This window comes from Puntigrus tetrazona, chromosome 21, assembly GCF_018831695.1.
Source record: "Puntigrus tetrazona isolate hp1 chromosome 21, ASM1883169v1, whole genome shotgun sequence".
Taxonomy (NCBI): Eukaryota; Metazoa; Chordata; class Actinopteri; order Cypriniformes; family Cyprinidae; genus Puntigrus; species Puntigrus tetrazona.
In genome coordinates this window covers 13,524,265-13,668,443 of record NC_056719.1, presented here as the reverse complement: position 1 = coordinate 13,668,443, position 144,179 = coordinate 13,524,265, and the positions used below count along the sequence as shown (strand labels likewise).

General features: G+C 37.1%; 9 protein-coding genes across 15 annotated transcripts; 3 read left to right on the top strand and 6 right to left on the bottom strand.

Annotated features, from left to right (window-relative positions):
• Positions 1-26,512: 26,512 nt before the first annotated feature.
• LOC122326600 (protein sprouty homolog 3) lies at positions 26,513-34,626 on the bottom strand. 3 transcript variants are annotated; one of them, XM_043221617.1, is made up of 3 exons: positions 34,070-34,626; positions 33,663-33,859; positions 26,513-29,742 (listed from the first exon to the last, which is right to left on the bottom strand). In XM_043221617.1, exon 3 carries the CDS (start codon positions 29,672-29,674, stop codon positions 28,829-28,831), a length of 846 nt encoding a protein of 281 aa, XP_043077552.1. In that variant the 5' UTR covers positions 29,675-29,742; positions 33,663-33,859; positions 34,070-34,626; the 3' UTR covers positions 26,513-28,828. The 3 variants fall into 3 exon arrangements, with proteins under 3 accessions (XP_043077552.1, XP_043077553.1, XP_043077551.1); XM_043221618.1 differs by having other exon boundaries at positions 33,663-33,828; XM_043221616.1 differs by lacking the exon at positions 33,663-33,859 and having other exon boundaries at positions 34,070-34,625.
• Positions 34,627-46,217: 11,591 nt separating this feature from the next.
• pof1b (POF1B actin binding protein) lies at positions 46,218-63,169 on the bottom strand. Its single transcript, XM_043221716.1, has 13 exons — positions 62,689-63,169; positions 61,621-61,689; positions 55,071-55,285; positions 54,594-54,627; positions 52,811-52,891; positions 52,338-52,430; positions 50,778-50,891; positions 50,508-50,660; positions 49,753-49,872; positions 48,988-49,116; positions 48,188-48,258; positions 47,967-48,090; positions 46,218-47,022 (listed from the first exon to the last, which is right to left on the bottom strand). The coding sequence occupies exons 1-12, from the start codon at positions 63,040-63,042 to the stop codon at positions 47,970-47,972; spliced, it is 1,554 nt and encodes a 517-aa protein (XP_043077651.1). The 5' UTR covers positions 63,043-63,169; the 3' UTR covers positions 46,218-47,022; positions 47,967-47,969.
• Positions 63,170-63,471: 302 nt separating this feature from the next.
• Positions 63,472-73,226, bottom strand: slc25a14 (solute carrier family 25 member 14). Of its 3 annotated transcripts, none has more exons than XM_043221802.1 (9): positions 73,065-73,226; positions 72,401-72,499; positions 71,660-71,798; positions 70,696-70,790; positions 68,220-68,305; positions 67,667-67,762; positions 67,403-67,527; positions 67,086-67,299; positions 63,472-65,766 (listed from the first exon to the last, which is right to left on the bottom strand). In XM_043221802.1, the coding sequence occupies exons 2-9, from the start codon at positions 72,462-72,464 to the stop codon at positions 65,725-65,727; spliced, it is 861 nt and encodes a 286-aa protein (XP_043077737.1). In that variant the 5' UTR covers positions 72,465-72,499; positions 73,065-73,226; the 3' UTR covers positions 63,472-65,724. The 3 variants fall into 3 exon arrangements, with proteins under 3 accessions (XP_043077737.1, XP_043077738.1, XP_043077736.1); XM_043221803.1 differs by having other exon boundaries at positions 72,401-72,496; XM_043221801.1 differs by lacking the exon at positions 73,065-73,226 and having other exon boundaries at positions 72,401-72,619.
• Positions 73,227-75,759: 2,533 nt separating this feature from the next.
• Positions 75,760-78,007, top strand: LOC122326187 (glucose-dependent insulinotropic receptor). Its single transcript, XM_043220906.1, has 2 exons — positions 75,760-75,873; positions 76,106-78,007. The coding sequence occupies exon 2, from the start codon at positions 76,487-76,489 to the stop codon at positions 77,645-77,647; it is 1,161 nt and encodes a 386-aa protein (XP_043076841.1). The 5' UTR covers positions 75,760-75,873; positions 76,106-76,486; the 3' UTR covers positions 77,648-78,007.
• Positions 78,008-78,810: 803 nt separating this feature from the next.
• rbmx2 (RNA binding motif protein X-linked 2) lies at positions 78,811-82,134 on the top strand. The gene is made up of 6 exons (XM_043220814.1): positions 78,811-78,888; positions 79,304-79,419; positions 79,978-80,029; positions 80,153-80,282; positions 81,094-81,280; positions 81,375-82,134. Exons 1-6 carry the CDS (start codon positions 78,884-78,886, stop codon positions 81,947-81,949), a joined length of 1,065 nt encoding a protein of 354 aa, XP_043076749.1. The 5' UTR covers positions 78,811-78,883; the 3' UTR covers positions 81,950-82,134.
• Positions 82,135-85,456: 3,322 nt separating this feature from the next.
• Positions 85,457-109,414, bottom strand: siah2l (seven in absentia homolog 2 (Drosophila)-like). Its single transcript, XM_043221614.1, has 2 exons — positions 107,850-109,414; positions 85,457-88,081 (listed from the first exon to the last, which is right to left on the bottom strand). Exons 1-2 carry the CDS (start codon positions 108,297-108,299, stop codon positions 87,530-87,532), a joined length of 1,002 nt encoding a protein of 333 aa, XP_043077549.1. The 5' UTR covers positions 108,300-109,414; the 3' UTR covers positions 85,457-87,529.
• Positions 109,415-109,524: 110 nt separating this feature from the next.
• On the bottom strand, positions 109,525-112,159 carry taf9 (TAF9 RNA polymerase II, TATA box binding protein (TBP)-associated factor). The gene is made up of 7 exons (XM_043221615.1): positions 112,047-112,159; positions 111,567-111,648; positions 111,305-111,441; positions 111,081-111,215; positions 110,347-110,428; positions 110,053-110,163; positions 109,525-109,853 (listed from the first exon to the last, which is right to left on the bottom strand). The coding sequence occupies exons 1-7, from the start codon at positions 112,080-112,082 to the stop codon at positions 109,690-109,692; spliced, it is 747 nt and encodes a 248-aa protein (XP_043077550.1). The 5' UTR covers positions 112,083-112,159; the 3' UTR covers positions 109,525-109,689.
• Positions 112,160-112,730: 571 nt separating this feature from the next.
• rab24 (RAB24, member RAS oncogene family) lies at positions 112,731-117,145 on the top strand. The gene is made up of 9 exons (XM_043221427.1): positions 112,731-113,179; positions 113,795-113,938; positions 114,222-114,290; positions 114,369-114,447; positions 115,000-115,067; positions 115,147-115,246; positions 115,326-115,376; positions 115,478-115,537; positions 116,015-117,145. The coding sequence occupies exons 2-9, from the start codon at positions 113,822-113,824 to the stop codon at positions 116,077-116,079; spliced, it is 609 nt and encodes a 202-aa protein (XP_043077362.1). The 5' UTR covers positions 112,731-113,179; positions 113,795-113,821; the 3' UTR covers positions 116,080-117,145.
• A 1,164-nt stretch (positions 117,146-118,309) lies between these two features.
• Positions 118,310-137,808, bottom strand: nsd1b (nuclear receptor binding SET domain protein 1b). Of its 3 annotated transcripts, none has more exons than XM_043221425.1 (24): positions 137,696-137,808; positions 137,441-137,571; positions 135,298-135,911; positions 134,764-134,905; positions 134,432-134,604; positions 132,520-134,341; positions 132,314-132,426; positions 131,933-132,212; positions 131,608-131,708; positions 131,332-131,377; positions 130,689-130,867; positions 130,146-130,274; positions 128,475-128,598; positions 128,168-128,368; positions 127,226-127,405; positions 126,546-126,702; positions 125,056-125,261; positions 124,008-124,120; positions 123,655-123,924; positions 122,120-122,236; positions 121,894-122,035; positions 121,690-121,796; positions 121,229-121,430; positions 118,310-121,026 (listed from the first exon to the last, which is right to left on the bottom strand). In XM_043221425.1, exons 3-24 carry the CDS (start codon positions 135,646-135,648, stop codon positions 120,515-120,517), a joined length of 5,667 nt encoding a protein of 1,888 aa, XP_043077360.1. In that variant the 5' UTR covers positions 135,649-135,911; positions 137,441-137,571; positions 137,696-137,808; the 3' UTR covers positions 118,310-120,514. The 3 variants fall into 3 exon arrangements, with proteins under 3 accessions (XP_043077360.1, XP_043077359.1, XP_043077361.1); XM_043221424.1 differs by having other exon boundaries at positions 137,441-137,605; positions 137,696-137,770; XM_043221426.1 differs by having other exon boundaries at positions 130,689-130,816; positions 137,441-137,605; positions 137,696-137,770.
• Between the last annotated feature and the right edge of the window lie 6,371 nt (positions 137,809-144,179).

Genomic DNA, 144,179 nt, shown 5'->3' with positions numbered 1-144,179 from the left:
CAACAAACCACACAAACACTCTCATTTGATCAGTGTAGGGCATAGCTACTGTTAAAACATCATCTTTACAGAGACCTCCAGCACATTATCCTCTGAGGTTTCTGAAGCATAACATACTGTACAGTGGATAAGCACTTTCAGGGGGTTAGCTAAACCTCACTGGTCAACAGTAACTTCATGCATGCACCACCTCTTGACCTACACAGACTCATCAATATTTGAGGTGGTACTTAACGGACAAAACTGAGTGAAGACCATGCCAGGGGCACCTGGGGCAGGCAGGGAGGGGATCTCATGAGGACAAGATGGGGTCCATCTTACCAATGGGACCAGAACTGACCCAGAAAAACATCTGAACCACAGCCTGTACAACAAATTGTGAAGCTACAAACAGCATTTTCATAAATATCTAAACCAAAAAGGGCCAAAATTCAATTTACAGCACTGTGAATGTATAGATAACCTGTAAATAACATTTAAAAATACTTAATGATCACTTTATCTCACGATTGCCTAAAGTCATATCCTACAATTACACATTTGATAGATGCTTTTAAAAAAATATACTTAAATGTTAAACCAGTCAAGCTACAGGAGCGGTGAGGCTACACTTTAGATCCTAATATACTCATAGCAAATATATTTTTTGTTCTTTGATTCTAAAGTTTTAAAATCCGTTGCAGTGAGAAAACAGCAGTCACTGTAAGAAAGCATCTGATCATAGCGATGTGGAGCTCTACAAAAATGAGCTTTCCTGCCAAGCCAAGTCACCGGGGTGCCGTAACAAGAGGAAAGGTTAGCATGATTCCAAGGGCCCTGATGAGAGGTCCCCCACCCCAGAACAGAGTTTTGTGGGGGTCCAAGTCAATATGATATTCAGGGGGCCCAGAAACCAGAGCAGCACCCCTGAAAGCCACATCATGTTTATTTATATAGCACTTCATACTATACATTTTACATCAGTATTAAACATGACAAATAGCATCAGTACTGGTTTCAATTAAAATGACAATTTTCATTTTCTACTATAAAGCAGATCACAAGTGCTTATATTTTTACTCAGGGGTATCTGACCTCAATGGACTCAGGAGAGTAAATTAACTTGAAAACCATGAAAATTTCTAAAGAGCCTACACCTACTGGCAAACTGTTTCAAACTCCTGAAACAAACTTAGTTTTTTCATTTTGTTCAACATTGTTAGATTTTGCTCAAATTATATTTAATAATATTTAATAATTCAAGTATATATTTATAAATGTTACAGATCGCTAAACTGATAATGGTCAATGATCCTATATACCCACGAAATTTCACCTGAATGTTTCTAATGTAGAGATAACCAATGCTTACGTCATGACTATTTGAAACTCTTTACGCAGATACAGAGGTAACGTCACAACACTTTAACAAACAAAAATGCCAACAAATGTCTATATCAAATGATGGACAAAAAGAGGCCAGTACTGACTAATGAATCCTTTCTCGTTGGACTGATATTGAATAAAGCAGGTAATGCAAGCCCAGGCTGTGTTTATGCTCCTCACTTGACCGAATGGTCTCAGTTAACAAAATCAATACTAGTGTGCGTGTGAAACCAGGCCTATAGGGGTGTGGCCCAACTCCCATGGCAGGATGATGCACACACATCAATTATTGAGCAGTCTAGGCACATACAATGCTCTGAAAGGTCAAAGGTCAAACACTAGCACCCAGTGGTGCTAAAGGCACGATACTCCAAAACAAACAGAAAACATTATCTATAGTTGGCAAAGACTATCATGGCCTGGATGTCACCCATATTTACCTGTAATTATAGAATGTAATTTTTATTTCATTCTCTGTTTCTAAATTAAACATTAAACGCATTTAGTAATTTATAAAAGTGAAGCTGATAAATCTCTTGCTACAGCTACAACATTACTAAATGATTCGTTCTGAATCAGAATCACACACTGACAAGATTCAAGGCACACAGGAAGTTACATACTGATTTGTCACACCACCCAATAGCTTGAGGTGAGTGTAGATACGTTGAAACATTCTTTATTAACTTGGTCTGTTGCCATCAACACGAGAAAAAAGTGCTTCATTTTAACATACATATGCTCTGTCAGTATATTACGTCAAATTCAAAATCAACAATTCAATTTAGTTTTGAGGGATATGCAAAGTATAAAGCGATCACCAGGAAGCTTTTGAGCTTTATTCACTTCCGTTCTTTTTCATTCGCCCAGAATAGACTTTATGTTCAAGCCACTGGTCCCAGGCACCTTTCTTAAGTAAAACCTTTCATGCCTTTATCTCTTTTATATGTCAGTGTCAGGATAGATTTAAGGTAGCTGGAAAAGGAAAAGAACTAAGGTTATATATGTTAGCACCTCTTTTAAGCTCATAACCAATGACAATACTGCAGACATCTCACTTTCCTCTCACAGACACTGAACTTTCAATGCTTCAGTGATTTTTTTATGTAGTATCTGCCATTTGTTTGAAGACCTTCTACCCTGCCATAAGGATATCAGAGTTGATTGAGATATTCTGTATTTTTGAAACCATGGATTTAGTTGATTTTGTTCCCACAGCAGCCGATGTAGCGTATCTTTTATGTGATCTGTTGTATTCTTAAACACAGGGTTTACTATGACCACAGCCAAGGTTGAGTGGGTGCTTTACAGCAGGCCAGAGCTCAGGTTCAGGGTGAATTCCTATGCTAGTCTGCATTAATGTTGCATATGAGCCAGGTTTGTGCAGGTGCGACTCTGAAACAACAAATATTAAATGCATGATAGGGATGTGAATTTTTTAGGAAGAAAAACCATGATTTTTCTTTTTAAAATGAACCATTTCACAACTTCAGGATTCTCACTTTTGCATGTGCTGATGCTCGGGGATGTACCACTTTAATTCTATCTCAGCTAGCATTTAAAGCAGACACAAGGTCATTGTTATCTTCTTCTTTGGTGTGTAGTTTTAAAGGTCATGTTTTGCCTGGATACCCGCTCCTCTATTTACCTAACCCACCCCCCTTCAACATTCGTACCCTATCCTACCCCATGCCAGCCCCAACCTCTGGGTCCATTAAAGGGACGGCTGATGCATGTAGCGTTAAAGGGGAAGGCAGCCCAGTTGCGGGCCCTATGTCTGGGCCAGGACTGGCTCATGAAATATTGAGAGGTCGTGTCCCTTCTAGGAGCTGGCTCACTCATTCTTGGTGGAGGGAGGCTGATTAATATTTTAGACTGCAATCTCCTGCTTGACAAACTCTCCCACATGATTGGGCAAGAGCGTCTCCGCTCCCCCTCGCTCCGTCGTTCTGCCCCACCACCACCCACTTCGGCTTCTTTTTTTTCTTTTTAACCAAATTTCATTTATGGGGAAATTAATTACGCCCGGTGATTTTGGCGAGCAGACCCCACAACCTCCTCGCTTATAGGGCCCCCTTGGGCCCCGGCGGTCCCATTGAATGAAGTACCATCCATTTTTTATGAAGAGCAGGTTATCGTATTTAGTCAGATTAAAACAGGCAATGTGGAGAGGGTTCCAGAGAAACAAGCAAAGCAGAAAATACATGTTCCCTAGTTACACCTTTTTCATATCTGCTTCAGTTTAAGCGCATCTTTAAGATTTCAAAAAAAAAAAAAAAAACCCACAACCAACGCATTGGGAACCCTCTAGGACAATGACCTTGGTTATTGTTTCCTGTGCATGTTATCTGTCAATGCTTTCATTAGTATATTATATTATTTGTGGTAAGGATAATCAAGCTGTCATAATTTCTATAACACACTGGAATGAACTGACTTACTTTTGAGGTTTATGTATAGTTAAATAGAATATTCTAACACAGTTGAAAGCACCTTTATGAACATATAGTATTTTTTTTTCATTATTTTTTTCATTCAACAAGTACAAAATCATTTGCTATGCATATGCTAATGTGCAACTAATTTATTTTGGAGTAATTTTAACCTAATATTTAAAAATAGTAATATATTTATCATATATATTTTAATATTATATTAATGTATTTTCAAAAATTAGTATTTTAACTAAAATAGTGTGTGCTAAATCATCTACAACTCAAAATAGAGATTAAGGGGTTAGTCCACCTAAAAATGAATACCCTGCCATCAATTGCATCGCTCACCAAGGAGGGTCAGAAACTCTTGGTTTCTATCAAAAATATCTTAATTTGTGTTCCTAAGCAGGAATGGCGTGAGGATGAGTAATTACTGACAGAATTTTCATTTTTGGTCGAACTGTCCATTCAAATAGGGTAGCATTTAAAACATGTAAGGCAATTATCCAGGAGCAAAAATCTAGGACAGAATTTCAGTAAAAAGAGAAAGTTCTGGGAAAGATCCTTTTTTGTTTTTTGCTTAGAAGAACTTCTATAAAGTCTGTATTACAGAATATTACTAGACAGTGCCATAACAGCTCATTAAACATTTTGATGTTGCCAGTAGAGTATTTTTTCAAGTCTTTGTTCTATAGTGGACTATACTGCATTACTGCTTAAAAAAACTGTAATTAATTATCCATCGAAATCCTTCATTATCAATTTACATGTGGATTTCTTTTATTTTAAAATAACTAATTTAATCTTCATAAATATGTATGTAAATGTACATATATGTATGTATGAATAGGACTTCAGGATAGGGCCATATTTATCATGTTCCAAACAAGTGTTTGTAGTTGACAGCTATTCATTCTGAAAGACAGCTAAAAAAAGAAGTAGCGTTTTCTTTGTATGCTTTTTATAATATGCAAAGATAACAGAGAGAGGCGAGAGAAATGAGTTTTACTCAGCAAGCCCTGAGTGCCACTGCAGAGAGGTGCCAACAGTTAGACGGGCTCACCTGGGGGCCTTGCCATGTCAGGACAGTACCTGGCATCCCGCTGCTACAGCCTGTTAAATGATGCAGAAGCTACCAGACAGTCCTCTTACATGGGAAGGCCAATGGCACGTAAAAACAAGTGGGCAGGATGAACATCCGCCTACTCAGCAGGGCCAGGACAGGGGCCAAGGGAGGCTTTACCTCAACCAGAGCAAAGTTTTGTCAAGACAGAGCGCGAAAAAAGAAAGGGAATGAGAAAGGAGGGCTGTTTTCTGCATACAAGATGAGATGCAAGCTAAAAGAAACAAATTCCCTGCAGGTCGCCAGCTCTACAAATTTTCTAATTCTCTACGCACACCTGATATGACCTGGTAAACACACACATACGGATCCACTCAGGCATTCAAAATCATGGTTCTGTGAACACACATACACACAGGGCAGGGCAGAGCATTCATAACATCTATGCTTTAAAGGACAAGGCCATAGGGAGAGTCAGTGAGCGAGAATCGATGATAAAGCCGTGTCTCTGTCAGGGAGGTTAGGATCCCCACTAAAGGGGCAGAAGGAAAACTCAGTAAAGCGGAAAGACAGCAGTCATCCTACTGTTTCGCTCCTTTGGGCCCACACCATATCCCAATCTCCATCTCCAACTCATCGCAAATACACATTACAAACAGGGCTATGTCAGAAATCCTTCAAACAACATTGTATTAGTATTTAAGATCAATATATTTGTGATTTATCTGTGTATTTATATCATGTCCCAAAAAAGATCCAACAGATTAAATTTCTACCTTTAAGGGTTACTCCACACCAAAATCATTAATCACTTTAACCCCCATGTCGTTCCTTCATCTTCGGAAAACAAAATGTAAGATATTTTGGAAGAAAACCAGGAGGCTTGTGACTGTCCCATTTACTATTTGAACCGTCAAGGTCGAGAAAATATGAAAACAAATCATAAGAATACTTAATTTGCCACGTTTTTCATACTTTTCTTGACCTCGATAGTTCAAATGGTTTGGCTGTGATTGGGACATTCATCCAAAATATTTTAAAGTGTGAAGTCCGAAGACAAACAAAGCTCTTACGGTTTTCATTTTGCATTCGAGTAACCCTTTTAAGTCAAAGGCAAGCAAGAGCGTCCGTCATTAAAAAACAAAATATATAATGAAAAAAGCTGCGTGGGTCTAGCTACTGGGCTACTCAACCAGTCTAAATAGTCCAAGTATAAACAGTTATTACAGGTGTACCGTAGTGATACAGGACAAGCCAAAAATACGGTTTGGAATATGGACTAATGGTGTAGTCTCTCATTATATACATTTTGTACATTCTGAACACAAAAAAGGAAGAGTGCAGCTTTAATTTTTAATTTTATTCTAATTAAGAAGCTGTTATCTCCAAAATATCATTTTTTAATTCATTTAATAATACTGTAATGCATCACAGTGTATTGAATTGTAGATCACATACACAAAGCCAAATAATTCAAGAATTTGTATGTGTATACAACTTCCATTGCATAGACATACACTGAAGTTTTAGGTATAGTAGGTCCTGCTTGAACATCTCAATTCAAAGGCAAACAGGCCTTATATAAAGCATCAAGGCCATAGAAAGCATAAATATGTGACCATGAGCGACCATTACTTTATAGGATAGACCATGAAAATACCAAACAAAACAAAGTGCCCTTGGAAGCCTTCATCTGATTCCTGGCATTGGGAGCAAGAGAAAGACAAAGAGCCCTCGGCTCCCAGAAGTCCACGCTCTATAAATGCTTCTATGTCCAGAACCTCAGTACCAGAATACACCATTAATGGAACTGGTCCTATGCTATAGTAGTAAATTATGAATGGAGGGTTATGTTTTCCAAGTCACTGCCTGCTGTCCACACAAAAGTGCAGTGATAGATTCATAATGAAAAATGCTCATGACATAAATGGGTCCAAGGCCAGGAAAAACCAGGAGGATTTTTGAACCCTTGGCATTGCTTACCCAATACGTCCTAAAGAACAATCTCCATAAAGCAATTTCAAAAGAAGCCTATTTTATTGATGCACTGTTTATAGACTAGAAGTTTTGCTTTATTTTAGTGTAAATTAAACTCTTGTTCAAGAGTGATTCAGGTGTGGACAGCAGTTAAATTAAATTAAAAAGTGTGCAGCCATTGCATACAATTCATGTAAATCAAGATTAATTGTTTTACATCTATTACAATGGCAATTGTATACTACAGACCAACAAAATCCCATTAAGATGCATAGGAAAAAAGTATGACTTTAAAATCATGAAACATGGGGAGAAAAAAACTGTAAAAAATAAATAAATAAATACATCTTTTGGTGGGGGCTTTCACCACACTGCTCATATCAATAACGCTTAAATAGATAAATACTGTATCTCCTGAACGTCTACACCAACTGGAATGTTAAATGATAATCCAACCCCTAGGCCACAACATCAACTGTTGAAATGTCAGCTCTGTATAAACCCCATTAAATCCTTAACACTAAAGGATAAATCCATACCCAAAATGCATAGCCATACTCCAATCTCAAGAGACATCTTCCATCAGAGAGCAACGGGGCGGTTGTTGGAATTCCCTTTGAAAGGATTCGCTGCCTGTGGCATGAGTCTCCGCAAATGCTGTCCCCTTCCCAGGAACTGTAGAAAAGAGAGAGGAGCTGGAGACACAATTAGCTTCATCAGAGGGACTTTGAAAGTGTTTAGATTAATGTAATTAGCAGCAAGTTGAAGATCTCCGTCCTCCAGACGATCCCCTCAAGACAAGGCCTTGAAATACATCCTTTGCTTGGCAGAGGGAGACCCCAGGAAAAAGACTGTTATGTTTAAAAAAAATGCTACTGTGTAAATATATTTCCACCATATACCATGGGAATAATCAAGTTTTAATTTAGCTGCTAATGTAATTAGCCGCTAAGCAGCCCCTAAGCCTCCCAGAAGCTTTTTTTACTTTAAATATGTGAGCTCGAGGAAGGCAGGACCATATATTAACATATACAATGCCATATATCAAAATATACAACTTTTTAAGATATCTGAGTTAGCCAGTGTCACATATATTGACAGAAAATCATTTGAAATGTTTTTGAATTTTGAAATGCACAGATTTGAAATGCTCCTTATTAAAAATAGTCCAATCATTGTTTCACTTACTGTGCAATGACAATTTCAAAATAAATTATTAGCCTGCAAGCCAACCTTCAACAATTTATAGAGTTACTGTACCCCAAAATAACAATTTTGTCATTAATCACTTAACCCCACGTCATTCCATACCCTTGAAAGCTGTCTTTGGAACACAATTTAAGATATTTTGGATGAAAACTGGGAGGCTTGTGTCATTGGAACAGTCACAAGCCTCCTGGTTTTCATCCAAAATATCATAAATTGTGTTCCAAGAACAAACAAAGTTTGGGTTTGGAAAGACATTGTAAGTGCTTAGTGACAAAATTTCATTTTGGGGTGGAGTAACCCTAACCTAACTCTTTATTAACATGTGAAATGCAATAAGTGACTATCATATTAGGAAAAATACAGTAAATAATATATTAAAAAAATGAGTTAGATAAAATAAAAAACTGCATGACCTGGCATACAACTGGGCATTGATGGTGGGTTGGAAAGGGTGATGTCTGTTCGGAGAAGTACAAATCAAAGGCTTGGGTGGCTGGTATGTATGTGCGTGTACGGTTCGATGTGCTGGGCTTCTGCAGGCGCACAGGGATGTGTCGAGTAGGAGGTGAAATGAACACATGCCACTCAGTCTGCAGGCGAGGGGGCCGGGGGCTTCATTAGAGGGAGCCAGAGGCTGACCCTGGCTGCCGCAGGGCACAGATCAGGGGGGTGCAGGAATCTCTGGATAGCGAGGGGTGGTGGGGGCTGGGTGTGCGAGAGAGATGAGTGAACCACCAAGGAGCCTTTCCCCTGGGCTCCCCTCCTGCCCGACCTCCCGGATCTCTGGACGGAGCAGAAAAATCAACAGCGTTCCCCTTTGAAGCTGTCTCCTCCTCTGTTTCTCTTTCTCCACGCTCCCTTTCTCCACGGACCTCATAAATCATGCATGCAACACACACATCATATTTTTGCTCTTTCTTTCTGTCTGTCTTTCTTTCATTCTTTCTTTTTAAGACAGACTGCCTTTCAAACAAGGCATGAAGCAAGCAACAAAGGACGGGAGTCTATGTGTGTCATGGCTCTGTGGTATAGCCCATTATCTGGCATGTTTGACAAATTACTTAACATGACTACAGTACTACTGATTTGGCAGCGGTGGAAAATTCATGGGGCATCCATAATCCTGAAATTTAACAAGCTACCAATAATGAGTAAGCAAATGCTGCTCAAATGAGGAATAACAAATCACCATACGTAGCAATAAGGAAACAGCACTATCCAGAAAAATCAATTAGAGAAAACCAAAAAAGTCGGTTTGAGAAAGATGATTATTTTAATGCAATAATTGGCATGGAGATAAAGTAGCTAATTGCCATAATGAAACCGAGTTTTTCACATGAAAGGCAAGTAAATGAATTGAGAAGCGCATCTTGAAAGGGCGCTGGGAATCTTGGGAGACTCTCAAAGATGATCTTTTATTCCTTCTCTTCAGAGTGCAATTCTGATGTGGAACGTCAGCAAAAAAAAAAAAAAAAAAAAAAAAAAAAAAACATGCCCAACTAGTGGTGTCAAATCAGAATAAAGCCCCTCTCTCCTGCCCTTCAGGAAAAGAGGAGGTGGGAGGGGTAGAGAAATAGAAAACAGAAAAAGTTAGTTGGCTCCAAAACATCTTTGAACGTGGAAAAAATGGTGTGTCCCCTGGCATGCAGCTCAGATCAAAGTGAGGGAAAATGAAATAATCATAAAGAAATATAAGAAGACAAAGTTTTTAAGAAGGGGGCAGAGAACTTGTGGTGGGAGACACAGGCCTATTTAGATGTAGCAGAAACTTATGGAGGACAGCGTTAGTAACCGAACTAAAAATCTATTACTGAAAATATAACTGAATGTCTTGCCGGTATGACTCTGGTGCTATCATGGGTAATACTTCTACAGGATTTTAGTTTGTTCAATTGTGTGTCAAATTGTGTGACATCAGGTAAGGGAATCTCAAATTAGAAGCTATCATCCACGTGCAAGTCCTCTAAAATATTGCTTCAACAACTTTTAATGGCATAAATATGCATAAGCTTGACAATACCACACTGAAACATGAGACTGGTAGCTGTACTTGAAACACACAAAAAAAACTCAAATGTGTGCAAATGTTATTCATTGCACTCACTAAGACTGTATTCCTTCCTAGAATGTCACATGCCCCACATGCAAAAGTTATGAATTCAGACTATGTCCCAAAAGGTTTTTCTCTCAAGTGTTTCTTAGGCTGTTACCATCTGTTTTATTCCTTTCTTCAGGAGTCAGTGCCTAGGCTTTGGCCTGGCCTTGAATGAAAAGAGACCCCACTGTACAAGAATGTGCTACTACAGAATATCTGTCCAACCCTCAGCATGAAGCATTAACCAAGAAAAGCGCCCTCTTCCCAATCACGGAAACTCATAGTAAGTCAAGTTTGAACCGCTTTCCAAGATGTGGCAAGACATCAGAATTAAAAGTGATGACCAATCAGTTACAGGCTAATTATAAACCCAGAAACGGCTGTCAAGCTCTACCTCAAGGGAGCCAACTTAAGATCTTCCGACATGAGAGGAATGAACACCATCTGTCCCTGGCCTGTTTATTACAAGATGTGTATGTGTGTGTGCATGTGTCTGTGCATTTAAGGTTGAAGTGAATGTCCTGTTTAGGGTTTCAGACTGAGCTGATGGTAAGTCCAGTGGGTTCATCTTTTACTGGGGTGAGCCAGCTCAGGGCACCACTATTTGGCATGTTGTTTGCTCAGAGCAGACACTGTCCCTGGCTGAGGGAAAGGGAGCTTTTAAAAAACTCCTTTTGATTGATGTGCTCTTATTTCAGTCTTATGATCAGTGATTATCTAGGATAAATAATTTAGGGTACTAAAAACTTAATAAAGAAAATACGATGAACTTAATTTAAGTAGAAAGTGTCTTAGAAGATGGGAGGGTTTTGATGGATGGGGAGATGACAGAATGGATGAGTGGTCAGTGGGGGAAGAGAGAGGTGTGAGTGGAAGGTGGGAGGAAGAAGGAACCGGAGGAGGAAGAGAGATAGGGGAGGAGCAGAGGTGTGGCAAAAAGGACCAAGGGAACCAGGCCACTAATTGGTACTTAAACACTTGCGCTGCTCCGAACTGTTGCTATCATAAGAAATTGATGAATTAACTGAGAGAGAGAGAGAGAGAGTGGAGTGGGAGAGAGTGCGGGAGAGGCTTCTAAATCTTTTAAGAGGATAACTTACTTGGGCAAAACAGCTGTTTATGCATTATTTGTGCCGAGAGCCATTTACCGCCGTTTAGGAAGAAACCAGGGTCCAGGTCTGAGAAGACACCCATTGGGAGTAAGGTCTGTAAGGACTTAGATAAGATCATTTACAGAAAGAGAAAAAATGAAAAATTTATCTACTAATCATTTTTTTAAAGGCCTAAAGACCTGGCCTGTCAGTCAGTTGGGTGACAAACAGCTGAAGAGGGAAAGCAAGACACATAAACATGTTTTAAGAAAGGACAACATGCCCTTTTCCAAGTCCAACATGGCATTTAATGGCCCTGTGAACTTGACTTTGATCATTATAAATATATAATTAGAAAGTAAGCCTATTTTACTCAAAACCAGCAATGAAGTGTTAGCATGTGATATGTTTTTTCCTTTTTTGGTGAAATAAGTAATTTTAGTCATTTTTACTCAGCTTATGTCTATTTCTGTACTGTTGGATGCAAGCACAAACAAGGCCTTCTGACTGTTGGTAGTGCATGAGTGTCACCTGAAGCGCCCAGTGCTGCTCCTCCACCTCCCCACTGTAGCTCTGTTGTGCCTCAGGGTGACAGACAGATCCATTTCAGCCACCGCTGACACTGATTAGGTCTGAAAGATGAAAGTTTGCCCTCTGTTTGTTATCTAACACATCGCTTTGTCCATCAGATGCCTGCGGGTGACCAACCTGTGACAAGCCATGAGAGACAGACTACCTCTGTTACAGCCATACTGCTGCATTCTGAACTTAACAGGGAAAAAAACTGGAGCAGCAACATCTATAAAGATGTAAAAGACAATTCATTTTTAAAATTTCTGAAATGAAAGGTCACTGTTACAGTATTCACTCTTGCCTCATTCACATCCAGAAGGACTAAAAAAGGAAAAAAATTATATATGTTATGCATAACATTATTTCTGATATATGCCTTTACTTTCCGACCAGGACAGTGGATTGCAGTGTGAGAAGATGCTCGTTGCTCACCTTATGAGTCCACTGCTTGTGCAATAATATCAAACAAGTTTCCCTGAGAGATATGTGCATACACACACCAACTCCTTTTTCTTTTAAGATAACTATGCAAAGAAGAACACCAATATTTCAGTATACCTCTCAAAATCAAAGGTTTTTACTGGTCTTTTAGGAAATTATTATATTAAAAAGGTACAATTGTTGTTATGGTAACATGATGATTGCTTCTAAACATTCAATTCCTGAATTTGAACTGAGGAAACTAACAGGATCTGAGAAGCAGCATTTAAAGTTAAATTCACAGCAAAAAGTAGAAGAATGAAATTAAACTTGAAATCTTGACAAAACCTTGTCTGACACTTTAATAAAGAAAAAATTACAAACAGGCAAAGACACTTTTTACCCAAATGCTTTTACCTGCTGTCTTTCTCTTAATTGTAATTAGCTATGGTGTTAATGAAATGGATGTAAATTAGTGTCTGGTTTTGGATATACTAAGACAACTTAACTTGCTGCTAGCCACAACAGCTTGTACCCAGTTTACAGTATACTGCAACATAATGGTTTTGACTTTGACACTTATCTAGAGGAATCTTTGAGTCAGATCAGTTTGCTCATCATTTGAGATTCCTCCGCTCCAGCTGCCCAGACTCCACAATAATACCCACATAACCCTTAAGTGGCCCTCTCACCAGTAACATCATCATGCAGGTCTGTGCTCGGACAGGCCGGGGGTTAGCCATGATTAGCCAGCAATTTATTCTCTCCCCACAATTGAGAGGCAGGGCACCCACATGGTAATGTGTTTAAAATGTCAGTGGAGAGGTAAGGATCTCATCAACCTTTGGTCACCCGGCCTCTTTGAATATTCTTATTGGCATCATGCATTAGTAATGCGCTTTTGAAAAGTAAGTCAAATTTAACCTTCCCTGTACCTGGCCCCTGTCATGAATATTAACCGGGCCTATTATGTGTACATGATCTGAAAGAATTTAACCCCATGGCGCCAGGCTCCCATGCCCGGCCAGCTGGGCAGCAGAGGGGGAGAGGGGAGGGTGTTTACCATATAGAGATGGTGTTTGCCCAGGCTCTTGGATGCCTGGCCAGATTAATGGGTTATCAAGGAACAGTGCCCCAGAGATGGAGAAGCATTGACGGGTCTATTGGAGAGTCAGACAAGGTTGCGCAGGGAGGTGTTTGTTCAAGCACTGGGAGGTGCAGATGCTAATTTAAAGACTAATGTACATTGTAAGATGAAATACTGTGGGCGGGGTCTTGCGGGTGATGAATCACGCAAACTGTTTCTGTCAAAACTGGAATGGAATAAACTTACAAAGACAGGGAGCAAGGGAAAGCAGAACCAGATTGTAAATTTTATGTTACAATGTAGTCCAATATGCTAAAACATCTCCAAAGGTTCCTTGGTAATGGAATCTTTGTACTGTAAATTATCTGCATGCTTGTGCCCCAGTAGGACGGCAAATGATTGTAGGCGCTAAAGAACCCTAATTCCCATGGGTCTGCTCAGGCCTTCTTATCTGGGATAATGTGGAACAGCTTGGGTCTGTCTTCATAAAAGTCATGCTGCTCTGATCCTGTGTGAAAGCTTAAATGAGCCAGGTCTTATTATGATCTGTCTATTGATTTGAAGAAGAACAAAGAGCAGCCTTTCCCTCATTAGCAGTAGATGAAGTCATAATCCACTATGCTGGCTGCCGTCTTGCTCTGGGTATTATTATTCTACCCCATCACTCTTGCTACACTGCGCTGGTGGCCAAATCTTCAACATCACGAATTGGTCATTCAGTATCTGTCTGTGTGGCATCTGCATTTAATTGCCAGATTAAATGTATAAAGAACACCCAAGTACAGTCTCACTACAAAAACCTCCACACAAGCGTTAGCATTTATACCCAGCACCATGTGCTGCTCCCTGCCCAAAATCAGAATTTAGATTATCTATCAATCAATCTGCCTGTCAATTGCCTTTCCTCTCAACATTCCTGCTTTTCCTCTGGTGTTTTAGCTGTGCTTCACTCAACCAGGGATTTCAGTCTCCTCCTCGCTTCGAGTTGCGTTATCGATCGACGAGGGGCCGCACTCACAATGCAGCCTGGGCCCTGTTCGGCCCTGCATCTTTCAGAGGGGGCATCGATCCTCCCTCTCTCTTCCACTCTCTCTATCTTTTTTCCTCTTCAAAGCTTTTTATTCAGCGAAACAGTGAGTGGAAGACATGAGAAGTAGAGGGGCAGACAGAACAGGAAAAGTGCATCGTGAGGCCAAGCATGCTGCTTGGGCCCTGGATTGTTAGGAATACTGAGAATCAAAGTACTGCACTTGCCCATCAGTCATAACAATATACAATTATGTGGTTGCGACTCCCAAAGTGGGAATCTATACTGAGTAGCTCAGTGCGGGTCACTAGTGGGCATGTTGTCCCCATAGTGTATACTGAGCTTCACTATCACAGTCAATTTTCTTGAATATCTTCCCACACCAGTCGAAGGCTGAGGCACACTCGGTACAAAGAAACAAGTCTCTCATTCATGTCTCTTTTCTTCGCTCTCTCTCTCTCCAGCCTTTGAGGCCTATTTCCACCAGTATGACAGAGTATGGATCAAACAGCACTTTCGAAAGCAGTGGAGGAAGCCTCATGTCACATCTGTTTAGCGTTGCGTACAGCCGCTTGTGCTATGTCAATTGCTTGCACTAGAAGAGGAGACGTAAAAAAATAAATAAAGAACAAAATTGGCATGTGTACGTGCCTGCCAGAGATGGATTTGTAAGGTTAAAGCTGAACCATTAATAAACAGAGCAAACAAAGCACTAATTAACACACAGTAGAGAAGGAAGCTCCCATGAGGCCTGCTTTAAGTCATTAGTGAGGCTGCATATGTATCTGCTAATAAACTCTGCTAATGCTAAAGTCTTGTGTGCTTATGAATAAATGCGTTAAATGTTGTGAGATATCAGCCAATGACTTTTGTAAGGCTTAGTATGTGTCAAAACTCAGTAACCTGAGGCAACTTTCAGATCGAAAATACAAATAACAGACCAATACAATACACTTTCTGTTTCTATGTAATCAGTTATAATCTTAAATGAGATTCATTGAGTCAGATGCAATAAAAATTTTGTGAAAAGTGACCCCCCTCCCCCACACACACACACAACACACACACTCACACACATAAAAACACAACTCCACACACGCATTTTCTGTGCAAGTTCTCAGTAATTTGATGTTCCAGTGCGGGAGATTGTTGGCTTTAATACAAATCATGTTTGAATCGTTTCTTTAAGACCTTAAGCCCTCCCTGGGCATCAGGAGGATTCAGATAATGAGGTCTGCTGGGAATTCAATCATTTCTACATCTGTTGAAAAATGGAGGGGAAAAGAAAAGAAAAAAAGAAGAAAATCAACTCTTTCTCAACCCCCCCCCAAAAAATCAAATTCATTTTGAGGATTAATAATAAAAAGAGACTGTGCTCTTAACTCGCAGACTTTTGTGCTCTCTAAATTTATTGGCCTTGAACTCCCTCAGTACTTCAGTGCTTAAACTCCCCAAACAATTTCATGCCCACGTTCCCCCCATCAGAAAATAAATAAATCCCTCTGATATCGCCTTTCAGACACCTCTTTATTACGTTCCTCTTCGTTTGCCTGCATTCACTCGATCTTCAAGGTTTTTCGCATTTCGCCTGTAAACAGCCAGTAAATGTACTTTAGATTCCGGGCTGACATGCTTATGAGTTTTAGCAAATTACAGCTAGATGAAAGTTAAAATAATTTGCCTGTACAAGTCAATGCAGTTTTCAAATTGGCATAAAGCATTATTTTGGCAGAAAATATTTATAGTTTCAACCAATATACATATTGGCAATTGACAGCACCACAGTCTACTTCAATATATAACAATGACATATATAGGCCTATTATTTATATTTATTCATATCGAACATGATTAAACTACCAAACAATCTTAACATTCTAAAAGTCTCAAGCTAGCTCTGACAAACATCACCTTGAAAAATACCTTTTCTTTTCATTCATTCAATAAAGAATGCTATCCCTGAAGGTCTGTAATTCCCCATATATCTATCCAGACTATAAAGCATCTTCCTTGTCCAAAGCCCAAAGCAGTCCAATAAAATTAAGTATACATGTACCAAGGGATCTATATACAAATAGCAAACCTTGATTTTAGAGTCTAAGTGGGTCCAACAGTGTTGGCTTTGGTTATCAAAGAAAAACAATAAGGCCATAATACATTTTGCATGATGTTAAACATTTAAAACGATTTAAATTATAGAAAAAGTCAAACATATATACAGTAAATATAGTAAACTTCCCAAGTTTAAAATTTGTAAGAAAGTTAACTTGCTCTGTTTATGACTCTCAACACCAAGGACATTCAACATTAACCTTTATTAACATTAACACAGTTACATTAGTAATTTGTTGGCATTTTGGTATAGTAATGTATAAGTACATCCTTACAGGCAAGTAAATCACTCTTTAACACGTAGGACCTGTGCGATTAGGAAACACCAACTTAACAATTTGTTTTAGCAAAAAAACTTAAAAGTATTTAACTATACTGACTGGACATTAAATGAAAACATCTGAATCTGGACCTTTCCTACCAGAGTATTTCGACGGAGACTGCTCTGCAAACACGTGAAGACACATTTGATAAAATGACAACACTGCCTTCTGTCGGTAACGTAACGCAACATGATACGATATGTGGAGTCTCACAGATCTCAATAAAAGCATTTGCTATTCTGAACCTTCGTTTATCTGATTTAAATAAAGACGTGTTGTGTCGTATACTCTAACATTATATTCGACATCACCACTGGGTCATGCAGTTAAAGTGTAAAGGTGCAATACATGACAAAATGTGTACTGTGTGTAGAGATACCACCGACCACTAGATGGAGACAAAACCCGGCAAATTCAGCGATTGATTCAGCAACAAGTTGTGCTAAAGAAACGTATAGCAGTTTTTTGAGGAAATATGTACTTAAACATTTGTTTGTTGCTGAAGAAAAACAGTAAAAGAGCAATTATAATCATAGATTCATAAATTATAGATTTATCTGTCTATACATTGAAACAATTAGCAGCGTTAATTGCAGATTAGCACAGATTAGCGGGAAAGACAAACCATTTATAAAACTATTTATTTTAGGTATTTCTGACAGTCATCCCTCTTCCCCCTAGAGCTTTATACTAAATCAAGTAACTGTAGGCCTATACATAATTAGAAAATAAAATAGAAAATGTTAAAGATCTGTTCAATCAACAAGAACAATTACAGAATAAAAGGGAAATGCTTTAGCAAACTTCATCATCCCCTGGGCATGCAGCAATCAAGCTGTGTGAATGAAGTAAATAAATAAAAGTGCAATCTAATACTGTGTTTCCTGAGGAGGAAATGCGTCTAGGATAAGCATGCCACTAAAGTATGCCAAGCTTGAGTACACGCCAGGGTCAAACAACACAGACCATGTGCAGATGGAGCTAAGCACAGATGTAACCAGAGAGAAATACACAGTGTGTTTGTTTGGAAGTCAATGCAATGCTGTAAACTCATTCAATAGTCTCATAGTGATATCATACCTACAGCTTAACTTAGAAATTTAGGAAGCGAAATGTTATTTTTTGAAACATTTAATAACGTGATGTACTTATTTGCAGCTGGGCCAGGCCTTTGATTTCTCCCTTAAAAATGTGGTGTTGACAAAACTGTGCATCATGGGGGAATCTCTTGAGCAGGTCACTCTTAGAAAGCTGGGATGTTGATGGGGGGAGGGCTGTATAACCTCTTCCTTCCTCTGAGCTCAATGGCTCCCATAACAGGCGACCTGGGGCCTCTTGGTGGAGTAGTTGTCATCGCCTGTTTCCGGTCCGCAAGTGTGGGAAAGTGGACGAGGCCTCTGCTGAACCCCCCGGCCCTTCTCTCGTCCTGCTTCCTGACCGCCGCTAAATATACCGGGCCTTTTGTTCCACGAGGGCCCAAAAATACGCTGGCGCTGACATCAAACATGTTCTTTCCAAGTTCCTCCCGATGGCTTTTTCGGCCACTGACGTTCTTCCCGCTTGGCAATGGGCTTCACTTTCCTGAATGGTGCGAGGTAGCAAGAATGGAGATGAGAAGCGGGAAGAGGAAATGAAAACTACATGAATGTGGCCCTCTGAGTCAGTGCATTATCAGGTCGATTATACAGTGACTGCACAGTCAAGATGAGTATCATGGAGCTCCTTATGAATTGTGAATAACTCTTATCTTCCAAACAGTCACATGATGTGCAGACTCTTGACAATATGTGAGTCCAATGCACTTTTTGTAATGCTGTTAGCGAGACAATTACTTCTACTCAGACTTCATGAAATGGGAGGAAAAAATATACGTCATTCTACCAAGACAGTACCTTTTTCTTTTTTTTAAGTTGCATTTTTTCAAGATATGCTGATTATATTAACACTCTCACACTTAATGCTTATAATAAACCATTAAATTTCCTTAAACTGGCAACAGTTTATTTTAGGGTCTCTTGACTAGTTGCTTATTAATATGCATATTATGATAGAATATTAACCGTTTTTTGTAGCAATTATTCTATGTGAATTTTTTCTACATTCCTAATCCTACACAATACCTAAACAATACCTAAACAACAATACTAACTAATAATAAGTCGTATTTAATAGTGAAAAGGTGTTCTTAATTTTAATTAAATTAAGTTTAATTAATTAAATTAAGTAAGTTTCAAGCAGTTTTTAATTCTTTCAGGCAAAGAATGATCTGATTTTACATCACTAGCATCACTAGCATTTATATTTTATAACATCAACATTTTACAAAAATGACAACCATCAAAACATGTCTAGCTTGACAAGCTTATTGGGGATTTTTATTACGTTTATGCTAAATTGTTACCTGTTTTGGAATATTTGAGACTAAAAATTTATCAAAAGCAGCTGTTTAATATACATATTTTTTACTTTATTTATATCATTTATATGTTATGATAGTGTACCAACATATGATGAGAATGATCAGTGCTTTTTTCTTTATTATTTGAATATTGGATATTAAGTTTGAGTATTTCCTTTTAACTTAAAAGTGGAATGTGCCAACTACTGAAACGTTACTACCAAAATAACACGATTTACAAAAGAATATCTGTTCATCGTCCCAGAGTTTCTCTTTAAAAGACTGAATGGACTTACACTTAACCTGCAATGGAAAGCTGAAGAGTGAGTTCTCAGATTTGATAGAATGCACTCAATTATTTATCCAGCAGCTCTTTCGTCAATGGATGGTCGGAATTCACCATTCATTTTGCAAGAATTTAAGTTTCACTAAACCTTCCTCTTTGCACGTTGCAAAGAGAAGGAAAGCATCACCAAGGCTGGCTTGACCACCATATCGGCCGAGACTTCCTGCCCGCACCGGGGGCCTATTTATGCACTTGCCTTTCGGAAGGACTGGATGTTGCTATTCTTTGCTTTCCTCTCCTCAGTCTGAGTCACACATCAGGCTTGTTAAGACCGGGATTCTGGACATTGGTACTGTTCAAGCTTATAATCATCCAGGACCTGGTGACTAAAGCTTTTTGGACTTTGGTACATCCTTCCACAAGACTCAATGGCCCATCTGTTAAAAGCATCATGTTATCTTTTTAAGTTGGGATCCTGTTGAACAGAACTGCTAGATGATGGATAACTATTTCCGTTTGCATATAACAGGAAGTTATAAATGGGCCCTCAAATGTGAAAGCATACATTGATGTGAGTGAAACAGAACAGATAGTGTTTTAGTGCTCTCTCTCCCACATGTGCATCAGTCTCTATTCCTCCTGAAATCTCTCTCACTTTACCTCGCAGGTCAGTGATCATATGTTCGGTCAAAATGATGTGCTCAGCAATTTGCAGCATTTTGAAAAATGCAAGGAATGCACCAGCATTTCCTGTTTCCAGCATCCAGCCACCCAGGATTAGACACACATCGACATGCAGGCGATCATGATCCTACTTTCAGAGTCTTTCAATGGATGTAATGTTTATCACTCAAATATATCTCATCAATGATATCATAAGATATATATATATATATATATATATATATATATATATATATATATATATATATATATATATATAATTTTCCAAACTTTGTTGCCATGACAGTGTAACAACTAAAACACTAAAACTACTATTAAAATGCTAACTTTACAGCTGAAATAATGAAACTAAATTTATCCAAATAATTTATGAAAGTATATTTTTATAAAAAATGTATATTCCTTAAATTTCTGCTTTAAAACCATCGAAAAATGTTCATATTCCCCTCACTACTAACTTTATTTTTGGGGTTTCTTTCTTTCTTTCTTTCTTTCTTTCTTTCTTCTTGCTTAAATGTTACTTAAATGTTAATAATGTAAATGAATTTATGACAAAAAACAAATTACTTAAAAGTATAGAGCTACAAATGGATTGCTTAGCCCTGGAAGATTTTGATCAAAGATGTTTAATATTGATTTCATGTATCAAAATCTTGGCAAATCTAAGCGAGAGAAACAAGAGATTATTTAGGTCTTTTTCTGAGAATAAAAACAAAGTGTGGTTTTTATTTCTTGTGGTCTGACTCATTATGAATGGTTACAAATGACAAGAATTGATTGTGTGGATTGGAATCGTTAAACATTACACACACAGACACACACATTTTATCCCATCTTCCCCGCCGTGTCTGACAGTGAATGACTCCCAAATTCATAAAAACGGACTCAGTCTAAAATAATGTGGGGCAGCCCTCGAAGGACCTGGGTCAGCTCAATCGCTGTGAGAATCTCTCCCTTCTTGCCCCCAAGGGAAATGTAAAACAGCTCTCTTTTTTTAGACAGTGGAACACAAGAGGATATTGGATCACCACAATCGAGAACATCTGCAGGGAGATTTTGCGCCGCTCATTCCCCTGCATGTGCATGTACATATGTGTGTGTGTGGGTGGGGGGGGAGGTTGGACAGGAGGTAGCCGTTAAGCGAGAAACACATAGATGATGACAGAATCATGTTACAAAAACACCCATGTATTGCATTCAGCACATGCTATCTTGTCCCTCAGAGGCCACACACACACTTTGTACAGATATGTGCTTACTCTCTGTTTCTCTCTCTTACGCGCACATACACACTAATGCCCTTTAATGGTAGTGCAGTGTGTGCTGCTTCCCTGGCTGGGGCCAAATAACAGATATTATCCTCATCATAGTTTGGCCTCTTTGCACGGCTGTAGCAAGGGCCATCAGAGAGCTCTGAGAAAAACACAGCCACTCGATATGCGCACAACTGGGAGAGAGAAGAGCTCAGCATTGCCGCTGTTGAAATGACAGGATTGCATGGATCGAGCAAGGGCAGATCTATATTACAGCTGCAGCAGTAGATCCATACTGCCATTGATTGACTGGGGAAGCACACACAGGAATATGCATGTAGGCCATGGCGTGGAGAGGGAAAAAAAAAAGTTACAGATGTGGGTTGAATAATCTGAGGCTGGCACTGAGAAAGATTGCAGTACAGATGGTATCAAATGACAAGCTCTTTCATGATAGTTGGGTAGTTAACATGAGATACTATGTTGACTCATACTATATGCTATACTTAAACTTAAACAGCATTTCAAATTTCTATTGTTTATAACATATTGTGTTGTACATGCAGCTTTTTATGATTATCAGTAGATTACATGCAATGTTTGTATTAATTTTAAAATTGATTTTAAAATTAACTGGTAAAAGCAAACATTATCTACATATATATATATATATATATATATATATATATATATATATATATATATATATATATATATATATATATATATATATATATATATAGCTATGCATTTCATATATAAATTTTACTATTAATGATATTTTAGTTGCACATATAAATATTTTATTGGCTATTTAAGGATATATTTATATTTAAGAATCATATTATTATTTTAATGATTGTTTTTGTAAACTGTAAAATAAGTCCATGGTATGTTGTTCCAACTACTACAAGGTCTTTTTTTATATACAGCCCAAAACAAAACAAAACAATAATACCACAGTGCCATATCCACAAAAACATGGCTATTCTATTTTTTTTTTGTAAGTAGAGACTTACAAAAAAACAAGAGAAAAAGAAGTGAAAAGGGAAGAAACGTGGCTTAAAACACACACAAGCTTGAGTGGGAGCTGGAGGAGCAGAATTCCAGAGACTGGAGAGCCGTGGGGCCGGCAGCGGAAGTGTGCTAAAGCTCTCTCCAGTGACCCCTGACCTTGCAGATACCATTCCCATCAACTCCTCCTCCAGCTGTCTGCACTCAGCCACCCAGCAGGCCCGCAAACAGTCCTCCTCCTCTCCTCTCCTCCCCCCACTCCCTCACTCTTTCTTCCCTCGTGCTCTTCCGTCTCCCCTGCCGTACATCACTCATCCACCACGCCATCCTTTCATCAAGTACAGTCCCACCTCAGCTCAAAGCATGACTATATATATTTAGTATTATATATATATATATATATATATATGCATAATATAACTATTTAACACAATCTTTACAAAAAATATAATTTATAGATATATTTTACATTATTAAGCACACAATATTTTATTTAGCTATTTAAACATTTGTATCTCTCAAGGGATGATGGGAAGAAACAGCCAAATTGACTAGAATTTGAATCCCACAGGGTTGAAAATGGTTCGGTGGGAACTTGTTAACAGGGAGGAAATCTCCCATATTTCCCAAATTTCCTCTTTCCCACCATCTCATTGCCCACATAAGAGCAGCAAGATACATAGATCTCAGCCAACCAAACATTAAAACACACTTCACATACTTTAACACAAACACCGCCAACCTCTAACCGATCACCACAAAACAGATGGGCCCTCGGCAAGCCACCAGAAAACTCTGTCGCAGCCGTGGAGTGATATAGTCATGTCTAGACAGGCTAGAATTGGGATAAAGTTACTTGGACCATATACCTATAACAAACTGAAATTAACTGATACCATTTTTAACACAATTCTAAGAGTTTAGGATGTTGTGTGTTTTTTTTTTACTTTTTTAACTGAAATTTTCCACATTTAAACTTTAAAACTAAAGTACACTTTAGACATTTTACTAACTATAAGTAACTTTGTAAGTACATGTCACTGCATGAGTTTAGGGTTAATAGAATAAGTTGACATATCCTTTCAAAGTTACTTATGCTCAGTATGTTGTATGGTTGTGGACCCATCAAAAAGAAATTGTTAGAAGATATTAAGCAGGTAGTCTACATCTAAAGTGGAATATAGAAATAAAGTGTTACCTTTTTTTTCAAAACTTTACAAACAAATCCAAAAATTGCACACCCAAGATGCAAAATGCTTCACATTTCCTGCAAAATTATGCTTTCAAAATTTCACAAACACATCTCAAAAGCAAATATTTGCATACTCCCCATAATTTGCCAGATTTCAGAAATTGTGTGACAAATATTTTTTTGTGTGTCTAGGGAGTTTTTTTAAATTCTTGAAATTCATGGTTTGGTTTTGGTAGCCCATAACAACAGGTTGCCATGTGCAAGGTCAAAAAACATTTTTGTTGTTTTAATGGGCATTTATTTTTACCTTATTTGCTCAACGACTCCCACACATTTCACGCAATGATTTATATTTCCCTTCTTTGTGTGACTCTAATCTATGGGGATTGGTTGATTTTATTGTCATTTTATTACGCCTATTTTTTCAAACGGCTATTTTTACTACTTCAAATAAACCTAGTGGCAAAGAATTAATTCGAATTTTCATTCAGACCAACGCGAAAATTACGTTTTCCCAGGTCTTCACACACAACAATTGGGCAAGCAATGTGTTAATATTTGACGTTGAAGTCAGCATGAAAGGGCTTGGGATTCATTAAAAAAAAACAACTCGCTTCAATGATTCAGAGTCGACTTTTTCTTTTGAGAGATGATAACTTGGTGCACTTACAGATTTAAAACTTTGAGGGGTGTTTTTATTCACAGCTTTGTTACATACTGCATGAAAGGTAATTTTCAAAAATAAGGAAAAAAAAACATTGGTCTTAAAATTTAATGCTGCTGGTATAATATTAATACTTCCATGCCAAAAAAAACACATTTCTTGCAGAAATATAACAAAATACAGCATAAATTCCTTTTAAAAGTTTCTAAACTTTTGTTTTAAGGAAACAAGGAATATGTATATGAGCACTGATGCCCAAAATCCCTGTTATTAGGCTTTGTAGGCTGGCTCCGCTCTGCCCCGGCACTGTGGCCCTCTTCAGCCCCTTTCAGCTCTTTCTGGCGCCTACTTCTCCATCACACCTCCACCTGTCAACGGCTCCCACTCTCCCCCAGCCTCTGAGGCTCCAGCATCCCCCAGGGTGGCTCAGGGCCGCACTGCCACCAGTCTCACCTTTTGGGAGCCACCGTGCTGGAAGTGTAACCATGTAATCAGAAATGGCTTTTCAATCTGAGAGCATGAGTGTTCAAATAAGAAATCTAGTTGATCAAATATTTTGTTTGCACTTAAGGCAAAGGATTAGTTAATATGTGGTGAACTAATGCAATGCTCTGCAAAAAATTATAATTTCTGAACTATTAAACTGGGAAACATCTCACTTTAGACTAAGGCTGCTTTGATATTGCTCAATTATGTAAGTGATTTGTAAGCCTTAATGCTGCTGCTTTTAAGTGTAGTGTTTTTACATTTGGATTAGGGTGGCTTAAAAAAGGTTCGTTTTCACACACCGCTGCACTGTGATTGACATATGCATGGAGCTCTGACTGACAGCTTCTATAGCTCCATCCCTGACCCCTGGAGTGTCCTTAACAGTGCCTGTCCCCGCCGGACAAGGGCCACATAGGGGGACTCACTGGTTACAGAGGCCATGAGGTCAGAATGGTAAAAGATCAACCAACCCCATCCCTTCTTGCTCTTTATTAGCTGGGTTAAAGGTTAAGAAAGCAAAAAGCATCCCTCCAGAGTCAGTTTCATCTTGAGTGAAGAAGTCTTTTCTGATATTTAATAGTAGGCTACTGGTGCACAGTATCCCATGTTGCATTTTGATGAACTATTTCATAACCACTTTTTTGAACACATCTTTAAATGGAACAACCAACACTAAATTACAAACACTAATTAAAAAGCATAATGTAAAACAAACTACATGAACTCTAGAGTAAATCATGCGTGTTTTTATGAGCCCATTTTGAATATGCGCATATATTTCAGTCTGTTCCTCACATAAAGCTATTGTATTTGTTCTATTATATTTAAACGTCTTTTAAAAGGGATTTATGCTGTATTTTTTTATATTTCTGCAATTAATGCGGTTTGGAATGAAAAAGGGCAAATGTATGATGACAGAATTTTACATTTTTTGATGAACTATCCCTTTAAGTGAGTTAAATAAATGCTGCCCCATAAAAAGGTGCGTCTGTGTACTCTATATCTTAATGTACATACACATAAAGGAAATACTGTACCTGTATTATTTATGGAGCATCATCTTATATAGACAAATCCTAGAGAGAGGGTGAGATATTGAGATATTGGGGTACAGACTTAATGCTTCTGAAGCTCTGGGAAAATGAGGCATGGTAGTGTGACAGGCATTACACACAAATAGTGATTCATACGCTAACCTATACACACTCTCACACTTCTGAAGCAACTCACGCTCTGTCTCATAGAGTCACTCACACACACACACACACACACACATCTCTAGTCCCTCTTTTCCAAGGCCATTAGTACGAGATGGCCTTGATTACTTATTTATGAGGCAAACAGGCAGAAGTGCGGAGAGTGAAGTAAAGAGACAGACAAAGACCGGAACCCCTCTGCACTGAAACTAACATCCATAAGTGTCCACGCACATATATTTCCTACTTCACAGAATTTTTGTTCTTTCTAAACAGATCACTCATGCACTTAATAACTCCTTCAGGCATCTGCAGAATGGCAGTGTGTTTGCACTAGTGGTAAATACTACAAAACTACAGAGGCAACTATACTCAGCAATGCAGCTGTGGGTATCACTGGCACTTTAAAAGAGGTCTTATAAAGAGGCATAGCTCATTAAAGCTAAAGATGAATTTTACCTTCCCTAACCATCTCAAAACATTTTCACATTTTCAAATTTATACATTGGGTATAGTCAAAACATTTATAGAGATGTAAAAACAAGCCTTGTACACTGAATATTTCAAAATGTTTTATTTATTATCCATGGCCTTATGGCCACACCCACCAGTCCACTCTGAAAAAACTAAAATCATCATGGGTCTTTTCATTTAATTTCTTTTATCATTCACCCGAAATAAATACATAGCTTTCCTTGCAACCATTTAAATAAATATCTGTGGCTTTATGATAATATCAGCAAAAAGTGTAAAATGTATATATTTATATATATAATATAATATATTCATTTGTATAGATTTATATATATATATGTTTATATATTCTTCTTTAACTCTTTTACAACTTACAAGATGCCAATTGTACCAAAGCAATACTTACTAATACAACATGGTGAACTTTTAGTGGTTAACTCAGTGACTGTGGACAGCACCAGTTAGGCATTCTTGTAAATTGTATGTACCTACACACTGAAACCCCACATCATGGACCCTTCTTAGAGAAGCCATTCTTTTGGGATGCGACTGTGGAGGAGAGGTATCTTTTTACTATTTCATCCATGAAAGCTTGCCTGATAGTAATGCACATTTTCTGCTCTCATGCCAATAAATATTGTATTGGTAGAAAAAAATATATATATGATTGGCTCTTCAAGCTTGTATGAAACCTAAACCAGTATGGCATAGCTTGGTAATGTCATTTAATTGTGGAAAGGTATATTTCACAATGTTTATTGTCTGAACACCACATTTAAATCAGTTTTGAACTAATTATTTCTGTAGCAATTTATTATAATTGAGATACATGCAACCAAAAAGAGCCGAATTATTAGGATGATTTTGTAGGGTAATTTATGGTACTGCAGTGGAACATGGTGCCATGCACAAGGGACCTCTCCTCCACAATACAAAATCAGCCTTATGGTTAGTCTTAAGAATTAGTCAGGTATCTGACAAGGTTAATGTCCAACAGTAATAGAAAAAATGGTAATAATAACCAGATTAAAACAAATGGAATAAAAATACAAATACAATAAGAATTCTATGTACATACAAAAATATAGCAAAGGAACTCACAAAGATGTGCATATTATTGGGCAAGAACACACACACTTGAAACAGATTTCATTCAACTTGCTTCCCAGTTTTAGATGTCAGTGCATCTGTTTCACCTTGTTCCCAAGTGTTGTATTCTACCTTGTTCTGGCCAGGTGACTAAGCCCTTGTCTCAATACAATCCCTTCTTCCTGTCAGATGACACAATAGTCTCCATTAACCTTATTTCCTGTGAATCATTCAGGGCCAACCAGAGAAGATGCTAATGTCCCATGTATGGCATAACTGGGGAACCACAATGGCTTTATTTTGCTGTTACTGCTCGGATCTGATGTTAACCTAAAGCATGGTCCTACAGATTGTCTGGTCAATTTGTCCAAGAGCTCTCAAAGTAATGGCTTCTATCTCATCCTGAGAGCACTGTCAAAGTTGGACAGACAGTCCCTTTTGATGTTTGGTCTCACAACTTGGTTGGATGCAAAAACAGTCAAGGATCCTATCGCTGTTGTTGAGCAGTTGGAAAGCACAATGGGCAGCAGTGGAAAAGAGAGTTGAGGATGTAAGAGTGCTTGGGAGAGGTTGGCGTCAGGCTGCCCTGGGCTGGAAACCTGACCAGACACTTTATCTTTCAGAGTAGCTCCTCTAAAAATAAAAAGAGAGGCTTCTGCTGACAGCAGATGCCGGCCTGAGACTGCACACACATACACACATGCACATACAAACAAATTTTTTTCCTTCTTCTTCCTCACCACACACTCATGCACACAATGTCTCTCTTTGCCACCTCTCTTGAAACACATCTCTCCAAGGTGAGCTTATTCTGATGTTTGTATGGTCCCATTTTTGGTGTCAAACAGAATTGACTTACGCAGTTAGATTTTTTTTTTTTTTTTTTTGGTTGGGCTCTTCTCCCTAACCAGTGCCCTGTATTTGTGTAGAGTCTAGAGTGAGCCAGCTTGCTTACAGTTTTTTTCTTTCAGTAAGGCCGAAGAAGACACACTCAGCGCTGACTTCCTGTTGACAGCTTCCCCTGGCTAAGCGATCCTTTTACCCAGTACAGCCTCTGCATTAATTCTGATAGCATACTCCTTGTATGTTACATACGGTTCACATTACCCAACTCTATCCTGGAGCTCTAATAAATAAATAAATAGACATGGATTTACTAAAAAAAGAGTGAAGTTGGATAAATGATGATGGACATGATGCAGGGATGCCTGATTGGTTTAGAGCAGGTCAGTTCATTTAGCAGAATTCCCCGGCTACTTCAGCATCAGAGGTGTCTCCTCAAGGGAGGATTGCAAGAGGCTCATTCATGCTGTCATACAGGCTTCTCCAGGGTTTTACGAAAGGGCACAGGGTTGGTGGCAGAGATCTTGCGGCACACAGCGTTGGTGTTGCTGCAACGGCAGCCGGGACGGGTGGCACGATCATAGCCACGCTGGCACAGACTGAGGCACAGCTTGGCAGGAGGGTAGCAGCACAGGCAAGGCAGGCAGAGTGCCAGGAAGGCCATAGCACTCCAGCGGGAGCAGGCATGAGCTGGGGCGCAGGAACACGGTCGGTCGGCACAGTTGTCCTCCTTATCTGCCGAGCAGTGGTAAAACAGACCCTTCACACAGCACAGACAGGTGCCATACTCCAAGATGTTTTCTGCAGAGCACAAGCAGCGCTGGCCACAGGTCCAACAGGAGGGCAAATTACGAGGGGCACAGCACTCCTGGCACTTGCAGCGACCACAACGTTCACAGATGAAGAGATGCAGACCCAAGTCCTCATCATCTGTCAGTCCTTTGCCCAACGACTCGGGTTTCAAGTCACCCTTTGGCTGGGACCTCACCACAGCTAGACCAGAATGAGAAGGCGTTAATCCTGCAAGAAGTCTCTGGTCCGATGCAGCACTGCCACGGGACATGGAGCTCACGGTACTAGAGCGACTTAAGTGGGCCAAGTGGGAATGTTGATGCTGACTTTGACTGTGGGACATCTGAGGATGCCGTTCATCATGTGGATAAAAGGCAACCTGAGAGGCAGGCTCCAGTGCCACAGGGCGATCCACATAGTCATTATTTGCCCTTATAGCACGGATCTGGTCAATGGACAATACAGGGACCTGCTGAAGATCCAGGCTTTCAGGGTCCATCCGAAAAGGTGGTACTGGATCCATTCTTTTAGGGCCACCAGGATAGGGGCTGAGCTGCAAGGCTGACCAATATCACGGTACATCGGATAAACCTGTAGTAAGAAAAGAATAAAACAAAGTCATCATTGTTAGATTCAGAATGAAAATGCAATCCTTTAAGCATAAATAAAATGTGTAGGTGCAAAAAAAACAAATGTTCTCATGAGTCCTTCTTTTACTCCTTTGAGATGGTCCATGGCTAAAGCTACGGTTATTATTAGACACAGAGGATGGAGAGATAACGCTATTGACATCACACTGTAATTTAGCATCTGGACAACACAGCTGTTGACACAAGGGAACGGAACCAGAGCAAAGAATTTGACAGCAATGAATTGTGAGAAACAGGGGAACCCAAAAGACTTAGTGTCAGTGTCCTGAGGTATCTCTTCCTCAGCAGCTTGGAGGAATTTGCTGTAGCCCCTCCCTACAGCCCTTCTTTTGTTAAGCCTTATCCTCCATAAACAGGAACAACATGGCTTTTGGAATGTGCATGGAAAAAATCAGCATCCTGGAATTGAGAAACATGCTGCTTGCATTATTGGATGTCATAGCCGAACAAGACCTTGGATTGCACTGGATTAGATAGCAACGGGTTTAGCTTTCTTCCATCGAGATGTGGAGAAGTCCCCTTTTGATGTTTGTCAGACTCTCAGACAGTTTCAAAAGTCAATATGTGATAAGGATAAATGCAGCCTATGAAGAGATTGGACAAGAAAAGAGAGCTGTGTCTGACATAACAAGCAACGGAAATCCATACACAACAGCAGTGATTAGAAGAAGCAGTGTCTGCTCCCAGTCCCCCAAGCATCCGGGGCACAGTCAGCTGAATTCCTGGCAAGAGCCCTAAATGCTCTCGCAAAAAAAGGTAAGATAGCATCCTCCCCCACCCCCTCTGCCCAACCAGAAACTCAAGATAAGGAGGCCCAGGTCGGAAGCACAAAATGCATTTGCAAATTACACAGAGGAGGAAAGAGAAGTCCTGGAGAGTAATTGCATCAAACCCAGCAGAGAGCTGTAGTCAGGTCCTATCAGTCCATCTAATTGTTGAAAGGGGTCTGCTGTTCATTTCCATGAGCTCATTATTTGGGGCCTGACTTCGAAAACAACATTGGACTTTTAGTCTCGCATCTGCAGGCAAGCCAGAGAGGAAGTTTTGGGTTAGCTCATCTGTGTCATGTCAGGCACTTTTGGTTGCATATTTGTTTGAGCATTTGCACATGTCCTCTCCATGTGGTTTTCCTCAAGTGTGTCAGCACTTGGGAGCATTTATCACTCGCGGCTACACTGGAGTTTATTTGGAACTTTCCACTGACTTGCAGTGCTCTTGTGTAAAAACAGACCCAAATTACACCCCAAAACACTGCATTTCCTGGGCCCTGAGAAATAGTACAAAGAAAATTTCTAAACTATCTCTTTCTTTTGAACTCCCCACTCAACAATAACTCCTTCCACAAAAGTTCCTCCCAAGTTATCATTAATGAAATACTCTTTTATTCTGCAAGCTACTTCCTGTGAACCAGTCCATTTGAAAAGCCACTATCCATTAACAAAAAACTGCCTCCCACCAGCGTTCCCCAACCACCTCAATGCTCATTTTTTCAATGAATATGAAAGGCTGTGAAGCAAAAGACCTTAGCAGAAGCTACTATATAACAGCCCTCAACATAATCTTCCACTCCACCCAAAACCAGCAGCAAGGGTGCCAAAGGATCGATAAGTCACACTCCAGTGGCATAGAAAGCAAGGTGCTGACATCAGGAAGCCAAGCAGATCACCCTGCCACTCAAACCCCCCAACAAAGTGCACTCTATGAAGTCCCAGAGCACTCTTTAGCCCCACGTGCCCTAGACCGCACACCAGGGCGAGGCTATACCGGAGCTGTGGACTGGTTTATCATGTCTCTACAGTGGAGCTTGCACAATTGTTTTCTCTAAAACAAATAACTGCTACTTAAGTGCCTTCCAAAGTGCTACTGGCTGTTGTTTAGGGAACATTTAGACTTTGGACGTGTTGATTCAAATCTGCTTGCATTGTGACAGTGTACACTAAGATATTGATTGTATTGTTCAGATGAAGTCTTCTCATTCGTAAGCTCTTACCATCACCTCTTAAAAGCATTAAATGAGGAAGCACCTAGCTGAACCTGATTTAGAGTACAATTTCTTTTAATGGGATGATGATAGGGATTGAAGGAAAGAGGAAGGTTAAACTACACTACTTCAGCATTCACTATGAAATAGAGCCATTTAGAATAGCTATCCTAAAGGTAGAGTTCGGGATCTGTTTCTGCAATCCAGCATTCATCCAAAGCATATTTTCCCCCGTCCCACATCTGAAGTCTCCATCCTCTATTTTTTCACTGGATGGTTTTATCATTTAAAAGGATACGCTGTATCTGACTCTCCAAACTTGATAGCATATCTTACATAGGATGAAGTAAAGCAAATCCAATAACCATTCACCACTAATGGCTGTCTGTATTTCTTTTTTTCTGCTTTCAGGTCACAAGAGCCCTAGCTGATCCAACTTTGTATCACATGTAAACCACTATAGTAGAGGGAATAGACATGCATCTAAAATAAATAGATGAATGCAAGCAAATAAAAAAGTAAAAGGAGGATGCACATGAAGGAAACATATTCCAAGAAAACACCTGTCCCAGGTTAAGACACACTTTAAGTCCCAGGACCATACACAGGACTCAGAGCAAGAGAGAGACAGCTGCATTTGGAGCGATAGAGAGAGAAAAAGAGGGGATAGAGGGCCATGTTTACTCAGCCCTGCCTGCCATGAGGGGTAACCTGAAGACAGGCCCCTGCGCTTTGGGAGTATCAGTGCTGAGTGAGCTGTACCTCGCGGCTCTGCCCCGGGGCTCCTTGCGCCCGTTACCTTGCACACATCCTTGGCCAGAGTAATCCAATACAGGGCAGGAAGAGGATGAGAAGAGCATATTATTCATAACAGTCACCACACACCACTGACTGAGAGAAACTTTAAACCTCTTTAAACAGGGAGGAGAGAACAGGCAAATGAGAAAAGGCAAAACATTTGTCCCGTAAAGGGTCGTCCAACAATATTGGATGAGCTTTATGTTTTTTCAGCCTGTTTATTTATCAGTGGGTGTGACCATCAGGTGAATGAGGTGCTGATGCCAATCGGTTGTTTAGGGGCTGATGGGATGTTGGCCAGTGACATCATGCTGTGGTGCTATTTTAAAGCCTCCAGTCTCCTTTCATTGACCCCTGCTGCTGATGATAAGCATCCAGCAGTTCTACGGCCAGCCATCAGGCCAGTCTGACTTCCTGCAGGCTAACTGTCATTAGAGATATCCATTTTCCATTTCTGCCTTTCTCTCTCTGACTCAGATAGAGTGGCAGATTGGCAATTGCTGACTGAGGGTTGATTAGCTGGTAGTCACAAGGGGTAAGGGCTGAGGGCTTCACAGAGGGCATATATACGCTCCTAGAGCCCAGACTTAACTGCAGCTGGACTTGAATTGTCAGGCACCAGGACCCTGGGATCTGCCCCACTGGCCCCTCTGGGAACACAGTGGGATTGAATGACAATAAACTGTATGAGATTCCGGATGTGCCGAATCCGACCCCCAGGAAGGACTGAAATAGACACTGCAGACCAGCAAGTTTGGGTGAGAGAGAAACAGAGAGAGAATGAGAAGAGGAAGGGGAGGGTCAGTTAGAGAAAGAAGAAATTTATAACATAATGCGATATAACAAAAATGACTAACGAACTGCAGTGTAAATGTAAAACACATGACAGATTAACAGATTAATAATAACAAACTAAACTATTATAACAATATAAACTAAATTAACTTACAGAGTGATGAAATGTGGGACAATTTAATACATTTGAACCATTGTGATTGTAAACTTATGCCATTCACAAAATTCACTTTTTTTTGATGGCCTCTACTTTGAGAACTTAATCACGAAACTAGTTCCAAACGCACAGAAACTTTGCAGTAGACTGCTGTGTGCAGCGCTGTCCCATGTCCTTTCGCACTCAACTTCCAACCTCTCCATCAGCCTCTGCCAGCACAAACTGGGTAGTATTGACATCTCCGACCTTGAGGACAATCAATTCCATGCCTTTATGCCCGAAGCCCTGTGCATTGGCTGGGTCAGAGTAGGACTTGAGTTTAGAGCACTACACGACACACAGAGATCATCTCTCACTCGGATGATATTCTACTCCCATTATATGTCAACTAGATTATATTTCATTCAAAGAACATCTAGAACTAGATCTAGAGAATCTCAAGAGAAAACTATCTGAGCTATAAAAAACAGAGAGAAAAAATAGACTAAAACCGATTAAGACTAAGACTGAAAGAACTTTAAATAAACAAGTGCTTACCCCTAAAAGGAGGGAGATCCATTTTGCGCCAAAACAGTATTTTATGTTTGTTTGTTTCTTGTTTTCTTTCTTTCCTTTATGTTTTCTTGAGCAGTTTTCTCTCTTCTTCCTCCCAATGCTTCTTCACAACTGTCCCACACGTGCAAGCAATCCTGGTTCCTCAGCGCTCAGTCATTCCCTCTGAAGAACAGCAACAGCCTTTATCAGGGAACAGCTAGAGCACTGCACGTTCAAAGAGCACTCAGAAGAAAGACACGATTCTTGTGGAAACGAGGGCAACATGTCACACGGAATATCCCAATTTATTTGAATAAGAAACAAAAATGTCCCCGGGGCAAAGTAACGGAGAGGAGCTTTGCTTTTCAGAAGTACTTCCACATAACAGTGTGGAAAGAGCTATGTAGTTTGTCTTCTATTAGTATGAGCTGAAAATGTGAATGTTGGATTGTCTCTCTCAGACTCCCTGTCTCTCTTTTTCTCTCTCTATCTGTGTACGGTCAGCGCTTCCTGCTCGTGCGATCATCCACTCACTCCCAGAGCATGTGTGTGTGTGTATATGTGTGTGTGTGAGAGAGAGATAGAGATGGAGGGTGGGAAACAGTGAGGGAGAGAGGGAGGGAGATGGGACGGGGAGAAGGAGGAGGGGTGGTTGGATATGAATGGTAGAGGGAAGGAGGCCGGGCAGAGGGGGGTTGGGGGTGAGGGGGTGGGTTTACTTGGTTTTGCTGGAGATAGTTAATGGCTAAGTGGCATCATCGGGCTGAAACCCAATCTCTCATTTTCTCCCCCTCAGGAACTGTTCTATATGATTCCCTGAGCTAAGCCTAACAAGATGGACAGAGGGAGGAAGAGAACAGGAGATAAAGAGAGAGAGAGTGAGATGAAGACACTGTGAGATGGACAAAAAGAAGGAAGATATGAGTCAACAATATGATAGGTGATAAAAAACAGTGTGGGTGAGAGATGAGAAACACAATAACTGACTATAGCTTGATGGAGCAACATACATCGTATCTTGGAGCTGTAAAGAGACGAATGGCTCAGGCAGCATTTTGAATACATACAGTATCAACAACTCCATTCTTGCTGATCTTACCATGGCATATACAGTAGCACCAATAAGTATTTGGGCACGTTCATATATGCAGATTCAGTGCATTAGAATCATCATATCACACTGTAAATGAATATGCACTCTATTCAGCATGAAGCATGTAATATAATACTGTAATGACTATGACACCTGTGTGAACTCAAGGAGAACCGACTTCATACATTCACTACGAACCACTTTGACACTGATTAAAAGAAATTAATAAATGGGCTTAAAAAGTGAAGTTAGCCCTAAGAAGCATCACACAAATTAAGTGTCTAAAAGTGCCCATAAATGTTTAGGGTCACTGTATAGTGGAAATAAGTGCACAGCAGCCACATTTAAAAGAGAAGAACAACAACATAAGACCTTGAACATCATGGTTAATGAACATGAACTGAACATGGAGGTATATGAACATCATGTGCCATTTTTTACTCTAAAAGCTTCAAGTGGTTGTAGACTCAACATTTGGGAACTCACTGACCCATTCTGATATGTTTGTGCCAGCTAGCAGCTGTCCTAGAGCAGGTTACATCCTAGAACAGTGAATAATTCAGTGTCTCAATCGAGTGCATGACGGATTGGAACCCAGCCCATGTTCCTTTCCACTTCACTTCAGTCATTGCCAACAGACAACAAACTGCCTTATCATAATGGCAGTGAAATTATCAAGTAAGAACAAATGTAAATTTAAATGAAAGTAAGAATATTTATGGTCTACAGTGTTGAAGGCTTTACAATTTTTCCTGCAATGAAATAAACAAAAGGATAATGTGAATGCACTGACTGGAGCATAAACTATACAGGATATTCATATGTGTTCATGACAGACTATTGATAGCACATGGAAGGTATCTCCAAGGTAACAGGGCAAATTTTGTGTGTATGTGAGCATATGTGTGTGTGTTAATGTGAGTGTGTGTGTATGTCTGTGTGCGTAATGGGGCAGGAAGAGGGGTGCTTCCTGGCTTCCTGTCGAGGGAAATAGCTAGGATAGCCAAACAGTGCAGAGAGAAGAGAGTGAATCGGGTTTCTCTATACTGAACACACTCAAAACACATGACAGAACAGCTTCAGCCCCAAAACCAAATCTCTTGCTAATCTACATAAACACAGTGAAATTTGTTTAATTTGTGTTCTCTCAGTGTGCTAGGAGATGAATGTTAATTTTCTGCAACACTAACAATAAAACATTTTTAATGGTATCTGATTCTACTTTTGTCTAAATTCTGTTCGCGTCTGATTCTACTTTTTATGATTTGTGGTCTCAAAATATGCAACTGTTAATAAAAAATAAAATTATATTATATCAAGAAAAAATATACTCAAGTTTAGCAGTTGGATCAAAATCCAGTGCAATTAAAGTTACCATACTTAATCAAACCTAAGTAATAAACAATAAAAGCCACTTGACTTGACTTGACTTGATGTTACAATAGTTAGTACTATAATTTAACATTCAGTACAGTAAAGACATTTTACTGTTAAGCAAGTTTTAAAAAGTGTTTTTTTACTTTAGAAACTCACAGGAAATTAAAAAACAAAAGAAAACACTCAGGTTTCTTTTCTAACATACAAAACGTTTATATTTTCGATTTCTATTTAAAATAAGAACAGACGAATCAAACTGAACATAATTTAGATGGAAATGCATGTTTATTTAGGGCTCTAAGATGGAATAAATATTTGAATTCATTGTCCTCAAACCTATTATCAAATGTTTTACATTATATACCTAATAACCTGTTGTTGGTGGTGGTGTTTGCAATACAAAACTTCATAATTCAAAGTAACCTGATTAGATCTTTATAAAGATCTGTTTCTGTGATATGGGAGTGAAGTACACGTTCCCCGAAATAATACATTTATAGCAATCACGTAAAATTAGTCAAGTCCTTTTTATCTTCTTCCATCTGTATGATGCAATAGCATGTATCAATCTCACTTTTTATCAGTGTGTGTGTGTGTGTGTGATGGGAACATTGACTGGTTTGCGTTTTCCCCCAAGGCCTGCCACTGCCCCAGCCCGTGGCGATCATACTGCCAGGGAGAGAGAGAGAGAATGAGAGAGAGAGGCAGTACTGGGCCATAGAAGGATCAATGTTAAATGGCCTGGTTAATGACCGGCACACAGCTGACAAAGTCATTCATTTCTGCCGGCACTATGTATTCTGTGTGTGCGTGAACCAGAGCAATTTGCACGTTTGCCTATGTGAAACACAAACATGAAAAAAGGGAGGTAGAATTAGGACAAAAAGCAGAAAAAGAGAACAAACAGGCTAGAAAAACAAAGTAAAGCTCAATGGACTTCTGATGTTAGGGGCTGATAAATAGAGAAACTGAGAGTGCTTGTGTGAATGTGCATTTGTTCTGTTATGACAGTGTTAGTATAAAGATCACTTCCCATGTCAAAGCACCACTGCAGATGAAGCTGTAATATTGAGTTACAAAACACCCCTCACTCAGGGCCCTGCCTCATCCAGATCACTTAAAGGGATAGTTCACATTAAATAAATGAATATTCTGTCACGATTTCCTCAGCATCAGCCTGTCACAAACCTATATGACTATATAGGGTACAAATGGTGAATTTTCGAAGACCATCTTTTCCATATAATGAAAAGCCAGGGTTGGGGAAAGTTACTTTTAAAAGAAATGCATTACAATATTGCGATACTCCATAATAAGTAACTAATTGTAATATTTATTTACTCTTTGTGGAAACTAATGCATTACTTTACTTTTGTATTACATAATGTCAACTGGGATGGTCTTGATTATTTACTTAATAACAAAACCCCCAAAACAGAGTAAAATAACTTCACTTAAATAAACTTGTGTGTTTTAAATTTAAAAGTGTTACTTGAAAGAAATAATGTGATTATGCAAGTTGTTACCCCAGCACTGAAAAAAATCACACAATATCAAAGTGTCATAAACATATACTTATAAAACATATACATATACTATCCACGTATATTGAAATACCGAAGTAAGCTATTTCTTGTGAATGTGAATGTGCAAATGTTGGCAAATGTAAATAACTAATAACAAATGTAATAAACTTGTGTGTTTCAGATTACGACAGTAATTATATTATAGCAATTTTTTGCAGTATGAAACAGCATGGACTGTTTTCATACAGTTAACATAACTGGAAGTGACTGACACCATGAAGACTTTATTTTTTTATTTTTTTAAAAAAGGGTCCAGAAAAATAGACAGAAATTTAAGCTGTTATTTACTGAAAATCATCCACTATAGCTATCATTGTGATGTGCGGTTTTGACTGATCTGATCTGATTCACAGAACCCCTTTGAATGATTTGTTCATCTTAAAATTGAAAATGAATCACTACTATGTTATTTCTGTTATGTTATAATCACTACTATGTTATCTCTGCATCCTTTTTGAAGCTTAATAGCCCTATTCATTGATGAGTGACCGCTACAGCGTTCAAAAATTGTGCTTTTGTGTTCACACAGTCACACAGTTTTATAATGACACGAGGGTGAGTAAATGATGTTTGCGTGAACCGTCCCTTTAAATGAAACCCCAGAAAACAGAGTGAGCCATTCTTGCAGATTCCTTGAAGTATGATTTTTAAAGCGGCCTTAACCCCACACACTCAAGCGGAGCTTATTCTTCCAAACAACTAGTCAAGCCCTCTCATCCTCCTGCTCTGTACCACTGAGCTACGTAAACACCACCATCTGTATCTGATCAGAATTAATGCCCACCCCCCTCCATTCTCTCCATCTTCCCCTGCTGCCCCTCTCGCAGCCTGGTCCCGTACACACATGGAGATACTTACAAATCATCACCCCATTACATGGACATGAGCAAAGATGTGAACACACACACACACACACTCATACACATACACAGACACACACATCCGCAACCCATCAAAACACACCCCAAACTCCTCTCGCAGCACACAAACACACATACCCCGTCCCCCCTTCGCACCACGTAATTGTCGCTAATAGTTTGGGGGTGAAGTATCCATATTCCATTAAGTGAAGCAAGCTCTCTGATTGGCCGAGCCGCCGGCCCCTCGGAATAGCCGAGCTGGCCGACAGCCAGAGGCTCATTTCCTGCCGTCCTGAGAGCCTCCAGCCGCTCCCGCTGCAAATGCACTTCCTGACTATGTATAAAATTTTTATTAATGGCCAGGAGTGCATCAGCAAAGGCTCAGCGAAGGAGAAAGAGAGAGAGAGGATGACAGAGATGGATGGAGTGAGGGGAAAGACAGCATTAAGTATGATTGAGCTCTGATAGAGGGAGGGAAGAAGAAGGAGAGTTTCCAGAATGCCCTTTTAAGAACATCTTTAAGACAGTGCAGACCTGCCGTAAGTGTCTGTTCGTTGTCTCATAAACAGATAAAAAGAAAACAGAAGAAGAAACGGGAAGATAAAATGAAAGACAAGACTTGATGAATGAGAATGAGAGACAAACACATTGAGACACCAGTATGTCCTAATAATATGACCTCTTTATGGGGTCAGAGACACCGCTGAATGGTTTCAACTGTCAAAACCTACAAAAATAGGTATATGGACTGAAGGGAGACTGAGGGAGCATGTGGAAAGATAACACAAATGAAAGCAGTCGCTCACTTTTTCTCTCGGAGAGGTCAGGAGGTTTATGATCAGAGATAGAAGATGGAAAGGAAATGTCTAGCCAGGCCACACCCCCCGTCAAAACCAAGACTTGACAGACAAGCACATTTCTTAAGAAACTCCAACAGCAAGGAGGAATAAAGGTCAAGTGGCTGAGGGAAAGTGGCAGCCAGTCTAAGAAAATGAAGGTACTTGCTCGTCCCAAAGAGGTCTCGGAGTCAGGAGAGTTTGTGTATGTGAGGGCTCAGGGTGAAGGGGGGCTCCAGTGACCCTTGACAGGAGCCCTAGTTATAAGAGCAAGGGGGTCGACAGGTCATATGAAGTAGATAGGCTGAGACTTTAAAGGAATAGTTCATGCAAACATGACGATTCTGTCATTGTTAACTATGGCTTGGTATTGAAACAAATTTCATGATTGGATTAAGTCAAAGTTCTTAATTCAGTTTGATTCATTTGGATAAATTCCCAGCACAGTTCAGCATCATTTTTTCTTAAACGAATGTACCCAAGTACCCTCAAGTAGTTCCAAACCTGCATGAATTATTTTGAAAAAAGTTTGCAACCAGGCTGTTTTGGGTCACCGCTGACTTCCTTAGGGAGAAAAAAATACTATGAAGTATGAAATGAATTGAATCTTTTCGAACTCTTAAAACTGCATGTTACTTACACATATGTGGAAAAAGAGGTAACACTTATGTTAAGGTGTCCTTGTTACACACGTTGTGTGTAGAATTAACTATCCATAATTAAATGCAAGTAACCCTAAGCAAAACTCTAATCCTAACCCTAAACATATGCATATAGTAATTACATGTAGTTAATTAATATCACTCAGTACCTAAATGTATAATTAAATTGCAAAAAACACATTTTAAAATGAAGAGTAACCAAAGAAGTAAAATAGTTTAAATGTATATTAAATGCCATTAGTATTAAATGCCATGGGTAAGGCATATGTGTGTCTTATGTAATTTCATAATTATTTTGTAATTAAAATTTGTATTGTCTTTGAAATAAGATTAATGTCCTGACAAACATTTATGGTAAACTAAAATATTTCATGACATGCATTTCAATTTGTAAATATACATTTGTAAAGATAAAGTCGCAATTTAGTACATTTCAAAACATAATAATTCTGTGTACTTTAAATGTTTATGTTAGTCAACACATCAAAGTTGTGTTAAACATATTTAAAGCTTGGCAAAAGATAATAAAAACAATAATTTAAAATGTACTTTAAAGCAAAACATTAAACTTGACATCATAACAAAGGGTACTTCTCTTCTATTCTATTCTATTCTAATCTATTCTACTATATATTCTATGCAACTGCAAATGAAGTTCAATATAGTTAAGCACACTTTTTTTTATAAAGAATACTAAAAGTTAAAATAAAAAAATTGCTATTTCACAATTTTCTAGTAATATGTGTAGTTGTAAATTTAAAGGTAATGTGTTATTTAACAAGTGTTTGTTTGTCAAAAAATTCTGATTACATAATCTGATCTGCATAACTTTTAATGTTAAGTTACTTTTAATGTGTTATCCCCAACACTGAAGAAAGCAGAAGATATCAAAATTTCATTAACACGTATAGGTTACTATATACTTTATTTTGCAATACTGAAGAAAACTATATCTTGTGAATGTGCAACGCTGAGTTGTTATGAGCAGTCAAAAGTAAATAACTAGAATTATAACAAAGTGGGAAGCACTGTAAATAGCAAAATATAATAGTAAATATTAAATGCTAAATAGCCATAACTCTGTCATTGGGTCTGAGCAGACATATAAACACTTTTTATTATCTGAGTATTGCAGGTTTTTGAAAATGTAAGCTGTTCTTGTAGCTCACTGCTGTAAATAATGATGATTGGTGATATTTTACGTTAATGTTAATTAGGAGTCGTTTACAAGGCGAGAGAGCTGAAACCATTTATTTGCACGTAAGTTTAATATAATTTGTGATTCATAGATTTTACATGAGAAAGAGAAGCGTACACTTGTTTTCCGTTCATATGTTCATTCTATCACACATATACATTGTATATCACACATATACAAAAACATATCCAATATTTTGCACACAAAGTTCTTTCGCCTTTCTCACTCATAATTGCATTAATTGACCACCCACTGACATCGTGTGACAGGAGGCTGGCCAGTGATTGCCAATTCCAGCTGCATACAGTGTAGAATAAAGCTATTAATATATGCTGATGTGACAATGGAAAATGATGTTGGTGATGGGATCAGTCATTCTGCAGAGGAAGCTGAGGGTGTTCTGCTGACATGATATGCGATTATGAATATTAATTATTGAAGTGCAGCAAGAAGTGAGGAAATATGAACCTGGGGCGGAAGCACTTCTGTCTGAATCAGTCTTTCACACTGCTGAGTGTAGAGTGGACAGGGCCTAATAGCATCCACAAAAACTTTTGCTACTGTCTCTTTTAAACACTTTCAATATGCCCTTAGCTCACCCCAAATATCTATCTATCTATCTATCTATCTATCTATCTATCTATCTATCCTATACCTGTAACATTTTACACCCTACAACCCCTAAAATGTATGTTGCTATCTTAACTGTATTCAGATATTTTAAAATAAACAATGTGTTTGACTTTATTGGCACCTGAACTGTATTTTTGTTGATGTCTTAAACTTGTATTTCATTTTTACTTCTAGAACCCAGATTTGATAGAACTGCACACTCATCCGAGGCCTACCTGTTTCACATCGTGATTACCTCAGATACGTTCTTATATCACACAGCTTTGTTCATATTTGGATGAAAACCAGGAGTTTTGTGACTGTCCCAGCCACTGTCAAAAAACTGTCAAGGTGCATAGAAGTATGAACGTTTTTTTCAGAATACAGTGGATCAAACCGTAATGTTATGAAGCTACGAGAATACTTTTCGTATGGAAAGAAAGAAGAGCAAACACATTTTGCGTCCAATGGATACTTTCCGAAATGGAGCTACAGTGCTGTATCATTGAATAAAGTCATTGTTTTCTTTATGTACAACAAAAATTCTCGTAGCTTCATAACGTTACAGTTGAGTCAGATATTCAGTATTTTGATGATGTCTTTCATATTTTTCTTCACCTTGACAGTGCAATTGTTTGACAGTCAATGGGACAGCCTCAAGCTGATTATTGACAAAATTTCATTTTGGGTGGAGTAGCCCTTTAAATCCTTAAAACCTTTCATCTATCTATCTATCTATCTATCTATCTATCTATCTATCTATCTATCTATCTATCTATCTATCTATCTATCTATCTATCTATCTATCTATCTATCTATCTATCTATCTATCTATCTATCTATCTATCGTGCCATTGCCTAATGTTAAACTACTTTAAATTGCCTTTTTTCCACATAAATCTACACTGCATATACCACACTGACAAAGCAAAAACAGAATTATCACAACATTTTTTATACCCCTATATCAGTACTGAGCTGAATTTAGATAAAAGAAATAGTGAGAGTGTAACAAGTAAATGTTTCACTGGACATACATCAATTATTACATCAAAAATACAAAATAAAGCTATTTTGCGTGGCGTGTCTATTTATGCAAAAACAGCACCAACTAAGCATTCACTACGGCAATTGAAAATATTGAAAAGTAAGTTAGCTCTATTCTTTTGTTAAACGAGTATGCATCTATTCACATGAATCAGTGTCTCCAGGAAATGGGAAAAACAGCCCGTGAAAAAAAAGCAAGCATGCAAAGGGTTCCAGACACAAACAGACACAACTAAATAAATACAGTGGAGACACACTGGAGAAACAGAGGAAAAAAGATCATGGAACACATGATTTACACAAGAGAAGCACATCCTGACACACACAAGCATCCTCGGAGGATGCAGCACAGGTATCCACATGCACACACACACACACACACACACTGCTTAATACTGTACAAAAGGGATTTTGGATATTGCCATTTTTGTGGGGACATTTTCCCCCATAAGTTTAGGTAGGCCTACCTAAAAAACACACAAACACAGACACGCACATAACACAGCCAAGACAGAAAAATATCAATGTTTCCTCTTGAATAATCAGCTTAATGGCTAATAAAATACGGTATTATAATGCAAAGCAGTATAATAAAATACTGCATCTTGCCAAAGTCAAAAGCACATAAAAGTGCGCACGAGAGATGGACTGAGTGATATATAGAGAGAGAGAGAGAGAGAGAGACTGAGCAGTGTCTGTAAACCCAATATCCTCTGTGGCCCCAGGGGCTGGGAGTGCACGTCCAGTGCAGGAAGAGATGGGCTGCATTATCCACATCAAAGCTCTGAATTATCAGCCATAATCAATGCCTTTGCATTACTGCTTCTGCTCTCCCACTGCACTGTACAGCACAGCAGGGCCGTGGGATCATCCGGAGAGAGGGAGAAAGAGAGAGTGCGTGAGGGAGAGAGAGAGAAAGAAAGCTAGTGAAGGGGGAAATGTCATTAGTCTGGGTTGATGTCTGTTCTTAAAGTCTTTGTAGGTGTTATGTGCTGTGTCACCGGTGGGCTGATTTTTCGAAGAGGTTCTGCTAAATTCGATTGCGTCGTCATAATCTCAGTTTTGTAAAGAGCGCAAAACAAACTGTTTGTCTTTAAGGGCACTCATATGAGTTATATTGGTTTTATTGGACCACTGGTTATATATTACAACTTACATTCAGTAACTATGGCAAGCCTACATGCACAGTGCCTAAAACTAAATAACAAAAAATATGCAAGGTCATTGCCGTTGTTTGCATTTTGAAATTAACTTTCCGGCTCATCGCAAGTAGCATTTAAAAGAAAATACTTTTATTTACTCCATTTTATGACGTGAATGAATCAAAATGGTAGTCAAGCCCTTTCAGATATAATGACCTCATTGTGCAGACGGAGAGGAAGTTTAATCGCTGTCCTGTGATAGAAAAGTTATTGTTTAGCGCCCTCTGGTGTCTATCTTTTTGTTTTACGCAATTCGTTCCAACGTTATTCTCGTTAACTTTTTGTTACTTGAAACTAAATTAACTAAAAAATATATATATATATATATATATATATATATATATATATATATATATATATATATATATATATATATATATATATATATAATAATTATAAAATAAATAAAATAAAAAATAGAAAACAAAACACTTAAGATCATTTAATAGAATTAATAATTAATTAAAACTATTTAGACATTAAAAAAAACTGAACTGAAGCTAAATTAAAGTGAGAAATACAAAATATTAAAAGCTAAAGAGTATACAAAATACTAAAATAACACAAATTCTATCATTTCAGCATGTAAAATAAACCCCAGATACAATTAGGAACAAAGCAGAGTACTTTGGAGTTCAGGTTCAATGTACAAGAGAAATAAACACACTGTCAGGAGGTCAAAACAAACTTTATTTCAAGCACAAACAGTTACAAGGTGTAAAGTTACATCCTCAAAAGAGATAAATGCTGCCGAACACTTTGATTGTAAAATTTAAGAATTTAAAGGGGCACTCCAACATTTCAATAGATGAGATGCATTTAGTCAGGATATCACACATTAGACATCATTTTCTATGAACACTGCATTGTTATAGAGTTCTGAGAAGAGCAAATCTTTAGTCACATCAAGATATTAAAAACATGTCTAGATATCCAAGCTACCTGTAATGCTACAATCTACAGCTTGATGACATCACAAATCACTCGTTCTTTGAACACCAACAACAATTGCACAGAAATAAAGGTAAACCTAGAAAACTTCACACCCAAACACAGCAAGTGTCAGAGTCTTATGTAAAATAAGAAATAATAAACAAACACTTGATTCATGCAGATATTGTAGAAACATTCATTGTACCATGACAAAAACATCCCAGCAGTTTCAGACTATAAAAAAAGAAATGTTTATGGAGGCCCTGTATATTTATGTCTTCTAACCAACGTTTGATATAGGACATAATTTAATTTTCAATACAGTACAGCTGTGAGAATTTATAGCTTACAGCAGCCACTGTTACCCCATGTGTTATCAACCACTTTAAAGCAGGAAAACCCCTCACCAGCTTACATTACATATTAGTGGTCTACCCTAGTATCAGCCAGACCAATAAATAAGCAGATATTTGGCTTTGGCTGAGTACTGTGTTGGCGCCTCCTTGTGTCAGTTATAACATCTGAAAGCTTTGTAAACAGATGATGTGATTTTCTAATTTCTCAATTTTCTTTCTTTTTATTGTGTTTGTCTTTTGTCTTTACCGTTGAACCGTTTGGGATCAGTTCTTTTTATTATTTAAAAACAATTACGTTTACTCACCAAAGATGCATTAAATTGATCAAAAAGTGACAGTAAAAATGTATTACAAAGTTCTTTTAATATTTTTATTTATTTAAAAAATTGAAGAAAACTTTTTTTCAGAAAATTATGTTTTACCTTCGTATATATATATATATATATACACACATTTTATTAAAATTAGAAAAGTTACTTTAAATCATAATATTTTTTACTATATGATCAAATGAATGCATCCATGCTAAGACTTTCAAAAGCGTCAGAAAATGTTACCAACCCCAGACTTTTGTATTTATATATAGTGGGTCACCCTGCTCTCCATGGGCCTGCATGGGCCAATGTAAAAACAAAAATCATGCATCATTCGACCACTATGACATATATGACATACATTATTTTCTACACGGAGCATCACCTCTGTCATATAACAATAAAAAACAAATAATATTTGAATAATTAATATACCCAAATGAATAAGAAAACCAACAAAATCAGCAATTACCTTTAACATTGCTGACAATGCTCAACATTTATTCCAGTCAAGGTATATGATATTTGCAAATCATTTCTCTCCAAATATTTACATGCTTTCAGTAGTGTTGACAGGAGGCTAATAAGGCTTGTGGTGCATCATACGATAATAGATGAAACCAAAATAGAAAAATAACTATCAGTAGTGACACGGTATTCTAACAAACACAACGCTTGTGAAAGATTTTGTGCATTTTTCATAAAATGCTGTTACTGCTGTTCTAACTTCATAAGGCATTATCCAATTCCAAAGCATGGAAACTAAAAAGTTAGCGCCACCATCACCACTGGAAAGAGGGCAGCATGCAGGGAGAGAGGGAAGGAATGAGATTTGGACGGTGAAACCGGGAAGGCATCTATATCGTCTTCCTGTTCATCCCTGTCAGAAAAAAAAGTGTTCTTTAAACACATAGGGCAGAATTCACAAGACATCTTATTCTTATACACTGACTAGCTGATAAATATCTTATCTAATTCTTGGACTTCCCCTGTCAGCGTTTATTATACCTCGAGAATGCTTGTCAGATTTAATGATTTGTTTTGTATAGTAGTATGAATGATAAAACATTGCTGGCAAGCTTCTCTGACTTTCTTTGTAGTAAACCTTGAATTCCAGCCCAGTCTGTCCTCATTCTGATGCGAATATGTGGAAACACGCTGGCTTCCTTCCCAGAAAGTACGCCCAGCAATGACACTTAGAAAAATTGGTTCATACATTCTGAAAATATCACTGCGAGATTCGTCAACTCGACACGTTTTGTAAAGATGTTCTGGTGTCGATGGAAACATTCACTGGGCTGCAGTTAACATTTAAAACTAGTGCAAGATCCCAGCACCTCTGGTCTTTGTTGTGCTTATGGCAAGACAGTCCTGCGTTTGAGCAGCAATGCGATTAACTATGCATTCTGCTATGTTGCATCATTTTTTTTATTTTTTTTGTGGTTTATTGTGTGTAAAATAATGAGATCTCTGGCAAAAAAAAAAGTTGACATCATACGTTTGGTTCAGAATGACAGCCTCATTCATTTATGCTCAAGCAGAATTTAGCATGGGCCCTCTACGCCAGGGAGCGATCTATTATTAACTACTGAACAGTGTACTTCAGTGTTCTGTTCCCAGACAAACACATGCTTAAGATAAATGCTTTGGACAAGGTGTGAAATGATGGAAATCGTGTGAAACTTCTAGTGCAACTACAGCAAACAGTTTCTGGATACCATGTATATATTTAAAATTATAATTTCATTTCATTTTAATGCATTTTAAATGTAACTGTGTGCATTTAATATTACTGCATATAAATATAAACTATTTAAATCTTACAGTCTAGATGACTCGCGTGCTGACCCCCGAACTCTCGATGACGACAGTCCTGTCCTCTTTAATGGGTGGTGTGTACTGGTACTCGTCACTCAGCAGACCCAGAATAGGGTACTGGTTCATGTATCTGTTCGTGATGAGAGAAAGTTCACAATGATGATTAGGACTGAATTGCAGTTTAGTTTCCACATAGTACTTATATGCCAAAAAACACACACACACACCTCTTGGTAACGACGGTCCTCGTCGTACTGCTGGAGTTGTCGACCTTCTGCTGTTTGAGTCGCCTGATTTCCTAAAAGTGCAAGGTCAAAGGTCAGAATGAAGTACTACAGTAGGAAAGAAGAGAGGTATCTGTTCAAATTGTAAAATGACTTCACATTCCTCAAAAGTAATGAGGCTGAGGTAATGCAGAGACTAAAGAATGTGAACTATGATGCCAATTGCTGCTCCTTATGATGAGAAACAGAAATTGTTTTCCTTTAAATGTCAAAATGGTCTGCTGAAATAATTTGATTAAATATCTATTTTTCCAACAAAAAATATATAATGTACATAATAAATGACTGAATTCATCTTTAACCTTGATTAAATTCAAGTTTTTCCACTAACTAAGCAGCACAAAACTTCAAAACCTGGTTTTAAAACTATTTATATGTTAAATTTTTCCTTGTTCCTATGTTTTACAGTAAACCTTGATTAATTGTACTCCAGTTGCTCAGGGATAAAAACAAAAAAAAATGTTGCTAAGACATTTCCTGAATGATAGACAGCATATGTTACACAGCATGACAGAAATTAAAGGTTCATAAAAGCAGCGACCCAGCACATTTAGCTTAATGTTTTTCCAGCAGGCTTCCAAGCTGTCAAATTCTGGTAACTGATGATGGCCAAAACTCAAAGAAACATTGGGTAAATGTCACTCTACCGCATCACATGGCAGAACTGATGACAACTGCATTGAACGCTTGTTAAAAACAACTTGGACAAAGTATTTTATGCCTGTTTTGTAATGTTGACGTACCTCCTCCTGGTGTCTGATGACACTTTCACGTTGTTCTAGTTTGGAAAGGAGCTCAGAGATACGCATCTCCAAACCGCTGTCAGAAGTCTGTGTAATGGTGCGCTCGGTCTGGATCTTTACAAGCTGGGTCTAGAAAAAAAATATATATATATGCTATATGTATTAAATGTAATATAAAATAGAATTGTATATGTATTGACAGCGCATTTGAATGATTCTACACTATCGTTTACATTTTGGGTTCAGTTTTATTTAATTTGTTTTATTTTAATAAATTAATAGTTTTATTTAACAAAGACAATCCTAAAATCCTGACAAAATGTTTCAAGTTTTCCACAACAATATTAGCGGCATGACTTTTTTTATCATTGATAATAAGAAGAAATGTTTAACCTAAACTATTACTTAAGACTAGAGTAAAGACTAGAGTAAAAAAAAAAAACTTTAAACTGTAATAACATTTTACGTTATTAGTTTTTACCGTGATGTTAATCAGTGTAGTCTTGGTTAGCATAAGAAACTTCTTTTAAAAAACATTCAAAAAATCTTACAGTAGTGTGTATATGAAACAACATTATTTGACGACCAATTTCGACAAAAAATTCTAATACTGAACAATATTTAAGTCTGTTTACATTTGAGTTTTTATTGTATTGGTCTCAACGTAATTTTTGAGACTGTTTATTATACCAAATTTACCACGGTTAAGTGTGTTTTGCTTAAAAAGTGTTTTTTCTTCTTCTTATTGTCCGATTATTTACTTACCCGCAGGCTCTTAAGTTCTCGGTCCTTCTCCTCTCGTAGATCTTTCAGCATCTGTTCATACTCTCTGGACAGTTCCTGTGTTTTGATTTGGACAGTAGAACTACTGCACTGCCCTGCCAACTGTGGAAGAGATACCATATATCCACAGAAACCATTAAAAGGAAGACAAGACAAGGAAGAGAAGACAAAAATAAGACACAAAACTACTAATTATCACTGCATTTAACAACAATAAATTCTGAAACATAAAATGATGGCATGTATAGTTGGATTGAGTGAGCCACAGTGTAAGTCTTTTTATTTAAATAAAAAGTTTGGTCACTCTTTATATTAGGTGGCCTTATGTACTTACATAATGTACTTATGTAACTCCAAAATAAGTACAATTTACATATTGTGGTCATATTGTATTGCAACACTTTTGAGGTGGGATACGGCTAAGGTTAGGGACAGGTTTGGTGATATGGATAAGTTTAGAGGTGGGTTAAGATGTAAGGGACGGATCAACACTGTAATTACAAATATAATTACATATAGGTATTTAAAATATATATAAGTACAATGTAAAAACATGTATGTGCATTGTACCAAATGATTAATTTAAATGTAAGTATATATTAAGGCCACAGAATAAAGTGAGACCAAATGTTTTACAAATTTACAAAACAGCAAGTGTGTATATTAAAATAAATATTTGCATTTGCAAAAGTGATACTGAACTTACTGAACATGAAATACAGAATAAATTTTCCCACCTTCTTCCTGAGCAGCTCATTTTCCTGCTCCAGAGCTCTCTTGCTGCCCTCCAGTTCTTTAATGCGGAAGTCTTTGCTGGGGTCTTTGCTCTGCATGGTCAGTAGCTGACTTTCTAGAGTACGCTGAGAATTATTAGTTTCCTTCACAGTCGCCTAAGATAATGAAGGGTCACATTTAACATATAAAGTCATGATTTGCATGTTTTTGCATGGTTTTTTTTTGCAAAATCAATGAAAGGTGGTTATGGGAAGTTTTGTGGCGCCCCCTACCTGCAGTTGTCTGTTGTGCTCACGTACGGTCTCCAGCAGTCTGTCGTATTGCAGAGTCTGATCTGCCTTGAAGCTCAGATCTCTCTCCAGCTCCTCCTTCTCACTCTCCAGACGCTGCACAATAAAACTTACACAATAAATCCAAGTGCAACCAACCATATAACTGTACATGGTTAAAGTAATAAAAATACACTGTTGGGTTTTCAAAAGGCCATACTTTAAATTTAAAACAACACTTTTGGTCTTTTAACAAAGACAGGCTGTTATCTTCAAACCCCCCCTGAACAAACTACAAAACGTAATTAAAAATTGATTTAAGTTTTATTTATTTTTAATTTCTTGAGAAGAGAGTGACAATGATCAAAAAGATACAGCTTTACAATTCCCCCACGAGAGATCCTCACACCTGGGGGCGTGTCAAGTGGGCGTGTCTAAAGAGTAGTACTACAGTTTAATTGAATTAATATATATTCTGCCTTTAGAGTAAAGTGTGTCATTGTGATCAATGCGAGCAGCTTAGTACACAGTAAATTCTGCTTTTTGCATCTGTTCTGAGTTTGAACTGCTTATAACATGCATTTGGGAAGCCAACATGTGCCAGCAATCTTCCCTTCCTGAAATAAGAAGCAACTAAAAACTGGCTTCTGTCAACAAAAGAGAAGGGATCAGATTTTTCAAAAAAAATTTAGCCCAAGTCATAAACGATTATTTCATTTTGTAGTAATAATCATAATAAAATATTATTTTACAGAACCTTTACTATTATTAGTAGCAGTATTTATAGACATATGTCACTATTAAAAAAAGATCGCAACCATATTTTCCCAAAACTGTTCAGCACTAGTCATAACATAATAACAGCAAAAGGCTACAACTGACCAGCATGTATATGTGCACATTGCATTCAGTGTACTTGTATATTGCTCAATCAGCAGGTTCTAGTTTCAAAAAAGACAGTGCACAAAGTTTAATTATAATTAATTAACTTCAAGTAAAAAACTTTAAGTGATTGAATAATTAGTGACACTGACGTAGCCGCTGTAGTCCTCACTAGCTGTTGGCCACAACATGTTGGCTTACCGACTAAAAATATGTGCATGCATTTGCAGTGACTCGATGATATATGTTTAACTGAGCAGAAGCTTTGTTCAGTCAAACAGGAAATGAAAGCCCCTCGCCGTACCAACAAAGCAGGTTGGCTTTCTGTGATATACTTGTGATATAACGCAATAATCGAAACCTGTACTTGCAAAAACAACACGCATACTATTATAGAAGTCTTGTAAATGTCCCACGTATGGCACTTTGATATTTTATCAAACACTAAAACAAAATAAAGACAACGTTGTGTAGCTGTTACATCATGCACTTGAATCTGTTTATACACGCATCACACCTTGAAAAAGACAAGGTCAGCTGAAAGCTGGGTTGTACAACAAACGCACGCCCACGGGGCAGAACCTAAAGCATTTCATCACCACATCTACAGTGGAAACTGGGGACTGTTTTTAGAGGATAGGAGGCTGTGGGTTGGTTTAGTGGTAGAATGATTGCGCTCACCCTTAGATCGTCCTGCATATGCACTAGCTCCTCTCGCAGACTGCTAAACGTGGCCATCAACAGACGCATGGTCTTATCAGCCGTCATACGAGTCTACATGAGAAAAAAGAAGATTTTTTTTTATTATATAATTGCACTTATTTCAGGGTCATTCAAAAAACACATAAAACAAATGACAGCAATTATTCTCTAACTCAAAGTTGAATGTGTTATACATCTATTATGTGTAAAAAAACTTTTAAAAACTGCTGTATCTGTGGGTATCTATTTTTATTGTACTCCTGTGTGAAATAAAAAGAAGAACTGTGAGGCTCCGTTGTGCCTGGAGGAACATGCATTCCTGGGACAGGCTCATAAATGAATAATCTATTGCTGTCAGAAGAGGTGTCTGAGGGTGGGGTGTACTGGGAGGTGGGTGGATCTGAGTGGAAGTGGGCAAGGCAGGCATTCATAATGTGTCTATAAGCTCTCACCTGCAGCAGGTAGCGGATTTGTTGCTTAGTCAGTTCAGACACTCCTTTAGGAATGAGACTCTCTATTTCTTCTTTTTCCACCTGCACACACACACACACACACACAAAAACAGATACGAGTTTAACAACTTTAATGTGAAAAGTTTTAAAACTTTATAAAAAAATTAAATAATAGGCAAAAATTATTATGCGCTATATACTAAGCTTTTCTTTTCAAGAATTACATTTAAATGATAATTCTTGCTTAATTATGACAATTCAAATGTTAAAACGTTTTTTAAATTTGAACAAAGTAAAAAATAAAGACTTTCAAATCATGCGAGCCAATATTTTATTCACAAAGTACATAGGTAATATAACAAACGTTTAAAATGAGAAAATGTACACTTTTATGCACTAAATGAGCTCATTTCAAATTTGATGCCTGTTACAAGTCTCAAAAATGTTGACACAGCAACAATTTTACAAATATTCAGCTGGGAGAACATCTAGCAACTAATTCAGTTCACTGACGTCAGGTCTGTAATATGATTTTCTATGAAAGGGTTGTCTCAGAAGTAAAGATGAGCAGAGGCTCTACAAAAGAATGTTTAAAAAATATTATAAAATGCAAAAACAAACAAAGGCCTTGCAAATCTCATCATCTACAGTGCATAATACCACCAAAAAAATCGAGAAATCGAGAAATCTCTGTGTGTAAGAGACAAGGTCAAAGACATTCAAAGATGCCTGTGGTAGTCATGCATCACTCTTACTAAATGGGCTCAGGAATACTTTCAGAAACTACTGTTGGTAAAAGGAAAGCTTTATGTGAGCATGGTCTAGAAGTGCTGTTGTGCCCTGAGGGCCAAGGCTCATTTAAAACAGTTTCAAATTGAAAAAGTGTTCTATGGTCAGAAGAGCCCAAATCATGGAAGCTGTGTCCTCTAGGCTAAAGAGGAGGGAGAGCAACATATGTTCCTTCAGATGAAGTCTATTTCAGCAGGAAACTAACAAAAAAGCCATACTGCAGCTATTACAACACCATGGTTCTAAGTAAAAGAGTCTGGGTGCTAAATTGGCCTGCCTACAGTCCAAATCTTTCAACAATAGAGAAAATTTGGTACATCATAAAACATCAAAGCTGACCACAACCTCTTCAGCAGCTGTAAACCTATGAGGCAAAAATGGGACCAAATTCTAACAATAAAACTCCAAACCTCAATGCCCAGACATCTTCAAACTGTTTTGAAAAGAAAAGGTGATGCTACTTCACGTTAAACATGCAAACTATTTAAAGACCTATAGCAGGCATCAAATTTGAAAGCTCATGTTGTGCATAAAATTTAGTGGATTAAAAGTATACATTTTTTTCATTTTAAACATTTGTTATGTTATCTATGTTCTATTGTGAATAAAATATTGGTTCATGTGATTTGAAATTCTTTTAGTTTTTATTTTATTCAAATTGAAAAAACATCCCAACATTTCTGGAATTCGGATTTAATAACAGGACAATCTATCAACTTGATAAGCTTTTACTTTATTTATTTTATATTTATTTTTTTAAATAATTTTCATTATAAAGAAGGTGCAGTAAAGTAATTTTTTTCATGAATTGCATTTTAATATTTTTTAGAAAATGTCAAAAAATTCTAAAGTGATATCAATGTCACTGACAAATTTTTATTTTTAATGATAACATTAAAGTTTGGAATTAACCAAATGAAACTTGAAATGCTTTATGCAACATGGAAAACATACAGCCAACTCCTCAGGAACTGAATAATTTGCCACTCCCTACCTTATAGTCAATGGTGGGGTCCAGAAGGTGTTTCCTGCAGAGACAAAGAACAATATGAATGAGTCAAAAAAGCAAAAAAAAATCTTAAAGCAGAGGCGTCCAGAGGTGTTGCTGTTCTCACAATCATTTCCAATGTGTAAAGTACAGAACCTCTTAACTTGCCATTAATTGCAGGATTAAGCATTTCTGGACAATTTTGGACAAGGTGTAGAGGTTTCAGGATTTTGATCACTCTAATAAAGCATTTGTGAAAGTGACTGAAGATTAAGTAAACAGATGAGATTTCATTTTAGATAATGGTCTGTAACTGGTTTGCTCTAAGTGTGCTAAGTCTTCAATCTTCTAGATTGACAGGGTTAATGGTTGCTTAGCGTTATCTCCATGCAAATCTTCAAAGAAAGAAAGAAATTTGCTAAGAATGAAACATAAAATTTACACAGCAAATTTACATTAATAAATAAAAAAGAAGTACTTCACCTTCCACGAATCTTGGCCACATGATCGGAGATGCAGGTGTGAATATCTGAGTTCTTGCGGTAAACCTCAGCAAGAAGCTCACCAAAGAAGCGGTTGTCCATCTTGGCGATTGGTTCCACATCAATAATCTCTGTCTTAATTTCAGAAAGACCATTCTTTATTTCTTTCAGGTCAACAATTTCCTCTCGAATGCTTGAAGTCTCCACCAGCTCCGACTGGAAAAGGCACAAAGTATGGACAGGATAGTTTGAGTGGGAGTGAAAGCTATGTTGAGTTTCTATCAGTTTATCAACTAATCAACTCAGCAAACAAATCAGCTATCAACACATCAGCTATTATTCCTCGAAACATGCAAAATTTGATTCTTACATAACAGTCAGTACATCAAAATGGAGGAAACTTCACAAAAACTGTCTATGTACGTTTAGAAATGAGGCTTAACGTTTTCAAGTATGTGTTAAATTCGTTACACTAGATTGTGAGTGAGAGAAATCAGCCAGTTCTCACTTCATAGAATAGTAATTAAAACACAGCATCAGACACTCCTGAGTGAAATCTCCACTATTATTCTTAAAGCAGAAACATAACTACATGCCGAGAAATGAGTGGACCATAAATACTGAGGAGTGGCAAAAGAATTCGAAGCATGTAGCAAATGAAGCTGTTGATGGAAGGGTCTTTATGCAAATTCCTTGTTCTAAAAATTGTCATCTGCTAAAAAGCATTAGCAGCGGTGGAAATGCATAATATGACCGGCCAGTATATGCATTTTTTATGCAATTATCTGCATTGCTGTGATTTTTGAAAGTCAACCTAAATTTATTTATATAGTGTTTTTGACAATACACAATATTCAAAAGCAGCTTTACAGAATATATTGATGATGTTTTAATATATAATATGGGTTACACAAGTATACTGTATGCTGTATTGGTTGTATACAACCAATCTAATATACAGTTACATTCTGCAATGAAATAAAAAAAATATATGTCATGTTGTGTTCAAAGTAAATTTGAAGATATTCCATAATTTCTATTGTTAAAATATCTGTTTTCTGTTTTAAAGGAAGGATAAGTGATTTGTAGAAAGTGGTATATTATGTCTTCAAAGCTAACTTGCTATTGCTAGCCTCTCCAAAATTGCCTACCTCACCTTTAAGATTAGATAATATATAAAGCTGTGAAAGCTTTTCTTAAAAAAAAATAATTACTGGCCAAATGTACTATTTAGGTGCATAATGATTTCATCCCTAGTTAATAGTGTTTAAAATGATTGATGTTTTTGTATACTAAAAGCGTTAGCGGTGTTTAAGTAGTATTTATAATGATTTATGGCACAACACTGAAGTTGAGGTGTGTCGGAGTGGTTGGGCTGGATTCCACTCATCCATGAGAGAGAATCACTACTTACGGTTCACTCAGGGTCTAGTTTCATCCCGAATTATAAATGAACTGACACTACAAGGGATCTTATGCTTAAATATTAAAATTGCATTGACATAATTGTAAGTCGTTTACCCATATGACATTACATCATCATCATTCCTTGTGTTTCTACTTTAAGTAAAAATGTTAGTGGTTGACAGAATCTTACCAAAAAATGGCCAGGTCATATTTCACCCCAAAATAAAAAGATAAAATAAGAAATTATTTTTTTCAGGTACTGATCAATTTAGAGATTTTGGGCTTTTTCGCCTTTCTGTTGTTTCAGTCTAGAGTAAATAAAACACCTACTTTTTGAGTGTTTATGTGTTCTGAATGCATACAAAACAGTGCATATTTAATTAGATAATGCATTTAATTAGATAATGCATCATTTGCATATGCAACATTTCAGGAAATGAGTGGCAATTTCAATTTGAGCTTTTTTCCTCTCTATTATTTTCAATAGTTATTCTCATCAAAAATAAACAATTAATAAATCACTGCATTTTTGTTTCATTCATTTTACTATTTTGTTCCATATCCACATTCCATATCCAATCAGCAAATTTGTGTGCCTCATTTTAAGATTTTCAAAATTAAATAAATTAAACTAACACTAAGCGACCTGTAGGACCAGCAACTGGAGCATGCATCCCACACCTGTTCTGTCACAGTAAAAACAAATGCAGGTTTACCAGTGCGGCAGTAGCACTTTGGAAAAGAGAAACTTGCCCAGGTGTTTGCAGGCGTTAATATCTGTTTAGAGAGCTCTTACATAAAAATGTGTTTTTTGAAAGCGGGTGTGTCAGTCCTTGGGAACATTCCACACATTCTGTGGCAGAAAGAGCAGCAGTGACGGTGTTAACTGGGTGTGTGTTTGTGTGGCCTCGCTACTGAGGCCGCTGTGCAAAAACCGGTTTGAAGCTGCGACAACAATGAGCCGACTTTGTTAACTGTTGCGCGTATTACTAAACTTGTGATTTTTACAGGATTAGCAGTGCATGAGTGAATGTAGAGTTGTGTAAATTAAAGATTGTGTTTGGGTGTGTTCTTACGAGATTAGATGCATAAGAAATAATCAATGATTGAAACGTACTTTGGACATGTACATTTAGTGTCTGACAAGTCACAGCAGGTTCCTACAAGCAGCAAGCAAGGGCACATAACAAGAAAGATTTAGTGCTTCCAGTTTAACTCAATATAACTAGAGCTAGTATCGCCAAAACCAACTAATTCTCACATATACGTACTGAGTAAGAGCGTGCATTAAAAATGATATATGAGTTATTGCAAGAGTTTGCACTTTATATTAGGTGGCCTTAACCTCTGTGTACTAAATTATTGAATTGTACTAAATTAATGCACTTATAATGTACATACATGATTTTACATTGTGATTATATTCATAAAAATACCTCTGTGTAATTATCTTTAATTAATTTATGTAATTGCATTTATAATTACATTGTTAACCCATACCACCTAACCTTTATTTAAACCTTTATTTAGGTTATTAAAATGTTTTGCAATACATTATAAACACAATAAGTACATTTTACTTATTTGTTTATGTAAGTACATAGTAGTTAAGGCCACCCAATGTAAAGTGTGACTGATTTCTAGGAGTAATTACAGATCACCTGAACTTTCTCTTATATGCAAATTTCATTCAGTTGTACTGCTGTAACTTCGTTGCCGCGGTAGCATTGAGTAACTCTGCATAGGAATGTGCAGGAAGTGCTATTGCAATCTGTAATTGTAAAATAAACATTACATAAGGTCCGTACAAAAAAAAAAAAGCAAATACACAAAAATTTGTTTTTTGTATATTATTCCATGTTAAAGATCTGAAAAATACTTTGTACTTCGCCTTTAAATCGGGTCCTCCATTTGATTCCTAATTTGCATCAAATGTATGTACATGTAAAGTCCAAATCCGCTTCCACAAGCTGTAGAAACTTTAATGGTCATTAAATTTCGAAAAAATGAGTTCTGGAAATGTTACTTTTAATTAGGAAATGTAGGCTTAAGGCTCCCTCCGCTTTAATATAAAGCGCAACAAACAGTTATATCTTATCTAACTTTTGATAAGCATATTCCAGTGAATTATGAGTAGACACTGGATGAACATAATCATTGCCAATAAACCTGCGACTGGCTTTGGCTTTTCACAATACCTTACTGTCTGCAAAAATGGGTCAATGTGTGAGCCAAATGCCTCTCTGTACCAGTGTAAGAACAGCTCTGGAGCTCGGTTTTCAAGCTGTGTTTGACTGCAGGAAGCCATTGAAGAGAGATACTTTTAACATTTGAAGACACGAAGGGACTTTGTTTTAGTTTTTAAGCATTGTACAACATGAAAAAGGTAAATATAATTTTAAACTAATGATTGTTATAAATGAAAATAAGCGAAATCCCTTAATAAAGAACCCTTTTTACTGTTGTTGAACTTTTTTTTTGCAGTAATTTAGCTTTTTATAATCAAGTAATGCTGGTTCTTTCGTATTCATTTTGAAAGACAATTTACTTAAAGTCTTACCTGGGAACTTAAAATAGCCAGTTGGTATTCGTGCATGGTAATTAATAATGATATTTTACATACTGGAAATTCTCTCCTCTATTACAGTGAAGCTTAACATAGTTTTGCATTCAGATTTAGCTCCAAGACAGTGTTTTGCAAAAGTGAAGCCAAAATTATGAGCTGTCAATCAGTAAAATCATGGGAAAAAGTCAAAACGTTTTAATCAAGTTCTGAATCATCTGACCTAATGCATTATCTGAGTCTGACTAATAATGCATTATGGTCATGATTACAGGCCTTTCTAGATGTTTTTTTTTAAATAATTAAAAACCCCAAAACTTACTTAAAAACTGTAGAAGAATACATTTTAAAACTATTTTATATAATAATGATAATAATAATACCGATACTACATTATTATTAATTGTTTGACAGTTTTGTAGATTCAGTAGCACTTTTTTTAGCTAAATGCAAATATATTTTATTACATAAAATAGTATTTTTCCTGCACACATTTAATTTATTCCTAACTAGCTTGAAATATTCAAATGTACAATACATACTGGATTATGTAAAGTACCTAAAACATTCAACTTAACTGAGCCAAAGCCAATATTGCTTCAATTCTTACATAAAGTAATGCATCGCACTTTCTTCTCAGAAATCCATTTTTGTATTCATCACTGCATGTGTTAGACCAATGACATCAGAATGACATCATGAGAATCTCCCGACCAGCCTTCAATGCTATCTCTCATTACAAACCCAAGTATGTCTGAGAGCAAGAAGTCTAATTACAATAAAATCCTCCTATGTGTACGAAACTCGAAGCTGATGATGAAGCACCCAACTCCTGTCGCAGCACGTCTGCAAGCACAACCCTATGACGGGCCTCTTTTAATCATTGCGTGTAATGCTTTTCAAACTGCTGTATGAAAGACTGATGACTCAACCTTACATGGCACACACTAGATCTTCACATCCATTGTTTAACCCACAGAATTCATTTTCAACACCTATACAGACCATTTTAATATAACGCTGCTAGAAACCTGACAACTTACAAAATAAACGCAACAATGTTTTACCTTCTGCTGAGTATTATCTTTGAAAACCCTGCAAATTTGTACAGAGAAAAGGCTTTTAGCAATAAAGGAAATGTCTATATTTTGTGTCTGAAATGTTAGAAATACAAAATATAAAATCTATTTTATTACAAATAAAAATATATTTTATTACAAAATAAAATGAAATTTTGACAAATTTTGGATTATTTGACAAACGTACATTTATAACGGAAATGATTCATATTTAAAAATATTTAATTTAAAAAAGTTTGCATAATATGTGTGTGTTGTGTATATGTATTATGTATGAACACATACATACATCATATATTTGAAAAATATTTTACATGTATTTACATGTATATATTTAAGCAGCGCCTATTAAATAGCGAGGTTATTTACACTAAGTGCAAACAGCAATGAATTCTATTTACACTGTAAAATGGCAGGTTTTTCTGTTATTTATACTCTTTATTGCAATTATTAGCAATTATCTGCACCTCAGTTTTACAGTACATTATAAAACAATATGCAAACATTGAAATTATTAAATGGATGCCACCTTATTAGGGCAATAAACGCCTCTCTTCATGTTGACTAGCCCAATCAGAGTTTATTTAAATAGTGTAAGTAGACTTATTATGTATTTATATTTATATAATGTATACATATATTTAATATATTAAATGTAAAATATTTCTTAAACATACTGTTACCAACATTTAAAGTGGGTCAAAACCTTTTATCCATTTTTTTGGTCCACTTCAAATGTTGACTACTACATACATGTGTGTGTGTGTGTGTGTGTGTGTGTATTTATATACACGTAATAAATACATACAGTACGCACATATACATATTATGCAAACAAATAACTTTAACTTTAATTTTGGATTAATCATGACAGCACTAATAATCTTAATTTATCTCTCAAACATAATCTTTACAATATGACAGTGTGAAATAATATTTTGTCACATGGTTTGTTTTGTAGTACACATTTAAGGTCTTTCAACATACAACTGTCATATTCTTATCACCTGCAGGCTGGTTGACATTAACAGTTGCGTTAAATGACAACTCCCTTTAACACTTTCCTTGCAATATTATGACTATTGTCGGGCCCAATCTAAATGGGCGTTAACGCACTGTCTCCTCTGGGAATTACAGAGTCCATTCTTTCTGTCAGACACACCCTTAACCCTGCAGGTATTGCACTTGTGCTCAAACGCATAAATTGTTGTCATATTAGCATGTGCGTGCAACTACACACACTCTAAAGCCTGGGTAACATTAAAGCTTGTTCTCCCGGCTCAGATCACAGGCCAGAGGCATGTACAAACCCAGAAGAAAGTGTGTGTAATACAGTACCTCGTGTATACCATGTAAAGACATGAAAGTCAAGTCAAGGATAACCGTAGGTGTGTGTGTGGGTTTGTGTGCTAACCATATGAATGAATACAAACAATTTTCAGGTTTAAATGTTATGGATTGCACGTGCCTGTTTGCATACACAGCAAATGTTATTTCATTACCTCAGAGGGTTCGGGGCTTTTGACTGGACTGGAGACCTGGCTGAAGACGGATGTTTGTCCATTTATGTTCTGAATACAGAAGAAGAAAACATTAATGAACAAGAGCTTCTTGAATGTGCTGTCTTGTGCGTAACACTCAAGACTTGCACACATGTACATACAAGTTTGTCACTTAAGTAAATAAACAGAAGCTTTGTTGACAAAAAAAACTACAAGTATTTAACGCACACAACTATTGCCCAGGAAAAAAAGACTCATTCGACTAATCAGTACCAGGGTGTGGTATTAAATGGGGTAATTTGTCACAGCAGAACCTGGTTTTAAAATTTAAATATTTTATATATATAAAATACATGCACAGAATATATGCACAGAAGAATCGAATGGCTTCAGGCACACCCGTCCTATCGATGTGAATATCACTAACAAAATCAAAACTGGCCCACTCAAAAAACCAAAAATAATAAACAACAAAAAGAGATGCATATCTGAAAATACACCTTTCGTTGACGTTGCTGTATGCTGTTATTTTAACTTGTTAAATAGTTTTTACAAAAATGTTGGTTATATTGGACACAATGATTGCAATTCATATCAGATAAGGTTTACAACGATGAAAATAAAATACAATCAAAACATGTTTCATTTTATGGAAATTTACGCTTTCTTTTATCTTTTACTCTTTTAGAGGTTAATTTGTCTGGGCTTCACTCACCTTTCCCAACAACAACCTGATATTTTCTGCATGCGCAATGTCCTGATTTCATAAAACGTTTTATGGTATGTCTAAAGTTAGGGGGCGCTAAAGAAACTTCAAACTTTTGCTTGACATTATGTGCTGATATTCAACACAGCTTTAATGACACGACAGCATCTGGTCTACAGCATCTTGTTCTTTGTTTTTTTTTTTCACCAGTTTTGCTAATATTTCAAACAACCTGGAACCCTGTAAACGGTTACTTTGTGAATACCATATATCATTCAATGAAATGATATTTTAGTGATGTGTAACATCTGGATACAAATGTAACACGAAAGCAAAAGGAAGAAATAAGTATGAACACTCACTATTTGCCTGTAGGTGTCGGTTTCGTCGACGCTGCTGACGCTGACGGGCTGAATGTTCTGTAAATACACCGGTTGAACGACGCGCGGCGCCTGGCTCAGGTACACGATGGACTCCGCGGGCCGTTGCTGCACAGGCACCAGGTAACGCGCCCCCCCGTACATCACGTTCCCCTCCATTTGGCTGTTAATGTACTGGACCGGCTGTAGCTGAGCTCCCGCGAGATTTACTGTTCGGTAAGTCGTCGACCCTTCGCTTAGCCCGACAGGAGTGGACGTCAGGACAGTCTGTGTGCTCGGTTCCGCGACGGTCACTGTCTTCAGTGTCGTTACGCTTTGGGAGTATGGTAGAGTCATTTCTGCGGTTGTGTAAGTCCAGAAAATTAACGAAGAAATACCATCGATATAAAAATGAGTTAGGTGAAGTTAGCAAAGCCCTTGCGCGCGCCGCTGCGAGACTCCTGAAGTCTCTCCAGTGAAGTTGTATAAATGAGAAGAGGCGTGTTTTGCTAACTACTCCTCCCTCATCTCAAATATCCAACTTTCTGAAACGAAACCAAAGGGAGGAGGTTAGGTGATGTCGTTTTCACCTGTGTACTGTGGCTATATTATCTATTCTACCCAGACAACGCTCTCGTTCTAATAATACTCTCACGTAACTTTCTGCAAGTTAGTAATTTAAACTGTGTAGTTATTAAATTATATCTGGATGGTAATTTACTCACACATTAAGTTATTTTTACAAGTATGCCTCAATGGGGCTAAAAGAGACCTATAACAAACAACTTTCAGTGAACATTGTATTTATTGTCAGGGTGCACAGTTACATTAGACAAAAGCAAAAAAAAAAACAAAACAAAAAAAACAAACCACCCACAAAAGAAAAAAAGGCATTCTTGATACAATTCATAGTCTATTCAAGCAAGAGATCTTAATAAATAATGTTTGTGTTCAAAGACACTTAACCGAAAAAGTGGATTACAAAGAAATTTGTAATTTCAAGCAATTATATAATGTATCAATGGTTTTGCTGCATATTGGGAAAAAAAAAAAAAAAAAAAAAAAAGCTATGCTGGGGAAGAAAGTTTCTACATAATATAATGTTTACTATCTGGGTAGTACATTCTATAATATCCCTCATTGTACAACAGTGTTGTGAGAAAATTCATCTTGATTTCCATTTTACATCCAAACTAACAAATTTAAAATGTACCTTTACACAAAAGAATCTTTCATATAATAAAATAAAAAATAAAAAAAAGGAGTACAACAACAAAAAGATTCTCAACCTTATGATTTATAAGTTACTAACAGTGAGAACACTGGCACATGGATTAATGTGGTTCTTGGTCTTTGCACATAATGAAATAAGCATTTAAGTTATTTAGAGAGGAATAAATCATGCACCATGCTGTAATCACCAATCTATAGCAAAAGCCAAAGTTTGGGAAAAACTGGAAGCAAGTGTAACAAACAATGAAAACCCCTGAATATCCCAGGCATTACATACATTAAACCCTTTAAATTTGTCTTCTTAAAGTCATATGAAGAAGCAACTTGTCCATATAACTTAAGAATGTTTGCTTAGAAGTTTACAGTACAGTTTGATTTGCATTTTAAAAGGTTATGAACAGTAAATTATAGCAGAAGTTCAACAATGTGTTTGGCTAGCACACCGATAGGCATAAAACAACCAGGCATAGGCATAAATATAAAAGCAGGAAGTGGTAAGGCTTGAAATATGACATACAATGATAAATATGTAACAGTACTTTCCCAATAATAACAATAATAATGTGTCACTTTTAAAAACCAGCAACAGTGCAGTTCTGGTTTAATACATGTACACTTTGGCAAAGAGGCAAGCACTCAAAAATGCTACCGACACCCTTGTCCACAAAATCTGGTTTAAAATTAACAAACAAACAAAAACTATATATGCTAATATTTTATTCTATCGTACAGTAGCAGTATTTACACACTTTGACGGCTGCCAAAATATTTGACATTTTACATGTGCTTCTCAGAACACAAGCACACACACGCTACATACACACATGCAAATGTACATGGCAAATCAGAAGTCACATGGCAAAAAAAACTAAACAAAAAAAAAGTGTTTAGAATGCAGTGCATGTTCAAGCATAAACTTCTCACCCATTTCCACTGAGCTTTTCAGAGGTCCTTGACACATTATGGGATAAAAGAAGCTCTTTGCGCACATTGAGCTTTATGAAACGAGCTTAACAGAATTTCTGTGCAATGCTGAATTAAATGCAACAACTTGTGCAAGAACAGACTTGAGCTACACTGAAATATGCTTGTGTTTTATTATGAATGCCCACTGAGTTTAAAGATACAGGATATGAGGCCACATCACTCCTTACTAGTTCCTTTGGTATTGATTTGGGCTGTCTAGAAGTTTGCAACATGGGCAATTTCTATCACATCTGCAGACGACAGATGAAGCAAAATACATTCTTAATCACTGAAGCGGTGTTTACACGTGAGCATTTTAAATTACAAGGAAAGTATCTAATTTATTGAGTGTGTGGACCTCAAATATTCCTGCTTATACTCCTGCTGAACTGCATTCGGTTTTACACTAAACTATTGCTTTACATCCCCCACGTGGTGGATGTGTTTTTACTAACTTTAAGCACTATACTAGAATGCCAAACTCTCAAGCCAGTATAGATAAACTATGCCTGGTGGTTTCCAGTTTTGCTATAGCCCTTTACCTCAAATATTCACCAGCGTGGCTTCTAGCTCACCAAGCATATATTACGAAAAGACCACTGGGCCTGTGAACATGGCGCTGTCGGACAAGATAGCTGCCAGGAGTGAAAAATAAAGCATTTAGGTGCAAAAACAAGTGTGTTTAAATAGGTCAAGTATGTACAATGCAAACGAGAATGAAATGTTCTTAAATAAAAATACTTATAGATGTGCGATGAAGAAAGGATGGTGAATGCTGAAGGACAGAAGCCCCAGACACACACAAAAGCACATACACGCAGTTCAGTGAAGTCACAAACTCTACAATGGAAGCTTCTTCAGCTGCTCAAAGGTGATGAAGAACTGAAACTTAAGTCAAGGATCACAAGAAAAATCACATTCTGTATAGTCAACTTGTTCATCCAGACACAAATATTACGTGTATGTCACAATATGAATTGTGTTTTGCCTGGAGCAAAGTTCAGGGTTTTGTGCACTATTATTTCATATTTCCCTGATTTCTCCACTTATATTGAATGTGTTGGAGCTACACACAAACAATACAACAAATACAACAAACAATTTGTCCAATGTATTCTGATTCATAAACAAATGAGTTATTTGAACTTTAAATATTAAGAAAACACCATCATACCGCTCGACCAATCTAATTGGTAAAAGACTGATTCTTATTAGTGGATTCTTTTAAAGATATACTAATAACACTAACACTAATAAGGTTCAAAACCTTGAATCAGTGTGGCGAATCACTTAGAGAACAGATCAGATTGACAGTCATGATCAGACTCACTAAACTGCACTCCAAGTTTTTATGCTTTTCATTAATCACCATATCCATTTTTTTGCATTTTCAATGCATTTGGACACTTAAAGGGGAATTCACGGTTGGCAAAAAAATATAGGTAACTAACCAACTGTGAACACTGCATAACATTCCTAAATAAATGCAACGTTATATTACATACTGATCACAAGCTGTATATTTGATGCTTTTCTTTTGAGTGAAACAATAAATAATTACATGAGACATCAAATATTTGGTAAGTTACACTGTATGATTTAACATACCTTCTGACTATCATATATATTTCACAGTATAACTTGAAATAAAACGGAAAAGACTCATATTAACAAGTATCGAAACACTATCTTTAAAATTTGCCGAAGTATTGATGTGTAACAGCATTAAATTCAAAAAGTGATTTTATTTACACACAGTACGAGCTGCAGTCTGACATGTTTTTCTGTCTCTTAGTTGTTATTAGACTCGTGTTTTTGCATTCGCTGCAAAAAAATCCGATCTGCAAGTAATGTAATGCTAAAATCAGACAAATATAACATTACTTATTTTTGCGAGTACATTTTGAGTGAATCAATGTTTTAATGCAAACACGCTTAGTGCATTCTTTGTGACCCAAGTGTCTAAACACTTTTTTGGGGCAACTCAACTTTTTTTTTTTGGCAATTACTGTATGTGCCATCAGTTAAAAGAGGAAAGAAACTTGTGGTAAAGAAAACATAGCTCATAGCTTGGGTGAAAATGCCAGTTAACTTCATGTTGCAATATGCTGACCTCTAGTGATTGGACTATGCAAATACTACAAAACCAAGGATGAAAATATGGTTAAGTCAAAACAATACATTTTATTTTTAAAGGATACAATTATGTTCCAGGGCCCCAGACGCAGCCAGTTGGGCCAGAAGCCTTTATAGAGAGCAAAAAAGCCTTCGTTTTTCCAGGTCTGCATCAGTCCATCCAGAGTGCCCTTGTAAAGAGGGTTACCTGCGAGCACACGTTGATTCATCATACGTGTCCTCACAACATCCACCGGGTTGGAGGCCAAAGCGCCTGCCAGACCACACGTAAAACTCGATCTAAATAAATCAAAGAAACAATATGCATCACGTTCCATATTAAAGTCAAAGATCGTGCCTCATTAATGCATCAAACACGGCAAGTACTGCCAACGAAACTCACATGAAATGAGTGAAAACCGTGTCTCCCATGAGGCCTGAACGAATCAAATGCTTCTTGGTGATGTCATAAACTGGCAGCTCTACACCCACCACGATGGCCGCCCTCTGTGCAGTAGGAATTACACCCTGAAAGCAATAAAGACATCGCAGTTTTAAAGCAACATAAGTGTTGCACGCAAAAAGCAGGAATACTACAGAGTAATTCACTGATGGCCACACATTTTAAAATCGCACCAACGATGGGAAACATAATGGAAGCACTCACCCTCCACAGGCCTCGTGTGCCTTCTGTCTGGTAAATGTTAATGAAATTAGACATCATGCTTCCCTGTAACAGGCTGCCTTGAGCCTGCATGCGGATCTGAAAAAGCATTGCGACTAAGTTATTGGTCAATTCTGCAGTGTTCTGTGCCACTAATAGATGTGAAGCTAAGCACTAGCTAATTCTAACACAAAGAGCGTTAAAGTAATCAAGCTTGGCTGAAAGAAACGCACAAATGACAGTTTCCAAGTCACTAAAAGTAATCAATTTTCTTTTAAGTTTGTGAAGAACCTTAAGCTGCAGAAAGCTTGCTCTCTCACCAGAATTTATTTGTAAATAATAAATATTTTATTTAAGAATTATCCACAAGTCACCCTACTTTCTAGATAATTACACAACTATTACACCTAATGGATATAATATAAATAACCTATAAATGTGAATACATACTGAAACCAGAAAAAAAAATTGTGCTTACAGTTACATTAAAACGTTCGGGATGATTTATGCTAACATTTGTAGCGACTGGCTTAAATGAAGATTTGATTTTAATTACCTTAAGGACGTCAGTTGGATTTGCCAAAGAGGATGACAAAACTCCAGACACCACACCACAAAACACATTAATTACCATAGTCTCATCTGGGGGAAAAAATAGATTAATTCAGAATTAGAGCAGTTGGTGCAGCCATTAGATTCTGAACGTTCTTCAATAAGTTTCATTTAAAATAAATAAATACAAATATTCATAGAACAAAAACAGTTTAACTATTCAATAATGAATCTGTAATATTACCAAGAGAATAAGGTAGAAAAAATATTGACAAGCAATAATCATAAAAAGAAAATAACCTCGTGTTAGTGATATTTCAAATTTCAACATTTACCCAACTGAAGCAAGATTCTCTGAATACCAAACAAAATAAGCATTTGACACAAAGTGGCAACGTCCTTGGAAAAAGTATGCAGAGTGATACCAACAGAAATTGACCAGAAGAGCCTAAATACAGCCTGTTCATTCAATACAATGAAAAGTCACCGTTGGCCTAGCTGTGGCCATTCTTAGACTCAAGTAATACCAATGCTGGCAGGGATTCAAGTAATACAGATGCTGTTTGCAGAGAAGAGAAGATTTTGTACCATGTCAGATGGAAATCCGCTGGCGCCAGCACCAGATAAGGTAATGCTAGAGACGTGTCTGTCTGCCGCTTCAGCACCTTTTGTTTGGACCGCACATTAGTGATGGTGGCTACACCTTGTTTTGTAGTTCAATTCTGGTAGAGCTGAGGTTTGTGGCATAATGGTGGAAAATTGAGCTAAATGCTCTAAAAAAACAAAAACAAAAAAACACTATTCCTAAACCTGTTATGTAAGTCCCACTGTGTATTTAGGTCTACTTAGTCAAAAGTCACAAGCTAAATCAACAGCCACAGGTGAAAAAACAGAAGTGTCAAAAAGACACATTTGAGCTTCCGTTTACAACGTTCAATGTGCTTTATATATGTGCTTCGATCAATGTTTAAATTTTATTTCCTCTTCCTTTAAAGCAATAGGATAACCCTGTAAAACATGAAGTGTGTTTTTCCTGAGTATTGTATTTGATAGGGATTATAATATGAGCCAACATAACCAGCAAGTATGATGAAACTCTGATAGTTTGCAATGCAAATCAATGAGATCTTTATAACAGTATAGCAGAACTATTTTATTTGTCAGTCTACAATTAGTAGAGCGACATTGAAATGTTTAGCTTTATAATCATTAACTTCTGGTGTTTTTATTATGGCAAAACGTATAACGCATTACAATTTTAACTGTGAGAAGAACAAAAGCCTAATGTATGCGATACATTTTAACATGACAATCCATACATCATGTTTTAAAAGAATCAAACTGCAGTTGTGTAAACGTTCGTCTTAAAATATCACGAGCACAAAAAGTTATTTTGGATGTTCAGTTGAGGGACAGAAACCTCTAAAGTTTCATTAAATATATCTTCATGTGCGTTTCAAAGATGAACAAGAATTTTATGGACTGAAACACTTTTGGATGAACATTTAGATCAAAGACGGAAAAAAACCCACACAAATCAATCATTACAAGTCACTGCTCAACGAGTCAGATTCTAAACAAACAAAGATTGAATACGTTTTGTATTCAAAATATGTTGGCTAAAATCTGAAATCCATAATTATAAGAAAATCCTAATGAAAATCATTGCATTATTTATTTGCGTTTGTAGCCCTAACCACTGCGCAAATTATTTGTACTGCATCGAAAAATAATGGCTAGAAATTTATGTGGAGAGGAAGTCTGATCCCAAAAAAATCTCCCTGTGGGCAGGACTGCTCATCTCAACGGCACAGAAATAGAAACAAACATTGTGACACTCAGTGTGATCATAGCCGGAGTTTAAGACAAACTCAAGATTAGTAAATAAGAGACAGAATTTATGCAAGAATTTCTTGAGTTACGGCACAGTGTTGGGTAGCTAATGCGTTCATAGGCAACTCTTTACAATTGCTTTTTATTACTTAACAATAATAATAATGTATAATTGTAATAGCATATCCATACAAATGCTACTCATGGCAACTAAACAAATGCTGCACTAATGCATTGACATTGATTTCGGTAGAGTTAAGAGTTTGAGTTGTTAACAGTAGTGCTACTCTAAAATAACCTCTGTACACTAATAAAAAAAATCTTTTGCCATTTTTTGCCTCTTTGGGCAGCTCATTAGATATTGGAAAAGCAATTGTGTGCCAACATGTTAACATCATGGTGTCTGACATGTTAGTTACCAGTCTGCATCACTCAAAACGTAGATTATTTTCTGCAGGCAATTCAATCATCTCATAGAGCTTCGTCTCTTTTTTTTTTTACAGTTTAGACAATTTATGTGCCATCAAAGTGTCAGAGACGGATGTCACTGTTTGCAAAACCCAAATAAACTGCTCAAATTTCAGCACTGCAACCCATACAAAACCAGTTCAGTGAGTTTTTAACAAATTTTTATCCTGTAAACCCACCTTCTGGATGACTAACAAACAGTTTCTTCAGTGTGTTGTATGTACCGATCTTGATTGTCCCGTAGGAAGCTTGTCGGAGGAGTGCAGGTGAAATTCTGTGAATAAAAAGCGGACAACTTCAAGGTCAATGCTTTATTTCCATACTGGGGTTAATGAAAGTCTAAACAGCTTGGTGGTTAAATGACAGACTAAAATACATTACCATGCAATGACTAACAAGCACATTTATCAATATTAGGATTGTTTTTTTCCCTCCAAAATACATTGAAAACACCATCAATATTGTCACTGTTAGTGTTAGAAAACATTGGCATTTGTACATCAATTGTTTGTCAAATGTCTATTCATTCACAAAGCTATGCCGAGAAGACAAAGACAACATCATGCAAAGCATATATGCAAAGATTTGCGCAAAGAAGTTCAACAGAAGAAGGACATTTCACCATAGTTGACTTTACAAGAAAAGCAGGATTTTCTTTATGGAAAAATCTTTGCTAAACAAAAAAAACTAAATAAAATGCTAACAAAACGTTTATTATTAATAATGAATGCATAGAGTTTTAAAAAGTTACAGAAACTTGCTCACTGTAAGCTTCTGGTCAGAACACTAACACATTAATATGTGAGATGATGGTTTGAAAAACAAAATATTCAGTAACACACAGATAACACGACTAAGCTAAACTCGAACGACTGCAGTCTGCTCGTGCCAAAGCGGTGGGCCTGTTTCACTTGACTCAGCTCCTCTACAGACCCGTGCAGACCATGTGAATTAAATATCATCTATATTTAGAGTTTATTACAGCTATCAGCTGTATTTAAACCCCTTAAACCACAGCATGGGTTGCAAATATGCCTTTAAAAGGGAACAAAGCTATGATTTTCAGAAAGCATACAATAAAACACCATAAACCTGATGCTAAAATTAAAACAAAAATGCTTAATTTAAATAATCTGCACTCACCCGGAGTACAAAGCCCGGATGCCTTCTTCACGGCCAATCCTGAACAACGCGTGGAACATGCCCCGATACCGGACCTCCATACAGTGTGTCTGCCCTTGAACCTGGAGCCGTGTTTTTGTGAGATCAATGGGAAACGTACCTGCAACATTTCATTATCAAATTTGTTATGCATGCTAGTACTTCATCTGTTATTAGTTTCAGATGTAAATGTATATTGTCTTTTTTTTCCTTTGAACTAATGTCTCACCACAGACACTTTTAGTTTATTTGTAGACTGGGGTGGGGAATGTTGTTTTTCATGTTTTGCAATGTTGTTGGGAACAAGAGTGTTCTTGCATTAACAATCAAGTCTCATTTTACAAAATGCCATAGAAATTGTACAAATCTATTTGACAGTATATTTCAATATAGCAACTAATAGTAATAAACAGTCATGACGATTTAACAAATAGTTATAACAATGATATTAATAAAAATGTTTCTAATGCAAATTCTTTATTGATGCCACCTAATTATTATTTACTTTTAAGTGTCTCAAAACGTAGAAACACGTTTCAATATATCAGTTATTGGACATGCAAAATCAATATCTGGGCTATATTCTCTAAAATATTAATTTGCATTATCACACTCCATTTGAAATTCTAAAATGTGTTAATACATGCTATATGCATCCATTAATCACCAAAGTGATCTGTAATAGATTACGATGATCTAAAAACAGCAGGTGCACAGACTCACCGAATTCTGCGACAATTGAGGCCATTCCCCCATAGACAAACGGCTTCCAGTTCAGGTTTGCCATTTCTGTTGCGGCCCCTTCGGCTTGATGGAGTCCTACTAAAAACAGCAGAAAGCCAAAATAGGAGCAAATCAGCTGTTTTAATCTCACATTGTACAACATAGCGCTACCCGTCTGTGTTACAGCCAGTCTTGTCAGACGCATAGACAAATGTGCACCGGAATAAGACGAACCGCATTAAAGATTCATTGCAAGCGCCATAGGAAATTTGCGGAAATCCTATTGGTTGTACACGCTGTCAATAATTTTGTAGGAGATGCCGATTAGTCGAAATTATTTGCTGCTCCTCCTACTTCCGCCGCCAACGAAGTTGAGTGACAGCAAGCAGTGGCTCGCATATTTTTGATCAAACCATGTAACATTTAACTTTTAAGGTTACCGTTTAAAATGAAACAGAATAGCGTATAGCCGCCAAACGTACGAATACTAATATGCCTATATTGCAGACTTAGCATGAAAGGTCGATGTACTTGGTTCCGTATCCGACATCTAACGGCTTGTTAAACGGTTAGCCAGGTAGAGAAGAACTCCTCTCACCATTATAAAGTACAAAACTGAGTAACCACGGCATTCTAGTAAATATCGACTCGTGAGCTCACATACCTGAGGGATCGGTGCTTCAGTTTCCTCTGTTATTTTATTTTGGACTCCATCGTCTCGACCACATGTAGGATTTCTGTACTTTTCGCAGTTAAACTCCAGGAGCGCACATACGGCTTTCAGTTTCCCATCATGTGTCTGTAGCAGGAACTCAACTCACCGCGACCGGAAGTTCCCGCCCGGAAGTTTGAAATAGACTAGATTCCCCCCCACCCCCTTCCCTTTTCAATGTCACCCTGCCCCTCAAGGGAAGCAATCAATGGGGTTTTATTTACATTTGCCCCTTTTCTTTAAAGAAAAGAAATCAGTTATCAAACGTGGGTGGTTCTTCATGTAATGCCCCTTTTACACTCACTATAATAAGTTTTGTTTTAGTTCATGCAGTGAATTGCATTGGCTTACCAAAAATAACAACATTCAGAGATCAAACAGTGTATAGTAACTTTATTTCGTTTTCAACTTTACACATTTTTATCACTTAGTAGTAGTGACCTGTCTGCCATTTTTCGTGAAAAACTACAGTTTTCTTACAGTTTTATTTAAAACAGAACTCTTTGAACAATGAATACTTAATATGTAAATACCGCAAAGATAATTATTTTAGATAAGATTTTTTTTTTTCAAGGATATTCATATTTATTATATATGTTTAGCTTATCTAAATATTTAGTTGAACAAAGAGACACTAATATTGTATAACAAAAGAATTACCTATTGTCTTTGTTTGGTCCGTGCATTTGCTGTTTATTTAGATCAAGAGTTAAGATAATATGGCATATCACATGGTGTAATGCAAGCAAGATTAGCCCATCTCTAACAGGACCGTGCTCCTACAAATACACTCCGGCATCATTCGCAATGAACACCTCAACCTGCAAAGAGATTGCATAAAGTGTCATTGTAAATCTCTCTTATGACATTTTATGCATCTTTATGGACCATAAATTTGAACGCCCAAACTCACTGTAAACAAGATGCACCTTTTAATGATGTTGTAGAATATCCTTTAAAGTTCTCACGCTCAAATGACCACAGTTTTATGTCAGTAATGCTGATCTTGTGATAGTCTGTAGATGATCTTTGTGGTTTCACCTTCCCTCTAGTTTGAGGCAGTTGTAATGTCACAGAGTGGTGCGTAGGAGTCTCATCACACGCTGGTATAGCTGCTGAACAACTGATACCAGATTCCTGCAACACACAAATGAATGATGAAGACCCTCATGAGTTGCAGTTACTCATGAACAGGATTTATTATATTATAGGGATAGTAAAAATTGTTGTCATTTACTCACTCTCTTACAACTTTCAAACCTATATGACTTCTGAAACTCGAAAGAAGAAGTGTTTTTGTCCAAACAGCTGAAACATTCTTGAAAACTCATATGTAAGTCACTTTAGATAAAATAATCAGCTAAATTGATACATGTAAATAACTTCCTTTATTTTCTATCAATTTAATTGATAGATAATTGGATTAGATGCTTATATAGTTTCTGTGCCCATTATGATTTTCTATGAATATCTTTCATGATATAAATCTGAGACACTGTGACCTTTCTTACACCCCTTATAAAAAAAAAAAAAAAAAGGATCTGATATCCTGGTAAAAATTTAAGTACATGGCACATCACTGTTACATGTGATTGTTTTGGTAGCTGCTACAATATATTGGAATTTAGGAACAATATTATTGGAACAATATGTCTGAGATTAAAGAGAAAACAAACAAAAAATATAATGTATACAGGCCAACCCCAAATGTCACCTGAACCCTACAGACTTACTTAGAAAATACACTGTAAGAAAGAAATCCGCAAATTTTTAAGCAGGCCTACAATCAATTTTAATTGAATGAAATTGCATTAAACTGACTTGAGTTAAATCATGTATAGCTTAATTTAAAAAGTTGAATATTGTGCAAAAATGTAAATACAAAAACATGTTGTTATGATAACCAAAAACTCACCGGGCTCCATTTGACACGCAGTTGTTTCTGTCCGGGTGAAGGCAGAAGAGTGATGCCAAACAGTACGCACAACACAGCAACATGGAAAGCAGTCTTCGCTTTAAAGACATCTTCTGCCCAGTGTTTTAAACAACCTCAATAATCTTTAGTATTCCTTTAAAAAGAGCCCAAGATGTTCCTTATTTAGGCAGCTCAAGGTAAAGACGGGCAGTGATGTGTGGTGGGGGGTGGGCACAGTTCGGCACAAACCACATCCAACAGCTTTCTGTGGGTAGAGTGTAGCAGTGGGCACAACAACTGCTGACCAAAATCCACTTTCAATAGCAGTGAACAGTCTAGTAGGGATGAATAACATTGCCACATTGTTGACCGGTTGGAGTCTGGCTTTATTGTGTAGCACTGTCAGATCTTTCCTCGGTATGGACGACTATATGCAGATTGTTAAAAACCAGTTGTGTGGTTTTAAGTCCATTGTACTTGAGGGCTTTGACTCATTCCCATGACTCCAGAGAGAAGTTGAAGAGGTTGCTGCATTAACTGATTTGTCTTGGTCCCAAAATATTGCAGTGCATTGACCCTGACTCCAATGATAAAATGTAAAAGGGTTTGGAAATGGTAGGCGTTTATTCACCCATGAGCACTTCTGTTTATTTAGAGTTTGTTCACTCATGAGTAATCACAGTCATGCTGTTAGTGTCCACCCACCTCCCAGCCCTCTCTCCAAACTCAACCCTCTCTTCACATTCATCACTTTCCTTTCCCCCTTTTAGGTTGTCCAAAGTTAGTAGACTGATTCCATGCTGATAGAGAAACATCTCAGATTTGCGGACATCAAAACGGATACTGGTACATCACCCCATTTTAACTGGAAGAAATCATTTTTTTGTCTTCATTCTGAAGTCAACCAAATCTGAAAGATGCGAAAGATGCAATAATGACTACTCACTTGAAATCATTCTTCTGGACATCTTTTCCACGTTTTGGAATAAGTTCTTTGTTGAATTTATAGGACTTTTTTTGCTGTGATGAGAATGGATTTCATGAGAAAGGAGTTCATCTGCTCTTATCTCTTTTTCAGGCAAGGAACAGTCTAAAACTTCTGAAAAGCATCCTGAGAATATGTCTTCATGAAAAGTCAAGGATATATAGATTTCATCAACAGATCAACGGTTTCTTGGACCCCAGAAAGGTTAGGCTGTAACTTCAAAATAATCACAATTTCGTGGCTATAGCCGCTTCTGGTAGGAAGTATGCTCTGATGGGACCTGGATGACAGCCAAGCAGAACAAGGGGCGGACAAATGAAACTACACAAGCAGAAGAAGGAAGATGCTTTGTTTTACTCAATGGGGGAAAATTAAATCTACATCTTAGTGTCCATTTCTTCCTCTTGAAACCATCTGTATCTGTGTGTTTGAAATATTAAAATTCTTATCAACTTTGAAAAAATTGATGCAACAATGATTGCTTTCAACGTGACTCAGGAGAAATCCTTGGAAACTACGAGAGAGAACTACGTAGTGACAGCACCCAGTCCAGAGCACACAACCCCTGCTGTGATAGTAAGAGAAGTAGTGGCCATGGGATATATTCTTAGTGGGGGATCCATTTTGATCATCTCCACCAACCTTTTTGTCGCCATTGCCCTGGTCCTCCTCATCCGCAAGAGGGGCTACCAGAGCTGGTGTTTTGTCTTAAACCTATCCATAGCAGACATCCTGGTTGGCGTGGCTATCACTGGCATTGCCACTGATGCTCTCGAAGGAACGACATCCTCCATGGAGAAGGGCATTTGTTTGTTGCGCATGACCTTTATCATAGCACCCTCTGCAGCCTCCATCTTAACCATGTTCTTGATCTCGCTGGACCGCTACTTAGCTATAAAGCTGCCATTGCGCTATTCGCAGTTGATGAGTGGTAAGATGATTGCTGGTGCTCTGGTTCCAGTCTGGCTCATGTCAGTGACTGTGGGATTTTCACCCAGCATTTTAAAACCATTGCAGAAGGAAGGCTATCACAAAGTCTGCACGTTCTTCTCCGTCATAGAGCCAAAGAGTATCATTGTGGTCTTTTGCCTTTTTTTCTTTCCATTACTCTCAGTCTTCATCTATTTTTACATGGACATCCTGAAAATTGCATGTGACCATCAGAAGCGCATCCATGCCCAACAAGCAGGTTCACGTTTTCTGACATCTAGCCGTTATTGGGGTCACGTAAAAGCCCTACGTACTGTTGCTGTGCTGATTGGATGCTTTACGCTGTGCTGGTGCCCCTTTTTTGTGGTCAGCATTGTGCAGGTATCATGTCCAACCTGTGAACTTTATGAGTTTTTGGAGAACCATCTCTGGCTGCTGGGACTCTCAAACTCCCTAATTAACCCCCTTGTTTATGCTTGCTGGCAGCGGGAGGTGAGAAGCCAGATCTGTGAGATCTTCAATCATATTAAAGTTGGGTTGTGTTGTGTGACACACTCTGAGATGGCAGATAGATGCCCCACAGACCAGCCAACTGTAACTCAGGCAGTAACGTTTCATGACAAGATGCTAGCCACCCCTTTAAATTACAGTAGGTCTGTAATCACATTTCCTGTACAACATCCAGAAAATATTTCCAATAGGTAGGATGTCCTTTTAAACCATGACCATGTTGCTACTTCCCTTAACATGGAACCCAGAGTATCTGTCCAAATGCAACCTACGCAACTTTATTTGAATACAATATGTTCGAAATATAACCAATGCACTTATTTCCATTTCCACATTTTGCCTGTTGTAAAATTTCTGATTGTAATAAATTAAATAGTATTTGTGTTATATTTTTGTAGAGGGTTTCTCATCATCACTGTCATCTTTCTTACTGATGGTTATGACAGAGCCCTTTTAATAAGATGTTTACTGATGGGGCAACATTCTCTGTGAAATGGTTTTGTGCAATATTCATTGTAAACAGCACTATATAAATAAATAACAATTTGACTGAAATTGTTTCTCTTCTTTTACATCTGCTGGTAAAAAAAGATTGATTTATATGAAATACATTTATTTACGATATAATATATATAATATTTATATTATTGCTAGAATTTTTATATATAAATTATAGATAATTCTATAGAAAGTACTGTAGTCCCTTATAAAAGGACATTCTCCAGTTTATTCTGGTGCAAAAAAGCAAACTATAAACTTAAAAAGATAATCTAGAAAGGTATTAAAATATATGTCTGCCACCCATATTTGGTCATTAGAGGAATCCAAACCACTTTATATCAGCCACTTATTCAGGTAAAGTATTAAATAATCTAATGGTCAATTAAACAAAAAAAGAGGAAGACAAAAACAGATACAGCAAATTAAAATCTCAATGCACAAGTGCTATGTAAATGTTAAAACTAACTTTCAATATTGTATACTGTATTACTGCTACTAATGCTAATAATAATATTTAGAACATTTTAAGCACACAAAGATTAATATCCTAAGCTTAATGAGATGTATGGAGAGAGGGGCTTTCAGCTCTGAATGTGTTTCAGAAAGTTACATTGGACTATATAAGGCATGAAATTCACCTGCTGTTATTAACAAAGAATTACAAGAGAAGAGAAGCTCTTAATTTTTAGTATTTTTGATGTTTATGTTTAGTAGTTTTACTTAAAGGGCAATGAAAAGAACCTATTCATTGCCAATAAAGTGAAATTACTGACCCTACAGATAGGGGGACAACTCAGAAACTGCACAATTATTTGAGTCAACTACATATCCCACAATCCTTTGTGCCTAACCCGGAAGAAAATAATACCCTGCGAGAACTTCAAAACTCAGTGTAAATATATCCTTCCGGAGTGAGTGCGTCTCATCACAATGAAGTAAGTTATGGTTTGACTGTTTAAAATATCTCGAGTGCGTGTTTCACATATGTTTCAAATTGGTTTAAGAAGATTTCTAGACCCTTCACTATAGAAACAGGAAATTAAAAGCTAAATAGCTGACGTCAGTTTTTGCAGTAGTAGCCAAATGCTAATTATTCATCTGCTAAAACGTGAACGTAAACTACTTTCCGATTCAGTTATTCAGTTAATACATGGTAAATAATGCTTATTACAAGTTATTTATTGTCATATTTAGATAAATCATTTAATTTTTCACGACTTCAAGTAGTCATAAATGTCTCTCACACGTTGATCTTATAATGCATACGTCACAACAGAATAACAATAAATGGTGTACAGAATAAAATATATGCAAATGTATGCTCACTTTATCCCTGTTATGTATATACAGTCCGCTCACCAAAGTAAAACTCATCAATGAGCTGAATGAAAAAGAGGCTCAACTTGATGTCAAAGACACTGTGTCCTGGCATTCAGTCTACAAGGACAGCGCCTGGATCTTTATCGGTGAGTGACTGCTTAACACCCTGGCTGGGCGCCAAAACCTAATTGGGCTAAACAATACTGGGCAGTGGTCGTCTTGGAACACTAAAATGCTCTCTGCATAGGTTAGGGATCTCATATCCTGCTCCTGGAGAGTTTCAGTCCTGCAGACTTCAGCTATAAAAACCTAATCAAACACACCATAACCAACTATGCAAGGTCTTTAGATCTTTAGGTCTTTACTTGAAAATAACCGACAGTGTGTTGAAGGGTTTTACTAAAGTCTGTAGGAAAGTAGCTGTTCAGGAACAGGGTTGGAAATACCTGGGATAGGCTATATTCTGCCAGATGGTGGCAGCATACACCTGTATGACGCCAAAAGTGTGCTTCTGTACAAAATGGTCTCAGTATTTCTCTGAAGCACATTCTAGTACACAGTACTGCAATCCTGCTTTGACCTTGTCAAATTTCAATGTGATGTATATTCATTGTTTTTGTATCTCACATATATTTGCCAGACTAAAGAGTACCTTATTAATGCCAACCCATCAGCACTGTAGACAAATATGTTATAATCTACAGGTGGGCTTCCATATGAGCTGACAGAAGGAGACATCATCTGTGTTTTCTCTCAGTAAGTTCTAATTGCTCTTCTCTGTCTTTTGCCCCACACGTTTTCATTTCTTGCTAAAGAAGTCAGCACTTCAGTATTTTTTTTTTCTCCTAGTAAAGCCTAATCCTCCTCTGTGCATCACAGGTATGGAGAGATTGCCAACATCAATTTGGTGCGAGATAAAAAGACGGGCAAATCCAAAGGATTCTGCTTCCTGTGCTATGAAGATCAAAGGAGCACCATTCTGGCTGTGGATAACTTCAATGGAATCAAGGTGAAAGCCTTTCCCAGTTGCTTATGCGGTGGTGTGTTTACTAATGGACTGTGTTCTCTTTGTTGAATAATCATATTTAATGTTCTTTCGCGTATATCAAATTTTTTAATCAGTAATAAATGATAGATGTGGGTCAGGGACATTTTTTTTTTTTTTTGTGTGTCCTTGATTTTTAATAGAAAACATTTTTAAGATTGCAAAATATGGAAACCTTTTTTGAAACATTGCACTGTGTAAATTTTAGAGATTGCGATTGCAACCAAATGCTCGTTCCCCGCTCACCCCTCCCTTTAGAGAAGCTACAGTGACCGATACGGGATTAAGATGTCGTAGTCCGAATAGCTCATTCTAAGTTAACATAAGCATAATGGTTCATTGTGTAAGGTCTTTTTACACCTCTGAAAACATAGTTACGTATATTATATTTCTGCCAATAGGTCTTTCTAAATATTACACACCGCACCTTTAAAGGTTTTTTGTTTTTATTTTACAATATCACTTGGGATGGGTGATTAAAGCAATATCATGTCAAGATTTCGCAAGATGACAAGCTTGGGACATTTCATGTTGTAAATTTATTTCATTTCATTACATTCATTCAAAGAATGATCAAACTATTAATGATATATTAATTCATTTCATTAGATACCAACACATTGCCCAGCTTTTATTAATTCATTCCTTCCTTCCTTAATTTAGTCATTAAAAAAAGAGCTGTCATATTGGGGAAATAATAGTGTCATGTAATTGACCCATGTGTTGCATGTATTTTTGTTTCTTGATTCTTGTTTTTTTTTTTCCTGCTTTAAAGATTAAGGGCCGAACCATACGTGTGGACCATGTATCAAATTATCGACCACCCAAGGACAATGAAGACATTGATGATGTCACTAAACGTTTGCGAGAAGAAGGATGCGCTCCCAAAGTCCCCCTACCTTCCTCCTCTGAGTCAGAGACTGAGCAAGAATATGCTGTACCTGTGAAAAAAACAAAAAAAGGTAAGAAGAGGTTCTATCTGTTCAGTCAATGTAAATACTGTAAATTTTATTATTTAATCAACAGTAATGACTGATTTATGTTGTTATGCTTCAGATAAAAAGGAGAAGAAAAAAAAGAAAAAGGAGAAGAAAGAGAAGAAAAAAGCATTAAAGGAAGAGAAACATGAGGCACGGACTGAGCCGTCAGCATCATCTCCAATAAGGGTGAAGAAGGAGAAGGAGGACACGGCATATGAGAAGTATGCCACGAAAGCACCGGCGGGAAGCAGAAGGGACAGACCAGGACAAGACTTCAGGAACCCACAAGACAGAGCAGATGAGGTGGACAGATTCAGAGATAGGCATGGAGGTGAGAGGGAAAGGGATAGAGAAGAATACAAAAAGACAGACAGAAACAGAGAGGATAAAAGACACGAGGACACACGACAGTTAGACAGGGAGGGAGACAGAGACAGAGGAAGAGGTGTTGATAGAGAGAGAAATGAGGATAGAGAGCGAGAACGAGACAGAGAGCGTGAGAGAGAAAGGGAACGTGATAGAGACAGGGAACGAGAGAGAGACCGGGATAGAGAAAGAGAGAGAGACAGAAAGGAGCGAGACAGGGGAAACGACCGAGGGTTTGCCAAACACAGAGATCACAGTCGTGAAAGAGAACACAGGCGAAATTGAGCAGAGATGGTAATTTAACTTTTTTTGAGGGGAACAAAATGGACTTTTTGTTTGTTTGTGTGCATCAGAAATGTAAATAAATGTTTAGCATTTTTAAACATCTGTCTGCATAATTGCTATCTGGCATTACATTACACACAGTACACTCATTTGATAAATAAACTCACATTTTATTTGAACATAAAAAAATGTCCAAAAATGTCTTGTTTAAAGAGTTTTAAGAGTAAACTCCAAAATTAAGATGCACAAACAATTATGGATTTAATTGTGAAACTATTAAATGACATTTAGTTAAGTAAAAAAAAGATATCAGACTAAGCACATGTGCACATTACTCATTAATACCTGTTCAACAGGAAACAGCATTTCATCATTATTACAGAATAATAATGAGTTATATGGCCACAGCAACCTGTTCATCTATCATGAAAAGATAAAACAATTGCACAGATATACCCTGTGCAAATAAACAGGAATTCAATCATTAAATTGAATTATTCATGTTCCCAAAAAATTGTCCATAGCAAAACATTACACAGCACAGCTATTAATACAGTAATTTAAGTGAATCGCACAGTCAATCTGTTATAAACGAGTTACTATGAGCTGTTCGATTCATGAACGTTCATAATTGGCCAATCAGGAGTACTGCAGATGTGACTCCATTAGTCTTGTTCTGTCACAGGCACTAAACGTTCAAGTCAATACTGAAGGTTAAAGGTCTAATATCTGTTTGCACTGAACTTTAATAGCGTATGCTGTCGGGTCACCCCCGTGTGATGTCCCTCCTCGCAATGCTCACATGCTAGACTACATCGATCACCAACCCCATTTTGAATAAACTAACAAAAAATAGACATAAAAAGATGTTCACTCTAGTTAACGGAACTTCCATCTAAATATGCAAAGAGATTCAGGTCTTTGGATGTAGCCACCTTCTGTAGTTGTAAGGGGTCTTATTGACTTTTAGCCACAGTAACAGTATTTTCCAGACTAAACCATGAATATTTACCATGAGAATATTGATTGTTAAATAACAGTTAAAGAACAGGTCAAAAGCAAAGCATTAGCTTTCTGTCGCAACATCATTCAATGCAGCAAATTAAATTACAATAGCCTCTAAAAAGAGAAATTAAAAAAGAATTTAGTGAAAAGGCAGTACTGACTATTGAAATGGTTGTGATTTCTGTGAGATATAGTATATGTTTTAGGTTTTGTTTACGAAATATGTAATTTATTATATTTTCTGAATGCATGTTCTTTTTGTGAGCAATTTATTTAACTACGCTTTTCTTGCAATCGACTGCAAGAGTGCATTAAAATGTATTTACGCATATGAATTCCACCACAAGTCATAATAGTGAAAAATTCAGGAGCCTCGTTTATAAAATGTTCTGTAGAAACTATCGTACTTTTGATCAAATCTCTATTCAAAAATGTGCATATATGTGATTCAGAGAATTCAACCAGTATACACACAAAATAGTGCGCATGCCTCTCTTCTTGATGTGAAATCTATAAACAGTGAATGATCTTGAAATTGTGGTTTTAGATTTCCACCTTATAAATGCCCCCTAATTAATTTCATTAGCATATAAAAGAGCACTAGTCAACATCTAAATCAGGTTTCCTCAAATCTTGCCCTGAAGGGCCAATGCACTACAGAGTTTCGCACCAACCCTGATAAATGATCATAAATTATATGTGTTTTTTGAAATTCATCAGTCTCTCCTTATAATGGTTGCTACGGATGCGAAAATTTGAACCTAATCCAATGATTTTTTTATTATTATATATATTTTTTTGTTTTTTGACGGTTTTGGAAGCAGTGTAAAAACATGACTGACACAACATGGGGTCGCATTTATTTTTTAATGTGAAAATTTCAAACAATATTTTGAGACTCGATGCAACAACCTTTCCGTGCAATGAGCTTTCAAGATAAACTCTATAGAAAAGTTGATCTTGTGGGTCAGATTTGAGGATCTCTGATCTAAATTTACTTGAGAATGATGAGAAACGGGCATTGCTTAGATTTTATTATTACAGAGACGATATTATTGTACAGTCATGATAGAGTATATAACACTTTACAGAAGCTTAATGAATTAAATAGGAACTAGGGATGTCAAATGATTAACCGCATCCAAAATAAAAGTTTTTGTTTCAACAATGTGTGTATACAGTGTATATTCATTATATATATAAATACACAAACATGTATATTGTTTTAGTTTTGTTACATATTTAAATATAAAATATATGAATTTAAAATCATTTTAATATATATACTGTATTATACATAATATACACAGTACACACATTATGTAAACAACTTTTTATTAAACTTTATTTTTAATTTTGAAGTACACAATCTTGCACGTTAACTTATTGTGACGTTAACTTATTGTGACGTTAACTTGTTGTGACGTTAATTTATTTAAAATACTTTTTCTTCAAATTATGCTGTTGAAATATCTATGGTTAGGGCTTTTCATTTTGACAGACCTGTAAACTCACATGTAGTATTAGTATCACTATATTGGCCCAGGAAACGCTAAGTATTCTAGTCCTTGACGGAGGCTTGTTTATTCACAAGTTCATTAGGATGTGGTGCTCAATATTGATTGTGATGGCTTGATTGCAAGGCATGGCACACAGCTCAGGAAACCACCTGCTCACTTCATTAAAATTTATTTATTCAGTTTTGTGTTCACTTCTGTGTAGGGGAGTCTAAAATGCCGTGGGAGAGAGACAGATGGCTGGTGGGTCTCTTTTGACATGGTATGTCTTGTCTCTGTCTTGCAGCTAAACAATCTGGAACGAGCGACAACTAATAGATGGTCAAATCAGAATTAAGACATCAGAATATATATAAGTGCATTATTCCAAAAACTTAATGGATTAGGCTAAATGTGAAAATTGACATTTTTCTGTCTAAACTGTTATTCTTTATCACACAAGATTTGTAATGCATTGTCAGCTCAGTGCCGTAGGAGTCATGACACATAGACCTGGAAGCTTGGAGCTTCCTTCAGGGCTTGTGATCTACATGCAGGTACTTTGTCCCATTCAACACGCATTTCATATTTTTATGCAGAACTTAAATTGCTAGTGGTTTTTCAGTCACCACCCATCTGGTTCATCTGCATAATATTTGTTTTAAATGAATGATCCATGACCTGCGAATACTTTGAAAGATTCACTTATTTTATAAGTAATCTACAAAAAGGTGTAAAAGTGTGATTTCCAACTAACCAAGAACATTTAAAAAAATACACAAGAATTTTCTTCAAGTAATGAGTGAGCTAGATTTCTCATTTGCATATTTTGTTGCCATGACAACTGCATGTAGAGGGAACAAGCATCACGGACGAGAGTCTGTCCACATGTTTGAAGAGCAGGGACACTGACCACATGCGCACACTTTCATCTTTTCCTGTGGATTTCATTGTACAAAACAACCAAACAAAAGAAATTAGCAAAACAATAAATTTGCTCCACAACGGATTTATAAAACATTTAATTTACATTTTTAAATTATTTTTCAGGAGGAGTAAAACAGCAGACAGATAAAGAAGAACTGAGGGCATTAGTTGTGCATCAAACTTGAGATCTCTTCACAGAACCACCCACATTCAGGCATATCAATGCTCTTCCTGCACAGATGTCTCCAAAGTCATCAGAGGTATTTGAAAAGAGGCCGGGGTCCGTACTTGAACAGTGTAAGTGAAACGGCTACTGCAGCAGTTTTTGGGGGCAAAGTAGAATGACGTGCCATGTCCTTCCCACACATAATGCCACTTTGTAAAATTGAAGTCTCTTTCAAGACACTGGAGGTTCGGAGGATAGTGACCTGAACTTGACACGGAGTCCTAGAAGGCGGCAGACTCTATAAGACTGAGCTTGTATACAAGTAAGGCATTGTGGGTTCATTGACCAAAGAGGAGAGTGAGAAATTGCTCAGATTTTACCGGGTTTTAAATAGAGTAAACAAAGCTAGACTAAACGATCATTTCGTAAAAGACGTAACAGCAACAACAAATACCAACAAAACTAAAGTTGTTTATATTTTTTACAAAAGCTTTTCTTTAAGATATCCTCAAATATAAAGTAAGAAAAAGTACAAAGACAACAAAACCAGTTAAATGCGGACACTTTATCAACGAGAAAATAACAGATTGTTGTTTGTGCGCAGGCTAAATCTTTTACATACAGTCACTGTTGACAAGACAAAGTACGCTAAAAAGCAAAGGTGGGGACACCTATATAAAAGAAATAGTTCATTAACAAATTCAAATTCTGTCATTTCCTCACCTTGTGTTGTTGAAACCTGTATAGGAGTCATCATCTAGTAAAATGTGTGAGCTGCTCTTTTTTTTTTTTTTTTTTTTTTTTTTTTTTACAATTAGTTATTTTAAATAAAAGCCTTAAACTTCTGTCTTTGACTCTAATAAAGCTATCATATGGCTTCAGAAGACTTGCAATATAGAGCACAGGTTGTATGGTCTGCATTTATGGGGTTTTTGGAGCTTGACAAGCCTCAGGCCCATCAAAATACACTACTGAAAGCGAACAGCTGAGATATTCTATTTAACTTCTCCTTTGGTGCTCCATGAATGAAAAATTTATAGGCCAGCTCTCCCTTTAAAAAAAAAAAAAAAAAAAAAAAAAAAAAAAAAAAAAAAAAAAAAAAAAAAAAAAATCATATACAAATATATTTGTGGCATTAGATCATAGGTAACAAAACTTGAAATGGTTGGCTGTAGTTCTGTCATTTTATGGAGCTTGTATCTGTGTTGATCACAAACCAGTTCTCTCCTATGGATACGGACCATAAACTAAACTAAGTATTGTCCTCATTATTTCATGAAACATTGAAGACAGATATGGTATTTAAAAAAAGAAAAGGAAGGAAGGAAGGAAAAAAACATAGTAAAGAGGTCAGATTCTTGCCTTAAAAACATGGTGGCTATGCCATTTTTGCAAGTGAGTTTTATTTCCACCATGCACACCGCATTTCCACCATGGGCATTGTTTTATCAAGCCAATATACAACCATAAAATTCAGAGGATTACCATTTACATTGCCATGTACAATTTCCATGGTTTCACTCAATATCCAAAGACGAAAACCAAAGTAGTCAGTGCAGTTTTGTACAACATAGGTTTTATAAGCTTCTGAGGCAAATGTTACACCTTCATGCCTAGACTCTTCCCAAGTTAGCATTTTAATTCTGTGATTGTGATCGTCCACACCTCAACTTCTACTGAAGGTGTAATCAGAAAGTTGAGATGTTTGTATCCTTAGGGTGTGCAGAAGAAATTCTCAATTGCACCAATGCCTTCAACGGACTGCTTGCACTTGCACGCATCTCGAGAAGGACTCTTACCATCCTACCTAGCAAACTAACCTACTAGTGAATCTGGAAAGTGTGCGTTGTTTTAGCAGATGACTCTTGAACCGAAATATACACAAATGTATACATCTCCCAACCATTGCCTTCAGAACCTGCAGTCTGATAGGGCGCAGAGGTTGTCCAAGGTTTGGGTCACTGGATAAATCTTTACGCTTCCACCTCAGCACATGGAGATGGTCACGTTGATACCCAGGTTGCCATTGTCTGCAAACAGGTGGGCAATAGAGGTATCAAACACAAGACAGTCACTGTTCATGATGGCTGCTGCTACACCATCGTGGATCGAGCGCGGCGTGGCCTCCCATGTGAGCCGCCTACGGTTGCCGTTCAACTCGAGGCGGTAGGCAAAGTTCTCCGCTTGCTTTCGCGTGCCAATGAGCAGCACGATGGCAAAGAACTGCTGGTGTCCCTCGTATTTCTCCTGCTTCTCTAGAACCAGCATGAAGTGGTGGCCGAAACATGATTGCATCATGACCCAGTCCACAGCCCCCGGTAGATTAATATCCGTGGCCAGAAAGACAATGTCCTCGCCTTGTAAAGTGGTAATGGATTTATGGGCATGCATAAGATGTGGCATGACGGCTTCCAGGGAGCCCTGCCATTTACAGGAAGCCCCCGGGCATGGGCAGGTGTAGGGCCGGAACTCACAGACTTCTTCGTGCTCGGGCTTCTCGCTGTGGTGGAGAGACAGCAGACATCCAGCTGAGGCATACTGCGGGAAAACAGAAATGAGACTCGCATGAGCACAAGTATAAAAAAACAAAGAGATTTTTAGTGACTGACTGAACGAGAGTGAAGAGACTCAAGATCAAGAGTGCTTGGGTAAGTAATGGGGCAACACTGAAAGAGTAACTGATGATAAAGGACAAAGAGAGTAGCAGGAAAGGTGAGTGGGAGGCTGAAAAATGGTGAGAACAAATGGGAAAAAAAGGGGAAAACTAGGATAAGGGGATTTCAGGAGGGCAGGTCAAGGACACAAGAGATAGGGAATTATATATAGAGGGAACTAGGCCATGTGTCGAGATATGTCAGTATCATTTGAAGCGAACCCATAAATTGCACAGAGTAATTTACGTCCGTTTGTGTGTGTACTTGCCATAGAAGCGACGTTGCTGCTAATCATGTGTCAAGCTGTGACAACCCTCTCATTTTTTATGCACGTGTCCATGCAGTTTGGGAAAATGAGTGGGACGGATCGTGTTGCTTTAAGATGAATAGCACAGCAAGGCTCTTTTTGATTATCTCAGGAAGGGAATATAAATGAAGGTCAAATATGAATGTTACCCCAATCTGCTCACTTTGTTGGAAATGTGCACACTGCATGACTTTCTTTGCTCACTCTAAAACCGACATTTATCTCTCTGACTGGCCCACAGGATTGGACTTGCAACAACAAAAGGAGAAATCCCACAATAACCTGATAAATGCCCTTCCCAGGGAATTTCATCAGCTTAGCAGCGCGGCATTAAAAACAAGGTATTTAGTTCAAATTATAGGTAAAGGTTTAGAATTCGACAGAAATGTCAGACCATCAGCAAAGCAACAAAGAAAGAAAATCCTTGCATGAATAGGCTGGGGAAAAGGAGCAAACCTACTGGTTTACTGACAAAAGACAAGCTCAATTATGTCTAGACAGTAAAGAACTAAGACCAAATAAAAACACCTTTTTTCAAGCATACAAGTTAAGCATTAGAGATTTTTTTTTATTTTATAAAGCATTATCTGATTCTTTCTTATGAAGTTTCTAGAAAATCTATGTAAACTTCATTAATTAGAGTTAAATCATTACACCACAGGATAATCCGTTTCTATCAGGTTAGAGTAAAGCTGGAGGTGTGGACGTTCAGCCCACTAAGCGCCCCCCCCTCCCACAAGGGTGTGCTTCAATATCTGCCAAATTAATTATTAATCGGAGTGGTAAGTCACCGGCTGCCTAGCAAAAATCAATGAGTGACAGCCGTTATCCAGTGGTCCAGAAGACCCCAGAGGCCGTAACTGCCTTAAAACACTGACATTTATTGTCAAAAGCTGTTAAGAAGCAACTAGGGAGAAAGAATCGTTATATCTCCTTCACGTTACATTGGGTTTTCCAAACTGTCTTTTATTAGGACATGGCCTATGTCCAAATACCCTCAAATTCATTACGCTAATCCTTCCTCATTTCCCAGCCTTTCTTTTACGAATCAAACAATCTGACTTCTGGAGGTGTGGAAGGTTTATGCGTCCCATCTCTTTCCTCCCATTCAGACAGTTATCCTCTTATCCACCTTTTTAATGAGAGAAAGACAGGATTTTGAGCAGTAATCCTAAGGCCGTACGGTGGAGATAAAGCCTCTGTCTAGAGCCTGTTGGAGCTGAGGGTATTGGGGTAGTAGGAAGAAATAGTATCAAGTGTCTATTTAGGGTACATTGTGAAATGTGTGATTTTATGCAGATGTGTGTATTCAGTCATTACCAAACCTGATTCTGAGAGTGAACTTTACAAAACAACCCTGTATAACACTTATCTTTGATTGATTAGCCCCTACAGCGAACAAATTAACTGTGTGTTTCAATACCACTTTGGAACATTGAGTCATTGACTGCACCGATATGCCCACAATTTGAAAAAAATCAATTCCAATAAAATGAGCACAGCAACAACATACAAAATTCATCTGCCACTGGCTACAAATTGAATTCACTTTAATTAAAACTTCAAATCTATCACCAGCAAACATTGCTCCAGAGACCTGATGAAATAATAAGTGAAGTGCTCTCTTTCTAGTAAACCCTTGACGCTGTGCCAAGCTAGCCCTGTGGAGACGCATAGACCCTGGGCTGGGAGCTTAGCTCCTGAATTATTTACACATTTCCGCATTTAAGTTGCAAATTATACAGCCACTTTAGCCAAGAGGGGAAGTCATTGGATATGCTCATTTTGATGAATGACAACGAATTTTGACAGTTTATTAATTAGTTTTTGTGTGTTGAAATGGACGTGTGTTTTCGAATAAGCAAATTAACATCAAATAAACCAGAACACGAAAAGGGCACATAAGAGTCAAGGTCTTCAGATGTTCTTTGGTGGTTTTAATCTTACCCTAAACTAAAATTATTAATTTTCAAAATATATTATTAAAGAGTTTTTTTTTTTTTTTTTTTTTTTTTAAAACAAGGCATATGGGCTTGGATATTTCTCAAAGCACAATATAAGAAGCCTAAACCTTGAGAAAAAGTAATTAGAAGAAGTAGTTTGCTGCAATATATTTTATTGCCATTTTTGCATCTTAAGGCCAAACTATTATACTATAACATACTATTTACTAAAAGTATGCAAGCAATATGCTCAACTTTACAACAAGCTGCCAGATAACTGTACTTGTAGCACAATGAGTTTAAGTTCAAGGGTACCTTTTCTTTTACCAATGACTGATGCCTCTGCCAACAGTGTTGACAGTTGGAAGAGTGACAGTGGGAAGTCCTGGGTAGCCTCATTTCAAGAAACTATTGATGTTTCCCATACATCTATTCAGAGCAATGAATGAGAGGCAGGCTTATCTCTCCTCCATTAACAAGCAGGAGGACCTTGAGTTGCCATCACCAACGTGTCAGTTGAAAAGGATGGCGTCTCAGCCCTCACATCCCCAGAGACAGAACTCAGGACAGAGGAGATGGCATCATTACCATGTCTTTTCCCTTCTCCCTCAAGGACAGGGTGAGTGCACATATGAAATGGCAGGAGAAATCACTCTTGAGACCAAGTGAGGCCACCAGCATCTTGGTTCCTTCTTATAAGACACCATGTAAGCACATGACCTCATCACTGCTGGGAAGCGGCTAGACTCGGGTCATAATTAGAATCAACTCTGTGGGGGCCTTACGAAAAGCCTGTGCATCAGGCACCGAGAAATCTGATTTCTCCTGATCTGTGGCAAGCCATCGCACCCACTTCTACCACTGCAATGGAGGCCTAGACACTCGCTTTCCCACTCTGGAATCAATAGCAATTTAGTTAAAAGTTTCAGAGCTGAAATCAGCCCAGTGAAGGCCGGAGTAATTAGGTTAGAGGGGGGAGGGGAATCCTTGCTTGCCATCATCTTGCTCTCGCTCGGTTCTTCAATTACATTTAATGTTTTTTTTACGCAGCAATTAGTGTAATGTGTTTGTATAAACACAGTATAATTGACATTGAGATGAAAAGAAAACAGCATTCGAGAATTCTGTACAATATATGAAAACATTTTACTGCAACATTAAAACTGCAATTTTGAGAATTAAGTCAATGTTTGGGAATAATTTCATAATATGCCTTTTACAAAAATGAAGTCATAAACCATATCCACTTTAATTAGTGTTTAAGCCTTTTACTAATTGTGTTATAATGTCTACTTTGAGGTTAGTTTCTTTGTGACTTTATTGTCTTAACTTTAATTAGATTTAAATTGATTTTTTTTTTCTATTACTATTATACTATCATGAGAGCATTCTTAACAGCATGATTATATCCCTACAAACACCACACCAATATTCCCTATAGGGAAATTATATTCCCTTTCCGTAAATTATATTACATTTAAATTTTTTAAATCTAGTATGGTCCTGAACCAAACAGCTATTGAAGTACCATAATATGCGACCCTGCGAGAAAAAAGAATAAAAAAAAAAAGTCATAAGTCATATATTTGTAGCAATAGCCAATAATAGCTACATTGTATGGGTCAAAATGATTGATTTTTTCTCTAATGCCAAAAATCATTAGAATATTTATTACAGGTCATGAAGATATTTTGTACATTTACTACCATACATATATTAAAAACTTTTTTGCTAATAACTTGATTTGGACAGATTTAAAGGCAATTTTCTCAATATTTAATTTTTTTGCACCCTCAGATTCCAGATTTTCAATAGTTTCAAAAACCTAAAAACAACCCTCATCACTGGTATTGTGCTCCAGGATCACATATGATATCTTGGAAAAAAAACAACTATAATATACTGAAGATGGAACTATGATCTTCAGTACTTACCTTGCTTCCTGGAAGTGGTTTGGTGTGGCAAACCGGTCGATTTGTGCCTGTGACACAAACACCTCGTTGTCGTGGCCAACCGAGCAGGCACCGCAACTGGGACAAATCCCTCAGGAGTGGGAAACAGGAGGCCGGGCACAACATCACTTCAAATGCAACCCTACAATAACTCTTCAGTCAGAATGTTTTGAGACCGTTTGCCTTCTTGGACAAAATTAGACTAACCTAATTCTAGCTTCAGCTTCCAAAATCAAACCCAAAGCAATGCTCAAGAAAACGGTTTATAGTCTCTCCATTCACTTGTCGAGAACGTCTGAAGAATCTTGCTGTGTACCCCAAAGAAATTTACTTCATATTTGTGAGGAATGAACCTGCTGACCTACCAAGGAGGCAAACTGAACACGCTGTACTCTTTCACTCAAGCAAAAACACCATTCCCACGAGTGCATTTGAACAAGTGCAAGTGTGTACGGCAGCGCTGAGTAATTACACTGAATGCCTCACTGTTTACCTCCGTTTCTGACAAGGATGCTTTTGTGTCCTGAAGGACACAGCGGGGATAAAAACCACGTTTCACATCTACTGCCAAAACACAAGACTCGTGGATCCGTTAAAACGATGCACCCACCATCTATGCTTGCAGAAATAGAGTATAACCAAACAAATGATCTATTGATTCAAAACGTACACCATGGACTGCACTGTCCCCTACAGGACCAAAAAGAGACCCACGCTGCGATTCCCTAGCTGTACCAAAACTGTCATTTGTCGAAACACCTCAATCCCAATTTAAATTCTCTTATTCCATGCAGAAGCAAAAGAATTCTTTCCTCTCAGTTCCCAATTCAGGATTTTCGGCGAACGCAGGTCAAATCAGCGAAGACGGGTTATTTCTTCTGGGAAGCTCTCGGGATGATCCACGAAAACATCTACGAACCGCAGCATGCAGTCAAAATTGATCAGCCTCAATAAAAAAAAGCTTCTAAACACAGTCAGAGATCGCAGGTGAGGTGACGTTGCCCACAGGAAAGCATCAGTCTCGTCCCATATGGTGCAAGATTCTACAAATACAGCTTGTCGAGTGAATGAAATCCCTGCGAAACACAGTCCTTTCTCTTTCCTTTCTTTCTCCCTCTCTCCTCTGTTGTTGCTGCGCTCCGGAGGGTGACAACTCAGCAGAGCTGCGGACGCGGAAAAACATTCTGGACTGCAGCACTGGCAGCACGCTTGCACACGACGGGAGGGGGTGGGAGGAGGAGGAGGAGGAGGAGGAGGTGGTGTGTGTGTGTGTGTGTGTGTGTGAAGGGGGTGGCTTCTCACCTCCCCATTCCTCTGCTCATGTTTTTTTTTTCTCTCTCTCGTGCCTGTAGCACAGCCATTTGGGGACTTCAAGCAAAACGTAATCTACAGGTCTTTCATGTTACATTTGGGTTCGTTTATTCCCTTGCGGCACTTTGAAGGGCAAGTATATGAACATACACTATGCATATACACTAGTGACTGAGTAAGCCGTAAGGGAAAAAGATGATTATATATGCATTGTAAATATATAAAATGTCTGTGCTATATGGGGTCGGAGATATAAAAACAAACAAAAGATATCTATTTTTTTTTTTTTTTTTTTGAAAGACGTCTATGTTTACCAAAAATCTTCAATGTCACATTCCCCTTGAGAAAACATAATATGCTAATTTGGGGAGCAAAAAAACCAAAACAAACAAACAAAAAAAAAAACAGCACCACATTTCTTATTATTAATGTTGATAGGTTGAAAATTGTAACCAAGCAAAATGTATTTAGAGAATTTTTATGCAATAGGAGTGGACTTAAATGCACTGCTGTAATTTACATTTTTCACCATTAGCTGATTGTGATTGCTTCAAAATGCTTAAAAGTAGAAATAAAAAATGTATAAAAAAGATTTTTATATTTTTGTAAACTTTCGACTGTATGAAAACTATTTTTGATTAGTAATAGGCATTGTCCTATCCTATACGTCAATGGAAAGCTTTCAGATGATGTATAAACCTCAAATTATTTATAGATATATTTTTTTTTGAGAATATTTAATTATATAATTAATATTACACCTTAAAATCATATGGCACCTTATGTAATGAAATATCTAAATGCATACTATGCATCTTACTGTGAACAATGCATGCATACAGTATGTTTATTTATTGTTTTAAAATTGCTTTTAGAATTCAAATGTCATAACTACACTAAACAGATTTCATTTAGTCAGACAATCAGCTTGCGTTCAGATCAAAAACAGAATCACGTTCTAATCCATTTCAATCAAATGTCGGTTACAATACATACATATTTCATTTACATTTGGTGACTTGTGTATATAAATACGCTGCCCAGCCCTTATCCTGAATATTCCATAAATGTTCGTGTTTTTGCCTGTAAATAACCACACAAGGCATTCGACTTTCTTTTGTGAAGCACAGCTGGCTTGCTGACTATGATTTCTCCTCATTTCCCTTTTATCATGCTCTCCCTTTCACAGCCCTCCTTCGACCTCCTGCAATAGTGTTTCAGATACACCCGGATGCATTCACGCATCTGCGAGGTTGGAAGTAGATCTAGCCGTCACTACCACAGATTTTATTTACATTCAAGCACAGGGAGAAAGACAATATGTCTCACTATATTCTACTCATCTTTACCCTCTTTCACTTTCTGGGTGAGTGCCCTCACACGCACACACACAAGCAAGCCTCGTACCTCTTGGCTTCCCCGCAGTGGAAAGGCCGCCTATTTTTAGCCTGACGATGACTGGCAGCACAATCAGGAGGTTACAATTAGAGGGGTACGTGAGATGGAGTCTGACACTTGCATTCTCATTTCATTACAATGACATGCATGAGCATTAAGGTGTGGGTGGGATGAACAACATTGCAATATGAGTAATTTTATATCACAGTAACACATATATCAGGACAGTTATTTTTGGAAGAAAAATAACTCACAACCTAAAAAGCATTAGGCTTATATAATAACCCTGAAGTAATTTTTTTTGGTTGAAAATTTACTAAATGACAATTTTATAAAAAGAAAAACAAGCAAATATTATTAAGGATCGTTATGGCTAGTAGTAACAATTTTGTACATTAAAATAAAAACAGATAAAACTACAAAATACTGTTTTAGAATATAAATACTATAACAATATTTTTCGGTGGTAATGAATATTAAATATTATTCAACTTAAACATTAACGGTATGTGTGCACATAAGGGAAAATTAAGCAAATAAATACATCCACAATTCAACATCAAAAAAATAAAAGATAAAAATTGGCAGATTACTAATACGGTCAAGTGATATTTTGTTTACCAAACAATACAATTTTAGCTTGGTGTTGTCAGATTTTAAATATCATGCTGAAAACATAGCGCGCAGGACTGGATATTTGTTGACATTTCTACTTGACACACGTTATACACTGTCATACCACTGAGCTGTAATGAGAATATGGACACACACACACACACACACACACACACACACACACACACACACACACACACACACACACACACACAGGAGATGAGCTGAAGAAAGTGTACTGTATCTCTCCAGCTAAAGAGCCTGATGCGTTTCCATTTGGACCCAATGATGAGATATGAAAGATATGCTTCAGACGGATGGAGACAGAGAGAGCTAGACTTGCCTTGGGTTCTCAAAACCAGGCAATTCAATTAAGAAACGGTGCTCTTGGATTTATGAGCCTTGAGAGATTGACCCATGATTGCAGTTTAAATTTAATGTTCACTGAGCAGGGACAGAGAAAGATCGTATTGATATCGCTTCAGAACAACAACACAAGGCCGTTTATTTTACAGGAGACTGTAACGCGTTTTTACAGTAATGAATTAGCATCAGCTCTCTGTTAAACACCTTTTGAAAAACATTTTATTTTCTCTTTGGCTACAGCTGGCACAAAGCTCATCCACTTGCTATAGTGGCATGCTTTCTACAAAAACTAAAATTCTAATTAAAAACTAGGGATATCAACAAATATCCAGTCCTGCGCGATATGTTTTCAGCATGATTTTTAAAATCTGACAACACCAAGCTAAAATTGTATTGTTTGGTAAACACGATATCATTTGACCATATCGGTAATCTGCCAATTTTTGTTTTTTGTTTGTTTTGTTGATGTTGAATTGTGAATGGAATTCCCATGTTAAAACTATAATTATAGTAAATATTAGCACAAGTCAATCTTAACTGGCCTGAAAACACACACACACACACACACGGTTGTGGATGTATAATATTATTTCAAACCTATCCAAACAGGGAGAGGCTAGTCTTTATCACCCGCCTTCCAACAGGCACCGATGTATGCCAAAGCCATACTCAAAGAGTTCAACAGTGAAGACCACCTGTCAATCAATCAACTGTAGACCCCAACACCACAAAGCGCACAAAGAGCCAAGCGAGACAGTGACTAGATGAGATTGGCAGCCTGCCAGTGTGAGCACACTCCAAAATCACTCCCATTTCTCTTTCCTGTACGCGCACAGCAGCTCTTACACAGACACGAGCAGAATGTAAAGAGCTGAGAAATGTGAAAATTTTAGGGTCGACAGAGTGTGAAATGTAAATGATGGAGAGACTATGAAAGGAAAGAAGAGAGAGAATAAATTATAAGCGGGACGTTTTCCTCTCCTAGATTGGAGGCAGCAGTCAAAATGGATACTTCCGTGTGGAAATGTATGGCATTATACAAATTTATATTCTGCCACAAGTCATTTAGTCTAAATAATATTCATTATCTTGACTCGCATGGCATTTACGCGTGGTTATACTATGGAGCTGTTGAATGCTTGAATCTGATTGGCTGATGAACGTGTGCAATTATTCGCCAAATGGTTTCTATTATTTCAAAGGTCTGACAACCATATATATACACACACACACACACACACACACACACGTCTATGCTTACAGCAGCAAACTAACCAAAACCCACTACGACACTGGCCAAACAAATATATATACTAAACAATATGACAAAAACGACACTCATTTCCATGTTTCCCACAGAGGCACTGGATAGACAAAGTACAAAAGTACCCTAAAATATAAATGAAATAAATATAATCTGATCTATGTCTTGTAGTATGAGCGGAATAATTATTTTTCTAATAATTCAACGTCAGCTATTCCTTACCTATATTATAAACTACTGATGTGCTATCTCGCTGCAAAACACATCCATCCTCACGGGAACTAAAGGTCATGTAAAACTGAATAACAGTGATGCATCGACATTTCACATCCACCTCTACTACCTACCAATAATGAAAAAAAACAACAACAAAAAAACGTAACCAACTGAGTATGACAGGAAAGTGCAATAGGTTTCCATGTTGTTTTTCCAAACCAATTCACAAACAACATTCAACCTCTGTCTGACCAAATACTACACATCATGACCAGAAGCACAAATCACTGGCTTGAAAATCTGTCTGGTGGCATGTCCTACCATCAATATCATTTATTCCTCAAATCCTAATTGGGTAAAACAAGGTTCAGTCGCACTTTCATTTAATTTGAGTCCCATTGTATGACAAAACTGCTGTGTCCCCTTGAGTTTAGCCTCCTGGGAGTCATTCAGTGCAGGCACAATAGCCCAAGCTGCCCATCTCTGCTCCAAATGGCCCCTGATTAAAAGGCTCCGTTAAGTGAATGAACGAAGCAGCTGGATGGGGACAGACACAGGCTGTAGAAGAAGGCCTACAAAGAGAAGATGATTGAAATAGAGACAATTGACGCTATCCCATTAATCTCGCCTGACTTTTTACCTTATTCACATAGAACTGGATCTGGGAGGGGCATATATTAAGCCATATATCTACAAAGAGGATTGGTGGCCCTCACTTACCTTAAATCCATGGATGGGTTAAATAAGCTAAGTGCTCGCTAGTTTAATGGGATGAGAAAAGGTCACCCAGTAAGGGATTGATTAGGGCTGGCTAAAGAGCTCATTGACTGCACTGTAATGGACATTAAACAAAGCTTAGGCGATGAGGGCCGAAGGTTAAACTACATAATATTCAGCAAAATGTCTAAATGCATATTTCACTGCATGTTAAAACTGCTTTACTTTCCATACAAAGTCTTTTTTTATTTGCAATTTTCTTCCCTTTCAAACGTCAACCTATTTAATCACAATGTTTGACATAAAGGGGTTCTGACGTCAATAGTCACTCTAAAGCGTTCGTTCCCCCAAAAATGTTAATTATGTCATTAATTACTTTGTGGGTCCAACCCCCGTAAGTCCTCAGTTAATCTTAAACAAACAAATTAAGATATTTGATGCATTCAACCATTTTGGACAATGTCCACTGAACACAATCAGCACATGCTTTCTGTGTTAGCTGCGCCACACTGATGTTCTTTTCATTCAAAGAAAAAAAACAAATGAACGTCCTTGTAGTACAGCCGACACGAAACAGCATAAGCCGTTTGCATTCAGTGGATACTATCCAAAACGGTGCTCAGTGCTCAGTAATGAAGTCTTTTTTTTCTTTGCATACAAAAAGTATTCTTTTCTTAGTATTCTCCTTGCAATATTTCTAGACACTGATCATGTTAATTGCATTGCAGTCTATGACAAAAATATCTTAATTTGTGTTTTGAAGTTGAATGGAATTCTTGCAATATTGGAATGACGTGAGGGTGAGTAATAAATGACCAAATTTACATTTCCAAACCCATATGACTGACTCATTCAATTCATTCTTGTTCATATAATAAATGTCAATGGAGCCCAAAATGGTATTGGTCTCCAATGACTTATTGTAGCAGAATAAACAAACAAATAAAACAAACAAGATAAAGAGTTTTATTTGCTTCTTTAATGTTCCACAGAAGTCAGTCTGTCATACAGGTTTGGCACAATATAACAGTAAATAAAAAAAAAAAAAAAATGGTGAAATGTCCTTCATCAAAATGTGCTGATCAATTTAATTGCTTGTAGCATACTTTAAATTTTAAAAGTACATTCTGTAACAATTAAACATGCAGATGAACAGAATACACTTAAGTGTATTTTGAATTTAAAAGGAGCTTAAAAAAAAAAAAAAAAAAAAAAAAAAGCTGCATTTGTAATGGCATTTGAAAAGTACATTTAATGCATACACCTAACATGACTTGATTACAATTTTATGTGCACTCTTAACACATACATTTTTATAATGTACTAAATTTGAACTTCATCGTTACACTTATAAATAGAAATATATTTAAATACAAGATATACAAGTTTTAACAGAAATTACGTTCCAGTATTTTTTGTTTGCCATTTTGTGTGTATATTCAGCAGTGCACTTTAAACCATATTTCAAAGACAACTGAAATAATTAGATAATTATATGAAAATGTGTAACACTTTAGAATAGGTAACACTTGTTAACTATTAACTATGCCTTTTTCCCCCTCAACAAATTCTTAATTTGTTGCTTAATAAAGCCAGTTAGGTAGTTGTTAGGTTTAGATGAGATGGGGATGTAGAAAAAGGTCATGTAGAATAAGGCATTATGTGAAGTAAATGTGCTTAATTAGCACTAATAAATGGTTAATATTCTAGTAATATGCAAGCTAATAAGCAACTAATAGGGGTAACTAAAAGTGTTACCTAAAAATGTACTTGAGTCCTACTTTAAATCATTCTTGAGTTCAACTAATTGCATTTAATATACATTTAGACTGTTTTTGATCAATTGTAAATGATTAAATGTCATTTACATTAAATTACAGTCAATTTATTCTTTGAGGCCTATAATTACGACAACGCGTATTCTTTCACAAAAGTATTCTAGAGTTTGCTTCTTTGAAGATGTGTCACAAAGAGTTCAATTAACCTATTAACTTTAAAATGATTAATTGCTTTTCCTGTGGATCGCTGTACCCCATTACCCTGTCCAGATTTCACAATGGGCCATTTTTCCTCGTGGCCAGTGAGCCATGATCAGTGGAGAGGCACTGGAAGGTTGTGGCCCTCGGGGCAGAACCGTAAGCGAGGCAGATGTCGCATCATTAAACGGGCCAGCCAGGGAGGGCGAGCAGAATGTGGTCAAGGATCACTGCGTCCATCATTAACGCAGAGAAGAAGCCAAGAGTGACGCATCGGTGTGCCCACGAGGCGGATACAAAATGCTGCTGACATGGCACGAGAGGACGTCAATACTGTTTTCCATAGGCATGCCCGCTCACAATCTACAGCAAGAGAGCAGAAGGAAGAAGCTGCTTGGGTGCACTGCATTCCAGCATCAGATAATCCAATTTGAAGATGGAGCCAGGGATGATATCGCTCAGTGCATGATGTAAATCAATTCCGTTCGTATATTAAAGAGCTGCAGGAAATGTAACTACTGTGCTTACGGGAATGTGCTATTACTTCAGGCTTCCTAATGAAGTGGAGGAAGTAGATTCCTGACACTGCAACCATATTTAAAAAAAAAAAAGTTCTATAAGAAGATGCACTAGCTGATTTTGGGAGACAGAACCAATAAAAAGTAATAATATTATTCTAAATCACCCGTATCGTTGCATATTTGTCCCACAGAAAAGCTTTGTCTTTTAGTGCGGGGTGCAGATAAAAACGAACTGACATTAACAAGATGTGAAAAACACCTAATTATTTATGAGAAAATATAGAGAGCTAAATTAAAACAATAAGGCCAATAAAAGAGCCTAAATATGACGATGCCCTTGTTGGAGCGGAAAAGTAAACAGACATAATTGCTCAAGACTCAATGGGACTATTAATAACACTACTGAATTATCTATAAGTGTCCGTGTATGTGGCAATTACAGTTGTGACTCTGTAATATGACCTATGGATATAATAATTGAGGTCGTATGCTCTTCGGTGGCACAAAGAGGTGTGTATGCATTCAGCGGCTTCCGAAATGACAAGTGACAACGCGAAGAAGATTTTCGCTGAATCAGCAAGAAGCAGCATTTAGAATCAGTACTAGTTTGCTCATTACCGTGCATTCTTTAAATAAAGCTAAAAGAGCTAACTTGGCATTCTTTCTGCCCTTTCCACAAAATATTGCCGACTGTGGTATTTTTAATCTGAAAATATACATACAAAATGATAAATGTATTATTTATGCAAATATTCAGTAACTGTGTGGCAAACATTTCCCCCCAAAAATTAACAAATGGATATAATTGATGCCACTATCCACATAAAAAAAAAAATCTGGTGTAAAATGCCTTTGCGAATCAAAAATGCAAATCAGTGCAAATCCACTAGAGTACAAAGTTGCAATATGTTAAGTTTTCTATTGTAACACAGCATTACTGCTGGGCAAATATTCATACATTTAAGAGTGCTGTCTCAATGTTTGCAAAATGCAATTTTGTGTGTGTGTGAAACTTTATATAATAGCTTTCTCAGCTATTATATAAGTTTCATCAAACTTTGGCAAAGAACTTTTCCATATGCACACAGAAACGAAGCAATATTTGTTGTTTCTCCAGTGAAGCTTCTAACAAAATATACTTGATATCACTGAGCCCAGCATTGCTCACTTTTATAATCTCTGCAGGTGTGAACTTCTTGTACAGAAGCAGAAGGCATTACGGTCTATGACATGTTGATAAACAACAATTGCCCTTTATCGACCACATAGGCCCTTGAAATATACGATGACTGCATTACCTCAGATGCCATTAAAATCACTCTGCATTAACCTTAACGCTTCACTTCGGTCATCCTTTCTGCCTTCGACCTCTAGAGATACTCAAAGACACTCTTTCATTTCTGTCATTCTTTGCCCTCTGAAGTTCATATGTCAATGTGCTGACCATGTCCTTTCTCAACACTACCTGCTAACACGCATGCAGTTTGTGTGTATGCGGCTGCAGAGGGGCGAGCGAGTTACCCTGAGCAACTCATCTGTGAAATTAATTACGGGCTGCTCACAATCGTTCCTCTAGTGATATGATGAAGGGACTGCAGCTATTACAGGAGGGGGAGGAAACGCTGTGCGCTAAAATGGTCTTTTGATCCACCTCTTAGCACAGCTCATGTGTGAAAACTGCCGATTTCTCATTAAATCTTTAATTTCTTTACTTAATTGGCACGGAGTGCCTTGAGAACTGCGTGTGTGTTATAATAATGCATGTGGCATATGTACTTATAAGTGCATGGTTTGTGAATAGTAGCATGCTTGAGTTAGTTTACTAAAGCCTTTTCTTGAGAAAAGAGGGAAAAAAATTAATAAAAAATATATATATAAATGCACAGCAATAAATTGTGCATGGTACCATGGAACATATTTAAACACTTCACAACATATGTGCTTTTACCATAGTATTGCATTCCAAAAAAATTTAAATATTAAATGTTAGTACTCGAGTTTCACAACATTTTTCCGAAAATTAAAATGACCATTTGTTTAGTATTAAAATATTGTGAATTTTTATTATTTACTCAATTTTGATTTCATTTTTATATCAATTACAGCTGTCTAACAATAAACTGAATCTATAAACTGCTTTTTTTTTTTTTTTTACATTCAATGTATACAATACATAAAAATGTATTGTGTACTGTGTATACTATTTATATGTAAATACACATACAGTATATAAAGTATAAAATATTTACATCTACACATTTATTATAGGATAATAGGATAATTGGTATCCTTATATTTTAGAGAAATATATAAACAACATTTTTCTTAAATATATACATGTGTTTGTATTTACATATAAATAGACAGTATACACTTATTTATATATATTGTATACTGTATATGTATACAGTATACATATATATATATAATATTTATATATACATGATCTCTATGTTGATTATATCTTGTTTATATATAATAAACATAAAATGGATTTTTTTAAAATCTGATAAAATACATTAACAATATTTTAATATTTATTCTATTAAATTTGTTTTGTAAAGATTTAAAAAAAAAAAAAAAACAAAGTATTTTGTCAATATTTATCATTTGTTAATATTGTTTTTAGATAAGAAAACAAATGTCAGAGATCATTATATATTCAGTTTTAATAAATGTTAATATTTTTCTCATTTAAATTTTTAAAAAATATTTTCTCTTTTCTATAAAATACGCAAAGTACAGGATAATATTGTAAATTTATAAACAACTAAATATCAACACATTTTTAAATGTTATTCAAATGTAAAAACTTTATAGCGGATTGACAAGGCTGTCAGTAAAATTTGGAATCTTGTTCAGCCAAGTGTGAATTTATTGGACGGTGCCCAAAATATCAGCATGACTAACGTCATCCTGCCTGATAGATTTTCAATAACTACGGTAAAGTATGCAAGAATTAATCTACAAGAATATAAGATAGCAAAAATCACAAACGCAATGGTTTTCAAAAGGCAGCAAAGCTTTGTGTGTTGTGCACGCAGTTCTTTGGGGAAGTATTACACTCAGTGCTGCAATCAATGCGACGCATGCGCAGTAGCCAGGTGTCACCAGTGTTCGCCACATTGGGGTGCTCTCCTCTTTAAACAGTCTACGATGGGGATCATGACAAATCTCTAATTCGCCGTTCACCCGCCTCTATTCATAGTGACAGCAGCTTGTGTCTCAACAAACCCACAGAACAGGCTGAAAATAGACTCGCACGGCAAAATAAATGCCCAAGCCCAAGGGGACTAAGCGTATCCATGTCTAATCTGGTTACGTATGCCAGCCGGACACAGCCGCCCGCTGCCAGAGACTGGCGTGTGAGAAAAGCAGCTCAGTGACAGCTCTGAGGAACTGCTCCCTTCCTGCCAGACTCTCTGGGCCTTGCTCCAAACGGACATCCTACATGAGGTGTGCTACTAAGACATCTGAGGAGACACTACGGCTGATATCCAAGTCTTCCATTTCCTTTTCCACTTCTCCCAAAGCGTGCGTTTCTTATAAATGAAATAAATCATTCTCAGGAATGTGAAGAGAGAAACCGATCCGGTTTCCGTTGTATGCTAACAGGGATCTATAGCAGGTTTAAGTATGAATCAGAGAAGTTCAAGTCATGTGGTGCGACATGCAGTCTCAAAAAAAAGGAAGAAAAATAATTAAATTCTCAGATCTATCAGAAACCTGACCTACTCTGATTATAAAAAGGTCAAATGTGTGTATTGTTTGTGTGCAAATCCACAACTTTAGCACATTTATGAGTTAATAACTAAATAATAAAACAATATTTTAAAATAGTTGTAAGTGTACACATGTACTCAAGGTGTAAGAAGGTCGTTTTTTACTTTTAACTGGATGGTTACACCGCATGACCTTTTTAGAGAAGCCTGCCAAAGCCATGACAGTGTGCTAACACCCATTAATGTCCCTCTAGGTCTTTGATAATCAGACATACAGTATCTTAAGGACAACGGTCACAGATACACTACATTATGTAATCTGTGATCACATAAGAGAAATCCATGTGCTCTGCTGATAAAAGCATGATGAGATCTCTGAAATCTTTTGCTTTATGGATTTAAAAGAAACATGAAATGACAAAAACGAAGTCAGTCCTGATTACATTTTCGCAAAGCACATATGTCAATTAAAAAACACATCTTCCTGTTCTGTCAGCCGTTATTCTGTGCTCTTAGCGAATGCTGTTTATTGCACGCACAAATACAGCTCTCCGTAGCCAGTATGGTTTCATATTAAAGCTTGAATGAAACAAGCACAAAAAACAATAACATGTTACTTAATGTAAGTGACAACTAATATAAAAATATATATATAAAATTTTTAGGCTGCATGGTAACAAGTTATTTCAAGTTGAAACAACTATTGTTTTTTTTACAGTACATGTGTGTCACCACTTAAAGTAACAGCAGCCAAATAGTCTAATAACCCAGCTATTGTGCAGTCTGATAAACAAACAAGGAAATCCATATACATTTACAGATCCATATACTTAATTTAGAATTTAATATTTGCTAACTTTATTAAATTTCTGTACATTTCCTACTTGCTGAAAGGCACAGGTATGACATTTATTATAATATGTTTATGTGAGGAGTTTTAAATTCACTTAAATTAGAAGTTATTTTTTTAATTGTAATAAATGTTAAAAACTGATGACTCTTAATTTGTCTAAACACTAATGTTACCAATGGCGACATATAGTAAATGAAATATTAAGAGGGGAAAAAATCTTTTCTAGAAACATCAGTAGTATTGGTATCAGTGATCCATACAAAAAGATGCCATTAAACAAACATTAAAAATGTCCTTTTTTTAAAAGATTGAATGTGAAATTATTGCCACATAAAGGTATATTTAAAATCTTTAATGTTAGGTAATCACAATTTTAAAAAGTGCAATTAGTTATTTTTTAATTGACTAACAGCACAAATTCAAAATAAAATATAAATAAAAAAAATATTTCCATTCTACTATTTTTAAAAAAATGACTTTGTTTAATAATAATAATAAAAAAACAAAAGAAGATATTTTGAGAAGTGTCTCTTCTTTGAGCACACAATAGGAGTTGATGGTCAGAAAAATGTTTTAGGTTATCAACATTTTTCAAAATATCTCCTTTTGTGTTTCATAGAAAAAAGCCATATAGAACAAAGTATCTTAAATGAAGTGTGTCCTCGTTATTAAAGCATTAATTCTACAAAAAAAGGGCCCATTTTTCATTCTAAGGTTTTAAAAATAAAAAAGTCATAAAAATAACCTGTTATAAATGTGGCAATATTGTTGCAAAAAGCTCATCATAAGTGAATAAAATCAAATTATAATAGTAGTATGATACAATGCCTTTAAAGAGCAGAGTTGCTGTCACCTGTTGAGTGCAGCACATGGTTTTCACAACATCCCTCCACAAAAAAAATGAGGTCCCGTATACTTTAATGCTGTTAGTACAGAGCATCGAATAACTAGCTGACAAAGCCCTTTGCTGAAACAACAGCGGATCCAGCTTTACTTTCACTACAAATGGTGGGGGCTACTTTCCTTTACTGATGGCTGGTATCATGCTAGAGACTGCACTACATCACGTACCGGTTGCCACGTCCTGTGGCACTGTAAAGGAGGAAACATTACCCCAGGGAACAAGAGTACTGATCAACTTTCACAGCCCAGTGATAACAGAGAATACAACTTTAATGTATTGATGATGCAATCAAGGTGTTTCAGGTCAGTCACACTACCAAAAAAAAAAATGTAAAGATCAAACAGCCCAAAAAGTAAAAGAAATGAATGTAAGAGCGGAATCTTTGAAGTTTTGATCAGCAAATAACGATCACAATCAAGCTATGTTAGCTTTTAATAAGACTTTAACCACACCATCAAACTTTTTTCCCCCACTAATTGAAGCAGTAAAATATGACTTATCCTCATTTTACATTTGAAATTATAATTCTCCCTGACAATATTTCAGCAATCCCATCATGTGTTTTCTATCAGCTGTTTAGAATCAGAAACAGCAGTTTTGGATCCACAGAACACAGTCAATAAAATGGTGCCATTTATTAACAAAAAGGGTGACAAGGAAACACTAATTTGGTATTTTTCCACAAAATTCTGGAAACTATCAGCACAAAATCATTTCTATAGCAAAAATCTGAAAACAAATGTTACAATTCTGGTGGGACTCCTAACTCCTTATTTGCAAAAAATTAAACATTTGTGATTTTGTTTGCGATTCCTTCAGATTTCTCACACTGAAATAGCAGCCGGATACTTTAGAAAACTTGTTGTAAGTTTACCAAACAAGCCAGGCTTATTTCAGTTAGTCTGGTTTATTCTGAACTAAATCAACTAACAATGAATTATACTAAATAAAATTATTTGGTAAACTTTATTAAACAGACCCCTGGTTGCCTGGCAACATTGCTCAAAATGTTGCCATGTGTATCATCAGCAAGGCTATATGGGGATGCTTTTTTGATGGGTGCCTGTAAAACTATGCCCCTATTTTAAAGTTGAAATGTGTCATTTAATTTAAGGGGAATCACAAAAACAACAACTGTTCCCAAACAGGTTTCCAAAGCACTCCTCATCCGCCTCCTTACCTGCGATTGGTGTGAAACTGATAACCCCGCCTACAAAAACCAAGCCATTGGTTATATTCACACGCTGGCGATGATCGGGACATTTAAAAATAGATTTTTAAGCGATATTTTTCTACGAATGATTATATATTATGGTGTGATAGAAGATGTTGTGATAGAAGAAAGCAAAATATACACATTTCGGCTGGATGTGTCTTTAAATATATAAAAAAAGGTGAATTAAAAACAGGCAGCAAGGCATTTTGGCTTGATGCAATATTTACACCTGTAGGGTCTTGAGCTGTATCCAAACTCATGATTGCCTCTGTGCCATCATTCAGTACTGAATGAAACAATGTTGCAGGCAACTTTGGATTGGTTATGACGGCAGCGAATGCATTTCACTCGTGCTACGGGGTTGTTCTTACCTTACACGGAAACGGCAGAGTAGATGCAACTTTTTCCATTGCCAAGTTCCTTATGCTCGGCGTGAGAGGGCCGCGACAAGTTGGACAACAGCTGAGCTTTTGCCGACACTGGTTACACACCAGATGCCCAGCCTGGCACTGCAAGATCGGGGGCAGCACGTAGTCGAAACACACCGGGCACTCAAACAGCGCTGTCAGTTCGGCTGACTGCCCCGGTAGGGCAGCGGCTGGAAGGGCTACAGCGGCTGCGGGGACCGTACCAGAGCCCGCGACAGAGCCGGATACTCCCGCGGCGGCTGCCGCTGCTGCTGCGGCGGCGGCAGCGGCGGCGGCGGCGGCTGCAGCGGCAGCAGAGGCGGTTGTTCCTCCAGAACCTCCATGCTTACTTCCTCCTGCTTTACCAGCTCCGAGTCCTCCGGCCGCGCCACCCGCAGAGGACGGACGGCTCATGGCGAGGAGTGTAGATCTGAAATGGTGTAAAACCCAGACGAGTTCAAGCCCGAGAGCCCCACCGTATACTCCCGACTGAAGACAGACTCGGTTCCGAACAGCCTCCAGTCCCCCGCGGATACAACATGGCCGCCATAGTTTGAGAGCGAGTAACGAGTCTATTGGAAGAAAGGGCTTTGATTGACACTCTCCTCAGCCAATCACAGAGCTGCTCTCGACGTTTATGTAAGAGTCGCTGGAATATGTAGTAATTACGTGAGTGGCTGTAGTGAAATAAACAGTTGCATTGTGACCAAGGATGTTTCACCGTTCTGTGCAATCAAGAGACTGTTGCATTTATAAGCCTCAAAATATTTTTAATAAACAGAATGAGTTATGTGGATTAGATCTAAATAAGCTTTTTACAGAGCTATTAAGTAGAATGAGGCATAAAAGGAATTAATGAATGATATTATATGATCATGGTTATATTTAATACCTCTAATAAACCCCCTCTTTTCTGGCTCAGTGGAAAAATGTTTTACGTCAGTGAGCATGCTTGCGATGCACGGAAGATATGTATGCACAAACAAAATCGATAAGCTACATTACAAGTTTTGTACTCTTTTCATACGTTCTTAATCTAGGTACATTTACATTTTGAAATACACATTTCTGGAATACTCAGTTTCCTAATATGTGTACATCTAAGGTCATTTGTTCTCTGTAAATACAGAAGGTAAAAGTGTATTGATACCACATGCTCTACCAGTTGAGTTAGATATATCATTGTAAACCTGCTATAATGTACACCTTACCACTGAATACTTTTTAATTCATACTGTATAAATCTTGTTTGCCATTTCTTAATTATTCATCTATATATTTCCCACACACCTAACTAATCATTGACCATACCTTATCAGATGACCAGAAGCATGCAAGGAGAGCGTCTAAATATTGAATATAACTTAACTGCATTATAGTAGTATTAACATTTAAATAGTGTCAATATTTATTCCTGGAGTAAAAGCACACAGACATCATCCTGTCTAACTAGCTCCCTCTGCTGGCATTTCAATGAACTATAACGACATTTTATTTTCAAATATTGAAGATTTATGAAATTGTTTGAATACCAACAATAACAAAAAAATTAAAAACATTTTTTTTTGCACAACAAATTTACTCTGTTATGTGTGTTATGTAAATAAATGGTACATAAGCTTTTGAAACAACAACCAAGCACAATTTATGAATTAATTTTATTTTTTGTACTTCCAAAAATGAACAACAAATGTAAATGGGCTGTTATTGTGTAAGAATCTAAACAAAACAAGACTACTGAAAGGCAAGTTACTGTTTGCTTATTTACAGAATCACTTCATTACTAGTAAGAAACCACAGCAGGTCATAAAGCATCGTAATCATCCTCATCTTCATGTTTCCTCTTAAGAGAGGTCGAGTCACCAGACGAATTCTGTGACACCATATTGGTAGTAATGAGGATGTTCTTGGAGCCAATGAGAGAGGGGTTGATGAGGACATTTTGAACTGTGGGAGTTGTAGGAGTAACTGTGAAAACAGAATTTAAAGAGGTTAATGCTACTATTCACCACATGATCTTAAATCTGGCATTGGTTTTATTTCGAATATATTTTAATAGCTTAATTTTTCATCTGCTGAATCTACCGATTTGGAACTAAATGTTCCATATGGCCCTCAATATAAAAAGGCAACAAGACCAACTGCTTATTCAAAATTAAAAACATACCTGATTTGACAGAGGCAGCTTGCGAGGAGGGAATCTGAACTGTAAAGCGCTGGCCGGTCAGTGAAACAGGCGTCCCCACTTTATTCCCCACTGTCTGCACTGATGGTGTACCTGCAGTAAACAACGACGATCCGTTTAAACTCAGGTTTAGATCTGGGACTTGTTCACCAGGGAGAAAGGTAAAACGACTAAATGCTCCTCTTGTAATAATAAAGCTTAGTGAATTTTGTGTACGAAAACCCGCAAGCACTGACATGCTTAATCTTTGAGTGTTAAGCATTTAGAATAACTGACCAAGAGTTGGGGTGCTTGGCCTACTGGACACTGCCCCCACACTTAACCGTGGCACTGTTATCCTGCCCGCAGACGAAGACACCTAAACATTCAAATCAAAACCATATCAGACTGTACATTCTGTCACACAATTTAATTTACATTTGCTAGCTTATTCAGGATACAGAATTGCAACATTTTCTGCCAGGCTTAATATAGTGAAGTGAAAAACACACACACAAACATCCTATAATTGCCTCTCAATTATACTATTTTAAGATAGCATGATAATATTTGTAAGAAAGATACATTTTTGTTATGCCAAGCTTTAAATTTCTTTAGAATGAAACTCAATTTAAAAAGTAAGCTATATATTAAAATTATCCGTAATATTGAATATTAAAGTGTGGTCACATTTACTATTGTTCTGCATATTTTGTAGAAATTAAAATGTTTTTTCAGATTTTGCAATGCCTCTAAGATCATGCGAATTCATTTTTTTTTTTTTATATATATATAAAAGTGCTTTACACATACAATTCATATACTACTGACTATAGACCACTGGGCTTTTTGCTCACAAAATTAGCAACTGTGATGACCACTGACCACTTTAGCCTGCATTTAACAAATGACCGGACGAGAATACACTCTGGAATACGTCACAAGACCTTGTTATCAGATAACACTAGATAATCTAGTCCAAATTTTAGACCCACATTACAAAAACTGTATACAATCACATAAAATAATACCTTTTTCTGCAAGGACTTCAGTCTGTAGTTTGGTGCTGTAAGACAGTAGCGGTCTGGTGGAAGACGTGGGCCTGTGTATGGTTTGATTAGGGGCAAAGGAGTTTGGTTCTTCTGCCTTGCAATGTCCAACAGAAACTGAAACCACAGACCAACCAACACTATTAATTAGCAGAAGTTACTGACGTGTAATACTTTGAAAATATAAGTCAACCAGAACAACTTACATCTCGTGGTGGAGGAGATGTGAATGACTGATCCACTCGACACTGGATTGCTAGCCTTATATCATCTGCATCCACATTGGACTTCTTGGCATGGGTGGAATATATTTTTGCATCTTCAATGATAGTTGTTACGTATCCTGGAACAAAAAAAGAAAACCAAAAAACAGACAGTGAATGTTAAATCTAGTAAAGGATAGTAACAGATGGAGTTTGATAAAACGTTTTACAATTATCCTGAAGGTTTAAAGTTATCCTGACTTACTGTATGTAAACTCTAGCATTTGATTGATCACCCTGGGCTCGTACTCCGTGATCCCCATGTCCTTAAGAATCTGCATCATAACCTTTGAAGATAATAAAATAAAGTAAAAACTGCACAAGGAATTATCATACATATTATATTAGCTTTATCCCTGCATATGTAACAGCAAATATTTTAGCTTGTCTTACACTAAACACATCAACCGTAAATGCACGCACCACCTTTTTATACTTAATAATAATAATAATAATAATAATAATAATAATAATAATAATAATAATAACAATATATTTCATTAAAAGTGCAACATATATGTATTACGGTGGACCAGTTAGCGTGCTAACGCGCGTGTGCATAAATAAGAATAAGGCGAGTAAAATACACAGTCGCTATTTAAACATGCTGCTATAATCGTTATGGTTGAAAAACAATGAATATTGCACAACACGCATATAAAACGGTTTATATAGCATTATTTACCTGTGCATCTTTAGGCACTGTTTTCGGAGACGCCATTTTCACATGAGCTCTGATTCTCCTTCCCTTGATACTTCGGTTGCGTTTCAAAACAAAGTAAGCGTACTACATAGACAGCATTTTGCTAACCTTAGGCGGTGCCGAAGCAAAGCAGCCAATCCGGATGAAGAAAGTATGAGTGACGGAGAGAATCAGCCAATCACAGAGGGATAATCAAATAGTTATCAAACTGTCACGCGCCAAGCGAATCGAGCAGCGAATCAGCAGTGGTTTAGACATTAAACGGGCACAGACCTATACTTGCAAAATGTAAGCACGTGCCGTAGTGATAGGTTGTCTGAATCATTTTCGCGAATCGATTCTTTTGAAGAGTTTCATTCATATCCGATTGAGATATACATTACGGTTTGTTGAGTGTCTATTTTTATGTCAATTTTCGTTTTAGCTCATACAAATAAAGCTGTATTGAGGCTAAATATAACCAGCATCTATATTAAACAATATTCAAATGAAATTCCATATTTAACGGCATGCTGTTTAGCAAAATTCCCCTCTTTTCTACGATTCGCTGGAACTGATTCACATAAAAAAGCTTCGATTCAACATAAATGATTCGTAAACGATTCATAAATCGCTGTTTGAGACACAACCACTGGCCATAGTGAAGTCACATCCTCTTCTATATAAACAAAAAAAAAAAAAAAAACACACACACACTAGTTTATTCCAGCTAGCCAAACACACTACAGTTCCTCATAGACCGAATACATAACATTAGTCAGCCAATTTACTGTAGTTTTTTCCCCATGTAAACTGGGAAACATGGCTTGGAAGTTCTCTAGCTCCGCTGTATTTATCGACGTTGAAAGCTAAGCGGCTCTCTTCAGTCGTATCAAATTGAAAGACATATCACTTAACATTTAATTTGTTTGAATGTTTCCTCAGTTCGATGTGACTTGTGATTCGCTGCTTATGTGTTTACACGTCAAATAGTCTTCGATTTTATTATGAGCTTTGTGAAACATCAGTGTTGATTGCTAACTAAACCATTAGCCACCCAGTTACAGTATTTATCTGTCAGTAGATTCACTCTGGAACTCTGAAAAGTAACGTCAACAAATTCACCAAAAGCCTAGGTAAGTGGAAAAAATGTGAGAACGCCAGTGAACCTCTAATGTGTTTCATACGGATAATATTTTATTTTATATACTGAGACTGCGTTATTAGCCAAAGCTAGCTTTGTAATGTTATAACCAGTAGTGGCAGAAATCTTATCAATACAACACTTCGATGTACTTTAAAAAAATGTTTTTATATGTACTTCAAAAGAATATACTTGCGTTTTAACTGAACGTAGTACTTTCGAACACTTACCTACATGTAATTTGCATTTGATGTCTTTTTTATTTAAAATTTGAATGTCATATATGTAAGTATTTGTAATTATATATTTTTTTGCAATGATGATTTTCCAGTTTATGTCCATTTAAAATGTATTCGTTATGTAAGGCATTAGGTATTAAATGGCATACTACATTTAGTCATGACGGTGTATTTCCCTTTAAGTACATCAAAGTGGCGTTTTATTTAATTAATATATTACCTACCAGTACAGCTTTTTAAAATTTATTTTGCAATAAAAGTGCACATTAAATGCAATTAATCTCACTTCTGTTTTCCAGAATGACACAGTCTGTATCTGTCTATTCGTAATATTCCTCATATAAACACTTATGTTCTTGTATTTATAGTGTCTTTTTCTACAAACCCATATAATCATGACTGCCATGCGAGTGGATGCTAAGGTTGTCATGCTTGGCAAGGAGAGTGTGGGTAAAACCAGTCTGGTGGAAAGATATGTTCATCGCCGGTTTCTTGTAGGACCATATCAAAATGTAAGTACTCTATGTGTTAGCATGGCGGCCTCTAGAAGTCATTTTCGGTTAGATAATTAGCTTGTTCTCGTTAAAGATATTTTTGTGTATAATGTAAATATATCAACTACCTCTAATCATGCATCACGTTCTATAAACCAGCTCCACAGGTAAAGCCACCTTCCACAGATGTCAATGACTTTTTGATGATGACTTGATATGATGTTCCTGATGTTTGTGCATGTGTGTTTGTGTATATATATATATATTTATTTTTTTAACTAATTATTTTTGTCTTGATAAGACTATAGGGGCTGCGTTTGTTGCAAAAGCCCTCAATGTCAATGACAAAGTGATTACTCTGGGAATATGGGTAAGTGTAGTTACTTGGGACTTTATATACGCTGATCAGCCTCTCATTAGTGACTTCACATGTTTCTTCTGATCTTAGGACACTGCTGGTTCTGAACGCTATGAAGCTATGAGCAGAATCTATTATAGAGGGGCCCGTGCTGCCATTGTCTGCTATGGTATATCCCACTCTTGCAGTTTGACAGGAAGTGTCTTTTTTTTTTGTTGTTGGAAAGAAAGACAGAGTGCAGAATGTACCAGCTCAGACTAGCAGTCAGGTGACACTGAGCAAGGAAATGGCTCATGCTTGCTCACTTTGGGTACAAATTACAGCAGATACAAGTCCTGCTAGGCAGTTCATTCGTTTGATTAAAATAAGTTCATCAGGGGTCCTCTGGGGTTTTTGTTTTTTGGACTGTCAAATGTAAAATGTCTACTTGAGAGATTTTATTTAAATTTTTTTCTATTTAATATGACAAGTTTTCTTAAATTTATAATATCATACTTAATATTTTTTTCATATACTGTAAATGCTTTTTTTTTTTTTTAACACTACAATTCAATAAAAGCATTAATAAAAGTAAATAAAAATTATACGGACACCAAACATTTGAACAGTAATTTACATAGGAAAAAAAATAATATTAGCTTTTTCACAAGTGGATACATTTGAAAATATAAATTCTTTATCCTAAATTCATGCCAAATTCATTTTTCACAATTATACTTAGACTTGACTGACAGCAGCAGTTTTGAAAGGGCCAGGTTCTGGGTGAAGGAGTTACAGAACTGTGAAGAGGTAAAATAAACTCCACGTCTCACAAAGATATGAACACACATTCGGCACAACTTTTATGGACAAATTATTATATTTTCAGCACTGCAAGATATATTTGTGTGGCACCAAGAGTGACCTCATTGAGGCCGATCGAAGCGTGCGGCAAGTAGACTACCATGACGTTCAAGACTTTGCAGATGGTAAGCGTGAATTTAGCTGCTTTAATATGCGGCTATTACAAAGCATTTCATTAAATAAAAAAACATTTATCGTTTACAGAAATAGGTGCACAACATTTCGAGACTTCCAGCAAAACGGGAAAAAATGTTGGTAAGTGATGCTTCAGTTTATCTGCTCTATTGAGCACTGTTTTTTTGTGCAACATGCCATTAGATACTGAGAAGTTTCACTTCTTCTTTTTTTTTATACAGATGAGGTGTTTCAGAAAGTGGCTGAAGATTTCAGTAGCTGTGCTTTGGAGTTTATGCAAGGTGAGAGTTTGCTGCTAAGTGAAACCTAAAAAAAAAAAATAAAAAAAAATACTTTACACTCTACAGCTGCGTCGGTCTGCAAAACTCTTGCAAGGACCATTTTTGTGAGGAAACAAAGGTGCACCCTTTAGCATTAGCAGCCTACAACCAATTTCATGACCTAAACTACGTGAGCTTGTTAGTGCTTAATAGTTAATTTATAACCGTTTTGCTTCCAAAAACAGATGTATACACATTTTTTTACAGTATTAATAGGGCAATGTTAGCTGCTCTTTTTGCTTTTTATCAATAATGGTGAAGTGCATGCATCCATTTCTAAACCTATTGTCCACCTTATTTTGAATGAAAGGGCACGTGTGTCCAATTGTAACGTGAATGTGCAAGGCATCCTAGGAATGTAAATAATATTAGAAATGGAATCGATATAAAATGATGTTCCTGTTTTTATTTATTTATTTTGGCATTGTATCCACACAGAGGAGAAGGGGGTGGATCTTGGGCAAAAGAAGGACTCTTATTTTGACAACTGCTGCCACAACTGACCTATCACAGGAAAAACCGCTGTATCATATGGTCTATTTTGGGATGACTGGAGGCTCCATCTTTTATACTCCTCAACGAATCAACTGGAGTTTTTTTTTGCTCTTTGCTTTTTTCTTTTATGTTTTTCTTTTATGTTTTTTTTTTTCTTCTGGTGTGCTGTAGAACATGAAGGATTCCTTTTCCAGTATTCAGTCAATGAACTCTTTCTTTATCAGGAACATGTTTTTTTTTTTTTTTTTTTTTTGTTTGGACCTGAGAATGTTGACTGAAGCAAATGTTAACAGTGCATGGCAATCCATTTTACCAAAAAGACAAGACACAAAGCAAGCTTTAGGGACAGATGCCATTGCATGGAGGTGATCGTTGCCAATTCTCACAACCAATGCCTTGAGTGATTTATCACCTTTTTATGTTTTTTATAGATCTTTCGAGGATCATAATGTTTACACCCTTCATTTATCACACGCACTCATGTACGGACGACTTAGTTTCATATGTCCACACTAAAGTTTCAGTTTTCACAGATCTGAGACGAGTTCAAACATTTTTCTTGTAATGATAAAGATTTAGATGTTGGAGTGGAAAATTACATAATACAAGTAAAAGGCAGTTTCCAATTAATATCCTCTTAAATTGTAATGAAGCTGGAAATTTGATGTCAAAGGCTAATAACTGTGGTTACTTGAGGCATTTATAATATTGTGATTAATCTGATATCTGGAAGTATCAACTCGGCAACAACAACAACAGACAAGTGTTTCAGTTAGTTTGTCGTTTTGATAATGGAGCTCACAGCTTCCTGTATCATGTTGTTCATTATTTGCATATCTTTAAAGCAAGTCAATGTGCAGCATTTGATGAATGTGATGTTAATGTTTACAACGTTATTTTTATTATTATTTAATTTTACTTCAATGCAACCGGGGTGAGATTTTGTAAAATTGGGACACTAATTTGTCAGTTGTGAAAATGTTGTGTGCATACTTTGTACATACAGCCTTAGTTCTCTCTCGGTTCATATTGTGCCTGTATTAAATACTGCTCAACAAGGCCTGTAGCTACAAATATGGTTCTCGTGAAACTGTGTGTTATGCATCATTCCAGGGAGATCCTGATATTGTGCCATTTTCACTGGTTGTCCTACAGGAAAGAAGAACAATATTAATTTGTTTAATTTTACTGTGAAATCACGTGACTCAAAATAATAAGCCTGTGATGTTAAACAGCTGTTGCATATTTTGTTTAAATGTATCAAAATAGTATAAGCAAAGCAGAACAAGTTATTTAAGGCCGACAGACACTGGAACGATAAAATGGCAAGCATTTGTGCAGCATGCTTGTTTATATTGTAAATGTTAAGACATTAATGGATTTTTTTCTACATATCATATTCATCCTTTGCTGCCTATTCTTGCTTATTCTTTTTTTTTTGTGAGAGAGTAAGGTACTCGCCAAAATATTACCATTTAGTGTACCACATCAGAGGACTGGAATTCATCGATTATGAATATTTAGAAATTATCTTGTAAAAAAAAAAATTGTGTGCCCTCTGTGTGGGACTTCAGACACAAACACATACATACATAAAAATAGAATGACAACATTAAAAAAAACTTCAGTCTAGATTGCACAGAAATTAAAGAAATTATTGAATGAAATGATCTGAAATGGAATCAAATTTTTAGAAACTTTTAGGTTCTTTTGCACAAAGAAAATGAAACAAGTTGCAAGATGTTTGCATTCATTTCATGATGTCCCAAATCCTGCATAAAGTTCTCATTACTGTAATGCAGAAATAAAATGATCCTCTCTGGATACAACAACTATTATTATTATTATTACTACTATTTAAGCCTTTAATGTCATAGTATGTAACATTAATGCTACCACTATTTATACTTACAGTTTACGTTGGTAATAAATATAATTGTTTGTGTCACAGTAATGACAAAGACAACTGCATGTGGAAACGGCCATGCAATTAATGTTGCAATTCAAAACACTTCAATTATCCTAAAAATAGACTTCATTTTCTTTGTACAAAATTGAATGCGTTTTATTTTTGGGGTGAAATATCACCCAAACATTTGTTGACAGTTTTTTTTTGTGAGATTTACATTTGAACAGTTTTACTCGCATTTCATGAACGCAATAAATCTATTTTAAAAAATACAGTTTTGATCACACTATTTCCAGAAATGGTAAAAACGGCAGCAAAGAAGCAACAAGTGCGCACTGTTGTTTATTCTGTACAAAGCACTACAGCACAATTAAAGTCTCTAACAAGGCAACAGATTTTTTTTTTCCCTTTTGCCTGAAATATACTGAAGTGGAATGACTCTTAGAGCAGCGTTAAAACTATGAAGTGCAATTATATACATAAATACAGTTTAAAAAAAAATTAAATGCTGTTTATTATGAAGAACAGTTTGATGGGGGTAAGGAAAACCAGCAGGGAAATTTTAGGAGTGTCATGCAACAAGCCACAATCATTTGTCCTATACATTAGCTTCACAGAAGACTATTAGGGCTTTCATTGGCAATTAGTGTTTTACACTATATGGTTTAAGTCCAAATTGCATGTATCAGCCTTTATGAAAAATTTAACATGAATTCACTGAATGCCATAGACTTGACTGGGAGTGTTTAATTTTCAGGCCTGCAAAGCCTGTTATCTTATTCCATATAGATTTAATGTATAAAAAATATATATATACAGCAAGACAGAACACACTCATCTGACTAGTTCAGTTAAGAGACCTAGCACATATTTGCACTTTCTCAATGATTGGTGTAAGTTGGGACAGGACTTCCTGTTTGTTTGAAAGTTTAGTAACAACTGGATGCCACAAGTGTTTAAAAAAAAACACACAGCTGACCTTTAAATTCACAGCATAATTTACACCAAAGACTTTTGGGAATATCGTTCTCTTCAGTGGATATGATCGATCAGAACACTTTCTTTGCAGACTGCATCAAGTTTTTCTGGATTTTGTGCCAGTTTGGCAAAAATTCATTCAAAGACAATTCTGTAAATTTCCTTAATGATCTAAAATAAATTATGAGCATACGTGTAAATATTCCGATCCTGTTTCAACATACTAGCAGGCAAGTTTTGGATTATTATACAAAAGTGCTTCAAACAGCTAGATAGGATATTTTAATCTTATTAATTACATTTATTAATCACAATTCACTGCACTCAAAGTAATTCAAGTCCAAAGTAAACTTCAGTTTTAATGCAAATGCTTAGCACAGCCTTACAAAATGAACTTCAATGAATAGCGTACATGAACACATGCACTACTTTTTTCAAATGTCTGTACTATTTCTCTCTAGAAATTGATAAAAACTTGTACTATTTAAAATTATGCTTGTGTGTATCTTTAAGCCCCTAAAGTCTCCTATGCTTATTCTGAGAACCAGGTTTGTCCCCAAAACCCAGCATGGTTTACCCCAATTCTGCCACTTTGTGTCCCAAATAATTAGTAATGTACAAATTAAAAAAACTGGTCTGCACATGTACAGTGTATGCATAATATGCCTTTGCGTAAAAACCAATGTGTACTTTGGACTTTAATAAACTGCCTGGGCAAGTTTCTTTGCTTTCTGGATTTAAATGAGCAAATACCTATTAAGGTATCAACTATTATTTCAATGTTTAAAATGTTTATGGCATGTTGTATGTTTGGCAACAGTTCATAAGCCTAGGCCAATTTTTCTAAAGGTGGTCCCAATGAACTTGGAATATGGACAAGTGTATGACTTTTGACTTGGCCGTTTAGGAAATGCAAAGCCGTGCAGTGCATTAGTTAGGGTTTAAAAAATGTTGCCCAACATAAAACATACCAGAAGTATTTTTATTACCCAATCCTAGACTCTTCAGCATTCAGTAACTTTTTGGACCAGGCAGTATATATGAACAACTTACTAAACAGCAAAATTTCCCCTAAGCTTAAATTTTGCACCATTTGCTCACAGAGCACATATACAGCATAAATCAGTTTTGGTAAATGGGTTTGTAGTCATTATTATTTGACTTGAAGAAGGCAATGGAATTTCCAAGGAAAAATATATTCCCTTCCCTAAATACTATATCTTCATTCTCTTCATTGTAGCTGTTTTTGGGATGTTACACAGCTTTCATAATACCAGATATAGCAAGTAAAAATGTAACATTGGCTACAATCTGATACCACGTGACGTCGCATAAAGTCAGTTCTATTTTTAATCAGTGTTTGAAACCATTTTTTCTTCATCAATCAGTGTCCCGTTCATCAAAATGATTACTGACATGGATGCGAATCGTTTTGTGTACCATCTTCAAGTATGTTGTAGTGAAAAGCTGATGTGTATCAGTAGTGAAAGCATGGCTAAAAAGAGGTCTGTTGGGAAATGTAAACCTTGGGTCAGTTGTATCCATAGACAAAATCTTCATACTTCTGTTTTCTTCTTTATCCTCAGTCGTTCCGAATTATCTTGAGTTACGCTCTTCTCACCATCCCCTTCTAATTCTATCAAACTTTCTTCTTCTTCTTCTTCTGCTTTTTCTTCCTCATAGGGAGAAATTGGTGAATACGCACAGATGTCAATTGGTGGAGGGCTCCTGGAGGGGCTGATGGACACCTGAGGGGCTACATCGGGGGGAGAGGGGGCCTGCGAGGCAGCCTTAGTGTTTAGGGATGCGGATTTGGTTTTGGCAGCTCTGATTAATTTTATAGGGTATGTTGTCATGAGTTCCGGGGGGCATTCCCGGATCTCACCAGGCTCCAGGGGCTCAGGGCCGCAGGGGTCATGCTCGCTGCATGACAAGCGGCCATCCAGTTTGGATATGAAAAGCATGCCATCTCGATGTTCGGCACAATAGGAGCTAGGGCACATCTCACAGAAGGAAGCGGCTTCCAGCCCACACAAGTCACACTGATGCCACGGACACTCCCAACGGCCTGAAAAGTAAAACAAGTTATTTTACTCATAACCTTCCCCTACAGTTAATTTATGTTAAGCATCATTTAGTCTTGTTTTACATAAAATTTCATCCGTTCCTCTAGAAAAACCGTCCTATGATTTCACAACACAATGCATAATCATGTATGAAATCCATTTTTTATTTATTATATCAGTGTTTGTGACTACTTGAAGACTGACCTGCAGGTCTCTTGGTGAGACTGAGGCAGTCGGCGTGATAAACCTTAGGACAGCCCGGCCTCTTACAGGACACGACCTGTCCTCCATCTCCACAGCTAAAGCACTCATCTTCACGCTCCTTGATTACTTCCTTCTGGGATTTACGCTTCATCTGAGACTTCTTCTTCATCTTACGGCCTTTATCATCCGATGGGGGGTTGTTCTGATAGACAAGAGTTTATGTCCGTTTACGATCACTTATAGAAAATATGCTTTAGATAACAAAACTGTTGCTGTAAAAAACTGTTACATTAGAATATATGAAATAGAAATGACTGATATTTTTATATTTATTTGCAATAGACTGATTATTAGTTCCCCTGTGATTTTTACTCGTATTCTTAATAATAAAGATTAGTTAATCAATTAACAATGGCATTTTATGCAATATAAAAGCTAACACCAAGGGATCATCTCCTTACTTTTGGCCTCACTCCCAGGAATCCACTGCAATTAGATGCACCACACTTGCAAACCGTCTTCCCATTCCCCAGACACTCAAGGTTATAGTTGAATGTTAACTCAGTGCCTTGGAAGAAAATATCATCATTTCAATGTTCGTGCAAAATGTTTAAATGTAAGGCTGCACTACAATGTTTTCAAAATAAAAATGAAATTTGACTTACCAGCAGGGATATCTGTAAGTGCAAAAAGCCCAACACGTGTGTCTCCGTTAACGGTCCATTTTTGGGTCTCGCAATTTGGCTGACAACTGTGGTTCATGAAACGGGCTTCATTTCCCTTGGGCCCGGCGTCAATAATTCGATCCTTCCAGAAACCATAAAAGCAACATATTATGCGTCTCATAACAGAAAGCGCAGAAAATTGTTGAAAGAAGTTTTAAAATCTCACCTTGTCCAACGTTAGCATGTAGAAATTGCCGATATTGTTCTCCTGAGCATGTTTAATCCGGGCACGGCATTCTTCCTCATCAATCACCTCTCCGACGTATTCGTTAACGAATCCTCCCTTGAGTTGAGCGTTAAAAACAAATCATTTGTTAGTAAGCAGATTGGAGAAATATAAAGCTAACTCTATCTAAATCCACACTGGCTCTCTGTAGATATATTTTAAGAGGGATATATTTTAAGAAATAGCCTATTAGAATTTTTCCATGTTCTATAAAAAAAATGGTCAGGTTTTTATTTGTTTTACTTTAGTAATAAACAGCAAGAGAAGCACAATTTATGATACTGTTATAATATTATATTCAGCTACTGAATATGAAAGTATATTCAACTCAAAAATGAAATTGACATATCAATGTGGCCTATGGTGTGAAAAAAAAAAAAAAAAAAAAAAAAAACTTAAGAGAGAATGAATATACATTTTTCTCAAGTTACTCCAAAGTACACAGTCCATATAAATTATATCATAAATATTTAATACATAAACATAAAACATTTTTTTTAAACTTGCATGTATTCGTATATATTTATATATGCATAATAAGTATACACAGTACATACACATATGTAAATATAAATGAGATTAATCGCTTGACAGCACTAGTTTAGTTAAAAAAAAAATGTCTGGGGGCAATACTGTATACTTGCATTTTATGGATACACAGAGATGGATTATTTTTCTAAAAATAAGTAGTTCTTCTTAAGACAGAAAATCATATACAACTTGGACAATGCAAGGAAACGTAAATACAGTTGAGCACACAAGCCCTCCAAAGTGTACTCTACTGACAATGAGCATAGATGGACACATTTGGTGTGTATGCACCAGCTAGTGGACCTTTGTTTTGACTGTTTAAAGCACAATCACATGCACAAGTCTGCACGAACACAAAAATCATACATCAGCAGACTGTGCTGAAAACAGACAAGGGAAGTATGTTTTCGGCTTTTGTTTGAGTGGCACACAAGAAACAGGCTTTCACTCTGGGTAGTTATAGGAACTCAGTTATAGGAACTAAGAACCATGGCATTACCATGAGAAATACAGCCATTTTCCTGGTTGCATTTGCACCTTCAGTGAGAACTCTGAAGTAACATAAACCGAGAGCAACGTCATTTAGGCGCAACATTTAACAATGCCAGCAACTGGAGAAATGCCTTTACTTTGGTGTGGCTCCAAAGTTAGTTAATGCAAGTAATTTTAAACTGTGATTTTACACAGCTTTTTAAAAATGCCAGGTACCAGTGTTTCATATGACATGCGTCTGACTTGACTTGACGATCTCCGGTAGTTCCTAATTTAGTCCCCCAAACCAGTTCTGATAACTTAAATAGTTCCAAGTTCCTACAGCGCGAAGAAAACGGTGCTTCCACCGATAGTTGCGGAAACTAAAACCGCTCCTCTGGTGTGAAATTGCTTAATGACAGTAAATGGAAGAGCATTTTTAAATCAGCTCAAACATGATGTCATATAAATACCTTTTTGATGTCGTGCACACAGCGCAGCCCCCAGCCTCGAGACAGCGTCCTGAAGATCTCCACGTGGCAGTACTGTCGTTTAGTGAAGCACTGGTTCTGGCAGCGCTCACCTGCTGGACACACCTGTGGGTGACACTCGTACAGCAGCATGCGGTTGATGCACTCTGAATCCATGCCGCAGGGGTTCTCATCCGTCGCTTTGCAGTTGCAACGAGGAATTTCCGAAAGGTCTGCCGAAATGATCAGCACTTTGCCAATAGGTTTGTTTACCTAAAAGATCGACTAAGTTAGGACTTGTAATGCGATCATATAAGGCTCTCAAATCTCATACGGTGTCTCCTAGGAGCGCGTACCTTAATGTGTTTGTATGGTGGAGGTTTCTTGTCATTTCGTCTGTCCTCCTGCAGCTGCCGTAGTTCTTTCTCGGCTTGCAGTTCTTTGAATCTCACTGCAGCTTCTTCCAATGCTGAACCAGATTGAATATTTGGATTTCAGTAATTATTTTGGAGCACTGATTTGAGCAACACCAAGGACCATGTTAATACAATAAAGTTTTTACAAGAGTTTCCTTCAAGATGCTAGGGTGTTCTGAATGCTTTTGAAGGCATTTCTATGCAGTTGATATTATTATATATACTGCATGGATTATATACAGTTTCTTGGGTGGTTGACCCAAGTCCGATCCCTCGATTATCTTTCTCTTAATTGCCACTGTCAAGGTCAGAAAAGTTTGAAACATATCGTCAGAATAGTCCATCTTCCATCAGTGGTTCAACAAATAGCGTACGCTCTTCTGTGTCAGCTGCAGCACAAGGATAAGTCTTCTACATGTAATTATGCTTTGATTTGAATAAAAATAGGGCATCCATGTGTCACGGCTGACACAGAACAGCGTACGCTATTTGCATTCAGCAATACTCTCCAAAATGGTGCTACATTGTTGCAACAGTGCACAATTTGTTGAAAAACTTAATTATTTTTGTTTTCTTTCAGTACAAAGTATTCTCATCACTTCATAACATTATGGTTGAACCCTTGATGGCAGATAAAGTTTTCTGATGATGTTGTTCCTTTTTTTCAGGACCTTGACAGCAAAAATTGTATGGCGGTCAATGGGACAGTCACAAGCCTCCCAATTTTCATCCAAAATATCTTAAAATGTGTTCCAAGGACGAATGAAGCTTTTACGGGTCTAGAACGACATGGGGAAGGTAAGTGATTAATGGCAAAGGTTTCATTTTGGGGTGGAGTAACCCTTTAAAGTTACTTTTTAACACTTAAACCCTTAGCAAATCTCACAATGAATCAAACAAGATAACATGAATTGTCATCATTTTATATAAAACATTTTATATCTCTTACTCATAGCAAAAGCAAAATTAAATTAGTTACAAAAGATACCTTTCTTATACGTAGAGTCAACTCCTTTTCCCATTTTCTCTTTACTGTTGGCATCACCCTCCATGTAAGGAAAAACACGGGCTTGGTAGGTCCACAGGTAGTCATTAGAGCCGAAGAAAAGAACCGGGAACTCTCCGACATCGTGTCTAATGCGTAGGATATTCTCAGGAATGTCTTTGGGATTGCTAACCTCTGCCGGCCACCATCTATCAAACAGTAGAGCAGAAACTGTTCTGTACAATGACTTCAAAAGGCAGGAATTGATGATAGCATATCATTGTCTTGGAATTATAAGGTTGCATCAGTTTCCATTTTTGTCATAATTTAGTTATTTACCTATTCTTATTCTGAGACTTATTATATAATGTTCTATAAAGGTTCTATCTGCCAATCAGAACTTCGAATGCACGTAAGAGGACCAATCAGGATCAGTCTTCTTTGTTATGTCACAAACTGCTCAAGTAGGGTGAAGCTGCAGGCCCAGACACCCAGCTGCATTCTCAGACCTGCACGCTCAGACCAGCACTTCCAGAACTGTCGTTTTTTCAGACAGTGGCTCCTGCTTATTTTGTACCCTGTGTATCGTAATGATTTCCAACATTATAAAACTTCTATCAAGTAGCAACATTTATTAAAGCGATTGCTGAAAATAACCAGGTTTTATCGCATAAATCAATGTTATGTTTCATTAGTGTCAGTGTTTAACTTGATGAAAATTTGTGTTGAAAGATAGCACTATTTTATAATTACAGCTTGCTTTTATTTTCTGTATTATTGCACCATTCTGAGATCTTAATATATTTTCTAACAAAATAAAAAAAAGTTATTATTATTAAAATTATTATTTGTAACATATTTTAGTACTACAAGTCTAGTGCATGTATTACTACATTAACTACTATTATTTCATACCAATATTTGCATTTTACATTTACTATTAATAGTGTCCTGTGTGCATGTGTGTAAAACAACAAACTGATGATTTATATCTGTTGCCTTATGAAACTGAAATGTATCTTCGTCATGACTAGTTCCTTACTATACATATGAGATCTGATTCACCTCATAGTAACAATCCTGTCAGATCCATCCTTGCGAGTGTACAGTTTGGCCGATCTGGTTTTGTCTGTTAAATTCTCTGGGCGGGCAAAGCAGAGAAAGGGGAGGTAACATATATGTATGAAGACATAAAGGCAAGATTCCAGATTGGGCCGTCTGAGCTTTCATTTTCTCAAAGGCGAAGCAGGACTTATTATCGTACCATTTCTAGACACTGGGGGACCATACGCAGCCTAGGAGAACTCATATTAAATGTTAAAAAAAAACATCTCTCTGTTCATGTAAGAAAGAGACTTGTTCTCTATATCACTTTTGCTATACAGAATTGAATCTCATTATCTCAAAACCACTCAGAACGCAGATAGAACCTTATATCAATTCCAAGACGACAAATTGTTAAAAGGTTAAGAGTGGGTTTTGTGGTTGCTGACCTGTAGCGGCCCACTTTCACCCACACTACCTCCTTGTAGTGCGGTTTCTTTCCAGCACGACAGTCATTGCAGTACCAGCTGCCTTCTGGCATGTCGATGTTCAGACACTCTCGGTGAAATGCTGCAGGACATGACTCACAACACAGCAAACTACCTCCTATAGAGAAGTGATGCAGATACAAAGAGGAAGTGTTTTGGAAATGGAAAGGTTTTTGATAAGGTCACGTAAAGTGGTCGTGAAAGGGAGGTTCTTTAAGCTGAATTGAAAAAAAAAAAAAAAAAAATCATTAAAAGATTTTGATAACACTACAATAAGGTGCCATTTGTTAACATTAGATAATGTATTAACTAACATGAACAAACAATGAACAATACATTTATTACAGTATTCATCTTTGTTAATTAATATTGTTTATGCATGTTAGTTCACAGTGCATTAACTAATGTTAACTAACACAACTTTTTATTGTAATAATGCATTAAAAATGTTGAAATTAGCATTAACTAAGATTAACAAATGCTGAAGAAGTATTGTTCATTCTTAGTTCATGTTAACTAATAAACCTTATTGTGAAGTGTTACCAAGATTTCTAAAGCCATGTGAAAGAAATGGTTTATTGCACATAAAATCAGAGGTGCAAACTGTAATGGAAACTGGTGTCCAAGGCAGCTAAACTAACCTTCAGAGCAGACGAAGCACCAGCTAACGTTGACATGCTCGTGGTTGCGGCAGCCTTTTCTTGGTGTGAAGTGATTGGGACACACTATGTTGCTGTCAGTGAGCGTGACACTCCCAGCAGGTATGCAGTAATCGTTGGCATGATATGCCACAGGGCATCTGATACAGCGAGTTAGCTGGCCTGAAACACAAAATATAGAGGATTTCATAATAAAAGCGTGCAAATTTAAAACGTGTAATTTACATGCTGTAAATGCTACTATATTGGTTCTATGCTTTTAAAACATGTATTCAAGCATTTATACATATATTGAATCTCACAATTAATAATTATTTTTCATTTTCAATTCAATTAATTTGTTTTGATTTGCAGTCTGGCAGAGGTTAGTTAGTTATCTAGCAAAATTATAGCCAGCCTGCAGATTTCATGTTTCATATGATATACTCTGCACATATTTATAATCATTATACTATGATTATGTTCACTTTTTTGCATATTTAAAAAAAAAAAAAACAACATTGTTCTCTTCTGTTATACATATGCTGGCTATGAGGCACTCTTCTATACTAGTTATTCTACATCTTGTGTTTGGCATGACTTAAAAGTCCAGCAATGTGTGATCCTCAGCCATTTAGTGCATGATGCCCAGTTTTTCTTTGAAACCATTTCCAAAGTCTGCATGTGTATAATGCCTAGTTTTCTGAAGTCTGTTCAGTTTGGAGTGTCCTGTAGTGTATAATTGCTAATGAACACTTCCCCAACAAAAGCAACATCCAAAGACTGCTGCCATAATGACTAGGTAAAATTCTTTCTAGCTCTAAAATGAGTGTACACAGTCATATCGTAACAACTTAATATTACACATAAAAAAATTGCCACCAACCAACTGTTCACCAATCAACTGATGTAGAAAATACTCTAACTGCTTTAAGCATAACAAACCTTTAGATAGAGATGGATTGGTAGGGTTTGTGATGAAACATGCCAGGCAGGCATGGAGAGAGCAACGAAAAGCACGGTTCAGAGGTACTGTGGGTCCATGGCTGGCAGCACACTCCCCATGGTAGAACTTCCCACATCCTGGAAGCATACAGCGCCTGACGTCCTCACCCAGGCTCTTACAAGAAAAGCATGAGTGTATACCTAGTAAAACATTAACAAAACCAGCAGTCAAAGAGCAGTCAAACTGTACAATTCCGTCAAGGCTTCTTAAAATTGTTTTTGGCTGAATTATTAAGCCAGCTCTTACCAGACGTGCACTCCTGACATAAAAATTTCCCTGCAGGAGGCTCATTCAGGCCAGTGCATTGTGGATGGAACGTCCCACAGCATTGCCCTTCACAGAGAAGGAGGTCTCCCTGCTTCTCACATGCCTTCAAAAACAGACAGTCATTGAGGTGTGTTCTAATTTAAAGTGGCTATCAGATGAAATTTAATGAAGCAGCATTTTATATGATTAGATAAATCAATTTGATGAAACATCCTAAGATCACTCACCCCATGTTACATGTGTGTGGTGTTTGATGTTGTGCCCTGTCTTTCTGTTTGCCCTTATTTGGTCCTTCCTGTTCCTGTCCTGGTTGTTGTGATTATTAGTTAATTACTCTTCAACCTGTGTTTGCTCACCTGTTTCTGTTCTCCAAATTATGTATTTGTGCTTAAATACCCTGTTCTCCCTTGTTGGTCCTTAATGTTCCTAATGTATTACGTGTGTTGATGCTAAGGTCCTAGATTAAAAGAATCATTTTGTTAATTCCTTTGTTGAGATGATTTCCTACAACCATGACATGTTACACCCCACTTTAACTATTAATTATTGTTAAAAGTTATCTAATTAAAATGATATCTAACACTGTCAGTGTTGCGTATGGTTAAAGTTTGGCTGAAATACATACCCTATTTTCTAAATGCATGTTGTAGAGCTTACTGTGAATAATCTATGCATGCATCCATGTTTAATTTTTATTGTTTTAATCAAATAATTCTTAATAGAAATGTCTCTGTTAATGGATGCTGGACTTCTCCAATCATTTAGTCCACAACAATTGTTAGCCAAAATAAAAACCGGGACAGTAGCTATTACAATTACTATGAACTTAATCATCATCAATTCTGTGCTAATTGTACTATGATTGTGTGTTATGTCAATAAAATAAAAGGTAGACAATTAAATGATAAATGATAAATAGTAATAATTAGAATTGCGTAACAATAATGACTTTTTAAAAAAGTTTCGGAGCGATTTTGTTAAGTCGCTGAAAAAGTCTCTTATTTTAATATTTAAGATATTTTGGATTAAAAAACCTGGGAGGCTCCCATTGACTTCCAAATAATGAACATTGTCAAGGTCCAGAAAACTCAAAATAGTCTATCTGCCATCAGTGGTTCAACCGTAATGTTATGAAGCGACGAGAATACATTCTATACGGAAAGAAAACAAAAATAACAATTTTATTCAACAATTCGGCACCGTAACATCACTGTGGCGCCATTTTGGAGAGTATCCGCTGGATGCAAACTGCTGCATGCTGTTCTGTGTCAGCCGCACCACACTGCTGTTTTCTTTACTTACAAAAAGCATTCCTGTAGTTTTATACCATCACAGTTGAGCCACTGATGGCAGATGGACAACTCTGTCTTTCATACTTTTCTGGTCCTTGGCAGTGTTCATTACATGGAAGTCAATGGGACAGTTGCAAGCCTCTCAGTTTTCATCCAAATTATCTTAAATTGTGCCTTGAAGACAAGTTTAAAACAACACAGGGATAAGTGGTTAATAACAAAATTTTCGTTTTGGGCTGGAGTAACCCTTTAAGCATTTAAAGTGGCAGATGACATAAGTTATTGTTTCTTGATATGGACACAAATATAGTTATCATTAAAGTTACCTTTCTGTGTAAACATGTTTTAACACACCTACCTGACACACATTCTCCTCGAGTAAAGTGCTGCCACCTTTTTCCACAGAGAGCCTTTTATCAGAGACTCCTTCACCGGAAAGTGAATTTTCTTCTTTTTCAGAACACAATCCATAACTGGATTCAACCATCTGAATAAAAAGCCACATATTCAGGTTAGTTAAATAAAAGAGCATTTGGCAAGATTTATTTTTTTGTGGCACTGAAAGCGGCATTTTAATCTATGATCTTAGAAATTAGATACATTTTATTGTTATTTTTTTAATCAAACACATTTTTTCAAATTAGACACATAATGCTGCACATGACCGGCATATAAACAGACTATGTGAGAAGATATTGTAATAACAGTGGCCAGTTTTTAATGCACACCTTTTTAATATTTCTGGCCAAAGATTGTTGTTCTAAACTGTTGACTATGTGTGCTCTTGCTGCTGTATGATTGGTTGATTGCAAATGTGCATTATGAAGTAGCTTTTTATGTATACCTAATAAAGTGACCAACGTGGATTAACAGAAGTATAAGACTAATTCATTTTACTGACCTCTGGGCCTGAGCATTTGAGATCTAAACCATCCTCCGTTGATTCAGGGTTAACAGCATGAGGTGTTGCAAGGGCTACTTCTGTTTCCATCTCTGTGCTTTTTAGGATTGGGGCAGGTGGTGTGTCAACTGACTCAAAAGACAGTTTGTTCTTACTTTTTGATGATTGTTGTCCCATACCTTTTTTTTACAACACACATTAATTTCAAAGACAATCAAGGCACCAAATAAAACTGCTGAAATACCAAAATTACTACTTAAAAAATTTGTTCAGCGGCAACCTCTCTGTTTTTCTAGTACCTCTAAAAATCCTGTTTTAGATCTTGTTTCCAAAAGATTATTTTAGGTTCAGGCTTCTTCACATTTACAACAACAATAGAAGAATAACTGAATATAACTCACTGATCACAGGCATTATGAAAGTCTCTTCTAACTCGTACTACTAAACTGATCTTTGTATTAACCTGCTATTAGGTTTATCAGTGTGATTTAACACCTAAATTGGTGGCAAAGCTCTAAATGAACAACATTTAAAAAACAGGGTCCTGGAATTGTCTCTGGTTGTCAGCTATGCCCCAAAATAAAAATGTTAACTTTATGATTTTAATAAAATAAACCATTTTGAAAGCTTTTAATAGTCATACCTGAATTTGCAGATTGTCCAGATGAGAAAATCTTCTGTGACTTCACCTGTGAATGATAACGCTATTGGTCCAATTTTCCATTCATTAGACCAAGATGTATCACTTTAGGGTAACATTTCAGAATAGGGAACACTATTTTACTATTAGCTATTAATTTTCTGCTTATTAATAATAAGGTAGTTGTTAATATTACGTATTGAGTAGGATTATGGATGTAGTATGAATCAATAATACAGGTGTCAATAATAAAAGCTTCAGTTAGTTTAAAAGAAGTACCTTTCTTTTTGGCAAAGGAATTAGTTCAGCTTCTATGGAGCTTTCTAGAATCTTTTTGGTGGGCTTCCGTTGTCTCTTTGTGCTTAAACACACACCATTACCTACATAAATAATGGAAAAATTGTTTCTTTTGACTGTTATTTGTGTTCTGAAAAAAAAAAAAAACTGAATATGTTTAGCCATAAAAACAAAATTAAAAAAAAGCTATAAGATGATTTTGGCTTGCAAAAGTTGTACATTTGGCGAATGCAAAAACAATGTCGCAAAAATGTTTAGAAATCTTTAACTTTCCGAACATTTGTGACTTTCAGAAAGAGCTACTCACCAGAGGCTGCAGCACTTTTTTGTAACTCCTCTTTATGACAAATTTCAGCACGTGGTGATGGGATTGTTTCTGGAGGTGGAGTAAGAGTGTCTACAGACAGCACCTGCCTCTCTTGACATGGCGTGGGATTTATCGAAGAAATGCTCCGAGACAGATCTTCCGGAGGAGGAGTCTGTGATTCTGGCAGGGGTCTTGACACACCTTGTTCTGTTACCTGAGGTTTCTGTATACTTTCGCCAGTTGTTTTCTCCACTGGGCCACTGCAGTTATTGCTTTCAACCTATTCATAAGTTTAAAAACGTTGCCAGAATGTTAAAGTAAATTACAGAATACTAGAAATCTTCCACATCCAACTTGATAAGCTAGCATAAACTGAGCTACCTTAGTAAAGGACTCAGGTTTCTTTTTTGCTTTCTTCTTAGTGGAAAACAACTGATCGTATTCCTCTGTCCATTCTATGAGTCTTTTGCTAGGTTTTCGAATACGTTTGCATTCTGTGAAAAGCACAAACATTTTTGAGCCCACTTTAAAATACAGCTACATATTATCCTTATATGATGTTAATATGGATTACATTGAAACCTTACCTGTTGGAATGTCATTTTTTCGACAGTTGCCTTGAATATTTTCAGATGCATTAATGGTAGTTTCCTTCCCAGGCAGAAAAGAACAAAACTTATTTTTATCACCCACCAAAACTTCACAATGTTTTGAGGGGGATTGTTCTGTTTCTTGAATAAAAGTTCCTTCAACTACATGTAACGCTTTGTCACTAGCTTGGTCAAACTTTTGCCAACGCTTTTTAGGCACATTAGCTGAGAACTTGGTGTCTGGTTCTCCTGAGGATGGTTGGTGCTCAGATACTACTTTAACTTTTGAGTGGATGTTTGCTGTGATCTCAGTGGTTTTCTTTTTTGAACAAATTTTTTTGCTAGGTCTTTGAGCATTTTTTGACACAGTAGAGGTTGGCTGAACGTCCAAAGTCACATTTTTCGTCTTCACCTTCTGTTTTAATGCAATTTTACCCAGTTTTGTATCCACTGTGTTCATCTCATCCTTAACATCCAGAATCAGTGATGGCTCCTCTTTAATAAGTTTGTTTATGGGTAACGGTTCTATTACCAATGTGGTTCCATCTTGTTCCCGGCTATCGTGCATATCCTTGAGCATCATTAGAAATGTGCTAAACTTATAATTTGCATCAGGATGAAATGACAAAGGCTGGCCACTCTGATCATTTGTTAGTGATTTGAAGGTTATTTCTTTCATGTTTTCCACATCTTCTATCTTTAAGCACAAAGATGGAGTAGAACTAGAAGATGAATCGGAAGCATGACTCTCTTGTTTGCATTTGGATGAATGAAAGGCAACAGGTGCTTGAGATATCAAAGAAGCTTCATCTTCAGATTTGACTAAATTTGCATCATCTTTACAACTCAGAAGATCCGATGATAACTCTGTGCGTTTGTTACTTTTTGAATCTTCTTTCAGATCACATCCTGCTATAGCTGGTGTATTCTGTGAAGGAACATTGTTGTCTACATCTGTTGTTTCAGGCATTGTAACATCAGAAAAAGATACACAATTCTCTGTTTCGACATTTGATACTGACTCTTGGTTTACCAGTTGTTTCTTCATCCACTCTGCCTCCTCCATCGCCTTCAGTGCTCTTGTCATCAGGCGACTACTAGCTGGAAGGCACTTCACTCTCCTATCAAGAGCTTTCCTGGCTTCTGTAGATAGATGTTCAATTCCAGTGATGTGATTATCTTTGGGTTTCATGCTTGTGCAATCTGGCATCTTAATTTTACAAGATACCTTCCCAAAAGAACAGTTCACAGATTTAATGCCAGCACGACTAAGTCCTCCGTTGACCTGACCTTTCCCGGTTTTGCTGAACCAAAGGCCACCATGGTTCTCTATGTTCTTCTTTACTTCTTTGTCATTTACAATGGGTAGTTGACTTGAGGTTGAGTTTGACTGATTATTAACAGTGCAGTGCTTTGAAATTTCCTCAGTGCTTTTGGGACATCTTCGGATCTGCGGTACAGAATCAATGTCAGAATAGGGACTGTCCAAAGCTTCCGTAATCTTATCCTTCTCACAAAGAAAATCCTCAGATTTCTTTAAATACGTTGACGACTTTCTTTGTTTCTTTTTGTTTTTAGACCCCTGATTATGTGGTAAGGTGTTCAAATGGTCTTTTTGTGTAACTGTTCCATTGGTCAGAGGACTTAAGTTGGGTAATTCCACTGGCACAGAAAATGTGTTTTCTGAGTTATTTGTAGTTCCTTCAGAAATTGTTTTGTTGAGGTCTGAGCAGGGAGTGGTAACCCTTGGCTTCTCCAGGAGAAGTGCTTCTGCTTCAACCACACTAGCTCTCCAAGAGTTCAGAAAACGCTTGGGTATCTGCAAAGTAACCCAAGAGTAACAATTTCACAAGGGTTTTAAAAAGGTGTCACAATATCCATTTAACTCAAAGGATGTTTCAGAAATTACAGAGTGTCTGGTGTTTTCATCTTGTTGGCGTCCACTTCCTCTCACAAAGGGGAGATTGTTAAACTGATATCCACCCACAAATATATGAGTAGATCGCTCAGGGACCCATGCCTGTTCTTCAGGTTCCCCAAATGTCTTGAGGAAATACTGACGGTTGGTTCTGTCTGGTGGCTCTGAAACATAATCGCACAAAGAAATGTAAGGAAGTACAATTAGATATTTCTGAGTTTATTGTGTGGGGGGAAAGCTATTGAAAAAGTTGTTTTCGATATGTTTTAAAATGTTCAGATAGGTGTTCTGTGGTTTCATGTCTTCTGTGTTTGTGTACTTACCTTTACTTCTGTGGTAAACTCCCTCAACTGGGTGAACAGTCACCTGACATGGCCACCATGGTCTACGGTTGAATTTAGCCCATATTACTTCGCCCTCCAAATATTTCACTGGTGGTAGAGCCTTTGTTTTAATTTTTTTTGTCTGCTGGTAGACATCATATATATAAATGGGTTTAATTTACAGCTGATTATTTTCAGTATCACCTAAAAAACTTATTTCTCTCTCTGGTCAAAGACCTGTCTATGCAAGAATATATATGTATGGTCAGACTGAAAATACAAAAATAAAACCACACAATTATTGCTTAATAGCATCTGATGCAAGATATACTCTCCCAAAGCATAAGAAAAGTTTTGAAATTGTAACAATGTACTGTTCATTAAGCGAATACATTTTTAATTGTATCCGTCTATAAGATTTTACATGTTTTCATTTTTAAGATTCAGTGCCACAGTCGATTGTAGTATGAGGGGATATCTAAAATATTGGTAGTAGTTTGATGTTGAGGATGGTGGGACAGAACCAGAACTTGCCATTATAATCCCAGCAGACCTGCTCACAAGTGACGAAAGCCCACAATCACTTGTAGACTTGTCTTTAAATACAGCTTCTTGTTCCAAAGATGTGCAAACATTGGAAATTTTCTTTCCAGACTTGACATTCGATTTTGTCTTCAACTTTGCATTTGCTTTATGGTGTTTTGTTGAACCACATGATGCTCCTTCCAGTTGAGGCTCCATCTCTGAATCCATAACTTCATCCTCGTCCTCGTCTTCAAAAAGTATTGACTCGAAGTGCAGTCCATTTGCAAATGGACTGGAAGAGTCCAGACTAAAATCAGGGCTGGGAGGGGATGTGCAGCTGTCGGTCAAAGCTGCATCCATTTTAAAACGGATATGTCAACAACTCAGTCTGGCTACAGTGCCCCCATCCGAGTTCCTTGTGTGCACACTGTCCCATAAGGCAGAGACAGATCCTGATTCCCAAAGGTCAGATCTCTAAGGCTTCTCTCGGGATGATAAGCGAGTAAACGCTAGACTTTGACTTTAACCCATAGACAAATGAGACAGGAAGGTTGAGGGTTAAAGCCAGTTGTCTGTCTGCTGATTGATGATGTTTTCCATGTACTTTATAGTGGATCAGGCACCTGTGGGCAGGTAGGGCAATGTGTTGCATTACTGAGAGTATGCACATGTGGGCAAATCATAAAAGCACTGCTTCATTGTCTGAAAACAAATTTGTATATGCATATAAACATTCACTGCCAACAGGTGACCAGCATTATTTTTTACACGTTTGTCCATTAACTGCATATAAAATATCTAATAATTTTACGTTTATATAATGACATATTTTGGAAATGTTGGGTTAAGATCACGACTTTCTCTTTCTCTTTCTCTTTTCTAAGAACACGGCTAATCCAAAACATTACCTGTTCCGCCTGAACCTTTTAATAGTAGACAAGCTACAAAAGTAGTGTTTAGAGTGGTGATCTTGCCTCAGGATCACTTTCTAATTCATCTTAAAGAAATACATTTTTTGGTATAAAGCAGAATTTGTTTCAACAATGATGGCAAGAGGGGCAAAGCAACACAAACCATTGACACCACCAACTGACACCACTGCGCTATAGTTAGGATGAGTTTCCCATTATTGAAGCAGTTTTTTTTTTTTTACCAAATATAATAATTCATTAAAAGCAAAAAAGCACTATTTTGGAATTTTTACACAAAATATATTTCCTTTAGTGTTTCAGCTCATCAACATAATCTTTGTCATGTAGCAATTGCATCCTGATGGTGGACACACAAACCTTAGCATTTGTCCTAAATATATACTTAGATGTTACCTTTAGATTCTTTGTGACCTCCTTGAAAATTATTTTTGCGGTCAAGCAATTCTTTGTAAAGTTAAGAGTGTCTATTTGTATTTTGTATAGATTTTTGGAACTGCACTCTACAGAAATACGTTTTGCCGTTCTTTTGACAGAGATCCCACACCTGTTCCGATTTCCCCCATTTTTACTGAATCATTAATTACTGAATTATTATGATCTGATCCATATCCTTTCTCTAAAAAAAAATCAACTACAAAATCATTTTGCTGAATACATATGTGGACTATACGAGATGAGCAAATACAAATACTTGTTAGTAATTTATTCAATTGGATTGTGCTTATATATGGATATTTGTTTATCCATAAATGTAAATGAATGTAAGCACATTTTGTGTTTAAATAAAGACATTTCTTAAGCGTTCACAAAGTTTCTAGCGCGACTACGTTCGAAGCGGATTAATAGCGTACTGCTTACTATTCCTAGTAGGGGCAGTATAGTATACCGTTTCGAACATACTCCATAACACAGGAACGCAGCAATGAAAGCGGCCGCACATATATGACAGAGCGAAGATTGAACTCTGACTGGCACAATGCACATGGAGAAGTAAAACATGACGAGATACAGTAATGGCATACATGCAAAACTGGCAGCGCTGGGCTCATTGTCACGCGTGCTAACCTCATTAATATTTATATAATATTATATGAATAAAATCTCTCTCCCGAACGAACATCACCACGAGTTTACAGAGTTACATCGGTCTTCTTTCGAATATTCCGTTATTTTAAAACACGCAAAATGTGATGCCTAAGGAAACACCGATGGAATCTTACCATTTACATGTTGGCCAGTGACACTGAGATTGAAAACTCTTCGTTTGTGCGCGTCAAATGACCTTTTTTCCAAAATTGTGAAAGTGGATCAAGAAAATCCTAGCCGCAGCTGCAGTAGTAGGCCAGAGAACCTGAGAACACATTCATACTATCATCACTCTACCCCTTCAAAATAAAAACACATCAAACACATGCATTATAACCCTCACAGAGAAAGGAAGCTTTCCAGTGCGCGATGTCTGAGTCACAACGTACCTCTTGGATTAGGATACGGACGTTGTACTTTTCATTTTCAATGATTATGGTTTCCTTGCTGTCGACCTGCCCCTGGTTCTGTTTCAAGCCCGTGACTGTATGTGTCTATGAACAGCAGCCAATCGGCACGGCAACCCAACCCCCTGTGAGAGGAGCTCTCCTCAACTCCTGTGCTTCACTTTATCCCAAAATACAATTATAGACATCATAAAACGCTCAAATGTACGTTTAATCTAAAATTCGATGTCCTATTAATAATATTTTACCACTCCCTTGCCTGAAACTGAGCTCTTGCACCGAGCTAACATTTCTGTCCTCAAGTGGTATTTTCCTTGAGTCATGTACAATCCTATTCTGAAATAAACCTATGCATTTAACACAAACCCGGAAACACTCGGAACAGTATAAAAATACGCGATTTTATTTAAGTTCTGCGCTCTTGATCATTCAAGATGGAGTCTGCCGTGTGCTGGCACAGGCCACAAAGTGTTAAATTTCGATTTGAAGTAGAGCTTTATACATTCAAGAAGTTGTGACTCGTTTTTCAAAGACGCTTTTTCGCATTAGAGTTGATTAAATATCTGTGCGCGTCAATATATACACGTGCGTTCAGCAGTGCTGCGCAATACACAACGTACAGTGGTATATACATTTATACATACTAAGAGGATTTTGTGTAACAAACGAGGCATACAGAAATACCGCAGGCAGCGCAGCACAAAGCACTTCTCCGTTTCATTCAGTCACATTTCTAGCATATGAAAATGACATCGAACCTTTGTTGATCCTTATGTTATTTGGACGTGCAAACATGTAAACGGCGCATTTGTTTTCCTGCTCTGCCGTTTGTTTTATTTTTTTTCTAAGGAGAGGGAAAATGGAGGAGTCCGACACCATCTCGACGTTTGTGGCCGAGTTTAATCTCGTGTGAGCGTGTGAATGTGAAACTGGAGGGGTTTAAAGCGACGAGCAGACAGGTTTAGACGCCGTTTAAATGCGTAATGGCGAAAAACATATCGGGTGATTAGCAACACGTCTGTTCCAAATCATGCATAACTCAAAAGCTTTGCTTAATAGTCCCGTAAGGTTTATTATAAGGGAGGGCGCGTTTGAGGTAAGGGAACCGTTATCGTGTCGACTGACGACGTCGTTAAACACGTTTCTCACTAGCACCTCGAAAGGAGATACGCGAAAGATGACAAAATGATTGTGAAGCTGAGAGAGAAAGTGTTTCAGCGCTGTCTGTGGGCCTGCTGATCTCCGCTTCGCCTGAACAGCGCCGCACCTGACAGAAAGACATCCGAGCTGCAGTAAAGTTTCCCAACCTCGTTTAAAAAAAGTATATATGATCTTATTGTTGTTTCACTGTCAGTATTAAACGAGCGAATACATATTTCTCAGTCTGTACATTTAGCCTAATTCAACACACTGGAAATGCTGCACGTGATTAACTACTAACTGATATTAATTAGGCTTTTCTAACATAATAGAATATATATATTTTTTCTAATAGTGTTGACATTTGACCAATATTAAAAATCATTCAAATTGTAATTAATTTTTTGTTATTTGGTAAATATGTGTATAAATAACCGTTGAAGAATTGGCACACTGTTTCAGAAAAAGACATTTTTCATTTTAATTTATTATTCTATTATAAAAATGAACAATTTAGCAATTTTTAGATATTTCACAAATTAATCTCTGTTGTGACTGGAACATTCAATGCACCTCTATACCGGCACTACACCTTATATTTAATTAAGTAGGCAAATAGGTTTTTGTTGTCATGTAAGACAAAGTTACTTCAATAGGGCCTTTCAATGCTGGGGGGCTACAGATCCATTGCGCCCTATTATTTATTTATATATTATAATTTATTTAAATTGATAAGTAACAAATATCAATGTACTGTTTTGCTAAATTATAATTAAATTACTTAATAATAATTTCTAATTGTTTATATTGCCTTTTTTCAGATCAATTACTACCACCCTTTAAGTGTTTTTTTTAAGCATAAACGCATATTGCTCTTTCTTACGCACCCTAGTGGTGAGTTATTTTTGTCTTGACCTATTACCCTTCAACAATCGTTTAGCGAAGCTTTTGGTGATTAGATGGAAAGACTTTTGTTGATTTTTTTAGACTGTGTGAACAAAATAAAACAGAACCTGGATATTTCAGTTTAACAAAGTGCAGTTAAATAGTTTTCCTCTGATAAATGCACTAATAACGTCAATTCAAGAACTAATAAGTAATAGGAAATCAGTATATCAATATGAACAAAATATAACTATTACACTAAGGGATCGTTTGTTTTGTGCGTTAAACTTTAATTGATGGCCTATTTAAAATATCTACATATTATTATTGTAGTAACAAATGCTACTAACAGGGGGCAGCACAATCCAGCAAAAGAATTTCAGAATCCCACCGTTTGCCAAATGGCGCCCATGATATTGATTTGCATTTGCTCGTGCATGTCAACGAGGTCTACTGCATCGTTTTTCATTTTAGGATTTCCCATATCAGTGCTTCCTTAGGGCAGTGGACTAGCCCCTACAGGTCTACGTGGCAGTGTTACTGAAAAGGTTAAGAGGCACTTAGGACAGGGCCATAGAGTCTCCTCATGTTGGTGAGTAGAGACTATCCGACACCTTATGCCAGCACAGAGCAGCTGATCTGGTGAAGGTGTCTGGTTGTCACCATCTCTCAAAGAAAGTTCCGGAGGCCCGCATGTCTGAGTCTGTGTGTAGAAGCTTTTTCCTGTTTTTTGAGATTCCACTCTCCACCCCCGTTGTTTTTCGCCTTAACCTCTGACCCTCGCCATCCCAGCTGACAGCTGTCTTCGTTTGTGACAGCTCTCTCCTGCTTTTTCACTGCTTCCCTCCTTTTCCACATCCCCTTACTCAACTTTTTAAACAAACCAGTGTCGATAACATGAATTGGCATGAGTGGTTGAGAAGTGAAAATAAATTAATCATTCAATGTTTTATTGTATATCCTGTATAAATAAAGAATTAAAGAAACTAAATTCACAGCAAACTGTTCACTTCTGGGCAGAGGAACTTAAACGGCAGAGCTTAATTCTGGTTTTAAACCAAAAACTACATAGTTAACAATACATTTCAAGTTTAGACCTGTAATTTGACTTCATGTGGATGAGGAAATTATATTTTGCATGCTACACTTGAGCCAACTGACTGTGACGAATGACGTCTTAAGCTCATCTTGAGTAGGTTTACGTCCTGTCTTGTGTTTGGTTATGATTCATAGTGAGTTTCAAAATGTTGCCATGTGTGGAATCACATTCAGACAGAGAGTCATTCTCTCCACTAGATGGAGTCAATCGCTCTTTCATAGATGATTTATCTGCAAGGCCGCACTACAAAGATTAGTGAATAGTGACTGTTATTTATAAGCATTCAAACTGTCAGCATATATCCATTTTGTTTATAGAACTTGTTACATTTTTATATTCATCTTACATGAAGTTACTACTTTACTTGGTTCATCGCTAATTTTCACCCTCCTCTCCCTTGGTTGTCCCTGCTATCCTTGACAAGCTCCAAAAATATCCCATGTTAGCAAATTGGAGATTTCCATGATGGAGACATTTTAGATAAAATATGTGTAGAAAGTGGTAAAATTGTTAGATATTATCCAGACAAATATGGTCTAGAATAAATTAGCGTGTTTTTTTCCCCTAAAACAGCATAAACCCCACCCCCAACTCCATTACGCAGTTATCTGTCAATAAAGGTTCAGACTTTTAAAGATTCAGTTCAGACTGTAGAAATATAATGGATGGTTTAGAGTGAGATAAGCAGTAATGCTATAGGGATGTTTTACCGATTCTATGCTAAGGTTAGGGGTTAGGGATTACTATTTATTTTAGTGTTGTTCAGCCAGTCACGATCGACATGACCAATGAAATCTTTAGAAATAGCTGAAGGGTAGAGTCGAGGAGATAAAAATAAAAAAAAATCATGCAGTGAATTGTAACTTTACATTTTATCTTTAATTTTCCCTAAGAATAAAGTGAATTATGTCACAATGTGATTAAAGACTGCAGAAACTTGAATCAGAATGGAGAACTGAAATTAGAGCCTCAACAGAAGGCAAAATGTAACTGAAACTCTTTTTTAGTTATTATTGACATACAATGATGGGAATCAATATGTAAACGAAATTCTATTGGAAAAATGTAGGTGTTTTTACTGAATAAAATAAAATTAATTTACTGGTTATTTGAGAATGAGGTCTATGACTATTTCCTTTAATAAAGATCTGGAAAGGATGAAATACCACCTGTGTGCTCTCTACTCTCAATGTAAGTCGCACAATATTGTATTTAAAACCATTCAAATGCAGATATCCTTTAAGCTAAGCATAATAAGAACGAATAGGTAGGATTAATCAGATATTTTTTAGATATAGCAAAAGCTCATTTTTGGTAGCAAAATCTTTTATTGGTTCATGTTAAACCACATTTTTAATACTGTTTAAGCATAGTGATTCAAGACTTAGCAACACTTAGTTTATATGATATGATGTAAGCCACAGAGAAATAAAAAATATAAAACATAACCGTGTTCCTCTCACACTAGAGTACCCCTATGTTCACATCATCCCAGCACTCGTGCATCAAAAAAAAAAAAAAAAAAAAAAAAAACAGGCCTGTAGTTGAATGACGAACAAGGCACAAAACCACACAACCGTCTTGATGAACCAATTCCCGCTTCCTGTCATGGGGGACCATTAAAAAAATGTCATTTCAATTACCTCTATTCTATGCTATCCAGAGCCCAGGTCTTTCATTATGGACACTGACTTGCGCACATGCACACACATAAAAAATGTGGTGAAAAGAAGAGGAAGTCTTGAGGACTTTCAAAGCACCATTGGCGGGGAAAGCCTCTTGTGCCTGGAGAATGGGAGCAAGATGAATAACACGCACAGGGAAACAGCCGCCCGACACAAAGTGAACTGGAGTAGTCCATTCTAGTCGGGCGAGAGGGTCGACTTCTTCAGGGAACGGGAGGTGCGGGGGGAACCCGGGGGTCCTCAGGAGCCCAGGACCTGCTCTTAATGAGAAATTCCTAGGGATTTGGAGGGGCGCAGAGGTCTTCATTTTCTCACTGCGCCCACAGGCTCCTGGAAATGGGAGGTGTGGGCTTCTTTTGAGTATCTGGGGGGTGAAGGAGGGGAGCGCTATTGAGATGAGGATGGGTGGGGGGTGGAGGTATGTGGTGAGATTATGTATATGAGCTTGGGGCTCACATGCAGACCGCCACCTCTCATAGCATGGGTGGGGGGGGGCTGGCGCTTTTTGAGAAGGTGGAGGTGTCCCTCTGAGAGCTAATTCTCAGAGTGTCTAATTAAAAGAATAAGCACGAAAGATGAGGAACCTCATGTGCAGCTGGGCCGCCAGGAGCTTCGCTAAGAGGCCCCGGGGCTCCTTACTTACTTACCATACAGCGCTGAGGGCATCTTGGCCCGAGCCCTGAATGGCAGGGCCGAACATTGTGTGAGGACAACTGAGGAGCTCCTGCTCGGAATGAGTACAAACAAACCCCACTGGGGCGTTGACGGCTGTTCGAAGCTGGGGATGGAGTCCCCCTCTGGGATGCTGGCCCTGAAGGACCTCTGCATGTGAGATGGAGCCAAGCACTTAGAGCCAGGATACAAAGCCCAACATGGGGCACGCCACAAAAATTAGCTGGAGACTCGCGGCCTTGGCGATTCACATCTTTACAGAAATCTCTTCATGGAGCTTATTTGCAGATTTTAGCACTCTAGGTGGTGAAAAATGCAGAGCTAATGACTATTTGTTGGATTTTTGGATTTTGAGATTATCAAAAATATAAAAAACCTTTAAATCTTTATTCTTTTTGTCCAGTTTGGACTGTTATTTTGACATTCATATCTTAGCCCCTGTAGTTTAGCAAAACCGCTAACTCTGAGAAAAGGTCCAGGAAAACCAGAGATTAGATGTTCTCAGACTTGCACCAATTTTAGGTTTGTATGCATGATGAAGGGTATCTGAAGCGTTCTCTTTCCATACTTAACTATCCATCTTTCAATTTTTGTACACATCAAGGACAGACTTATAATTCAGAACCCCTAATTTAAAGGGATAGTAAATTTTTCATTTTCATGTCCTTTCCTCTGAAAAAAAGAGAAGAAGTTATAGTTAGTACATAGTTAATGCAATCTAAAACTTTCAAGCTACGAAAAGTATATAAAGGTAGTGTTAACTGTACCTGCTGTATTGTGTACCTTCTGAACTGATAAATTATCTTTGCATGATCAACAGATCAATATAAATAACAACAACCTGAAAGACATAATGTTCGAAAACCAATGAGGTTTGTAACAAGCATACACAGACCCATGTGATGTTAATCAATGTTGAGATTCGATTGGAGCTTAAAAGTTTTGGACCCTGTTGACTTTGACTGTATGGACAAAACTTATTAAC

Coding starts and splice junctions, on each gene's coding strand:
- siah2l (XM_043221614.1), bottom strand. CDS start 108,299: ATGAGCCGTCCGTCCTCTGCGGGTGGCGCGGCCGGAGGACTCGGAGCT. Junction 88,082..107,849: donor CTCTGCCGTTTCCGTGTAAG/GTAAGAACAACC, acceptor GTTTTCCCGCAG/TATGCCTCAGCTGGATGTCT.
- taf9 (XM_043221615.1), bottom strand. CDS start 112,082: ATGGCGTCTCCGAAAACAGTGCCTAAAGATGCACAG. Junction 111,216..111,304: donor CATCTCCTCCACCACGAGAT/GTAAGTTGTTCT, acceptor CTGTGGTTTCAG/TTTCTGTTGGACATTGCAAG. Junction 110,164..110,346: donor GCCAAGCACCCCAACTCTTG/GTCAGTTATTCT, acceptor TGTTTACTGCAG/GTACACCATCAGTGCAGACA.
- nsd1b (XM_043221425.1), bottom strand. CDS start 135,648: ATGGATGCAGCTTTGACCGACAGCTGCACATCCCCTCCCAGCCCTGAT. Junction 128,599..130,145: donor TCGAGGAGAATGTGTGTCAG/GTAGGTGTGTTA, acceptor CTGTTTTTGAAG/GCATGTGAGAAGCAGGGAGA. Junction 121,027..121,228: donor TCTCACCAAGAGACCTGCAG/GTCAGTCTTCAA, acceptor TTTACTTTTCAG/GCCGTTGGGAGTGTCCGTGG.
- rbmx2 (XM_043220814.1), top strand. Junction 80,030..80,152: donor ATCATCTGTGTTTTCTCTCA/GTAAGTTCTAAT, acceptor TGTGCATCACAG/GTATGGAGAGATTGCCAACA. Junction 80,283..81,093: donor ATAACTTCAATGGAATCAAG/GTGAAAGCCTTT, acceptor CCTGCTTTAAAG/ATTAAGGGCCGAACCATACG.
- pof1b (XM_043221716.1), bottom strand. CDS start 63,042: ATGACTCTACCATACTCCCAAAGCGTAACGACACTGAAGACAGTGACC. Junction 52,892..54,593: donor ACCCCACCATTGACTATAAG/GTAGGGAGTGGC, acceptor GTGTGTGTGCAG/GTGGAAAAAGAAGAAATAGA. Junction 50,892..52,337: donor ATATGCAGGACGATCTAAGG/GTGAGCGCAATC, acceptor TTTATTGTGCAG/CGTCTGGAGAGTGAGAAGGA.
- LOC122326187 (XM_043220906.1), top strand. CDS start 76,487: ATGATTGCTTTCAACGTGACTCAGGAGAAATCCTTGGAAACTACGAGA.
- slc25a14 (XM_043221801.1), bottom strand. CDS start 72,605: ATGCGTCTGACAAGACTGGCTGTAACACAGACGGGTAGCGCTATGTTG. Junction 71,799..72,400: donor CTCAATTGTCGCAGAATTCG/GTGAGTCTGTGC, acceptor GAAATGTTGCAG/GTACGTTTCCCATTGATCTC. Junction 67,300..67,402: donor ACGGTTTTCACTCATTTCAT/GTGAGTTTCGTT, acceptor TGATTTATTTAG/ATCGAGTTTTACGTGTGGTC.
- LOC122326600 (XM_043221617.1), bottom strand. CDS start 29,674: ATGGATCCAGTACCACCTTTTCGGATGGACCCTGAAAGCCTGGATCTT.
- rab24 (XM_043221427.1), top strand. CDS start 113,822: ATGACTGCCATGCGAGTGGATGCTAAGGTTGTCATGCTTGGCAAGGAG. Junction 115,068..115,146: donor AGTTACAGAACTGTGAAGAG/GTAAAATAAACT, acceptor TTATATTTTCAG/CACTGCAAGATATATTTGTG. Junction 115,247..115,325: donor CGTTCAAGACTTTGCAGATG/GTAAGCGTGAAT, acceptor TATCGTTTACAG/AAATAGGTGCACAACATTTC.